At 35.2% G+C, this 144,179-nt stretch overlaps 6 protein-coding genes across 11 annotated transcripts; 2 read left to right on the forward strand and 4 right to left on the reverse strand.

Annotated features, from left to right (window-relative positions):
- Positions 1-21,948: 21,948 nt before the first annotated feature.
- On the reverse strand, positions 21,949-27,848 carry LOC126822687 (ubiquinol-cytochrome-c reductase complex assembly factor 1). The gene is made up of 9 exons (XM_050551723.2): positions 27,675-27,848; positions 27,112-27,222; positions 26,584-26,673; positions 26,029-26,101; positions 25,385-25,442; positions 24,982-25,090; positions 24,123-24,206; positions 23,377-23,490; positions 21,949-22,976 (listed from the first exon to the last, which is right to left on the reverse strand). The coding sequence occupies exons 1-9, from the start codon at positions 27,750-27,752 to the stop codon at positions 22,833-22,835; spliced, it is 861 nt and encodes a 286-aa protein (XP_050407680.1). The 5' UTR covers positions 27,753-27,848; the 3' UTR covers positions 21,949-22,832.
- Positions 27,849-28,021: 173 nt separating this feature from the next.
- LOC126822622 (lipid droplet-associated hydrolase) lies at positions 28,022-32,745 on the forward strand. 3 transcript variants are annotated; one of them, XM_050551607.2, is made up of 4 exons: positions 28,022-28,176; positions 29,219-29,348; positions 29,831-29,971; positions 30,618-32,745. In XM_050551607.2, the coding sequence occupies exons 2-4, from the start codon at positions 29,222-29,224 to the stop codon at positions 31,295-31,297; spliced, it is 948 nt and encodes a 315-aa protein (XP_050407564.1). In that variant the 5' UTR covers positions 28,022-28,176; positions 29,219-29,221; the 3' UTR covers positions 31,298-32,745. The 3 variants fall into 3 exon arrangements, with proteins under 3 accessions (XP_050407564.1, XP_050407581.1, XP_050407572.1); XM_050551624.2 differs by having other exon boundaries at positions 28,054-28,391; XM_050551615.2 differs by having other exon boundaries at positions 28,056-28,161.
- Positions 32,746-33,744: 999 nt separating this feature from the next.
- Positions 33,745-45,174, reverse strand: LOC126822504 (phospholipase ABHD3). The gene is made up of 9 exons (XM_056103552.1): positions 44,790-45,174; positions 41,118-41,281; positions 40,631-40,753; positions 39,838-39,894; positions 39,045-39,090; positions 38,693-38,805; positions 37,792-38,014; positions 37,268-37,433; positions 33,745-36,767 (listed from the first exon to the last, which is right to left on the reverse strand). Exons 1-9 carry the CDS (start codon positions 44,976-44,978, stop codon positions 36,556-36,558), a joined length of 1,293 nt encoding a protein of 430 aa, XP_055959527.1. The 5' UTR covers positions 44,979-45,174; the 3' UTR covers positions 33,745-36,555.
- Positions 45,175-45,304: 130 nt separating this feature from the next.
- LOC126822582 (proteasomal ubiquitin receptor ADRM1-B) lies at positions 45,305-54,210 on the forward strand. Its single transcript, XM_050551545.2, has 10 exons — positions 45,305-45,543; positions 46,805-46,921; positions 47,261-47,390; positions 47,760-47,822; positions 48,143-48,233; positions 49,755-49,936; positions 50,664-50,687; positions 51,357-51,517; positions 51,745-51,847; positions 54,038-54,210. The coding sequence occupies exons 1-10, from the start codon at positions 45,343-45,345 to the stop codon at positions 54,127-54,129; spliced, it is 1,164 nt and encodes a 387-aa protein (XP_050407502.1). The 5' UTR covers positions 45,305-45,342; the 3' UTR covers positions 54,130-54,210.
- A 302-nt stretch (positions 54,211-54,512) lies between these two features.
- LOC126822372 (protocadherin Fat 2) lies at positions 54,513-113,380 on the reverse strand. 4 transcript variants are annotated; one of them, XM_050551255.2, is made up of 24 exons: positions 113,239-113,380; positions 111,716-111,847; positions 111,192-111,320; positions 110,328-110,507; positions 109,406-109,593; positions 108,929-109,242; positions 108,108-108,357; positions 107,548-107,758; positions 106,940-107,101; positions 106,006-106,143; positions 105,054-105,209; positions 103,605-103,778; positions 102,805-102,995; positions 101,732-102,313; positions 101,198-101,390; positions 100,462-100,632; positions 99,685-99,834; positions 98,861-98,989; positions 97,952-98,146; positions 97,464-97,648; positions 95,731-96,355; positions 94,443-94,761; positions 93,937-93,947; positions 54,513-57,126 (listed from the first exon to the last, which is right to left on the reverse strand). In XM_050551255.2, exons 3-24 carry the CDS (start codon positions 111,259-111,261, stop codon positions 57,077-57,079), a joined length of 4,644 nt encoding a protein of 1,547 aa, XP_050407212.1. In that variant the 5' UTR covers positions 111,262-111,320; positions 111,716-111,847; positions 113,239-113,380; the 3' UTR covers positions 54,513-57,076. The 4 variants fall into 4 exon arrangements, with proteins under 4 accessions (XP_050407212.1, XP_055957336.1, XP_050407222.1 ...); XM_050551265.2 differs by lacking the exon at positions 54,513-57,126 and adding an exon at positions 91,925-93,587; XM_050551245.2 differs by lacking the exon at positions 54,513-57,126 and adding an exon at positions 91,925-93,587 and having other exon boundaries at positions 93,898-93,947; positions 113,239-113,379.
- An 18,220-nt stretch (positions 113,381-131,600) lies between these two features.
- LOC126822443 (protocadherin-9) lies at positions 131,601-143,292 on the reverse strand. Its single transcript, XM_050551367.2, has 15 exons — positions 143,035-143,292; positions 142,366-142,453; positions 141,481-141,679; positions 140,681-140,848; positions 139,985-140,137; positions 139,299-139,430; positions 138,505-138,666; positions 136,888-137,069; positions 135,597-135,779; positions 134,764-134,929; positions 134,067-134,179; positions 133,481-133,794; positions 132,446-132,751; positions 132,106-132,161; positions 131,601-131,918 (listed from the first exon to the last, which is right to left on the reverse strand). Exons 2-15 carry the CDS (start codon positions 142,429-142,431, stop codon positions 131,863-131,865), a joined length of 2,256 nt encoding a protein of 751 aa, XP_050407324.1. The 5' UTR covers positions 142,432-142,453; positions 143,035-143,292; the 3' UTR covers positions 131,601-131,862.
- Between the last annotated feature and the right edge of the window lie 887 nt (positions 143,293-144,179).

Raw genomic sequence — 144,179 nt, forward strand, 5'->3', positions numbered from 1 at the left:
ATTTTCATTATTTTTTGGGTTTAAGAATTTATGTAGGATCTTTATAATTTTGTTTATCGAAGTTGACAGTCAGTGACATCTTTAAAATTGTATCTAATTAACAATTCTGTTCATTTATTGTACATATCACGATATAGCTAGATTAGATTTAATACTGGCTATTCGTTTTTCTCTAATACAGAGGACGTATTAAAACTAAGCTAGTATTTTATTGGTTTTGAATTGTGAATAATAAAAAAAAATATCAAATATTTGTCATAATAAAAAAAACCCTCAGTTTATTTTTATGTGAAGATTATTTATTCACAGTTAAATCGGATAGATATATCTAAAAACTATCTAATTGATCGATAACTCAATAATGAACGATAACGAATCCATTGGATACATCTATTAAATTATGAAAATTTGAAACGACTTAAAATTAAACCGGTGAAAATGACCCCAAATTAACCAGATCATCATTTAGTTTGTAATAAAATCTTAGAAACTACACTAATTATTTAAAATCAAAGTAAAATTTGAATATCCGACGCAAACAACAAACACGTTATTAAAGGCTGAAAATCCACTGATATAATATTAACAAGATAAGATAGTAATTAATAACGGATACCTCACTAGGACTGACCAGATTATTAGACTAACATTAATCTACCCTCTCCATTTAGTTACGTACTGGGAATATAATTATGCTTCTTAGCGTGTTAGAAATGAATGGATTAAAGTATTGAGACCTAATTACGCCATAATCATTTATTAATATTTGCTATTCATTTCTCTTTTCTCTAGAGCACCTGGACGCATTTCGCGTTTAATTCAGATTTATACAGCAAAAATAAACCAGGCTAACATCTGGAAGTATACGCTTGTATGCCGCTTTTCAAAATTGAAATTTCCAGGGGAAATAATCAGTGTAAATGGGGAGGTAACTCATGACTTGTCTCGGCGACGGATAATCCGTGTTATATTGGCGCCATCATGTCTGAAACTGTTTCTAAACATCACCCCAGACGAAATCAAATATTGACTTTATTTTAGATTAACTTTTGTTCAATAATTATAGGTTTATTGTAAATCAATTGATCATCGATTATATTATTGACATTAAGATGATTTGAAGATAAATATTATTAATAAATCTCTTCCAGTATTCACGTCTGAGTTTAATATAAACCAGACGACATCTATCTCTGATGGCGCCTGGACTATGATGTTCGATTATCGAATGTTGATGGGGTGATTATTGGGATATCAAAAGCAATAATTTCTTTATAATAATCGCTTCCGGTATTCACACCTGTTTTTAATATTTATAACCAGACGACATTTATCTGTGATGGCGCCTAAAATAAGATATTCGATTATCGATTTTTTATGAGGTAATTGTTGCGATAATGATGATCAGTTATGAATGATAATTATGTATATACTTTTATCCAGACGACACTTATCTCTTTTGACGGGTAAAATTTTAATTTCGATGAATTAATTAAAATAATAATTGATTATGATATACTCAGGTATTTATAGTTTTGCATGAATTTGTAATCGCAACGATATACTGCCAAAACGGGGCTGCATATTTATTTATTATTATAACAAATACGCGTCGTCTTCTCTTGTGGAAGTTATATTTCTTTTTACTGAGTTCGTGTATAATCTGGTAGAGGAATCGTATAGTTAAGTATGCGCCTAGATATAGATATAGGCCTTTCTTCTAAAGATAACGTTCACAGCCAGCAAGGGGCGAACAGCGTTGCTTTTCTTAAAACACAAACTCAATTAGATTAATGAATATTTATGTACATAAACCCATTAATAATAATAATCCCGAATAACACTTCACTATAATCTACTTTGTATAATCCCCCCCTCTCTATCTCTCTCTCTCTCTCTCTCTCTCCATATCGATCATCTGTATAATGTTTAGTAATAAAGTCTAATCTAATATAGATAGATGTACAGATACATGTACTCTTTACCGTTACCCTGTAATGTTATATCACACTGACTAGAGCTCCATTTATATTTCACTTAACACGGCTCTACCTATTTGCACAAAAATTTAAACAATAAGTACTAAATTAGAATCTGTATGAATCTTTATATTTCCATTGAATTCAAAACTTTTATATCGGAAAAACAGGAAAAATATTCAAATTTGACATAACGTACTCTGTCATGGCACAAATCCTCCCAATTTTACAAAGAGCCATAGAAATGAAAAAAAAACCTGTAAACTCTAAACCACCCTTTAAAATAGAGAAATGGGGTTCAACGTTCAATCGACACAAACTAGGTAATTTCGGGACTAACATATGGTTCAATTTTATTTCAATAATTCGCCTGCGCGTAGGGGTCTTTAGTAGTGATAGGAAACCCACGAGTTTGGACAGGCGACCCTGCTCCTTGTCACATACAAGCGGGGATAGAAACCACACCACTTGACTCAATGACAGAACTTTTGATCCAACGTGCACGCGTTAACCATTTGGCCACCCACCCCCTCCCCCTTTAAAAGTATAACCGAATATAAAAGTAAGTACTATTCTATTCTACATTGATTTACTTGCGATTGATTTAGAATATACTAAAAAATAAAAAAAAATTCCTGATAATTCTGAGTGAAATATACTGTAACTGTCTATACTATCGAATTTTTATAATTTTATAGCACAAGTGGTTATCTGGTGAATTGTAAAGAATTGAACCCTATATTATCGTTAATAGAGATCCTCGAACATCAGCCGTTACATAGACATACGTTATCACATAAATTATTACCTTGACACTAATAAAATTATCTGACAGTCATAAAACTTTTAAATTATTTATCAGTGGTTTACAAATTAAACTGTATATACACCAGGCATTAACTCTCTGATTCTTTTTAACGTCTCAAATAAAATGTCTTTCAATCTCTCACAAGAAAAATCAATAATCAAAAATGCCAAAATTGTCATGAAAGTTGAAAGCGTCGTATAGCAATAAACATACCCAAGGTCATACATTTTAGACGCTGTATCAATACATGTATAGTAGGATATTAATTCGACTTTCCCATCTTTATAATCGGGAATTTGTATATTATTATTTTGCTTTTGTATCTTTGTCTCTTTTAATTTATCTTGAATGGTTGTGTATATATATTTTTATTGAAAAAAAAATGATATTATATTGTAAATAACTATTAATATCATTACATTTGTTTTTATCAGTGGTAGAATTTTTTTAGTATCTTATTGATGCCTAAAATCTTGATTGTATTGTTTTTGATAATATGGTGTTCTTATTTTATATGAAATCAGTATGTAATATTGTTAGAATTGCTAATAAAATGTAAACTGTTATTTCCCTGATTACTCTCTAAATTTAAACATGTGATATCATTTGAAGGACCACGGTTGAAGATGCTAAACCTACTTTATAAATTTAACCAAATTTCTATATAAAAATGAAGGTTAATAATAACTTTATAAAATTGATAAACCCGTTTCAAAACACTTGATTATTCATTTGATATGCGTATGTTCAGGCTGGTCAGAAGTAAAAGCAGTTACTGACAACATGAGCAATTAAGATAGCAGTTGACACTTGTGCGATTAGTTAGATAAATTGTACTTTTACAAGTTTATAAATTTGATCATTTTTTTTTTATTAAATGAATGAATTAATTAATTTTGACACTCATCCGATATATTAAAATATGTTTATATATCTAAAAGAGGTTTGTGTATTAAAATGAGCAATTATATGATTGAGAAAAAAAAATGGTAAAAGTTTAACCATTTTATTATTAAACGAATTAATTTAATTTTGACACTCATCCGATATATTAAAATAAGTTTATATTATGTTTAAAATGAGCAGTTGTATGATTGTAAAACATATGGATTGATTTAGATTATAAATGAATAAAGACGTTCGTCACTTCAAAGCAACATGTGCCATATATATAATAAATTTTAAAAATAAGGACTAATCAAAACAACCCCCCTCCCCCTCCAAAAAAAACCCCTAAAAAAACCCCAGAATAACTTGTATTTTTTAATCTCATTGTTGTAAAAAAAAATTATTCTTTTACATCATAAAGACCAAAGTTGTGATTTTGAAAACAAATTCTGACCGATCTCTCGCTCCTGACTTTTAATTTTATGATGTACTCTAAATCGTGGAATGATCGTAAGGCTGAGATATCTATTACTTTATACAAACACTATCGATCACTGTAGGTGTTATATTTTTACTACATTTCTAATATCAATAGTCAGGTATACAATGGGTGTTATTTAATTGTTATTACAGCTTGTTATGGGCAGATGGCTAAATGAATTGACGGTAATTTTCGTTATACTTTCGTGAATAGATTTTTGTGGGCTACATGCAGCAGGCGTTTTTACCCGAATGCTCAATGGTTGATGGTTTTTATTTTTTTAAGATTTCAGTAGAATGTAGTAAATGGGATTCTCTACGCCTGTATTAATTTATATTTCTTAAACAAATCAATTACATTTGACCATCAAAAGCAAAAAAAATAGTTTTAAAAAGGCACTATATTCTAGACTATAAAATATAGGTAAATACAGACTGTTATTTCCTACGCACTAAAACGGAGTCAAAAAATATGAAAATAGGCCAATCCCTAACCGAAGTTATGTCCAGTTAAATTTCACAGTACTTTCTTTTGATTTCATGGCGCCATCTTTTTCTATCTTAGAAGTTATAGAATGTTAATCTTCTTCAGAAGGATAACTTGTTTCTATCTATGAACCGAGCACCTATCTTACGTATTATCTAATCGTCTCAATTACTATCTAAAGAACACGGTTCAACCTTTATTTTTTTAAAAATTCAAATGAAGAAAATGTTATTTTTTTCATCAATAGTTTAAGAACCGAATAGGCTACGGTAAATTCGACAGTCAAAATATTTCACAATGAAACAACATAAATAATTATGAAGAAGACGAGTTTTAATCTGAAAATTAACTTAGTTAATAACATGTTAATTATAATCAATGTAAAAATAGATACTAGTTTTAAATGAAAGAAAGAATAAAAATAAATCTAATGAACGTAATATGATAAACTTAGTAATTAATGATATCTTACAGGTAGCGATTATATCATATTTTATTAGATTATCATGTTGTAGAAGATTATCATGCTTTATTAGATTACCATAATTTCTGATGTAATTTATATACGGATTTAGAAGATACAGATATACATTATTTCATAAAGATTAATTTACATAATTCTACTATTCTTATTTCCAGAAACTATACTCTAGTTAACATTATTTAGAATCCATACGCTTTTTTGAAATTAAAGATAGCCCATAACTTAATATGCTTTGACAAATTTAGAAACAATTTAAAATTTAGAGGTTTTTTTCTTGGTTGAAATTATTTTGTTTTATTGTAAGGATGGGGGAGTGTGTGTGTGTGTGGGTGAAGGGGGCGGGGGCGGGGACGTAAGATGGGTTTAAGGCATTCAGAATTTTGTTTTTCTCAAGGATATTTACCTTCAGTATATTATTTAATCATACTTACTGCTACAGTGCATGGGGGGGTTGGATGGTCGAATGGTTAGCACGTGCGTGCTGTATCATAAGGCCTGTCATTGAGTCAACTGGCGTGGTTTCGAATCCCCGGTCGTACGTGACAAGGAGTAGGGTCGCCTGTCCAACCTCGTGGGTTTTCTCCGGGTCCTCCGGTTTCCTCCCACTGCTAAAGACCCCTACGCGCAAGCGAATTATTGAAATAAAATTAAACCGTATGTTAGTCCCGAAATGACCTAGTTTGTGTCGAGTGGACGTTAAACCCCATTTCCCCCTCCCTCTCTCTCTCTCTCTCTCTCTCTCTCGCTACAGTTCATCGTGTTAGACTTATTTAGATTCTATACTGAATTTGGAGTTAGCTTTAAAAAAAAATGCATCCAATCCTAATTTCACCCTGTTATTTACTACAGAAATATAACCAAACGAACATAAAAGTTTATATATTTATTATTTTCGTTCTGGAATCAGATATAAAAAAATCTTATGTATAAAAGAATGATAAAACAATAGGGCTCGGGGTGTCTGACTTGTGATATTATTCTAATAAAAAAATGAAAACATAACATTCTACCTTTACTACTTTATGAGAAAATGTTCTTCACAAGTATTTTACATCAAAGGGGAGATAATTATTACAAAGGGGAGATAATTACATTCTACGACACACACACACACAACGGGAAAAGTTTGTATTATGATGGCGCCATTGCGTCTGCCTCCCACTCTAAATCCCCACCCCAGACGAAACCAAATATTGACTTTATTTTAGATTAACTTTTGTTCAATAATTATAGGTTTATTGTAAATCAATTGATCATCGATTATATTATTGACATTAAGATGATTTCAAGATAAATATTATTAATAAATCTCTTCCAGTATTCACGTCTGAATTTATAATATACTAGACGACATTTATCTCTGATGACGCCTGGACTATGATAATCGATTATCGATTTTTTGATGAATCAATTAGGAATCGGTAATTATTATATTAAGTTGGATATTCTGATATTAATGCCAATTATTTTAAAAACTATAATATATTGCATCGGTTATCATATTAACCGGGTTATTTTTTATATCAACACAGGCAACACTCATCCCGTTTGGCGACTATATTAATGACATTTTCTAATTCGAGATGGTTTAAAGTGAACTTTATTTACTTACTTCGGTTTCTGAAATCTATAAATAAGCACGCCCAAATGGGCTGGCATGCATCAACAGATAGCAAACTTATTATTACTTTATTTATCTAAGACATATACAGAAGGTGATGTAAAATCAAGTTTGAAATGGCTATAACCTAGTTTTGGTCGATATTGTTTGATACATAATGTTTTTTTTGGTTTTTCTTTTCAAAATAAAAGTACTGTTGATTATATTTTGGTCTGGCATGTTAAGATATCATCGCTAAATGCACGGGGCATACAATTCTAGATTGTGTTCTGTTTATTATTTAGATAGCGAGGTGTGGGATGGGGAGTGTATATTGAGGTGGGGCGCTTTCAAAAATAAACAATAACTCATTCCTTAAAGTATTTACACTTTCAATAACCTTGACTACTCTAGCAAACCTCTTTATATATCTGTACTCTCAATCCCTTTACATTAACCATTATTCTGATTAAAAATGTTTAGTATAACAAACAAACAGAAACAGTAAAAAGAGTTAACCTGAACTACTATTGCAGTATGTCTATAGATATTTTTGTTTTTTGTTATTTCTAAAATAATTACTCTGATAAAATGAACACGTGTTGTACCAGTGAGGGGGTAACAGCATGTGATCCCTTTAAAACTCGAATTACTCAAACCCCTTTAACGATGTATTGTACAATTAGCTAAAGACTTTAATTTATAAGATGATTTAATGAATTATTCTAAAATAATACTACAATTTATTACAATGCAGAATAAATACCGGTTTATATCAAAGAAAATATTTATGTCAAATAGTGAGTTACTCGGGTTTATAATCTGATACCACACCTGTTTAATACGGTAATTTATATGGGTATCATATCATTATTTGTTGCAAATATTACAAAAAAGATTTGTGAGAACTACAATACTTGAATTTGAATTATCTTCTAACTGGATATTATCCCAGCAAATTGAACAAACGGTGAGAATAATGAAATGACCCTATATTCCCGAATACATTGATGACTTCCCTGAAGACATAGATTAGTTTTAAAATCAGTGGTGATACCATAAAATAAAATAAATAAACTGACATTTATTTCTCGCATTTCTCATAAAAAAAACAACAGTTTTTCTTTATTTTATTTCATTGTAATTTTTCAATTTGAATTTCCGACAAAAAAAATTAGTAAACAGTTACTGTATTTTACTTTCGTATAACTCGTAACAAGACGTATCCTCATATTTCTGAAAGAAAAAGGCTTTAGTTCCCAAAACTGTCTCATTTTCGAACAATAATATTTGTTACCAGTATTAGCACATCTTTAATATCACTACCAGTAGAAAGAGAAAACAGCATAGTTTTGTTATAGTACATATACCATATTGTGTAGTTTTAGCCACAGTATAATTATGTTCAAAATGTCCACCTTTCTATTTGGTCGGTGAATTCACAGAAATATTACAATGTCATTAGTTAAACACCCGCTGGGGGATCAACACGAAATTAAAAACCATGGTGGATCGGGTAATTGATCTTGCTTAAGATCGACGAATTCACAATTTCTTTGTTATTAATGAATGTTACATAGAAGTATTATTTCCCCTGAAATCGCATGAAAGGCGAAATTACAAAGAACTCCATTTGTTGAAAAGAAAAGCCCCCCCCCCCCCAAAAAAAAAAAAAAAAAAAAAAAAATTTTTTAAAAAAGTAAATAAAAAAAAAAATAATACAAGATGGAAGTGCGTGTATCCTCAGAATAAAACCATTAAAATTCGACGAATTAACCTTTTAAAAAGCAAATCAGACATGACGTTCATCCGATATAAAATCAAATTTGCATAACTGAGCAGTTTATCAATTTGAAAAACAAAAGAATTTAAAATGAACATCTAATTTAGTATATTAAGGATGACACTCATCCGATATAAGTAAATAATGTAAACCAAATGAGCATATTAACTGCTATTCGTGATTTGTTGATATAAGAATTACTAAATTAACCTAATTATTATTATTAATGATTAAGTTATTCTAGAATCGTATCACAATATCGACATTCAGTTATCAGTTATTCTAGAATATTTCATCATTATATCGAAATTAAGTTATTCTTGTATATTTTATCATTATATCGAAATTACGTTGTTCTAGAATTTTATAAATATATCGACATTCAGTTATGTTATCAATATATCGACATTCAGTTATTTTGGAACATTTTATCAATATATCGACAATCAGTTATTTTCGAATATTTTATCAATATATCGACATTAAGTTATTCCAGAATATGTTATCAATATATCGACATTCAGTTATTCTCGAATATTTTTATATCGACATTCCATAGAATATGTTCTCAATATATCGGCATTCAGTTATTCAATAGAATATGTTATCAATATATCGGCACTCAGTTATTCCGTAGAATATGTTATCAATATATCGACATACTTATAAATTTAAGGTTTACTTTTGATAATATATAAATAACAATCGAATAAATGGCTACAATCAATTAGATTATTCATACTAATGATCTATTTTGTACCAGTAATAAATAATATCTACAGTCGATCATCGCATATCTTAGTGGAGTCGCCAACAAGGATAAATGTCGTCTACAGTGGTATTTAAAATTGTTATCAACAATTAATAAACTGTATTTAAAATTAATTCACCAATAATTGTCAGAATAATGATTTTATCAGCAATCGATAATCGAACATAACATTTGTGGCGCCATCAGAGATAAATGTCATCTGGTTCTAAATCGCTAACTTATACAAATTATATTGCAGAAACTATTGCTTTTAATATCCGAACAATCGCTTCATCAAAAATCGATAATCGAATATCATAGTCCAGGCGCCATCAGAGATAGATGTCATCTGGTTTATATAAAACTCAGACGTGAATACTGTATGAGATTTATTAATAATATTTATCTTCAAATCATCTTAATGTCAATAATATAATCGATGATCAATTGATTTACAATAAACCTATAATTATTGAACAAAAGTTAATCTAAAATAAAGTCAATATTTGATTTCGTCTGGGGCGATGTTTTAGAAATTGTTTCAGACATGATGGCGCCAATATAACACGGATTATCCTTCGCAGAGACGGGTAACGAGTTATCTCTCCATTTACAGCAGTTCTTTACCCGCCAATAAAACGTTCGGCGAATCCAGACCCATTTGGTTTGTTCTTATCAATTTTATTTAGCTTCTTGTGAAAGGGAGGGGGTCCTTGGCGAGTAATGATTTTAAACTAAATACCTGATAAAATTACATTGGTAGGCCTATCATATAGACTGAATTAACGTGCCTTATTAGTAGAATCAGAACTAGATAAGCTAATCCATTTAGGTAATCTGCGATATGATTAATCCACAGTTCCTGATTTAAACAGATTTATAAACAAATACATCATTAGAATCTGATAATCATTCGTGTCCTCCAATCACAATCCCGAGACGCAACGTTTGATCTAATATTTCAATGATAAGATTAGGGTATTTCCAGCTATATAAAGTATAGTCCCATTTCACCTGACCATAATATTATTAACTTATAGTACAGCAGAGAACAACCACCAGGAAAGTAACAAAGAAAATGGACATAGTTTTTAAACAAGGTGGGTAAATCAAAATATACTCGATTTTATTCTATCTTAAAAATTGAGTAGGTTTTTGTAGCTGGAATTTACAAATTTTAAATTACGAAAGATAAGTTAAGGTTGTCAAACTTGTTGTTTAATGTTTTGTTTTGTTTTGTTTTAGAAATAATCAGCCATGATGACTACAACGCTTCAATCGACAACGCACCACAAAGGTCACCAGTAGTATCAATTCCTGGAAAAAGGAGGGCTGACGCTTGCCATTCAGCTTCAATCCAAAAGTCGGCACAAAGCTCGCCAGTTGTAACAGTTCCTGGATCGTGGAGTAATGAATTATTTCAAGGCAGTGGGGAGTTATCTCCCGTGTATGAAAGGCCAACTATATACAACTCTTCGCCAGAATTATATAGGCCAAGATTTTGTTCTCCACCAAGCTTACAACTCAACTATTTCGGACAACCGAAGTTTACATCCCAAGAAATTGGAATGTCAAACTTAGGCTTCACTCATTCAAATCATATGGAATCTTATTCAACAATTTCACAACATAATAACTTTAATCGTGCACAACAGCCATCACGTTGCAGTAACCAGGATAACGGATCAACGACGCCAGTTTTAACTACCGTAGATGTATCAATACCTTTTGAAATTTATATGCAAAGCCTTAAAGAATCTTTAAAATCCACACAAATAGAGAAGACATGTGGACGAGATAATCACGTGACATCATCGAACGGTTACTCTAATAAAATCTACAATCCCAAACCCTGCAGACCCGTTCCTTATTTTAGATATTGGGAAAGCAAGACAGTGGGTATTTCCCCAGTGGATGCTGCTAAGTGTAGCAAAGATTTCCCATTATTTCATAATTCAAAAACTGAAACGCAAGACACGGAAAAGAGGTACAAATGTGACGTCTGTTGTAAAGGGTTTTCCAGAAGTAATACGTTAATTACACACAAGGTAGGCCTATGTAGTAAATGTCTTTTTATGGAACTTAACGTCACACCAGGTTGGCAGCAAAGGCTAATTGAGTTTTTGCGCCCCTCGCAAATGGCAAAAGATCACGCGGTTTAAATGCGATTTTCAACATTATAATCATAATCATAGTACTCAACTAGGGGCCTGTTTCGCGAAATTTTAACTAAGATAAAATCCAAATTTTAGTAATTTGATTGGATAATATTAGATTGATTTTAGTGCTTATCCAATCAAAATTGAAGTATCTACTAAAATCTGGATTTTATCTTTAGTTAAAATTTCGTGTCAAACATATACCGTGGGTCAGATATGCTACCAATACCATGTTCCCCACAGCCCAATATTACCCGGTGGCACTTGGAGGGACTGCCACCCCACCCCTCCCCTCCCCCACACACATATAAATATTGTTTTGGGGGGAGGGGGGGCTGGACAGGATCTTGTTCCTCATGCAAAATCATGGTTGGGAGCAAACAAACCCAAGGGTTTTGCCAGAGTTTGGATCTGAATATAAACTATAGCAGAAATGACACCTTATCGTTATTAAATTGGCACAGTGTATGTGCTTTATATCGTATTCTTCCCATAGTCTATAATGTATTTTATGTATAATGTGTATTTATTTGTATTTTTCAGAGAATCCATACAGGAGAAAAACCCTTTAAATGTGAAATATGTGATCGAGCTTTTAGACAACCTGGTAACTTGACACGTCATCGTTTAACTCATACCTCAATCAAACCTTACGTATGTGGCACGTGCAACAAGGCGTTTAATAGAGCCAGCAATCTGCAGACACACATGCGTATTCATAATAGACATCTTTAAAGTGAATATTAATACTACAATAAAATACACCAATGATCTGTTTCGTGGGTGAGGTCCGTATTGCAAAATGGATGTTAAGAACCGTAACCGTTTACAACAGTGTTATAACGGTGATGGGTTGTCTTAATTCAAATTCTTGGGTGATATCGCAGTCTTGTCGGGTGCTTTAAGGGAGATAGCCCTTCATATAAACTGGTTTATTTATTGTTACCTGTATTTATATTAATTTATCTTTACTATTGTTATTGATTGTAAATCTTTTATATTTGTTAACCATGTTATATTTTTATTAGTTTCTTTAGATAAAACTATTAAACTCAAACTTTTCTTGACTTAATTTACAATTGCAACATAGAAGAGAGACTTTCAGAAGAAAAACAAGTAATGCACTGTACTGATCCCTAGGTTGAGAGACTCCCCAGTTGCGAGGGCCACGATTAGTTAACGAAATAGTCGATGTTTATTTCAACCCCATCTCACTTGCGTTGTATCTATGACAGATTAGGTAATAAAACCAGCGGTTGCCAGGCAAGATACGCGCACATTTTGGAAGAGATGGATAGAGAACAAACTGAAAACAAAAGCGCTTTTATGTACAACCAGGGGCCGTAATCCAGAATGTTATGGTCTGAAATGGGCAAATATCGAGAGGGACTGAGATCTGTGGGGTATAAAGATATATTTTAAGTTTCATCAAAATCAGATAAAAATTATGACTTCTAGAGTGTCCACAACCTTGGTATTACATACTTTTACACTATTTGCGTACAAGGAGCGGCCATTTTGTCCGGCAGTTTGGGTCAGATTTTTGCGAAATTCAAACTCAACCTTCATTGATGTGTAACAGTGATATATTTAAACGTTTTTTTTTTTAAATTGAATACAGATTGTGACTTCTAGCGGGCCTACAAGGTAAAAATGCGATTTTCGAACAATCAGTGGCCATAATCCAGGCAGATTCGTTCGCATATGCGCGATTATGGAAAGGAACCAAGATCATTGTCATATAAACATAATTTTTAAGTTTCATCAAAATCGGATCAAAATTATGGCCTCTAGAGGGGCCGTAGTGCCGCTGTCCGGGCAAAATTTCCCTCATAGCACACTGTATGGCGTATGCCCGTCTTCATTAGCCCAGGTTAGGAGCAGAACAGTAGGACGTTAAACTCCATTTCATTTCATTTCATGGCGGCCATTTTTGTATGGCAGTTTTGGTCCGATTTTCACGAAATTCGAACTCAACCACCATTAGGGTGATATATTCAAACGTTTTTTTTTAATCGGATAAAAATTGTGACTTCTAGATGGACCACAGCCTAAAAACGCGATTTTTCGTACAATCAAGGGATATAATTCAGGAAGTTACGATCCGATATGCGTGAATATCGAAAGGAACCAAGATCTTTGGGTTATCAAGATCTTTGGCTTATGTCCATAACCTTGGTATTATTATGCATTATTATATTTGCCAAGTTCAGTATCGCAGGAAACAAACATCGACTGTGTTTGCATGGTAAGGGATTTAGAAAATAATTCCACGTCACTGCTGAGTAAATTTATTAGCCTGAAATCGCTCAGACGATCTAGACCCCAAGGAGCTTCCGGGAACTAGGCGGCCCCTGGACCTCGCCTAAAGTCCTAGGATGGTAGCGCCCTCCCCTATTCGAAAATTGCTTCCGCCGGCCCTGACAATTACAAGGTTCTTCTCAATCGATTCAGGTTCTTCTTACACAGTTCTGTTTACCATACAAGTAATTTAACGAGAACAAAAGAGATCTAATGTGGATACCATGCTAACCAGTCGACCACCTTATCAGATAGATGAACAGTTGTGGACAAATAGAAGTGTGCACAGCTATCTACTATCGTAAACTATATCTGAATATAACAACGGTTTAGCTACCTTATCGTATTTACCGTTAGTGATCAACAATTATGAAATATTTAATTCAAGGGATATTTTTTTGTATTTTTTAAAAAATTAATTCTAACTTTCTTTAAGGGAAAATTATTCATGTAACCCATTCCCTAATAATTAAAATAGGAAATAAAAGTAAAACTCTACAAATTAATGCCAGTCTTTGAATTGATATGTCTGGACATGACAGCAAACGGGTTTGTTGTATTTTTATATTAAAGGGTCATTATGGGGGATTAGATAAAGAGTTGACAGTTCTCGCTATAATAGTTAAAAAATAGATAACGTAAATAGAATATGCTGAAAATATAAGTCAAATTGCTCCACTCGGAACCGAGATATTTTTTTTGAATTTTAGTCTAGCTTCGATCATCATTAATAAAGTCGGTACGATAAAAACAAAGTCTAGATTATCCATTTATACGTTTAATTATTTTCCAAAAAAAATGTATTCCAATCCGCTAAATATCGCAGACTTGATTATGGTCTAGATAAGTTAAAATGTATAATTAATAATTTAGATAACATTTCAGATCTGAAGAAAGACATGCAATAGGCATACTTCGTTATGCTTGACGCAACATATCTTTATGTTGGACAGAAATCAAGTCAGTTTTGTAATCTATGATGGCCAGACTCTCCTATTCCTTACCCTCCCATAACCCATCCACATTCAGGGCCGGCGGAAGCAATTCTTGATTGGGGGGGGGGGGGGCTTCCATCCTGGGTCCTTATAGGCAAGGGTCCAGGGGCCGCAATAACCTGGAGAAAAGAGTACTTGCGGTCAAGTTATTGGGGGTGGGCCCCCCTAGCCCCCCCCCACTCCGCCGGGCCTAACATTTCTTACCAACGAAAGTAAAATCAAAATAAGTTTCGGAGTTTTATTTAAAGAAAATAATAAAAAACGTAACAACATGATTAACAAATATAAAATATTAACAACAACAATAGTAAAGATAACAAATTAATATAAATACAGGGGATATTATGTCAGTTTAACTACTGGGTTATCTACCTTTTGAATAAACGTTTAAATATTTGAATTAAGGCATGCAATTACCGTTATACCGTTTTTACAGTCTATGATACTATTAATATTCACTACAAAGATGTCTATTATGAATACGTTTGTGTGTCTGCAGATTGCTGGCTCTGTTAAATGCCTTGTTGCACGTGCCACATACGTAAGGTTTGATTGAGGTATGAGTTAAACGATGACGTGTCAAGTTACCAGGTTGTCTAAAAGCTCGATCACATATTTCACATTTAAAGGGTTTTTCTCCTGTATGGATTCTCTGAAAAATACAATTAAATACATATTAAGATACATTACTACAAAATACATGATACATAAATAATAACTATACGTTTAATAAAGATAATGTTGAAGTTAATAAGGGCAAACATTTCACATGTCGGTTAAAAATTGATATTTATGTTTCATTTGTGCAATACTTTATTTTCAGATGCACGCAGGCACAACCTATCGGATTTATTTGCTGACAACCTTATGTGACATTAAGTTCCATTTAAAGAAATTTACTACATACCTTATGTGTTATTAAAGTATTACTTCTGGAAAACCCTTTAAAGCAGACGTCACATTTGTACCTCTTTTCCGTGTCTTGCGTTTCATCTTTTGAATTTTGAAATACTGAGAAATCTTTTCTATATTTAGCAGTATCCATTGTGGAAATGCCCACTGTCTTGCTTTCCCAATATCTAAAATAAGGAACCGGCCTGCAGGGTTTGGGATTGTAGATTTTATTAGAGTAACCATTGGATGGTGTCGCGTGATTATCTCGTCCATATGTCCTCTCTATTTGTGTGGATTCTAAAGATTCTTTAAGGCTTTGCATATAAATTTCAAAAGGTATTGATACATCTACGGTAGTTAAAACTGGCGTCGTTGATCCGTTATCCTGGTTACTGCAACGTGATGGCTGCTGTGCACGATTAAAGTTATTATGTTGTGAAATTGTTGAATAAGATTCCAGATGATTTGAATGAGTGAAACCTGGGTTTGAATGTCCAATTCCTTTGGCCGTAAACTTCGGTTGTCCGCAGTAGTTGAAGTGTAAGCTTGGCGGAGAACGAAAACTCGGCCTATATAATTCTGGCGAAGAGTTGTCTATAGTTGGCCTTTCAGACACGGGAGATAACTCCCCACTGCCTTGAAAGAATTCATTACTCCACGACCCAGGAACTGTTGCAACTGGCGAGCTTTGTGCTGACTTTTGGGTTGAAGCTGAATGGCAAGCGTCGCCTTCATTAAAGCTAACCCTTTCTGAAAAAACAAACAAACTATATTAGTCTTGTTATTTATCATTACTTATCACTGAGAAACGGGATTGCATGAGTCCTGGATATTTCTGAAAATTCCAGATCTCAGGTCCTACATACATTACCGAATTAGTTTTTTTCTGATTTTGCAATAAAATTAGACATTGGGTACAGGTATATGCAATTGAAATGAATAATAAATCAAACTATTTCGTGCCTTTAAAATTTGTAAATTAAAGTTAATGAAATTCTATCCCTTTTTTTCAAATTGAATAAAATCGAGGACATTTTGATTTACCTACCTTGTTTGAAAACTATGTCCATTTTCTTTGTTACTTTCCTGGTGGTTGTTGGCTGCTATACTGTAAGTTAATAATATTATGGTCAGGTGAAATAGGACTATACTTTATATAGCTGGAAATACCCTAATCTTATCATTAAAATATTAGATCAAACGTTGCGTCTCGGGATTGTGATTGGAGAACACGAATGATTATCAGATTCTAATAATATATTTGTTTATAAATCTGTCTAAATCAGGAACTGTGTGTATCGTGTAGATTAATTCTATCTCAGATTAACTAAATGGATTAGTTAATCCATGTTTAATTCTACTAATAAGGCTGGTTCGTGAAAGTTAATTTAATCTAATGATACCAGTGTAATTGTATAAGGCATTTAGTTATAAATCATTACTCGCCAAGGACCCCCGCCCCCTCTCCCGGAAATCCCTTTCCCTAGAGGCCAAATTCAGTTTATAAGAAACAAATCAAATGGGACCGGGTTCGCCGAACGTTTTATTGATGGGTAAAGAACTGCTGTAAATGGGGAGATAACTCGTTACCCGTCACTGCGAAGGATAATCCGTGTTATATTGGCGCCATCATGTCTGAAACAATTTCTAAAACATCGCCCCAGACGAAATCAAATATTGACTTTGTTTTAGATTAACTTTTGTTCAATAATTATAGGTTTATTGTAAATCAATTGATCATCGATTATATTATTGACATTAAGATGATTTGAAGATAAATATTATTAATAAATCTCTTCCAGTATTCACGTCTGAGTTTAATATAAACCAGACGACATCTATCTCTGATGGCGCCTGGACTATGATGATCGATTATCGATTTTTGATGAGGTTTTATTCGGATATCGAAAGCAATAATTTCTACAGCAAAATCAGATTTAGAACTAACTGACATTTATCTGTGTTGGCACCAAAAATATTAAGTTTTATTATCGATTGTTGATGAATGTTTTATTCTAACAATTATTAATGAATTAAATTTACACACGGTTTATTAATACTAATTATTGATTACAATTATTCTAAATATGCAAGTAGACGACACTTATCTCCATTGGCGACTTCACTAAGATATTTGATAATTGATTTAAATAATTACCCGATACTAATAGGCCTACAATGTATTTTAATTTATTTATATAGATGTCCATGGATCCCGTCTATATCATCAGTTAAACAAAAAAAAAAAAAACAAAAAAAAAAAAAATAAATAAATAAAAAAACCCAAACAAATCAGAACAAATAGATAAAAATAATCTTATACAAGTGCTTAGATTTCAACGGTTTTATGTTCAGAAGTTCAGATTGATGTCTTCTGTTTTGTTTGTAATCTTCTGCTGAAGTAAATACGTGTTCAGTCAGTAAGGGGTAACAGCACGCATTACTTCTAAATTAACCCTTTCACTACCTGAACAATATGCACACAGGTAAACAGTTTAATACATAACGAGATTTAACGAATCTGTAAGATTCAATAATATCGAAGTTCAAAGAGTTAACAAGATATCCATTTACACTGACATATTTATATAATGTATAATACGTCTTTACAATTAAAACGCGCTCTGTTGAAAGGAGATAACAGCGTGATTCCATAAACCTAAATTAACCCTTTAACTACTTGCTTGCATAATCATTTAGATCTAACTAAATCATCTAAAGACGGATAATATGGACTAAATACTATGCCATTTTAAAGGATTTATAACATTATATTTAAAGATAAGTATATCTTATTTTGATCATTCAGGACTATTATTATGTAAAATTTTACAGATAGAATGTCTAAATTATGTCTTGTATTTTAATTTTCAGTGACATTATGAAGTTTAAATTTGATTAAAATAAATTTGACGGCCATACTACAAAACGTCTTTAATGGCGGACACGGCGCAAAAATATATTGGGACCACTTCATCTCCTCAATTTAGAACATTTGAGTACAGTTTCGTAGACAGTTTAACTTTGAGTTCAGGGTAAGATAAGTCAACGAAGTGATTCGCCATGTTTTATTTATTCCAGGACCGGATGAAGTCCGCATATGACCCCTATCTGAAAATGTCACTGATGCCCTTGCATCAACGGTGACAAGAGGATATATTCTGGTCATTGTCCATCATACGCACGCAATAAACTCAGTATAGTAGAGAGATAGATTTATTTGGCTATATGGGACACACAAATCTTTTTATAACTTATTTTGGGGCAGGCTTTAATCCAGTCCCGAATGATTCCTCAGTCACTAGATTTATTTACTTTCAAAGAATAAAAAAGCAAATTATATTTTAGTTAAACAAACAACCACTATGGGACAATATGCCATTATACCTACAAAATTACATAACGTTTTATACGAACGTTACATATTTAGGTAGAAATAACTATCCACACCACAAAATGTAAAGCAGATAAAATTTTCACAAAAAAAAAAAAAAAAAAAAATGTGTTATATAGAACTTAACTACACATTTATCAATATTATTATATAACAGTTTAACCAATATATAGATGTGTGAAAATATAGGATTGTTGGACGTAGTTTTATTATTAAAAGTATTAAAGATAATGATCTAATCTTATTGTGATATTAATGCGATTATCTATTGATATTTTAATTGATCTAATTATTTATGTTACATTTTTTCGTAAAATATCGAAGTGAATTATTTTTCTAAAGCTTTCAATAGTTATTTGTAACCGTATTTATGTCTTGTTGTTTTAGTTATCCGATTCGATATAACCGTTCTGTCGTTTGTTGTTTCGTGTAAGTCACTTTTTACTGTGTGGTGGAGAGGGGGGGGGGGGCTGTCTTTTTTTTTTTACAAAATCGATACAACCTATTTTATTCGATATATTTCCTTCTTTGTCTTTTTCAGTAGTCCTTTATAATTTTTTTTAGTTACTAGTTCGATGTAACCTTAGTTTTCTGTTTTCACTAGTTAGGTGTAACGGTATACAAATGTAACTCTTAACAGAAGATTAAGACAGTTCCAAAATAAATAGACCCAAACTGGATATATTTCCTTCTTTATCTTTTTCACTAGTCCTTTATATTTTTTTTTCAGTTACTTGTTCGATGCAACCTTAGTTTTCTGTTTTCACTATATTTAGGTGTAACGGTATACAAATGTAACTTTTAACAGAAGATAAGACAGTTCTAAAAAAAAATAGATCTAAACTGGACCTTATTTACCGATCTTTCCATTAGCCATCAAAATACAAATAAAATAGGTTAGGGTAAAGAATAGGACATTTCGGACTGTGTGGGATACACCCACTTTTAACAATAAAACAGATGACACTGATTGATGAATATACTATTTTGTAAATGTAATTAATAATCCTTCAAATGACCATCGCTTTTTACCCATATGACACTTATATTCTTTATATAAACAAAATTATCAACCAAATGAACAGATTGAAGGTGTATATTTCCCTATTTTATTTATATTTTATATTCAATACCAATTAAATGAACATCTCATTAATCTATTAATTAAACCATAAATTAAGTAAATCGATGGTGACACTCATTGGATATACGGCGAGCTTTATAGATAAATGCATACTTCATTATGAAGGTAAAGGTGAGGTATATAAGAGTAAATTATTAATTTCAAATGAGCATGTAATTAATCTCGAATTGATATCATATGCGATGACACTCATCCGATTTGATAAAACCGAACGAAGCAGCTAGCGTCACGTTCAAAATGAGCAGTTTTAGTACTTTCTTAATTAATTATTCAGCAGGTCTGGGATCGCTGTAAAAGTTACTCGTGTAGTACTCAAGACAGGATATGCGTACTTAATATAACTCCCGATTCACATATACATAACACACATTCTTTCTAACTTTGGTACAGTAATGTATTTAAACCACGGGGCGGATGGGACGAAAAACCGAGGTCCCGTGTGAACATTAGCGTGCACGTAAAAGACCCCTTGACAGATTGAATTCGATATAAGAGTAAGCCGTAGTGCCGCTGTCCGGACAATATTTCCCTCATAGCACACTGTACGGCGTATGACCGTCTTCATTAGCCCAGTTCGGAGCAGAACAGTAGGACGTTAAAACCCATTTCATTTTATTTCATTTCTATTGCCGAGGTTATATTTAAGCTACCAGCCTCGTTTTCCGAGATCACAGTCCAAACTACGTTAAAACGTTTATATCCCAATGATGGACCGACAGATTTAACATCAATCCAAACTAAATGTCCCCATTGTAACTATAAAGTCAAATCACGTCAAATAAACGCTAAACCCCATTTGATTTCATTTATTGGCAAAGATCTTCATAGTGCTTCTGGAACATGCAACCATGTGGTTACGGACCTCACTCGTTATGCAAGATCCCGCCTTTATAGACTTTTAGCAGTACTATTAGGACAATAGTATGAATTGTAAAGTATATACAGGATCTCCGCCTGAGAAAATTTTGAAACTTTGATTCAATTTCCTGGCAACTGAGGTCATTGCTGGGAGTAAATTCTTGTGAACGAGGGGAACACAAATGGGTCAGAATCTCGAGATCTGCCTGTTTTGTGAGAGTTGACAGAACATTTGTACAATCTGTTGCTGTGAATATGATAGTGATGAGATAGTATAAGATCACAAAGGAGTGGAAGAATGATGACGCATATGTAATATATTGAGCTTTTAATTTTTTGGGATTGGGTCTGCTTTCTTTGTCTGGTGGGGGCTCTTACTTGGTATTATGGGGCCGGGGGGAGTGTTACCTTAAATCTGCGCCTGGATAGTGTGTGCAGTCAGAATGCAATAAAATTAATCTCATCAAGAAATTATGATATGTGCACCTGCTAAATAATCATACTGTTGCATACCAATATTACATATTTTGGAAGATATGGGTAACAACACAACAAAAGCCAATTCAAGTGGTTTCGTTTTGCTTTCTCTAGCGGCATACCCACTTCAAGCTTTAAGTTTCGAATAGATTAAATATTTCAAACAAGCACCTGTTAATAAATTATTTGTTGAAATTATACCTTGGACTGTTTCCTTAAAATTGACTGAATCTGGCTGGCTTCACCCTACTCGTTGGGTGCCAATTTTCTGATCATTGTTCCAGAATAGTTGGTTTGTCCAACCATTTTATACAGTTGCCGTGGTTTCCCCTTGTCAGTGATGCAGAACGGAGGACCTGACAAGGCCAGCTGTCTAGTCGTTCGGATGGGATGAAAAACCAAGCACCCAACTTTATCTCTATTGATATAGTTATCAACATTACTGGTAAATATAAACAAACATTCAGACCATACACATTAAATTCATATTGCTCCAAATATTATTATAATCATCAAATATTTACATTACTTTCGATTGATTTCACCCCCAGCTCTGTGGTCTTGTCAACCAAGGATGACTCATTTGTATCTAATGGTATTTAACCTTATTTTTTTTAATTCCACCTGTCTAAATTGCTAATTGGAAACAAGTTTTGTATACTTCAAATAAGGAATTTTTTTTACCGGGCCTTTGATGCATAACAGCTTTCTTGATTTAAAAAATATGTTTACTGGCCCCCTGGTCCATAAGATTAGGACAAAATATGCAGGCCAATAAAAGATTTCATTATTACAACAATAGAAAAAGAAGGGCTAAATTTATTATTCATATGGTTATTAAAGAAATATTATGTAAGATTCAGATAAAGAGCTTCCCATAGTCTAGAGAGTTGATTATGGTCTTGTCATTTTAATAAATGACTAATTAATAATTTAAATAACATTTGAGGCCAAAAAAAACCCTGCAATAGGCATACTTAGCCCTTACATAATGCATCTTTAAAAAACCCCAGAAAAGCTACAACGTAGTTTCGGTAATTAATCTGTTGACATAGATGTAAGCTGATACCAACTCAAATCCAAGATCTTCATCACAGGGGAATAAGACAAAACAATCTATGCTAACAGCAGAACACTTGATAATTGAGCCTCAAGCTTTCTAAACCACTGTCTTGAGGGGGCCGATTCAAAAACATTCTAAACCACTGTCTTGGGTGGACTGATTCAAAAACATTTTATAACATAATATCGTCATAAGGTTGGATGAAGTTTTGAACTTCTCCTCTGTCTTTTTTCTGTCTTCTACTGTTAAAATACAAGTTAAACTTATGTCTATCACTTTCATCACTACTATAACATCACTCTTTGATTAAATAACTTTGTAATGAGTTTAGTTCGTAGATCTTTGTTCTCTGTTTCTCCGTGTAATGGTAGAAATGTTATCAAGCCTTGAGACATGATTAAATTACTTTCTTGTTTTTCTACATGGTGAATCTGTAAATAGAAAATAAGATACACATACATAAATTACAAAAGAATTTGAAATCAACCGCTAGGTTGCCAGGCAATGAAACATATGATCTCACCAGACAAGGCTGTTACATTGTGATTCTTGTATTATAGAGTAATTATTAAACACTAAAAAGTGATCAAGGGCCACAACCAATGAATAAATTATTGGGAATAATTAACAGGGGTTTCTCAAGTTCCCTAGTGCATCTCCAATAAACAATGTTGTCAGTACTAACCAAACCATAAAATCATGGTCAAGAAAGCAACTTTTATAATAATCTATTATGAATTATGTCCAAAGGTAAAATGTGAAGCTCCCACTAGGCCCAAAGATTTTGATATTAAACAGGTCATCTCATGATCATTGATAATTATAACCTACCTGTTTTCTAATATAATGCACCATTAGTGCCAGTACTTCTGGATCAACTTGTTGTTTCTCAAACACGGTTCTCCACACTGATCCTGCTAAAACTCTGTCATCACCCAGTAAACCCTGTAATATACATATAGTTCTTGATACAAAATGAGAATAAAAGTGCAGGTTTTTTATTAAAAGGTAGGTTATTCCATAGAAGTAGTGTCTGAACTCTGAAAGAGCCTTAACTATATGTACTAAAACTTAAAAGATTAGCCGTTATAGGTCAAATTTTGATCACTTTGTATGATATGCTAAGTTAGCTAATACATACACATAAAAGCTATAAACAGACAGGTACATTTCAGTTAAAATTATTGCACAGATGACCAAAGAATATAGAAAGAGAAATGGGGTGTCCACTTGACACAAACTAGGTCATTTTGGGACTAATTTATGGTTCAATTTCATTTCAAAATTCGCTTGTGTCACGTACAGCCTGGGATACAACGCACGCATGTTAACCATTCGGCCATCCAACTCCCCCAAAGAATAGAGGAGGTCCTGCATATTCAAATTGTTGCACATGAAAGATCCTGTGACAGTTAGAAATCGATATAAAAGTAAAGTGTGGCTCTGTGGTACTGGGAAAATTTTTCTCATAGCACACTGCATGGGGGATGCTTGTTTTTGTTAGTCGTTTAGGCCCAGATAAGTATGATGTTCAACCCCAATTTCATTTCAGTTAATAATAAAGATAATTTGCTCACCTCATCTAAATTAAATAAATAAGCACGTAACATATCATTGTAATGTTGTAAAGCTCTTCTTTGTGTTCCACCTGGTACTTCTTTCTGTAAAACACAAAATATTTAAACATGTCTTTTTTTTTTGAGAACAACACTGTATGGGCTAAAATGAATAGATGGGAGGTAATTACACTTCATCGAAAAGACTGTTATATTAAAAATTGTCTGCCTCCAAAAACAAAAAAATGAAATGAAATGGGGTTTAATGTCCTACTGCTCCGACTTGACTAATGAAGATGGACATACACGCAATACAGTGTGCTATGAGAGAAATTTTGCCCGGGCAACAGCACTATGGCCTACTTTTATATCAAATTCCAGCTGCCAGGGGATCTTTTATGTGCATGACAATGTATTCATGGGACCTCGGTTTTTCGTCCCATCCGAACAACTAGGCAGCTGTTCTTGTCAGGCCCTCCGTCCTGCACCACTGCAAGGGGAAACCACTATGGAATATCCTGATGAACTTATCGGCCAATGCAGGAATCGAACAGAAAACTAACATAAAGAAATGTACATAAACGCATAGGAAGCGGTCAATGCAGGGATCGAACAAGCGACCTCGAGGCTAGCGAGCTAGCTTCTTACCCACTTAGCCACCGTAGCTCCCTACAAATACAATTGGCAGATAACAAGAAGATATGGGCTTTAAATGTGTTTTGATTCTAACCAGGAAATTCACCGATTGTTATTAAATATAAATTGCTGGACCATCTCCTTTGATGTGTAATTTTCAGTGCACTACATTTATTCACATTAATTGGCAAATAAACAAAATGTCAACATTATTTTCTGGGGCTTCTCAAACAAAATTTCTCACCCCTAATTGTTTTCCTCTTTTCTGTATATCTTGCCACATTGCTTGAACCAAATTCTGACGAAGTATTTTACCTTCTTCACCCATGTTGGATAATCTCACCATACATATCCTAAAATAACAACACAGACAACAATATCAATATATATATTCTAAAATAACAACACAGGCAACAATCTCACCATACATATCCCAAAATAACAGCAGACAACAATACCAATATATACATCCTAAAATTTTAATAACAAAATAGGCAACAATCTCACCATACATATCTTTCAATAAACCAAAATAGCAATTTCACCATAAAATAACAATTCAACTTTATATAAGGGACAATCTTTCAACAGTATTCTTGACCATCAAAAATATTTTGAATACCACAACTTATGCAGTAGAGACTTACCATACATGTAAATCTAGAAGTATAACCCAGGAATTAAAGGTATCTGGTAAATTTATTTCTGTAAATAAATAAACAATTTATTATTAAATACACTTAACATAACCATTATTTAGATCTTTGGTAAGATTACCAGATTTAACAAACTGACATTGAAATTAATAAATAGTCTAAAGAAATAATCTGTCAGTCAATATAAATGCTCTAAAATTAAGTATTTCTACAGAATTCGGTTATATCATTTTAGTGTATAGACTGTTGTTTAGTTGGTTAATTACACAGATCTAAGTACAGAAACATTTCAAGAATGGGCTGAAAAGGTAGCTTATCAATATAAAGATTGAGGTGTGAAATCAATAGAAACCAACGTAAATGTCTGATTAATATTGACAAAAATGTTATTAATAAAAGTTCTATATTTAACGTTTATTCATAAATTTATCTGTTACATAGGCAAATAATGAAAGACTGAACAGGTATCATAAATCAATCTAATTTTGGAGACAAAAGCTCATTGATGCTATTGCTACTGTCAGAAGTAGAGTGAAATAAGATTTTGTGCTAACATGAACATACAGATATTTAATGAAAGTAAATAGCCATTCTTATAATATCCACATATATATTAATTCATTAAACATGTTTACCTTTTACAAATTCTTCTAGGTCAAGTTGATCTGTTATACATATATACATTTTATATCCAGCTAAAGCCAAAGACTACAAAAGAAAAAAACAACATAATCAAATAAAAATTTTTTAGTAATATAATGTATATACATTGTATTGTAGATTACAATCATTGCCCTTTTCCATGTGGGGAGGAGTGGTCTAATATATATCTTTTAGAATATAAGGTCTGTCATTGAGCTAGATGGTTTCGATGACAAGCTTTATGTGAAAAGGAGTTGGGGTGCACTGTGTATGTCAGTCCCAAAATGTGTTAATCTGGGGCCTGTTTCACGAAATTTTAACTAAGATAAAATCCAAATTTTAGTAATTTGATTGGATAATATTAGATTGATTTTAGAGCTTAGCCAATCAAAATTGAAGTATCTACTCAAATTTAGATTTTATCTTTAGTTAAAATTTCGTGAAACAGGGCCCTGATGTTAAATCACATTTCTCTCTATAACGAAATAATAATACCTCACCGGATGCGAGCAGTTCTAGTATTATAGTATGGTATCACTTTTACCTACCCTTTTTGGTATGGTCAACTCAGGGCCAAGTATTTTATTTTTAACCTTTGACCACATAGATGAGTTTTCTGCTGAAGCGGTCTGAAGAAACTATAAAATAAATTAATAAAGACTAGATCTCTTTGCTTTGGGTCAAATATAAATTTGTCCATTTCATTGGATTTTAAATTTTGAATGTTTCATGGGATGACAATCTGTCTTTGTTGAAAATTTTATAGATAAAGTATAGATAAAGCCAGTGTTGAGATATAAACTGATTTTGTATTCTACTGTTGACATACATGAAACTAAAAATAAGTAAACAAGTTTAATCTGTTGAAACAAAAATTTAATACTCCATAACTAAAATTGTACTAAAACATCAGACAAAATCTGTTAATGAGATTTAAAACCAACTTTAATACTATCTGGAACCAACTTTAATGACAAATCCAAGTAGAAGAAATTGTGGAGAGTCTTGATTTATGTGTGGTAGAGATAATAACACTATTTGGTGTAAGATCGGACAATTTGCTTAAACAATCTTACCCTTGTACTACATGTAGAACAGACTAGTGGAGTAAACTGTAGCAATGACTGACTAGAAGGTTTTAATCTGGCTTCCAGAGGTTGAATTTGTAAAACTGGATTCAATGTGTGCTGAAATAAAGGACAATTGTCAATACATACATAGGTAAATAAAATCATTAGGCATACTATTGTTTTATGCATGTTCAATCCAGCAATGCATTTTCTTAAAGTTTCTTCAAGTCAAATAATCAAGTCCTGATTATCCATTTTTGCATTTAATCATCAATGAGTGTTCAGCAGCAGATCGGATTCAAATCCAGTGAAAATCAAACACATTAAGATGGCATTGAGAGTTGATAGGTCTTTTCATTTTAATAAACGTCTAATTAATAGCTTATATAACTTTTAGGGTCTAAAGAAAGGCCTGCAATAGGTAGATTTAGCTCTTGCATAATGTATGTTTAATACTAGTTTACTACATACATAATACATTTAACATACTAATTACTATAGGCCGATAGGCTTTTTGCACTGATTTATTAATATACGGTACGTTATTTTGTTAAAATATTCATGCTCACCAAACTTCTTTGACTTAGATTTGAACAAACAAAATTTAGCCTTCTAAGAGAAAACTTTGACCATCCCAACACATTCATTTTCAAATAATTTTCTATATATTTCTACAATTTATAATAAATAAGTTCCAAATGAAAAAGTTATATAATTTCAGCCATTTGTAAACTCTCTAGTGAAGAAGTCATTACAGGTGCTCGGCCTCCTGCATCAAATATAAGATCACTGTCTAAAATGAGAAAAATCTCAATTTCATTTGTATCTTTCGACAAAATAACAGTTTCAGGACATTGCCAATATTTTTCAGATATAGCAGACATAACGAATTAAACCGAAAATTACATTTATTATTAAATTGTTCTGTATATAAGCGACGCACAGGAAACGGAAACCAAAGCCAAGGTCGTCAGCGATGTAAACAAATGACTTTTGGACTGTTAATAGTAGTGAAAAATAAACAGATAAATTGACAAGCTAAGCGTTTTATTGTTGGTCAGTCTCATTACGGTTTGTATATTTACTCGATTATAAGTAATCGCAAAACATTATCATATGCAAAGCTGCTGTTTTTTGTCTAAATAAGTTCGAAAATATTGCCCGGGGTTGTGATGCATTGCCTTGAATGTATGACAACTCATCCCAAAGACAACTAACTCATCCCAAGACCACTCGGCTCAATAGAAGACAACCCATCCCAAAGATAGGAGACCACTCATCCCAAGGTTAGAAGACCACTCATACTCAATTTATTGTTTTTTTATTTATCATTATTTATAAAATTAATATTATATTAATTTATATAGTATACAGTTTATAATTAAATTTAAAGGGGCATTATATTATGGGAGATTAGATAAATATCGCAGACTAGCGATGGCATCGAGAGTTGGCTATGGTCTGCATAAGTTAATTAATGTCTAATTAATAATTTAAATAACATTTCAGGCCAAAAGAAATACCTGCAATAGTCAGATTTAGCTCTTACATAATGTACATGTATGTTTAAATAATAATTTTTTTTTTTTAATTAATATCTATTCAAATCGATGGGTTTTTTTTATTTAGTTTTTTCTTCAATTTAACACTTCTTTAATCGGATTTCACACAAGGGAAATCATCAATTGTAATACTGTCTCACCTGAAATAGAATTTAAAGCCGAATAACTAACCCAAATCATTACAAATAACATATCAGCATCTGAAATATGATAAGGAATAAAGCATTATTAGAAGTTAAGATTTGGTAGTTTTCTTTCTATCAAGCAATGTTGAAGGGTAAATGTATGAGGTGGGGGCTTGTGAATGGAAGAACTGTAGTGCCAAGTACATGTAGCAACATAATTGTTTCTAATTGATAGGGTGAAAACATTTGAGACTAATGACAGAAAACTGCGAGACTTACACACCAGGAAAAAGTAGGGAGAATGTAAACAAAAGTGATGACATCCATATGGGCTATCGAGAAGCTTTTGTTGTGTTTTGTAGAAAATGATAAAATGTTATGATTTTATTTCCATTCTTTATCTAAATCTGATGTTGTGTTTTGTAGAAAATGGAACAAGAGAATGAGATGAAGTCTGAGTTTCACACAGTCACTGGTTGTGTTACTCATGTTTTAAAGTTTGGAGAAATTCCAAAATTGAAATCTAAATCTAAATTCCTCTTCTTTGTCATACCAGGTAATGTGTACATAATAATTATGTACATGGCTTTTTTCTAGTCAAGTCATGGATTAAAACCCATACTTTTATTTGAAAAAGGATAATGGTGTCAGAGAAGGCTATATCATCATGGATTTGTCTACTGTCCTCCCATTTCTAAAGCCCCCCTCCCCCTACCCCTACAATCCCCACCTCAACCCATGTGTGCAGTGTAATTACTGCAAATATAATAATATATATGCATCTCTCACTCTCTCTCTGGGAGGCATAATTTATACAATGGTATTTCAATCAGCCTTAATTTCTAAGAATGTAACAAAATTTGATAAACAGAGATTGGCATATTAATTTGTAGTTTAAGAGTGAAAGTGAAATTGTCATTCAATATTTCTTGGTATTTGTTTCTAGTTGTATGTGGTACTGTCCTACTACACTTTCTATCTCATAAATGTACATATATATTTAATTATTATGGACTAACTTTTTTCTTAATATTTCAGGTAATCCTGGAGTTATAGAATATTATGAAGAATTTATGAGACATCTGTATCACCGAAGTAACAATAAAATACCTGTATGGGGAATGTCTTACGCTGGTCATGTCTCTATTGGTAATGATGGAACCGGTTTTACTGAATTAGGTAAGTTTCGGTGTGGAATTTGACACCTTGCCTTTAGGTGTACATGAAAGACTTTTTCTGTGGGTAACATTTACTTACTCCATGTATAGTGTGCAATGTCAAGAAGATAAATCCAAGAATGCAATATTTTTTCTAAGTGGTTGTTTACTTTAGGGGTTCAGGGCCCGTTTATGTCCATGTATAATGAATGACCAGACACATCCAATACCCATTCACATGATCTGATATAATACATTTGTTATTCATTGTGTCTATGCCATGGGGTGTGTCTTGTGTAATTGTTTATGTGTCGTGCTGTCCTCTGCACTTACTATTTGATTAGGATAAAAAAAAATAAAAGTGCCGATTTATTTAAAGTTAATGTTTTGATTTGCTTTGGTTTATACTAAATATATATGTATATCTATGCTATTATTCCAAATTAATCATATGTAGTTTCTTGGTGGGAATGATAATGCTCCTTCAATTACTAAAAAACATAACCATAATAATAATAGACAGTTTATGAATACAATACAGATAATCTCAATGAAACACAGAACAGTAATTTAATACCCTGTCTAGTACATGCACCTGTCACACTTATTAGCTTTGATTTTTGCCTTGTATGAACTACATCTATGAATTTATTTTAATTTGTTTACAGTAAAACAACCACCTGAAGAATGTACTTTACTAGGGCAAATCAGACATAAGCTTGCATTTATACAAGAATGTATACCAGAAGATATAAAACTTATTCTCATTGGTCACTCTATCGGATGTTACATGATTTTACGATTGTTGAAATACCTCCCTAAACATCAAGTCTTACGATGTTTCTTATTGTTTCCGACAATCGAACGAATGGCATTATCCCCTCGAGGTCAAATCATTACGCCCCTCCTGCATTATTTACGCTGGGTGTGTGTTTGGTTCGTAAAGGCTGTGTCCTATCTCAGTCCCCAGATGCAATATCGAATTATATTAAGGATTTTTAAAGGAAATACAGTCCCCGAATGTGCGCTGAATGCGACAATGAATTTGTTTGATCCGGCTTGTGTAAATCACATTACTTATCTCGCACGTGATGAAATGGACATGGTTACTGATTTGGATCAGGATCTAATCCGAAACAATATTTCAAAGTTAAGTTTTTATTACGGAGCAGAGGATCATTGGTGTCCTAAGGAATATTGTTATGAAATGAAGAGGAATTTCCCCCACGCAGATATTCGTCTTTGTGATAAAAACTACGCTCATGCATTTGTACTGAACTCTAGTCAAGAAATGAGTAAAATTGTTTGGGAATGGATTCAGAAAGATTTACATCACAAGGCAGATTAAAGTGGTAGTGACCCTAGACACATTAAGTGTAGTTTTGTTATAGATACATATAGCTTATCTCGCAAAAAGTTTTCAACTGATTCTGATAATGTTTTTGTTAATTTTCTTAATGTGTGGAAGTATTGGGAAGAGATTTGATTGAGTCATTTTGTTTTTTTATAAAGAGCAGGTCACTGTTTTCTAGTATCTTCCAAAGAAATGTGACAGTCTATCTATCTGTCTATATATCTGCATTTAATCCTAATTTCAATCAAAAGTACTCTTTTTAATATGATTGGATCTCTTTAATTTGGGTCAAAAATAAATTGTCCATTTTATTGCATGTTATATTTTGATTTCTTTTGAGGGATGACAATCTGTCTTCCAAGCTAAGAATGGAATTAAAATTACAAATTTGTAAATGAGCCTGCTTGATCTTTAAAACAAAAATTTAAGCGCATCCATCATCATTAATCAAAATAGCACATCAAATCGACCCAATTTATTACATTATCTATTCATCTCAATTATTTTTATATGGGTAATGGATTTACTTTAAATAATTAGTTTATACTAATTCTTTTTTGTATTATTAAAATATTTTGTTGTAATAGAGTAACCAGTTGAAACCTTACACTAGACACAATATTGTAGTTTAAAATAAGCTCATTTAAATTTAACATATTTTTGTATCTTATAAAAATAAACTAATTTTAAAGGGGGAGTGTGATTAGAACAGCCTTGTTTTGTTTATCCTAATCCTAGTGCTACACCACACCATAAATATTATGTATTTTCTGGAACTGTAAAATGACACACCCTAAATTAGTTGTTATGTTGTATGAGTGTGTACAAGTGGGAAATATCACTGTATTAGAAATTGGTGATTTTTCTTCACAATATACAGTAATGTGTCAAGAATAAAATTGAAGAATAAGTTCTTGCTCATACTCCCCATTTAACTTTCTATGTTATCAGATTACATTTTTATGTACCTGTCAGTATTATTTTTGTTGCACATCTTCCAGTACATAGCCTATATGCATTTATAGATTAATTGATAATACTCCTTTATTTAACAAACTTTATTTATTATTAATTATAGTTTAAATCTTGTTTTTGTTGCAAGCCTACTTATAACTATACCCTGTAGTTTTTGATAATACTTTTTTGACAATTTTATATGAACTTATTATCAATTTTAGTTTAAATTATTTCTAATGCTAATGTATTTAAATCTATTATTCAACTTGTGACCTAAAAGGCACAACTGTGAGATATTATGAGTATCCAGCTAACCCTGGATATAAATAAAGATAAATGACAAGTGGTGTGAGGAGTTCTGTTAAAATGAGAAATCACTGACTCATGCATGACAACTGTCACCCACAACTAAGCAGAACATGATTTGTATACTCAGAAGCCTAGTTCTAGTCAACTGTCTAATAAATAATATATATCATTTATGATTTGTTATGTTCTGAAATAAAAATAGATAGGACAATGAATTGGGACTTGAATGGTGGTGTAGATCCTACTCATAATTGAGATTATGCTGATTGGTTGTCAATAGAAACAGAAGTGATACAGATATCTTAATAGAGTCCCAGGATCTGATGTTAGCTGTCACTTAAGACGACAAGCTTGCAACATAACCATTTTGTCCATGCATAGAATGCACAAATTGTTTGCTAAATGATTGCTAAATCACCAGTTGGAAACAGCAGGATGTTCAATATGATTATTTAGATGACCAGAACCGATTTTCATGGGAAAAGAACCCTAGACAATGGCCACCAGGCAACTCATGTAATTATAATTGAGCATTGTATCGATATCTATCTGGGAGGTAAGACCCTGGCCTGCTAGCTTGGAGGTCGTGCGTTAGATCCCTGATTTGGCCTAGAAAGTTCATCAGGATTTTCCGACATGGTTACCTCATGTCAGTGGCACATGACGCATTAATATCCAGGTGATGGCTAATATAATTTGGGCATGATGTAATAAAAAGATGACTGTAGGAACAAGACGCACGAGAGAAGGAGAGAAAAATGGGGTTAAATGTCCACTTGTCACAGACTAGGTCATTTTGGGACTAACAAATGGCTCAATCTTATTTCAATAATTCAGGGTTATTAGTAGTTGGAGGAACCCAGAGAAAACTAACAAGGTTTGGAATGTGACCCTACTCCTTGTTACCTACAAGCTTGGGAAATGGAACAGTGCCACTTGACTCAATTACAGAACTTATAATCTAAAGTGCAAACGTTAAGACCACTCCACCACCTCCACAAACAGATGTTGAGATTTGAAGGCATTTCGGTAGGTTCTATCCAAACTATCGGAAAAAACTTTATTTGATGCAATGGTAATTTTAAAAGGTGTTTCAACATTCACAATATTGTGACAAGTTGACCAGCTCATTTCATTCCACACCAAATTATTATTTACATAAAAAATACAAGACAATTGTTTAAATTCTTTATATTTTAACTAGTCAGTGTTCATAAATAAATAAAATAAAATAAAAAAAATGAAAGAACACAATTTGTTAAAGATTAATAGTGAAGGATAATGGTGAAGAAACATGTAAAATGAAAATATTATTATGTAAAATGCTAGAATGAAAGCCCACTATATGTTTATATCACGAGTCAATTAAAAGTTTAATGCACTCTATCTTTGTTTTGTGATTCAAATGCTAAATGTCAAATATAAAAAGGGATGTAACTCTGCACGATTTAAAATTTGGTACTTGCTGACTTTGTAGTGCAATTCAAATGCTAAATATCACATTAAGAATAAGAGAAATAATTCTATATATTACAATCCGTGACCAACTTGCATCTGTTTAATTTTAAACCTTCTCAATCCCCATTTATCGCTTTAACTGTAGGTACCATACTTTACAATCGTAGTGAAATGACAAAATTATTGTCAGGTGTGTTCTAAAATATGTAAGTGCATGATTTGAAAGTTATTCCTATCTAACTTGTGGTTCAAATGCTAAAAATATCACAAAAAAGGGACATAATGCTACATGATTTATACATAAATTAATGTTCTCTAACTTCGTAATGTGATTCAGATGCTAAATAAATATTGCACAAAACACACATATTAAGTCAACCAGCAAACCATGAAATATGAAAACAAATCAAATGCATGAAGTTTCTTGATTTGAGAGATACAAAGTGCTTATTTTCTCAACAAGAAAGATGTGCTGAAAATGTGGAGAACATTTGTATATTATCTTAAAATATAAAAAACTAAACCTGAAAAGTTAGTTACATTAAATTGTATATATGTATTTAAAAATTGATGATGTTCAAATTCTAATGGAATATTCATACAAATTCTAATTTACATGTCAATACAAAGACAACTAATTGCAGATTCAATAATTTTTGCACCTGGGGTAAGGTGGGGCTATCCCTTTAAAAAGGTACATATTTTTATCCCAAGCAAACTGATGTGAAGTTATTTTTTGACTATGCCCATCTAAATGACAAATCAATATTTTAGTTTTGTAGTTGCCACAGTGTAATTGTCATTTGTAAGGAGGCATCAAATCCCCTGGCCAAACCTAAAGCACTTGGATCTGCCCTTAACAACAACTATATAAACCCATATAATATCATCATCATCATAATAAAAATCTCTAACATTCTATAATAAACCAATAATAAAAATCTCTGACATTCTAAATAACACTAGAAATGAGAAACAGTTCTTAAACTAATATAACACTGCAAACTTGTCATGAATATTGTTCAGCTACATATTGTGATTATAAGCTTACAAAATTAATTTTTTTCCTCAAAATTAATTAATTCAAACTTGCCTGTACCGTAATTCTATCTTTCCTGTAAGTTATAACATTATTAGTTTATATAAACTTTACGGAGCTTTATTTATTTGTCTTAGGTCGAGCCACTTGTTTAGACATCCAGCACTATAATACATGTAAGACAAATATTATCATTAATTATTATTAGTAATATCAAAGTACATAATATAATAATAATTCTGCTATCTATGTTTTCAAGAAAGCCCATACTTCATATATTTTTTCTTTTCAGTCTCCAGATATTCTTAATTAAATCATAATAAACGTCTTATTTTCAAATATTTGTGAACCATCTGGCTTGCAGGTCGTCTCGTAAGTCAAAGGACATGTTAATTAATGTTAAAATATCTATAATCTAAAAATTAAAGTGAGAGTCTCACTTTTGTCAAAAGCTATTCTTAAAAAATCCTAAGCTAACCAAATTCTCATTTTATAATATACCTCTATAAAATACTGTTTTTGAAAATATTTGCATAGTTGAGCTCGTTTTAATATATATTTACTTCCTTTTAATTCTCCAAATTTTACTTTTAAATTAAGACATATAAACTGCTCCTTTTGTAATTCACACAGAATGCAACAGTTGCATTTGTAATTCACAAAGAATATCATGATTCATATCTTGTAATCCACACACATAGAATGCTATAAATCATATTTTGTAATTTGCACACATACAATGCTATGAATTGTATTTTGTAGTTCACATATAGAATGCTACAATTTTACTAGGCTCCTATTGTTAATGTGAGATATTGAAAATTGAAATCACACAATGACTGTACCTATTCCTAACACATACATGTACATAGAGTGCATGGGTCCGATTCCTTGAGAAAAACTGTTTTTGTTTTTAGTTTACAGTCAAAGTGTACTACAAGCCAGAATCAAGGATAAAAACATAATCAACAAAATCTATTGTAATTGTAGTAATAATTAACGAACTGATAATGGTGGTAACCATTGTTTCATCGGTACTGCTTGTTGTATGTCTATAGGAAAGTTCCACAACAAGGGTAACCTTTTCTACCTTATTTTCAGGGTTAAAAATCTTTCTTCTTAAATCTACTATACAATTCAATTTAACCCCAAATCTTCATTTAGGTATACTCGTAATAAAAATTTGTTCTTCATTAACTTAACAATTCAATTCAACTTCCAATCTTCAATGAGGTCTATATCTTTAAGCTTTAATTTCTTCAGTAATTTAACAGTTTACTTTAACAAAATATCTTCATCAAGGAATTTCAATAACTAAAAAATTCATTTTAACCACAAATCTTCATTGAGGACTATACTCTTAAATTTGTTCTACATTAACTAAACAATTTAATTTAACCTCCAATCTTCAATGACGACTGTAACTTTAAGCTTTACTTAAGTTTTAACTTTCTTCAGTAATTTAAGAGTTCACTTCAACAAAATATCTTCATTGAGGAATTTCTTCAACATTTTTGCTGTCACAATCATGGAGTTCTTTATCACCATGCTGAAACACTGAATCTACAAATTGTGTGAACCATCGATACATGTAATTTGTATGTCTTGGAAACAAGCCTTCTAAAAATCCAATATGGCCACCATGTGATGTTACAACTAGTGCAATGTTGTCATGGTTATTGGCATCATTCACTGGAATAGCTGAAAAAAATTAGAATGAATCAGGGAGGAAAGAAAACTGTGTTTGAAAAGGGGCAGGAATTGGACCGTTTATTGTTCTGAAAAAATATTGCAATGGTAACCTTTGGTTTCTAATACTTATGAATCACTTTAAACTGTGGAATTTAAATAAAAAATAAATTAATATCTCCACAGAGTTTACATTATAAGTATAAGGACCTTTAAGATAAGGTAAACATTAATAATGATTAAGAGAATTCAGAAATGCAGATAGAATTAATCATGCATCGAGCATGAGGGGGCTGCCGTGTCAGAAAAACATACAATTCTTTTGTACTTAATTATTTACTTTTTTCATATGGAACCTATGAAATGATTTACAATGCTGCTTCACTTTTGTTTTCATTGTCTTTATGAAACAGACTGATAGAGAACATTTCTTGCCATTCTTGCCACTAGTCCATAGTGCCATAACTGTAAGAATACCACAGGTCTACGGGGTGACAAAATAAAAATATTACCATGTGATGGAGAGAAAGGATCATCTGAAGCATTTAAACATAAAACAGGAACTTCAACAGCGTGAACTTTTTGATGTATACAAGCTTCTTCATAATAAGCCTCCCACGATGGATAACCAAACATCTTAGCTGTAAATCTTTCATCAAATTCACGTATAGTAGAACTCTGGAAATAGAAAACTTATATGAATAAAATTTAATGTTAAGACTTTAAGAGAACCTAACTGTCATTGGTTGAAATATTGCATAATCGCCCATCAGACGAGTAATTTGGGACTAATGTGAGCAAAAAATCCTGCTGTTGGGGCCAATCTAAACAAAAATCCTGCTGTTGGGGATAATATTACATATCGTAACAATAACCTATACAAGAGGATATTTTGAGATTAATACTATTCAGAGGTGTATAACACAATCTGCTTAACATTATACTGGATGGGTATAGAAATTATCAATAAAAATGCACCACAGAAATCACAGGTATTTCCCAGTTTGAATGAATTATCTTCTTTCACAAAACTTACCTTTAAAACATGTTCCATATCAAAATGATGTTCAAACATGTCAATGTTTTTCCGAGCTAATTCAGTGAGTGTCTGCGCCAGAGTTCTGTTAAACAGAAAGAGATTGAGTGGTTGTTCTAGTGATAGCACCGACTCAAAAACATTCCACGCCACGGAAACACAGACACCAGCAACTAGTTTACAATTTTTACCCGTTTTAGCTAAATAATTAAATAATATCATTCTGAAAATAAACAAAATTTACATGTCATTTAAATTTATTACATAACGTCTAATTTTCACAACTTAATTCACACTAAAATGTACTCAAATTTATTATTTAACATTTAATTAAGAAAACAAGCCATCAGTGAGGCTGATGTCCCCTACCTAAATCCCAAAATACATAGATGACATTCATTAATTATATGCTCGTTATCTTTTTATAAAGCATCTAGTAATAAAATTGCTTAACCTGAGCAGCAAATAGTCCAGCTATTTATGTACTTAAACTACACAACAAGTTTTATCACTAACTCAATTGGAATAAAAGTTATGGTTTACAAAATGCATCATAAATCAAAGTGTTGAGGCAGAAAATGCCTATCATTGAACACTGTCAATGCATTCAACTAATGAACAACTACGGTAATTAGAAACAGTTATTGTGTCTTAAACAGTATGAGGGACAGACATGGTGTACAGACAGACAAATAAACTTATTTCAGTAGTCCAGTAAGTGTTTTGTATAATCCTATGTATGGCTTTTCGTAAAATCTCTTCAAGGGCTGACTTTGTCATCACATCTTAAAATTGTTTATTTAGTGTAATCACATCTACAGGTTGTTTAGTATAATCAACTCTAAGGAATTGTTTAGTATAATCAACTCTAGTGGTTGTTTAGTGTATATCTATAACCTACCCTCCTAGTGAAACACCAGTTCCTAGTAAGGGTGCATTAGGATATTTAGATTTAATATGATCCACTACAAATGTCAGATCCTCTGTGTTGGCAGCACAATATGTTCTTGGTGTCTGAAATATAATAAAGTAAAACAATTACAGATAACTTTTCTATGGGAGATCTAGTCGAAGAGACGCTAGGTTAGTTTTGTTTCATTTATTCTTCTGGTCATCCCATTAACATCTAAAGGAAATTTGCATTCTGAGCCTGTATATAAAAGCCAGATATGGCCAATGGATTTCAATATCAACCTTATGAGTTCATAATATTACTATAATAGTTTTCAATAATTTAATTAGCAAAAGCTTACCAACAATCTGGAACCACCAATACCTCTATTATTAAACACAACACATCTAAAAAAAAAAAATGTCAAAATTCACATATTGATATCTGAATGCTTTGATAAATTGTACACTATTTATTTTGTAAATTGTTTCCCTGTCATGGATGCAATTCACCAATCTCAGTTAAAGTGGTAATATGCTTACAAAAGACAGAATAATTTGCAATCATTAATCAGTGTTTAATCATTTGCAGTGATTAATCAGTGGTATTATGTCTGATGATGTTTCAAATATAGTAAGCTTTAAATAGCCATAATATATTACCATTTTACACTATGGAAAGAAGGGAGATAATTTGTGTAATATCTACATGTGTATGAGAGAGAGAGAGAGAGAGAGATGTGGTTAACTCCACTCAACACAAACTAGGTCATTTTGGGACTAACATAAAGTTTTAATTTTATTTCAGTACTTCACTTGCGCATAGGGATCTTTAACAGAGAACCCTTAGAAAACCCACGAAGTTGGAAAGGCGATCCTACTCCTTGTCACGTACAAGCGGGGAACCGAAACCACATCACTTGTCTAAATGACATACCTTATGATGCAATGTGCACGCGTTAATCATTCAGTCACCCCCCACCCCAACTAACAAGCAGGACATCAGTTGTCTAATGAAACCAGAAAGATGTGCATTAACAAGTCCAAAATGAATTGAATGATAGAATACAGTAATAAATTTCTTTTACAATTAAATAAAATAAAGAATTGTGGATTGACAGGTTGGGTGTATAAATATACATGAAAAAGACTGACCTATAACCTAAATTCTGAGCCTCTGTTACCATGTGTAATATATATGATTCATTACTGCTACCTGTATAAGATACATGTTTAAAGTTTCATCATGAAAATTAGGCATTTTCACAAATATGATGGTTATTTGAACTAAGTGCTTCTAACCGGACAAAAGCATGACTTTCTTATCGACTAGTTTAGTATCAGCTGTCCTCAAATAGAGAATATTTCCCAATTCAGTGTCAATTTTCAACTCTGATTCAAGATTGTGGAAGTGAGAAGGAGTATTAGTTGGCTTTAGTACCAATGAATGATGAAGGGAGGCAAGAACGTCACAGTCTGTTGTGACATAAAAAAACCTCAAAAACTCTAACCTGTAGAGTGTCTACAATGTTTCTGTCACAGGGGTAATAACTCTGCAGTTATACCTGAGTCTAAATTTTGATAGGGTTCTTATTTATGACTAGCCAAATAATCTCACCAAAACCAATTATACCATACTTTGAACAGGTCAGCTATGACGTGGGCGTCGGGCGATGACATGTTTTGAAAAGGGGAATGGAAATTATGACAAACATCTGATACCTTTTACTACACCAGCAGAAATTGACGTACCCTGGTGTGAAAAATATTTTTGAAGGCTTTAAGATATAACACGATTAAGAGAACATTAAAGTAGCCTCATTTTTAAATGTCCCTGATCAGAAAAGCATGCCGTGATTGTGATACTCTGTGAGTTTCGTTCATTTGCTATCAAGGTATTCGACAGAAGTCTATACATGTCAACTATAAATGACGATGAATATAATACCTACCTGTTAAACCTGGTAGTAATAATACGGTGGGTCGAATATCCTCCGTGTATCTTTTATTTTCATTATTTTCTGCCCAATCTAATTTAATTTGACCTCCATCTACGGTATAAATAAATTCACTGAAAATGAGACCAATTAATAATTTTTAAACCATAATTTATTCCATCAGCTGAACCCAAATCATATTAAAACTAGATGTTGTTGTCGCATGTAAAGAAAACATATTCTGGTTTTCAGATATTGCTGTGATCCATTTTTATTTCAAAAACAGAAACATTTTCATGATTATCACATGTTCATATTTCTTGTGGTAAAAAAAAAGTAATGCTATTATTATAATACATTTCAGGTTAAAACCAGGGGGCAGAATTAACAAGTACACAATCTTGATAAATGTTATTGGCTATAATAAAATGGCAACAATTTGTTCTTGTTGATCAATATTCAGTCTCTGGTTTAGGAAAATGATGAAACATTACCTACCTTTTATATTGCACTGACGGTTTTGACTGAAGTAAAACCCGAAGGATAGTTTGAGCACGGGATTCGAAACACCAGAATGTTGGCCAATATTTCTCTGCAGCCACTGGACAGTGTTTGTTTAAAAAATTCCATAATCTTTTGTCTTTACAAGCTATTAATGGTTTCTGAAATATAAAGAAATGGTTAGTAGCCACTGCAAGTTTAATATGTACTGAACACAAAAAAACTAGTCAAGAGTAACAACCCATAAAGTAACTATCAGAAATAATTAAAATTTGATTGGCATTCAGTTCCTAATACTAACATTTAATATACCCATAGTCATGCAGATGATAACTTAAAACCAATTTGAGTTATCATCAAAAAGCTCTTCGTCTGAAATTAATCGAATAACAACTTTACCACTTACTAGGGAGGGTCCCACAAGATTTTCAAAACAGATTCAGGGTAAATAACTCTAAAACTAATTATCAGTTTCTTTATCCCACAAAATAAAAAAACAACAACATTGTTTATAAATTTGATAACTATAATTTTTAAGAGCCTCCACAAGATTTTGTAAATTCAGTATAAACTGAAGTCAATCAGATTATAGATAACTTTAACCACATTTCAATGTGGGCGTATGAAAATGTTTATAATTCGTTGAATAGTTTACAAGTACTTTTAAAATAATATTCACAATTTGAAGTGTACTTGATAATGATAATGACTTGTTGAGTTGTTGATCCCAACAGTTGATATCATATAACTGATTACATGTTGTGATGATAAGATACTGTAACTGTAGAGTGTATTTTCTAAGGGAGTTGTTGCTCCTAAAGTTAGCACAGATGGTCTGAGTTTGTTCCTGACAATTTTTCAAAGTTGTGATGGACATGTATTAAAGGTATCACTGACATAGAAAATAGACAAATCTGTACTTAACAATGTCTACATGTATGATAGGGGGCTGACTTCTAGGCTCCATTTTGAGCAAATTAATTGGCTGACGGTTTGGTTGAGTTTATCTAATTTATCTAATACAAAATCTGATTATCTGAATATTGAAAACGGGTTAAATTGATGCGTAAAAACACCACAGTACCAACTAGCGGTGTATCAGATGTATACTGTGTCATAAAAACATAAACAATTCAGGACTAAACTTCTGTTCACCTTAAAGTAGCTATGTCTCTAACTCAATATCATCCAAAATCTTCGACATTGAAAACACAAATAATTTGTCAATCTAAATCAACATTGATGCTATGATCTTACCGGGCAAAGATGGACTTCTGATATCCAATATTTAAGACAAATAAACATTTTACGATTGGTACACAAATCGTGTACCATAATGCGTTTCAGTGTTATTTGTCATAAGGGACTCGAAAAACGAGGCTAGGCATATTCCACAAGTCATGTCAAACGGTAACCTTATCCGGAGAGCATGTGCAATAAATATTATCGGTGTAGACTGGAATAACCAGACGCTAGAAATTGCCTTTCGATTGAGACTTCTGGTGTATTTCGCCAAACATAACTGTTTAGAAATTACAGTAAAAACAGAAACGGTTGAATGTAAATCAGTTTAAATACATTCATATTACATCATTATATACGTTGCGACCCATTTGTGTCAATTTCTAGGTCCCAAATATTAGCAATTTAGCCCCTTTAATGAAATACATTGATGTGTATAAATATGTGTTTTGGGTATGTGACTGCTATATAGGGGCTCATGAACATTCATTGTGAGAAAATCACTTTTTGGGGGGCCTGTACAACAATATATTAAGATTATCTCTAACAAATCACATGGTAAATCATGGATTAGACAATTAAAAGATCAAATGATTTACACTCAGTAACTGGATTAAATAAAGTTCATAAGTCTGTCTTCAACCCTTTAAGTTTAAGTAAAGAGATATTAAGTCGAAATAGACACATATTTTGATTTTTCTAATTATCAAAATTGTGTGCATAAATGCAATAAATCAGTAATTTAAAACACAGATAATATTTCATTTCCTTTTTGATAGTTCAAATTTTGTCTTATTTGTTTTTTTTACCCAGTTAAGATCTTGAAGTTTGAAGAGTTTTTAAGTAAACTGTTTTCTGTCTGCTATAGGGGATTAGCCAATAAAATTGTCTGTTTATTCAAGCTTTGCAAGAGGTGTGCATGGAATTCTGAGAGTCAGTCCCCTTGACTTACTGAGAACAAAAAAGTTTACATATGATCTAAGCGTATGGCTAGACCTCTCTCACAAGTCGGTAAAATCTCCATGGAGTGAAGGTAACCGAAAATGTAAAGAAACGATTAGAAATTTATATTTGTATTTTAATCTGATTGGTCATACATCTAGAGCTATAAATATATTTTATCCATGTGGATGAAGTACATACATGTACAGTACGTACATGTATCATTATAGATTGCGACTCAACTCAATAATTTGAATAAAACTTTCTATGACATGTCAGTATTTAATAAAATACACTTTATTTGCTATTCATAACTAAACATTAATTGTTGTATTTCTTATTGTAAGAATTACTTATCCACATTTGAAATTTTACACCTAGTCGACGTAGCTTACATTTCTAACATTTTACAGTCTCCAAGCTACAAATCCCTAATGCTGGTAGGCTATAATTTTTATTGGCTGCCCTCTAAGAAACTATCAGTGTCACGATAAGTCAGCCTTGCAATATGATGGTACATTATCTGAAATGCAATTTACATGCTTTCCATGTAAGCTAGTTTTGATCATTCCAGTCTACTATTAAACTGTGTATTGATCCAGCGGAGCCTACACCAAATCAATTTTGTTTCCTCTTCAACTAACATAAATAGTCAAAACAGTGACAACATATTATATGCTGGAATAGTTGGGTTCAAATCAATAAGGTGAAACTGTCTGGATGACTATGGGGTTTAACGTCCTACTATGTGCCTTATGAGTGTTCACTTCATTAAGGAACATGACTACACATGAGAAATATTGTTTTTCTAAACAATTATCAAATAAGACATTGCTATTTTATATAATTCCTACTTTGTATCTTGAAAGTAGGTTTCACATTTCATGTTAGAATCTGATTGACGTATATGTACTTAACCGCGAAACTAGAAATGGTAGTGCAATGCCACCAGGCCTATATGTTACTTTCTGCTCAAGCTGCTTGTATACCCCAAATTTCAACCTAAGGCAGCCTTATGTCACAAACCCGAACAGAAAACAATGGTCACAAATTATATATTGTGAAAAAATTCTCCAAGGTCATTGAATATTGCGCTTTTTACAGAAAATTCACATTTCACCTGAAATGTTTTATTAATTTATTAATACTGCCATTCTATGGAAAAGTTGTAATTTGATTAGAAAACATGAACTCTTCAAATTGACAATTTTGAATTTAATGAAATTTTGATTGTGAAAGAAAATAGTTCGGTAACAATTGTGATGATTTGACAGAGGTAAATTTTACCTGGACAGCAGCAAATTTCAATTGCCAGTTTTTCTTTTACATGATTGAATGGCAATATGTATGGGACCTTGAATTTTTTGTACCATCCGAATAACTAGACACTTCAAAATTAATAATCAACTCGTTTCTTTCTATACATGCCAATTTTTCTGGTATAAAACGGTTACAATGCATAATAAATTAATAAAAAGAATCTACCTTCACAACACTGAACAGGTAATAAGTCAAATAAACCACACTTGCAGTAGCCAAAAATGGCAGAGTTGGATTTTCTTTACAAAAATTTAACGTGTTTTGTAAATAGGTAACCATGCTTGATGGATTCAGATATCTCAGTATCGATTGATAACTGGATTGTGATTTGATAAACTGAATATTATCCGACATAATTGGACTTCGACCCACCGGCAAGACGAAAAAAATCCTGACGCTTTGACCTCTTGGACAAAACCATTAGTCAGAAACAATCGATTGAGACAAACACAAGTTGGGCTTTATTTCTGTAGCTTTCAGACAACAAAATGCTGAGTTAGGGTCTAAAGAATTCTTTGGAAAGGTCGTCATATTTTTCGCGTTGAATAAATAGCATTAGAATCAAAAATATTTTTGACAGCCTCACCAAACACCCCTAATATTTACAATGGATCAGTCAAATCTTTACTTCCGGAATTTAGATGAAGACCAGTTATCCAGGCATCGTACTTCATTTTCATAATCTATGTTGGACAAGCGAGACTAATATACACATAAAATGGCGTCTGGAGCACTGTTTGGAAATGCAAGTGGACGAAGCCAGAGTAAAAATCTGGTGGAATTCCGGGCTGGAAAGATGACTTTGAGGGATAAAACGGTGACAGCAGATAAGAGGAAGGGTTTGGTTTATGTTTATCAATCAGACGATTCGTTGATGCACTTTTGTTGGAAAGATCGCACCACTGGAACTTTGGAAGATGTGAGTTTTTTTCGAAATTGCTTTTTCATGACGAGATAAATCAGAGTTAACCCCCTTTATTCGTATTTTTCTTTCTCTCTCCTCACTTATTGTACTCTCAAAATTAAATTCTGTTACTTCTTTAAAATTTTAACAATCTGTCTAAAAGTTACACACACTGTGACTGTTACCGTGGGCGTGGATTTAGGGGGCGGGGGGAGATTACATGTCATTTTGGGACTCACGTCATTTGGGACTCAAAAAAAATATGACCACGACATTTGGGACTCGGGTATACGACGTTTGGGACTTTGGTATACGTCGTTTGGGACTCGGGTATATACGTCGTTTGGGACTCGGGTATACGACGTTTGGGACTCGGGTATACGACGTTTGGGACTCGGGTATACGACGTTTGGGACTCGTATCGGGATAATTTATTAGAAATAGGCCAATTCAAAACACAAAAGAAAATATTTATTAACATGAAACACGTGGTTAGTAAAAGGCTCAACCAAACGATAAAACATTATTAGTTGCACTTACGGTTCTTTGATAATCATCGATACCCCCCCCCCCCCCCCCTTGATTGTAGGTATTCAGTTTTACCAAATTCAATTTGATCCACTCTGAACCGAGAAGATAGCGATTGAATTTTGGGCCTATGGTCTGGATAACTTAATTAATGTTTAATTAATAATTTAGATAACATTTCAGGCCTAAAGAAAGACCTGCAATTGGCAGATTTAGCTCTTGCATAATGTATGTTTATGTACTACATATAAACAGATTCAATTTTGTTAGTCCCCCAGATTAGATAAATGAGGTCATACCTGGAAATTTGTAATTGATCCAGGTTGAATTTTAGTGTATTCATCAGTGAATGTCAACACTTGCAAGCAAATGAAATGAAATGGGGTGTAATGTCCTACTGAGTACTGTTCTGCTCTGACTGGGGTAATGAAGATGGGCACTTGCAAACAAGTAAATGCATGAGGCACAGTAAATAATCAGAATGTCTATCACTACATTCTGATGACACTGAAGACATTTATAAGCTGCCATTGAACAGTACATTGTACCAATGTGTAGAATGGTTTAACAGTTAAAATGGCATTCAACTTTTTGTTTTAGTTTTAGGCCTATCATGGATACATGTTTGATAAGCTATAACTTAGACAAGCTTTCACTAAGTTGAGCTTAGGCTCAAACAAAGACAAGTTGAAATTATATCCACTTTTGTTATCAAATAAGTTTGTAATAAATTTCTTTCCATTTTTAGGATTTGATCATCTTTCCTGATGATATTGAATTTAAGCATTTAGCTCAATGTACAACTGGAAGAGCTTATCTACTGAAGTTTAAGAATTCATCTCGTAAATATTTCTACTGGTTACAAGTGAGTAAATGTAATAAGCTTCGTCAACAAACATGTCTATTGTATTCTGGTACTAGTATATGACTCTCGTACAAATAGATCCTGTTCATTCACAAGAGAAAAAACTATGGAAAATGACTGCATCTTTAAAAGACTTTGAGATTGTAATGAATATGAGCATTTGGTTCTGGTGAACGGATCAAGTCTAATAATATGACACCTGTCACCAACAATGTCTGGCACAAATTATCAGATCAAGGGAGATTTTTGATTTGATAACTTTCTGGCACCTATATGTGAAACTGGAATGTGATTATATGTCCAAGGGTTGTTTTACATGGATTCAAATATTTTATTCAGGAACCAAAGACTGAAAAAGATGAAGATAATTGTCGTAAAGTGAACGATTTTTTGAATCATCCACCTGCTCCAGGTTCTAATAGAAGCGCTGGTGGTAGCGGAGGTCTGCCATCTGATTTATCTGGATTGGGTAAGTTAAATGTTCCTCCACCTAATAAGCCCACACTAATTTAAATAAGTTAACCACTGTTTGAACTTGCCCTAGATTGTTGCCCTAGATTGTCAAGTAAGCTTCACTTGAAGTATTATACCTTGAAAGATATAATAATTTTGGTAACATATATGATTTTTTTCTGGTTGGTTGGACATGATTTGCAAATGATGGTTAACAACTGTCAAAGAAATATATCTTTTAAAAGAGATGAAAATAAACACTTAACATACATGTTCCAAATATTTTAAGACGTGTCACAGTTTAAATAGTAAGAATATATGGATAAATAAATAAGACTTCCGATTACATGTATGTTTGTTACAATGTATTTGTTTTTATTTGTAGGTGATTCTGAATTACAGAATGTTTTAAGTGGAATGAGTCAACAACAATTGATGCAGCTTCTAGGTGTTTATTTTCATTTCTAGAATATCATTAACGTAATATGTGGTTTGAACAACTCCTAGAAATTGCCCCTAGACTCGAACAGTTTTATTTTCGGTGGTATTACATAGGTATTACTAATGGAATTTAGAAAACAGGAATAAATTTCAAGCCCTCAAAAGTTACAAGACTGGCGAGAATAGATATAGCCCCCCCCCCTCTTACCCCAATGTGCTTAAAAGGGAGACAACTATTTTTAACTGTACATGTAGTCTGTTTCTCTAATGTTGTATAAAGCTACTTATTCAGAATATATATTTTAAAGATATTATTTTGTTCTGCAGGGGGAGGATTAGGTCTTGGAGGAGGGGGATCAGGAGGATTATCATCTCTGTTGGGACGTCCTAGCAGTTCTCAATCAACTACTTCGGAACCGTAAGTATTAGACCAAAGAACAATTATGTTCTTACACTATGGGTGATAAGGCCAATTTATTAATATGTTATTTAATTCTTGTCTAAATCTATTTTCTTTTAATAAAAACATTCTATTAAATCTCTGTAACATTTTTATACGCCCACATTGAAATGTGGAAGTATATTGCCGTCGCCCCCGTCCGTCTGTCGGTCCAAAATTTATATGCATTATTTAAATTCGTAAAACAAAAAAGCCTGTCAAATTTCAACAATTTCTGTAGATTACTTCCAGAGTTGAGACCGTTGTTTCAGTTTGTAGAACCTTGTAAACCCTCAAATGACAAAATTTATAATCTGATCTGTATGGAACTGTCTTGTAAAGGCCCCCAATTACCTACAAAGGAATAAATATGCGACAACCCTTGACGACCGCTCAGACGATTTAGCTGCTGTGGGCGTATGTTTTGTTGCCTGGCAACCTATCTTTATTATATGGGGCCTGGTCGCTGTGTCATAACAAACTACATTAATATAAATAATATAGATTTAATAGTATGTATTTATAATGTGCACATTTAATATGCGTATGCTCGTGGCACAATATTGTCAGCTCTCCACATTTACTGGATAAAGTTAATATGATGAAGCAAATAAATATGAAAGCTATAAATTTTCCATGGGACCTCTTGACCAGGCCGCATTTTATTATTAGGGTAGCTAAGAATAGCAATGGGTACAATAAGCTGGTGACCTTATCAACGAATAGTGAATTGTCATCCCACATTACTTCAACTTTCCAACCAGGTCCTATTTTATTCTGGGGGGTTGGATGGCTGAATGGTTAGCGTGCGCGCGCTGTATCATAAAGTCTGTCATTGAGTCGACTGGCGTGGTTTCGAATCCCCGGTTGTACGTGGCAAGGAGTAGGGTCGCCTGTCCAACCTCGTGGGTTTTCTCTGGGTCCTCCGGTTTCCTCCCACTGCTAAAGACCCCTACGCGCAAGCGAATTATGTAAATAAAATTAAACCATATGTTAGTCCCGAAATGACCTAGTTTGTGTCGAGTGGACGTTAAATCCCATTTCTCTCTCTCTCTCTCTATTTTATTCTAAGATTAGTCCATAATAGCAATGGGCACACGAAGCTGGTGACCATAGTGACCAGTAACTAAGGGTTGAAACAAGAAGAAAGGTTCAGTTTCAAGTCTTGAAGCTGTTAAATCCAATAAATTTGATCCTTGAAAGGGCAATACAATAAACTAAATGAATATTTCATAGATACATCAATATTAGTACCACTTCCTAGTTGGACTTTATGAAGCATTGTTACTGGAGAAATAAGCTATTCAACGAAGAAATAGGTGTGAATCTCCATTTTTCACACCATGTCACGTCAAGAGCAATATTTAACTTTTATAATGTCTTCATGTATCCTATAAGCTTACTAAAAATGCATTTTCATCTGTAAATACTGAACTGAACAAAATTAAATAAAAGTGTCTTCAGGAAATCAACATGATATTCTTTTCCTCTATTTTATAGGGGTGTACGACTATCAAGTTCGCGAAGCAGTACAACAGCAGGGGAGACTACTCCCACAACAACACGTCCTGCTACAGCTGCTGCTTTACCCAGTCCAGCTACAACATCTGCTGATAATAATAGTAGTGCTCGACAACAGATACAACTTAGTGATCTACAGAATATTCTCTCTTCTATAAATGGTATGTAATTTATACTAAGAATCTGCTGTGGTCCCCTTAATTTAAGTGAAGGAATGACCATGTTTTTTGCCGCATTTGTTGGTTTAATTTAAAGGACAATATTGGTGACAGTCATTATTACATATGTGATAGAACCGGTTAAACACGTTCCAAATATTATTTTATCACAGAGATCATTGCTACGATAGATGCGTAATCAATGTTTCAACAATCGGAAGTGACGAAACCAAAAGGAAAACACGAGTTATCCCTCTATATAACTGACTGAAGTGACGGGTGGTAACAGATACATGGGCGAATTTCTGCTCACTAATAATTCCTTCGAAGACCAAAAGTTGTTCTGTGAGACAGTGAAAGGACTGTTGAAACATTAATTATGCATCTATCGTAGCAATGATATCTGTGATAAAATAATATTTGGAACTCTGTGATAAAATAATATTTGGAACGTGTTTAACCAGTTCTATCACATATGTGATAATGACTGGCACCAATATTGTCCTTTAAATCTGTTATGCATGCCTGGTATTAGTTAGTATTTGATATTTAGAACTTTGTGTTGGACATGTTTTAAAGTATCAGAAAAACACTGTACCTTTAATGATTCAGAAAAATGAAATTATACATTGTTTAAGTTTTTATAAAAGATCTTATTGTAAATTATGAATGTTTTTTGTCCAATTGGCTTTGTATTTCCATGTAAATATATTATTTCTGTATATTTCAGTGCCACCAACTGAAGAAAGGGACAGTAAGTTTAATAAATTTTGATATGCCCGCATTTAGAATTTTCTCAGAATTACTGCCCCTGTCACTGAAATGTAAAGTAGTCTCAGATCAGAGTTTATAAGAATAGTATTCAGCTGACTGGGATTGTTTTAGCAGGTCATGAGGGAGAAGTGTCTTGAATTTCAGAGCCCCACATGAATTTAATGTGAAGATATTACACCTGTCACTTCAAACACACTGGAGGGGGGAGGATGGATGGCCGAATGGTTAGAACGTGCGCGCTGTACCGTAAAGCCTGTCATTGAGTCAACTGGCGCAGTTTCGATTCCCTGGTTGTACGTGACAAGGGGTAGGGTCGCCTGTCCAACCTCGAGGGTTTTTTCCGGGCCCTTTGGTTTCCTCCCACTGCTAAAGACTCCTACGCGCAAGCGAAATATGGAAATAAAATTGAACCATATGTTAGTCCCAAAATGACCTGGTTTGTGTCGAGTGGACGTTAAACCCCATTTTTCTCTCTCTCTCTCTCTCTCTCTCAAACACACTGTACAGACCAGAGCTTTTGAGAAGCTTTTTTTTTAAATCAAACTTTCTTGAATAACACAAGTGAATTCTTTTCTTTTCCTTATTGCTTTTTGTAGATGATATATTTCACATAGTGTAATTTACATTATAAATTGGATCTTATTCACAGGAGTTGATCTATCCCAAGCATTGAATCCTGAATCTATGATTCCAATATTGGCTAATCCTGATATACAGAGACAGCTGGTGCCATATTTGCCTGAAGGTGAAACTCTACCTAAAACGGAGGGAGAACTACGTAATACTATATCATCCCCCCAGTTTCAACAGGTACTGTACCATTATTCACTGTCCTCACTTTATCTCTTGAAATGACTAAAGACCTGGAGAAACTATTCATCAAACTTCTGTTAAAAAAATAGTTCTTAAATTATATGAAACTGGATGGGTCAATGGTACTTTTATGAAAAATAAAGAATTTTTGGAAATATATACTTTTTATAAAATATAGCTTTGCATGAAATAATATATAGTGAAATTTATTTTCTGTATTACAGGCATTGAGTTCTTTTAGTTCTGCTCTACAATCAGGTGATCTTGGTCCTCTGATGACACAGTTCGGATTAGGGGAGGATGTAGCCAATGCAGCTGCACAAGGAGGTTTGTAATACTGTAACTGTTTAACCAAAGTAAAAGTACTCTTAATTATCTTTTTTAAAAAAGGATTTATTTAATATACTGCATATATATATACTCTTCAAGAAAAGTAGGGGATATTCAGAAACAATACAAACTGTGGAAATGCACTGCTGTTTTTATTAGAGGTAACCAGTGTATGTTAATAACAGGCCAATTGCCTACACGTGAACATAAGCAGTTCATATGGGCAGCTTATCTGATGGCCCCATTTCACTCGCAAAGAGATACACCATCAAAAGTGCAAATTTTTTTTTTTGATTTTTGTCTTAATAATGAGTAATTGCTCCACCAATCCTCAGACATCCAGCAATTCATTGTGGCATGCTCCTAATCAACTGACCCACTCCTCTTGCAGTGCCACGGGCAATTCTTGCAGTGTTGTCCATTGACGTCGACTAACACGTCTCCCGATCAAATTAAATGTAACAAACAAAAGCAAAGATACGCTAAACAGTAAATCTTATGCAAGAACCGATAGGTAAGCAAACATGGATAGATAAACCATTTGACAATGAACCCCTCCCACGTGTAAGGAGCTATTGGGTGTCGCATGTGCAGCTCAGTGGTTCTGTTGGGGCGACAAGTTCTTCATCTGTGAACATACTCTCAAAGCATGTCAGATGTCCATGGCTATTTATCACATCGCAACCTGCATAGCTATTAGCATTTCAATATCCCCTACTTTTTTTGAAGAGTATATAATTGTGTTAAAGATACTACTGCAACGGTGTACTGAATATCATTGGCGATGGGTGGGTAAATCACTTAAGATTCATAACACGTACCTGTCATTTTTGTTTTGTAACATAAAATAAAGTTTAAACCAGAGACCCGCCTTACACACAATACAAAACTGATATAATAAAACTGCGGACAAAACGAACTACATAGACATTGCAAGAAATAAACAACAAATATCGAATCATGTGAATAGATCAGGTGAATCAGCCGTACATTGCGCTGTACAGTCCGTGAACAACTTCACTAAAAATGAAAAAAAAAACCAATGATTTGCAAGTGCAAGATAAATGTCATGCACTGGTCTTGATGGTGGTCGTCTTTTGAATGGCAATAGTCTACCAGTTGACGTCAGGAGTTAAAAAGTCAATTTTTTCTTCAAAACAACAATAAGGGCAACAAAGGTGTTGGCAAACCAAAACATTACATTGGTAATTACTCAGTGTATAAGCTAATTAAACTTGTTGATGGCATAACAGAGATACATTACTTAATAGTTCTTATATGATGAAACCATCTCATCTGTATGTGTAAAGTGTTCATTATACAAAAAGATCCTGTCCTCGCTTACGGGAGGGGGGGGGGGGTGGATGGCTGTATCATAAGGCCTGTCATTGAGTCACTTGGCATGGTTTCGAATCCCCGGTTGTACGTGACAAGGAGTAGGGTCACCTGTCCAACCTCGTGGGTTTTCTCCGGGTCCTCCGGTTTCCTCCCACTGCTAAAAACGCCTACGCGCAAGCGAATAATGGAAATAAAATAAAACCATATGTTAGTCCCGTAATGACCTAGTTTGTGTCGAATGGACGTTAAACCCCATTTCTCTCCCTCGTTAACGGGAGCCACGGTGGCTAGGTGGTTAAGATGCTGGCTCACTAGCCTGGAGGTCGGGTGTTCGATCCCTGCATTGGCCGAGAAGGTTCATTCTGATTTTCCGATGTGGTTTCTCCTTGTCAGTGGTGCAGAACGGAGGGACTGACAAGGACAGCTGTCTAGTCCTTCGGATGAGACGAAAAACCGAGGTCCCGTGTATACATTAGAATGCACGTAAAAGATCCCTTGGCAGTTGGAATTCGATATAAGATTAGGCGACAGTGCCGCTGCCGGGGTAAAATTTCCCTCATAGCACACTGTATGGCGTATGCCCGTCTTCATTAGCCCAGTATAGGAGTAGGACGTTAAACCCCATTTCGTTAACGCCCTGTTGGTGCATGAAATTAGAACGTTAAACCACATATCATTGTGTTTCACAAAAGAAGATTGACTTACTTTGCAGCAAATTAATAATGTTTTCAGGTTTGCATATAGCTTCACTAAAATAAATCATTTGAACTTCTGACAAATGAGTTTTACATTTAGTTATAGGTTGTGGGTTAAATATCTAATTTAATCTAATTTATTTTGTTTTATCAGATATGGAAGCGTTTGTAAAAGCCATGCAGGAAGGGATGAAAAAGGAAGATGATAAAAAGGATGACAAAGGCGATGAAAAGATGGAGCATTAAATAAAATAAAAAAAACATCCAAGTTTATCTTAAAAAGAAGTTTGAAATAAACAATAATGAATAAAATCTGTACTGTTTTTATATGAGTTTATCAGTTTAATAGATTGAATTAATTGCCCTGTAACACTGCTCACAACCAATATTGAAGGCTGTAATTGGTATGGGAATTGTCTGTTGTTCGAACTGGTGTTGGCAGAGAAGTCCCTTGTGCGATTTGTGTTGGCCAAGAAAGTTCATTGGGATTTTTGAGCTAGTTTAACCCAAAACTGTTCAACTGGTCTCATTTGGTCAGCGCTATTTTAGTTTTCAAGCACCTGTTTTATGGAATAATCTACCATTTAGTTTACGATGTTGTACATCTCTATATTATTTTAAAAAACAACTTAAAACACATTTATTTAATTAGGCTCAAAATAAGAAAGGGATGAAAGAACCTGTGACAATTGAAATTAGAAATAAGAGTAGGCTGCTGTTCGGACTAAACGTCCCTCATAGCATGGTGCAAATGCCCCTGGCCTTTAGCCAGCTTGGTGCAGAACACACTGATCAGCAGTGAATTTTCGCTAGGCCTCTACAATCACTGATAAGGATGACATCAATGCGACTTAATGAGCCAGAAATATTAACTTTTTTCCTGCGACAAATTAAATTCTAAAACATTTTTTTTATGTATTGGAAAAATAAAGCCGTTTGAAGTATTTGTAGGTAAAGATTATTTCCTATTTAGTGTAAATGGGTATTAAAATGACTAAAAGGCAGCATTCTGCCCGAAGCAGTAATGTCTTATGTAAACAATGCACGCGCCATTCAGCCAATGATTGACGCCGCGTGCTGTGGCGGCACGTGTTAAGGTAGTCATCTTTGACAGAGATATTACTAGACTCGTAATTCTCTGTGAAACAGATTGGGTGCAGAAAAGTAGTATGTTAAACCCCCATTTCATTCAGTATAATTCGTACTTCCATCTATTTGTTAAATTTTCAATACTAAGTAATAGTTCATCATTGAGTGTAAGTACAGATGAATTCTCGAACCTTAGACACCACACGAAAAGACAATCGGTGTTTTCACCGTAAGGATAAGTTTCTCATATAAATCCAAATGATATAATCTTATGTGACAGTTAAAAGCGTGGAGTACCAAAATAGACATACTGTATTATAAATTTTATACCACAGAATCTGGAGAAACTAACTCCTTAAATCGTGAAGGAAAGTTAGGCAGTAAATCGGCTCACAATCCACTAAAGATCGCAGGCTAGCAATGCCATCTAGAGTTGATTATGGTCTGAATAAGGTAATTAATGTCTAATTAATAATTTAGATAACATTTCAGGCCTAAAGAAAGACCTGCAATAGACAGATTTAGCGCTTCCATAATGTAGGTTTAATTTGAAATAATACCCAAAAATCTTTTAATTCGATGTGTTCACCTTTTGCATCAGTGTAATCAAATTTTATTTCTAAATAAGTTACTAAAAGAGGAATACGAAAATTCTGAACAAATTTGGCAATCATGGAACAGCTCATCACATACATTAATAATGAAAAATTAATCTCTGAGATGTACAGAATAGTAATAGTTATAATTTTTGTACAAATTTGGCATTCGTGGAATATCGATCACAGAAAAATAATGAAGAATTTATATATCAATTAAGAAAAATAATAATTGCACAATCAGATTAATATAAAAATAATTAAATAATATTTAATATTAACAGATTTTGATAGAATTTGTTTCTTTTTGGTATCACACAATCGACGTCTCGTATTAAAAAAAGCAAATTTAATCAACTAAAAAAGCAAATAATTAATCCATTTTTAATTCTAAATATTTAATCTAGTGAGAAACAAAATACCTATTAGAAAATATTATCACCTCCTTTTGAATAAATAATACTGTTTAAAATGGCGATTGAAACTGTAACAGCTATTTTTACATGAAATAATATATCCAGGGCAGGGGCGGATCCAGGAATTTTTGCAGGTGGGGGTTTGCCAGGTTCCTGAGACAATGTACCCCCCCCCCCCTCCCGCATGGTCTCTATCGTCATTTTGGCGTATATACATACACATTGAGCTTTTTAACAGAGAAATTCAAAACCTCGTTTGACGTCAATTTTTATTATGAATTAATACAATGACATTGTGATTCAATTTCATGGATGCAAAGCATTAATTGTGATATCACATAATGTCTATATCATTATCTCGTGCTTTGAGTGCCCATCCTGCCTGTCCCATATCTGACGATAAAGGATAAAGCACACGGCCGAGAAACATTTCTCATAAAAAGTTTTGATTTACAAAAAAAATTATGTAGCTGAGCGGGGGGGGGGGGCCTGGATCCGCCCCTGCAGGGAGTATTCACATTAACCAGAAAATGGCTCCATCTGGTTTCAACCGGTAGCCTGAGTTGACTCTGTATCTCTAAGAGTCGACTCATTGCAAGGGTCTCCAGTTTGGCAGATATACATCTGTTAAGTTTTCTTTATCATAACACTATGGTTCCTATTTTTATACAGACTACAATTGATTCGTCCAGTTATTTTCTATTGTTCCTGTGCAATTCAGTGCTTTTCAACAACCCAGATATACTCTTTGTTTTATAACCTTTTATAATCAAAGTTATGGTCAATATTTGTAGCCAAAAATGTTTAGGTTAAGTTCAATATTTGTAAAAAAAAGAAGAAAATGTAAAGTGCCGAAACAAACAGAGAACTGAGTCAAACTACAACACCGGGTTTGCGAATTTTGTTCTGTTCTGTTGGTTTTTTTTGCGCCGATTTTGTCGTAACCTTATTAATCACAACTTATTTGTACAACACGGCGTTCATCTATATTGTAATTGTGTAGAAAGTAATATCTTTAACGTAGAATCGCCATGGTATATATTATGGTAATCAGCTAGTCTCTGAATACACACTATTGTATTATAATTGGTTTTAAGGATGCATGACCGGTGAGGGTCGAACACTGTTGTGACCTCCACTACCTGAAAAATAGAATAAAAGTATTTTTGTATTATTATGAATATTATTATCATCAGAATATACATAGGTCTATATTGTTGGAACACCTCCCCCCAGACACACCACCGTTCTCCCCTCCCGCTTTGCTAGAAGGGTTTGATCGTAAAATTTAAATTTCTATTAAGAAGTAACAAGTTTGAATTCAGTGAGTACACCTCCCACCCTTACACACTCCCACCTTTACACACTAACTACATGACATAACATACCCTCGTTAACTTTAAAGGAGCTAAATCGCTAATATTTTGGACCTAGAAATTGGCACAAATGGGTCGCAACACATATAATAATGTAATATGAATTTATATAAACTGTTTTACATTCAATCGTGTCCGTTTTACTATGAATTGTCATCAGTTATGTTCGGCGAAATACGCCAGAAGTCACAACCGCAAGTCAGTTTCTAGCGTCTGGTTATTCCAGTCAACACCGATATTATTTATTGCGCATGCTCTTCAAATAAGAACATGATATCACCGTTTGACATGACTTGTAGAATACGTCTAGCCTCATTCTTTCAACATCTTGTTGCAAATGGCACTGAAACGCATTATGGTACACGATTCGTGTACCAATGGTAAAATGTTTATTTTGTCTTAAATATTGGATATCAGAAGCCCATCTTTTCCAGATAAGATCACAACACCAATGCTGATTTAAATTGCAAAAGGATTAGTGTTTTTAATGTCGAAGATTTTGGATGATGTTGAGTTACGGACTTAGCTACTTTAATATGACTTGTCGATACGGTAGTACCTGGTCGTGATCTGAAAAATACAAAATATAATTCAATGCATTAGTTCTAAATCTAATGAGGAATCCCGGTGTGAAATGGGAAGGATTAGAGTTTAATGTCGAGTCAACACACCGAGGATATTCTGGGACTAACATGTGACATTCAGGGGCGGATGCAGGAATTATTGCAGGAGGGGTTTGCCAGGTTCCTGAGACAATGTATCCCCCCCCCCCTCCTCCCGCATGGTCTTTGTCGTCATTTTGGCGTATATACATACACATTGAGCTTTTTAAACAGAGAAACTCAATACCTCGTTTGACGTCAATTTTTATTATGAATTAATACAATGACATTGTGATTCGATTTCATGGATGCAAAGCTTTAATTGTGATACCACATAATGTCTATATCATTATCTCGTGCTTTGAGTGCCCATCCTGCTCACATCTGACGATGAAGGATAAAGCACACGGCCGAGAAACTTTTCTCATAAAAAGTGTTGATTTACAAAAAAATTTATACAGATCCCCCCCCCCCCCCACGCGGGACATATCAATTTGCGGCGCCTAATTGTTGCAGCACGGAGTAAAGGGGGTGGAGTGGGGGTAGTAGCATTTCAAGTTTACGCCATTTCGAGTATGTCCGGGATATTAATGACAAGGAGTAGGATCGCCTGTCCAACCTCGTGGGTTTTCTTCGCGTCCTTCGGTTTCCTCCCACTGTTAAAGACCCCTAAGCGCAAGCGAATTATTGAAATAACATTGAACCATATGTTAGTCCCGAAAGACCTAGTTTGTGTCGAGTGGACGTTAAACCCCATTTCTCTCTCTCTCTCTCTCTCTCTCTCCCCGGGTTTTATGCATCGATTTGAGAGAAATACAAATTGGCCATTGGGGTTTGACGCATATCTTTATTTTATTAATTTATTTTCACTTCTAGAGCTGGAGTCATTAGATGTAACAGAAGAATATCCACACAATACTGGAGTTGAATTAATCACAGGGTTACAACTATGATACCTCATAAGTAAACCATGAACATGACTTTAATTCAATACGTACGAGTAGTTATCGCCTCCGACAATATCACTTCCATTGTTGCAGCACATGCCCGATCCACCGCCTCCACAGTTCCCTAAACAGAAGCGACAACACAGGAACAACAGAAGGGCCAACAATGCTACTCCAAGTAAACTTAGCATAGCTATAGCTGCTGGCGACTTCAGGAAATCTTCTGAACTCGATGAAGCTTCTACACTCGCCTTTGCGTCTGCTCCTGCTCCGGCGTCTGCTTCTGCGCCCGCTCCAGTACCTGTTCCAGGATCTTGAGTAACGGGGACTATAATAGTGTTCACAACTTCAGGTGGTTCTGAAAATAAAGACAATATTATCACAATACCTGCCCCAGGCGTCATAAAATTGGCAAAAACAGAATGATGCTAGACAAGTCCTTGAATTAGCGTGTAAGAATGTAAATATACATGTATGGTATATCAAGGTTGTGGACTCTCTAAAGGCCACAATTTTGATTCGATTTTGATGAACTTTTAATTTATGTTTATATCACTAAGACATTGATTCCTTTTGATGATCGCGCATATCCGAACTTAACTTCATTACCTTTATTGTTCGAAAATGCGCATTTTTAGCTTCTGGACCCGCTAAAAGTCACAATTTGTATTCAATTTTAAAAAACGTTTCAATATATCACCGTCACATATCAATGAAAGTTGAGTTCAAATTTGGTAAAAATCTAACCCGAACTGCCGGACAAAATGGCCGCCCTTTGCACGCAAATAGCGTAAAAGTATGTAATAGCAAGGTTGTGGACCCTCTGGAAGTCACAATTTTTATACGCCCACATTGTTATGTGGACGTATCGTTTTATTGTCGTCGCCCCTGTCCATTCGCCCGTCTGTGTGTCCATCCACAATTTTTATCCGATTTTGATGAAACTTTAAATTTATGTTAATATTCACAACGATCTTGGTTCCTTTCGATAATCGCGTATATTCCAAAGTAACTTCCTGGATTATGTCCCCTGATTGTTCGAAAAATCGCATTTTTAGCTTGTGAACCAGCTAGATGTCACAATTTGTATTCAATTTTAAAAACCGTTTAAAAATATCACCGTTACACACCAATGAAGGTTGCATTTTGTAAAAGTCTGACCGAAACTGCTGGACAAAATGGCCGCTCCTTTAACGCAAATAGTGTAAAAGTATGTAATACCAAGGTTGTGGACACTCTAGAAGTCACAATTTTATTCGATTTTAATGAAGCTTGACATGTATATTTATAATCCAAAGGTCGTGTTTCCTTTTAATATTTACGCATATCGGACTGTAACTTCTTGGATTATGGCCCCTGATTGTACGAAAAATTACGTTTTTAGCTTGTGAGCCCTCTAGAGGTCACAATTCATATCCAATGTTAAAAAACGTTTAAATTTATCACCGTTACATCCTAAAGACGGTTGAATTCCAATTTCGTGAAAATCGGGTCAAAACTGCCTGACAAAATGGCGACTCCTTGTACGCAGATAGTGTAAAGGTATGTCATACCAAGAATGTGGACGCTCTAGAAGTCAGTCACAATTTGTATCCGATTTTGATGAAACTTAAAATATATGTTTATGGCCCAAAGATCTTGGTTCCTGTCGCTATTTGCGTATATCAGTCCGTAACTTCCTGGATTGCAGCCTCTGATTGTACGAAAAATCGTGCTTTTTAGTTTGTGGATTCTCTACAGGACACAATTTTTTTATCCGATCTTAAAAACCGTTTAAATATATCACTATTCCACCAAAATGGCCGCTCTTATCCGATTTTGATGAAACTTAAAACATTTCTTTATATCCCAAAGATCTCAGTCCCTTTCGATATTTGCGCATTTCAGACCATCACTTTCTGGATTATAGCCCCTGATTGTACGAAAAATCGCTTTTGTTGTTAGCTTGTTCTCTATCCATCTCATGCAAAATGTGGGCGTATCTTGCCTGGCAACCACTGGTTTTGGGATGAACAAGAATAATTGTCTATGAATGACCACAGGGTATTATCGCATGGTTCCATGCATTTAGAGTGAAACATACCTTGATAAACAACATCAAAAAGAGTTGTTGAATATAAAGTCCCAGGATAAATTCCCTTGTCTATAGCTTTTATACTGCAGCTGAAGATAGTGCCGTAAGGGATCCCGCTCGTTGCCAAATCTTGTTTTAATCTTATGGTTCCATCCCCCAGCACTCCTATATAAGGATCGCCACCATTTGAGCAGCCTTCTAAATAATATTCAATTCTCCCATTGGTCTTTTCCTCAAAATCTTTATCTGTAGCAGCCACCTTTCCAAGAAACTTTCCGACGGGATCGCCTGATACGATATCAGTACCCTTGTAAGCAGCCTGATCAAAGAGAGGAGTATTGTCGTTGTAATCCCAAATATTTATGGTAGCGGTTGCGGTTGCGGTTGACGTAGGATCATCTGGAGGCGTACCTGATCCAGCCTTATCTTTCAGGGTCATCTCCAGTTCAATATTCTTTCCGTCGACGTTGTCGGGCTTATCTAATGGATAATCGCCGACTAACTGTATCTGGCACTTGGCCGCATCAATAACTTTGAAATATTTAGCCTGTGGTCCTTTTATCTCTAGAGTAAGTTCATCGCCCTGATCCGGATCAATACCTCGGCAATCCAGATCTATTATTCCTGTGTCTTTCTGTAATCACAAATATTTCATTTTAATACTTTTTCTATATATACGTCTTAGCTTAGGCCATAATTATGGTTCAATTCGTCGGCCTGATTCGCTTGATTTTGCACTTATTGTTTTAAAACCACGCACCAAATTAGGATTGATTTCGACTACCATTTAAATGCCTAATTAAACAGGGCTGACAAAGTCTTAAAGGATGATATCGATCTATTCTTGTCTTGGGTTACATATATAACGGTCGTTTCACATTTTGATTAATATAATGTTACTTCTATTTTACCCCGTGTTACTGGCCTTTTTAGCTGTATAAATATATAATTTCTAAGCTTTATAAATATATAATTCTTGAGTGACATTTAGCGATTACAATTTAAATGGAAAACAGTTAGTGGTTATACAGCATGATGTTTCGTATTCTTGAGCTTGAAAACAAGAGAATACCGACAAACATGTTGATAACCGGAATTACTATGATCTAATTGTCATTATAGTTAGCCTACCTCTGAAATATTAGCAAAATATTTATCTCCTTTACTAAATGTGGGTGGTTCATTGACATCCTTTACATTCACAGTTAAAACTTGAGAATTTTCAGCTAAACAGCCATCTGTAGCTCTGAATGTAATCCGATATTGCGTTGGTTCTGTTTCGTGATCCAATTCTTTACCCACTTTCACAGTAGCTTCTGTAAACAGAAACATTTTCTGTACAACCAAATTAGTAATGAGAAAAAGTGCCTAATCTAATTAATATTACATTTCAATTTCATTTCGTTGTGTTATGCACCTGACTTCTGTGAGTTTATAAATATATTTCTGGACGGCGGCATTATTGGAAACGCCGAGATTTCATTGGCTGTTTATAGCACACATGAAAGTATTCACTCATAAACTGCACAAGCCATGCCAAGGGTTTAAGTGCAACGTAAGTCGGATTATTGTCCGTGATAAAGTCATCCACATACCTTTTCCAGTATCAGAAATTTCTACAGTAAAGAAATCTCGGTTTCCAGAAGGCTGTACGGTCCACGTGAGGTCAAGAACATCGCCACATTCGTCATCCGTGAGTGTCACCTTCAAGATTTTGTCATCAATTTTTGCGGTCTCTTCAACGTCTTCAGTAGTTGGTAAATTATCGAACTTTGGTGGTTCATTCATATCTGTGGAGAACAAAACACTAATATGTTATAATCTAATCTATGCTTGAAAAATGACGACAAATACTTGTAGAGTATTAAAAGCAAGTAATGCAATGGTTTTAAAAAGTGGAAGGCGGGGAAGACAACAATATACACGGGGTGATCTACACTTATCGGGAAGAAATCATTATCTCAAGATAAGCCAGGTTTTCGAAATGATCTGCTTCAACATATCCGAAGCGACATGCACGCAAATGAATGTGTCATCGTCAAATCATTAATCAAATCTCTAGTATCCCTTTAATATGACATCTACACAATATTCCATTTGTCTTATTGTATAGACGTTACCAATGTGCAGTATAGCTCAGTTAGAGAAGGCGTGCCATAAAATACCATGTCATTTCATTTTGTATTATTGTATTGAGACCTTTGGAGCATGAAATATATAGATATACTTTATTTTGGGCTCTTCCGAACAAATTAATAGTGATATTAGTGAATATTCACAAATAGTAGGCGTGGTGATATGGTATTATTTACGCCAATTTTCTCTGTTAAACCTTAATTAACAACAAGTAAACAGTTTATAACTTACTCTATACCGGTATATAAGTTTGTGATTTCAATTAAACATAATATGATAGTAATATGTGTGCTTTGATTTAACAACACACAACCAGACCATAAACTTACTTGTGTTTGTGATTTGTATTAAACATAATTAGATAGTAATGTGTGTAATTTGATTTAACAACACGTAAGCTATAAACTTACTCTCTATATTAACCACTATAGTACAAGTGACTGAATTTTGATGATTGTCTGTGACTTGAACAAGCAGTTCTCTGGCGGGTTCACGATCAACAAATCCCAAATTCATAGTCGTTGTTATCTTGCCGTCAACTGAAAAGTAAAGCAATTTTCGCTAATTGAAAGCATTAATCTCATCCCCAATTCGTAAAAGTTTGTTAGCTATAGGAAATATTCAAACAAGAATTAATATCAGGTGTTGTAGCGAAATAGAGTAATAGACTGAACTGGATTTCCGAAACCAAATCCACTAAGTAGAAGGTAACTAGAAATCAAAGGTCACCAGTCTATGGTTACCAGTTTGGTAGCTACTCACATTATGTCTTAACTAATTATTGGTTGACAAATTGTAGAGAAGTCTTATCACGCACTCAAAGTGAACGAATGATAGGTTTATATAAAAAAGAGTTATAATTTCATAAACATTTAATTCTGGGTTGATAACAAAATAACACGTCTGTCACTCCTGGTGGAAAGTTTCTCTTGTCCATATAAGGTTGGTTCTCGACGTCATTAGGTTTAGCAACTATTCATCATAATTTAATTACGTAATATTTGTCCAATTAAATAATTGACAGAACCGTCTCAATGAAACTGTCAATGTTAAAAGACTGATTTAGATACACATTGGACTCTTAAGAGGGCATATAATATGTAGATTCGTTAGGAGATACCGTTGAGGTTGAAGAGACACCACCTGGATTCAGAATACCCCGTTAAGTCACAGGAGAGCCAGTAAACCTGTTCTGTGAAATGGTAGGGTTGAGAGAGTATAGAATGACTTTATTGTAATATATACTTGTAACCTATGTATCCAGTGCTTGATATAAAATGTTAAAACGAACTGTTGCATTTTTGTTTCTGGTAGGCAAACGTCTTAACTACTGAGATAGTAAACTGTAAATTCCACATCTAACCAGCAACGCATATTGCTACATCCACGTGAACTGGTATCGATGGTATTGGTAGGACATACTATAAAACCCAATTAATACTAGGGAAAGAGATGATATTTTGATTTATATATCAACATATATCCATAGGTTAACAAAATACAGCGACTGGTCATTTACCTTTTGGTTTATCAAAAACACACCATTTCCTCTCAGTATTTTCAAACTGATATCGCAATTGCATTTTAATTAAATAAAGCGTAAATTTACCAGATGATGCCATTGCTAATTATCTAAATTTAGGCATGTACATTTCGAACAGTTAATTAATCAAGTACAGTAATTATTAGGCTATTTAGTGACATATATCCGGTTGAGGGGGTATTATCCTTTAAAAAGAGATGAGCGTATAGATATCTTTAGGTACGCATTTCAATTCAAAGGAGAAGAGCAAGCTGGGTAAGAGTGAGAGACTGAAAGACATTTTATTTTTTAAGGAGACTTATGTTTGTAAACCGTGTATCCTGATTTATATAAAAACGTACATAAGAATAAACTTGTGTTCATAAGGTTTTGTTCCTGAGTTTGTAACAAAGTCTCATATTTAGTCTATCAATAACACGAATCCAAGATTTGAGGGCTGTGAAATACCCAGAAGATCATTGGCCAAAGCAAAGTAGGCGTAGCAGGGATGGGGTAAAATAAAATGTCAAATTTGTTAAGCATTGTGGTTGCGCTTCCATGTTCGATCGGCTATGCTACACTTGGATGGGGCATATTCCTGAAGCAATGCCCCGAGAAATCCCTCTCTGGCCATTGCTGGATTAGCTTCTGATACTTGCGCTTTTGAGGGAGTGTGTCTATTCTTCCCGTTTAATCAAATCTATCCCCAAACACAGCAACATGACAGCCCTTCTTTTAATCAGGGTCGTTTCCTAAAACTTTGGACAGTGTTTAAGGTATTAAAAACGGTGAAAGTGTTGTTCGTCTCCAAACAATATTGTTTACGTTATATACGTGTTGATAGCCTCGTTTGTCACACAATTAGTTTTTCTGCAATATTCTGGTTAATTGGACATGATAAAATCGTGAGTCATGACGTTATGTTATGTAAACACATTTGGTCCAATTTGGAGCTCTGTTTGGTATTGTTACGCAGTTAGCTATTGGTTGTTAATCAGACTATTGACCAATCATAATTGCTTTCTTTACAGCAGTGAGTAGTGGGATTAACTCTAATCAAACGAAACAATGCGAGGAGTATAGGATGGGATGCTTAACGCAGTCCGGCTCAAGCTACCCGTTCAAACCCCAAAATATGACGGATGGGCACCTGCTATTTTGGAGAAGTGACCAGTAACTTATCAAAGTTTATTTTGAGTCTTCACACCTGGTTAATAAAATTTATTAAACAATATTTCAAGTGTAATTGCATCCTCCGAATCCCCAGTGATCTTATTCCATTATTCTCCACTCTTCAGTCTTCAGTGGGGTATTCGCGTATCAAAATTATCATTATCTTCCCTTGATCGTAGCCTGATTCTACGAACCAATCAAAAATAATTTACAAACTAGTCTTAGCCTCACTGTTTTCGTTCACATCTTGTTCAATTGATTATGAGAAAGTTTGCAAGAAATTTAATATAAAAGAAGTGCCATGCACACAAAAAGATGTCATAAAGCATATTTTGAAGGGAAAGATGTTTTTATGTCTGCCAAATGAGACAGTGACCAAGTCGCTATGCTATCAAGCGTATCCTATTATTGGTTGATAAAAATATCAAGGGCAGATAATTTGGAGCGGAATGAGATCACTGGGGATACCGAGGATGGTGTAATTGTACACCATTAAGTGTAATTCTCCTTGGTCCGGAGTGCACGAAAGTAAGGATCTAACGGGAAAGCCCCTTTCTCAAAACATCGGTCTACTTGGTGACTGACTGCTAAGATAAACAATTTATCGAGATGGCACACCATGAGTGCGATATGGCGTATGACCGTCTTCATTAGTCCGGATGGTGCATGAAATTAAAGATATTAAAATCGATTTCATTTCCAAGTCTCTAATTAGCTATAAATTGACAGGTGTCGTGGACGAGACAAGTAATTCTTACTCTTTCTTATTCCATGAGTTTACATGGCTAAACAAATTATTTATCTTCACTTTTATTTAGCAATACTTACATCTACCAACTCGAAAAGCCGGAGTGGCACCATTTGGAGGCCTACTCACTAAATTGAACTTAACAGTCGTTTTATCTTCATCTTCAACAACTATTGTATGTATGACTTCCCCAGCTCTTGTTAGTGCACTAGCGTCAGCTGATACGGTTGCTGGAAAAAACATTAAATCAGTTCAAATACATAGTATTATATATTATTGTAGATTTCAGATAAATGGTCTTACATTCTAATAACTTAAATTGCTCATACAGTGGTTCGCAATTATCAAAACAAAACAAACAAATGTATTATTGTGACCACTATAAAGAAATATACAAATGAAATGGGGCTTAATGTCCAGCTGTTATGCCCCAACTTGGCATGTAGACGGGCATACGCCATGCACTGTGCCATGAGGGGAATTTTGCCCAGACAGCGGCTTCATGGCCTAAACCTACTCTTATATCGAATTCCAACTGCCAAGAGAACTTTTACGTGCACACCAATCTGTGCATGAGACCGTTTTTTTCGTGCAATCTGAACGACTATTCGTTGTCCTGCACCACTGACAAAGCGACATGAGAATCATTGCAGAAAGGTAGCGCTGAACAGAAGTAAATGCTTTCCATTTTAAGCATTCCCCCAGCTCCACACAAAAAAATTTGAATAACTTACATTTATCTGAATCTGGACAAGTAGGATCCTTGTTCTTCTCAACATCAATATCATAAGTTTTAACAACGGATCCACCGCCATATTTGTCTATACATCTAACAGTTACAGTATACTTTGATATAGAACGATAATCTAACTTCTGTCTGCCATTGTAATATACAGCGTAGCTTGCTATAGAGTTGAATAAAAAAAATGTAAAGTAAAATACGAAAATAAAATGTGAAGTAAAATACGAAAATAAAATGTGAAGTATATAAATGAAATGAAATTGGGGTTAAGGTCCTATTGTTCTTCTGCTCCGACTGGGATAATGAAGACGTGGTGAAGTCTGTAGAATACGAAAATAAAATGTGAACTAGAATGCAAAAATAAAATGTGAAGTAGAATAATAAATCTACGGACACTTTTAGAACAATAACAACAGTTATAATAATTTAAAAAAAGATTTCGGCTGTTCTTATCTGCTCGAGAAAGTTTAACTTCAGGTGTGTGCACGTCAAGTATTAATTGTCCCCGATAGTCCGAATTTGTCATACAAAGTATAACTTCCGTTCGAAAAGCGCACCTTTGTAAATAAATTTGACAACTGTCTGTCAGTGGAGATCAGCCGTCGTACTGTTTAATTTGACAAAGACCAATGATTAATCATCAAATACCCAGCTTGTACGTGTCGCCTGTCCAGTGTTAACATATCTAGTTGCAAAAGATCTTATATAATACCCACCGTCTGCAACTTTTCGGACTTCAAAAGCATCGGTGTTAGGGTATATGTTCTCAGTAACACATTCCAGTAATGCTTTATCTGTTGTATCATCATCTGTAAGTGTAATGTCAGAGTTCGGTACCTTTCCCGCAACAATGTCATCTTCTTTCCACTTTCCCACATCATCTAGACCTGCTAGTTCTAGTGGTTGATTCTATAAACATAACACAGAATAATATGCAAAAATATAACAGAAACGGTTTGATCACCCAATGTTCAAAGACAATGAGCGAAATAAAATGATCCCCGAGTAAATAAATCATTTCTCGACTACCACGTAGATAGGGTGTAACATACAGTAGACGCTAACTAGAATATTTCGGGACTAACTAGGAGGAAACCGGAGAACTCGGACGAAACCCATCAGTGTAGACAAGCAACTCTACTTCTTATCACCCACAATGCTGGCGTTGAATCCATCATTTGAACGGCTAACCGGCACTAGGGCTGGATTGATAATTGAATTATTCCACAATATTAACGACACTGGTGCTCTTCCAGCTACCATACAACAATTAACTTCTGCGTTCAAGTCATGAATATAATGCAATCCATCACAACATAATTACAATAATATATTTCTGTCCAAAAGGCATGACAATGATATACGTTCACTTGATAATACTAAGACATAGGCTATATTCATACATATAATTTTCTAAAATTGACAGCATTTAGCCGTGCTGAACCACTGACAAGTGGGAACCACAGCGGAAAATATCCGGCCAACGCTGGAAAAGAACCCAAGGCATCCTGGTTAGGGAGCCAGCGTCTTACTAACTGACCCACCGTGGCTCTCTTGTAAGATTGGAGATAAAATACATGTGTAGTTTTGACTTACCCATGTAAATATAATAAGAGCAGTACTGGAAAGAGGTCCGGGGTTAATTCCCGTATCTGTGGCCTTCACCTTCAAATTAAACTGTGTGTTGTAGTGGCCATTTAAGGATTTTAATAACCTAAGTTCACCAGTTGGTGACATGTCAAAATATTCATTAGCGGAATCAAGACTGTAGACAATATTTTTATTGATGTCTTCTTTGTCCTTGTCAGTAGCTGTCACCGCTGCGCCGCCTTTGACTGGTATCGCTTGTCCAACCGTCAGAAGTTCATATAATTCATACTCATAAACTCTCGGATCAAGTTCCGGAGTAAAATCATTGATGTCACGGAGATTTATGTCTAACTGAGTTGTTCCAACGCCACCTAGACTATCGGTGATCTCCACAGTAAAACTGAGCACAGTCTTCGCAGCATCTGCATCAACATCAAGTTCTTTAATGTTAGTGATTTCTCCAGTTGTTGGGTTGATATCAAAGAATGAAGCATCTTCTTCGGTATAGTTTAGCGAGTAAGTGTAACTCTGTGTGGCTTTTTCGTCGTCTTCGTATTGGAAATCTGGTTTTGCTTTAACAGCCCCGACCTAATGAAAGACAGATATACATGGATTAATTATAATATTCATTTGTTTTTATTTTGGTCTACTGGTATGGGTATTTCTTATCTATCCTTACATGCCCAAAATGGAATACAAACTAATGTCTAACCATTGGTTTTTGACCCACAGAGGACAATTATTTGGTTTCCAAATATAAAAAAAATCATAACTTTTACATCTCATGTTCAATAATAGCCATAATCATCCAAACATAGTTATGCGAACTTCTCACATGAAAAGTGGTATTTCAGAGCAGTCTCTGAATTGTCGAATAACTAGATTCTGACTTTTAACCCACCTGTCCTTCATCAACGGTCACTGTATAAATTGGTTTAACGAAATAAGGTTTATCATTGGTATCTGTTATACTTATGGTTAAACTACCAGTAGCAGATAAATAACCATCTGTTGCCACACATATAAAACTATATAACTTGTATGGTCCTTCAAAGTCAAACGATTTACCCGGAGCTAACGTTATAGTCTTCACTGAAATTGACAAATAAAGTAAAACCAAGTACGAACTATCAAAACCATTAGATAAAATTCGAAGTCCTAAAAAACGGTATAGGCAAAATAGTGTAATCAACATATGGACGGTACAAGTTAAAGTAGTTCTTTAGAAATATATAGCTTTCTGTAATATGGAAGACAGATTGGACAACAAAGATAACAGTTAGGTCTTGTGTCCATTGTACACCCGCACGATTAGATGAAGATGGAGAGACGAAATGAATGCTAGTGTTGAGTATTATTCTGGAATGGAGGGTAGAAAATGTATCGAAGAGTTGTTTAAACACACGACAGCCTTTGTAAGAAAGGTCTCTTACGTAACTAACACTAAATGGTAGCTAGCTGCAGGTAGGGTTGTTATATTGTTCAGTTTGAGGACGGCATATAACAGTGTAAGAAGTATATACACCTTGACTGGTTGCTCCCTATAGATCCCGAGACCGCAAGCATTAACTGCAAATCGAGCACTGGTAGGGTCAATTATCAGATCGCCAGACCTAGTCAAAACACTATACCAAGTTGTACGTTTACTAGTAAATTATACACACTTTAGTCTGGGGTTCTGCTGTTACAGATTATTTTTGGTAACACAAGAGGAATGTTTTGGGTGAGTTTGGGTCTTAAGAAGTATAAATTATATTAATGAACCCAGACGTTGTTTGTATTTATGAGTGAAAGATAGGGGTTTTTCAGGGGCATTTTTACATACCCTTTTCATCTATTTCAAATAGCATATCCTCTGTTTGTGGAGTGGTATCGCATGAGATAGTTGTATTTTCAACATCAGTTATATCAAATGTATGTAGAATGGTTCCGGGTTCTGTATCTTCTGGTAATGCGATTTCGAAATTTTCCTTGGCAAAAATTGGTGCCACATTCAAATCTGTTTATGTAAACGATTAAAATACCTTAAATTAATGAATTATATTTTTACCAATGTATGTTGCTTTACATGTGTCAATGGAAGTTCAAGAGTCGCAGTGTTACCCACAGTAGCCTGGTGATGGTCATTTATGGTTGAATGCGGCTGTGACATTGTGGCGCAAAAATACACCTCGATTCCTGCGCAAGAATCACCCGTACCTTGGACTTACATTTGATATGCACGCCCTCTTTGATATGCACATAAGATATGGAAAATGAGAAAAATTGTTTCATTAAAAATTTACCATTTGGAAATAAACGATATGATAGGAAAATCTGGTTGGTGCAGTAAAGTAGAACATTAAAACACATTTCGTTTCGGCTAAGACATACCTGAGACTGTCACATCTATATAACACTGCACTGGAACAAATACTGTTTTGGAACCATCTTTTACTTTGTGGTTACCATCAATGATTGTCAAATTCCACTGGTAAGAATCTGTTGATTCTAGTCTTAAATCTTTCTTAACCTTAATATTACCCGTAGCTGGCAAAATAAAGCAAATAAAACATAAATGTAGACAACATCGTCATTATTGCCAATGCGTATCCATACCCACCCACACCATTAAATTTCCAGTGTTCATTTGATTTACACTTTTAAAAAAAAAGCAAAAATGACAAAACAATTAGTTCTTTGTGAGTCGTAGAAATTTTGTCGAAGAGAAGACAAAGGTTGGAATGATCATAATGAAATTACCAAAATATATCGACGGATGCTGATAACTGGAAATAAAAAAAGACTCGACGCGACAACTATTTGACATAAGCTACAATGAATGGTTGTTTTTTTTTAAATTGAAGTAGGCTAGAGATGTATAGTTGACTGGTTGACCATTTTATCTATTATAGATATTGAGCGCAGATTGCTCCTCGAGGACAGATTGCTTGTCTAATTTCCGTTCACTAATCTGCGCGCGCGGAGTTAACTCTGTCCAGGTATTTAATGGATTACCGCGATGATAATCCACCTAATCCTACTCGGTATTCACCATGGATCACTGCGTTAAATTAGTATTATCGTTTAAATGTTTGACGTCAATTTTTATTATGAATTAATACTATGACATTGTGATCCAATTTCGTTGATGCAAAGCATTTATTGTGATATTACATATGCCTAACATTATCTCGCACTTTGAATGCCCATCCCACCATCTGACGATAAAGGATAAAGCACACTATGTAGCTGAGCGGAGGGGGGGTGGGGGTGGGGTGGGGGACTTGGTGAACAATGTGGTTTTCAAAGCGTGACATTTCTAGTTTAATTGTTTTTGATTAAACACTGTATATTTTCAAAATTATTTACGAAGCACGTGATTGGAATACTTACCTGAATCAAAGCGATAGAAACCATAGTCGGGGTATGAAGTAAACGTAATATGTAGTGGATCATTTTCTGGATCATTAATGCCTAGTTTATATACATCGGTATCAATTGCATTTTGTTTTAATGCATCGATTTCAGTTGAATCTGAAATAATATGAACAACAAATGACATTATCGTGGGGCGGATTTTGGCACTGTTGACCAATTTCTCCAAACTAGGCCCCGCACTAGAAAGGGGCCCCGCAGCTACGAACTTTTTCTAGACAATCTGGCAGCAGATTAATGACTACGACTAATGTGTATAGGGCTACATGTATTGATCAGTTACTAATTGTGAAGTAAAACATACATGGCCTTAAATATGAATTAACATAGGCCTAGTTAAAGTTATTCATATCCTCAATGTATTCATATCCCGTAACTTCGGGCCTCCCAAATTGGGTTCTGCATTTTCTACGACCGGCCCTGACATTATGACATTAAATAGCAATGTATTAATGATTACGCATGCGCATTGTTCAAATCGATGTAGCAGATATCACAAAGTAAGTTGGGAGTCAGGGTCACTTTAACATTCTTAAAACAACGGGTTTGAGACCAGTGTATTGCTTCGGCGTTATTTCTACTGTACCAATAAGGGAATCCTTCTCATATTTACCGCACCTCCATACATTTTTATACTTATATTTTATACATTTTTATATATTCAATTTAACAATGAAACTCACTAAACACAACTCACTGATAGTACAGAAGGTTAAATACTGCCCCCACATCGTCTTTGCAAAAGGTAAAAAAAAAAGAAAGGAAAAAAAGGTTCTTCCGAATCCAATATCTTCATATCGTTTAAAACGCTTCCATATTAAAAACAAAAACCTCTTCTAAATGGGACATTATAAAGTACTGACTCTGTTCTAACACTGCATTACAAGGGCGTGTGGGATCCGCTGATTATATCAATTACATACATTATCAACATAGGGGCAATCATGGACTTCCAAAGTTTATCAAATTAATCAATACCCCCCACCCCAATCGCGAAGTAATATAACAATGAAACTATATGAATTGTAAATTACCAGACAATAAATATCTACCTATTGGACTACATTCAGCTGTGGGTTGTTTATTTGGTGCAACTTCAACTTCTAGCTTTCTTGTATCGGAACCTCCATTACCATCTGCACATTCCAAATTTATTTCGAAATGCTCTCCATCTAATTCATAGAAGGATGATCCTCGATATCTTACATTGAATTCTGTAAGCAAAATAACTAGATACATTTGAGTTATCTGTCCTGTATTAGTATTGCAATGATAACCCGCTGTTGTATGCCTCTATGCCTACACGTTTCGGGTATTGCTGTGACAAAATGTTATGAAAATCGGACCACCCCACCTCAGTTGTTGTCCAGACTGAGTATAGTTTACTTTACACTATAAAAATCTAGCGGTATGGTTCAAGGTGAAACATCTGGGAAACAAGTTAACCCTTGTACAGCACGCACGTCGCACGAAAGCAAGGGGTAATCTAAGACCCAATCATACCGAGGTTTTTGTACGCACAATCTTAATTAAATAGGCTACGACCAAACTACAGATTCATATAACGTTGAAGAATAATCAATCAAATTAAGAAAACTAATTTAGATAATAACAGTGAAGATTTGAATTATACGGTATTTTAGAAAGCACCTTCAAACTTTGCAAGTCTCGTTTATCGATTACATGTCGAATCGTCGTTTGTTGGTGTTGGTAGAGTTACTAGATTTGTTTACAGATCTAGATTACTAGAAGGATCAACATTATATCATTAGTAAGAAGTCCAAATGCAGAGCTTGCACGGAACACAGAACAGTTTAGACATCAAAATGTAATAAGTGTTTGATAATTTGTAATACACAAACATTTTGGTAATTTGCATATTCTCCATTAACACAAGTAACTGTGAATACTTTTTGCTAGCCCACATGATAACTTTTTCTTTCATCGTACTAGTTTTCTTAAATATTTACCTCCAGGAGTAGATGACCCACTGACAGAAAACGCATCTGTAAGTCTTGTTTGGTCTGAAGTAGGTGTTGTTGGAACAACACTCTGTATGGTACAAGTTACTTCATCATTTTCCACATCTTCAGTTTTGAAGGTAAAAATGTCCTTTGATGTCGTCTGATCTTTAGATGTGGCAGCAATAAATGATTTATCTAGTATCTTAGGACCTTTATTCTGTGAACGAGAAGAAAGAAATGTAATATTTCCAATGGATCGTCATACAGGGCGATCCTGTCGGTGACCCATTGGCTTAGTGATTAAAGGCGCTGGTTCACTAAACAGGGGGTCCAGTGTTAGAAAAAAAAATGTTCTTCGGAATTTTCCAGTTTAGTTTCCTCTGGATAGTCATTTTGGTACAACGTCAATGAACAGCCTATAGTTGCCGCGGTCCCGTGTAGACGTTGGTTTTATATGTTGGTTTACACGTAAAAGAATCCTTGGCAGCTGGAAATGGAAATAAATGTTGGCGGAACTCCATACCCAGTTGTTGCAACCCAATACAGGACTTTAAACCCGGTTTCATTTAATTTCATTTCCTCTGAAGACTCATACACATCATTGAAGGTTAATGTTTTGGGTTAGGGTTAGGATTATGTGCCATCCTTGGACATAATAGATATGATTCTTGAATTGTTTCAAAGACATTTTCGGATGTTTCTGGCGCTACGTCACAATTACATTGTACTACTATGCTACTTTGGTATCAATGTACAGTTGGGTAAAATTCAATAGATTCAATAAATTCATAAATAAACTAATCAATAAATCAACCCATAAATACTAACACAGATATGTTTCTACAACATATTTTCATCGACTTTCTGAATTTAATCTAAAAGATTTAAAAAAGAGCATTTATAGCTGACTTTATTTCGAAATAGTTTCTTACCCATACGCCTTTGATGGTAGTTGTATTGGATAAACCACCTTGATCCGTTGCAAGTATTTCTGCCTCGAGAATACCGTTGTATGGAACAGTAACAGCTTTCTTTAACAACACATCGCCATTAGTTAAAACATCAAAGTGTCCAGCAGCATCGGGTTTCTCAGATTTTAAACTATATGTAATCATAGCATTTGGTGGTGAGTCTTTATCAATTGCTTTAACAGTAAATAGTTTGGAACCCATTGATGTTGATCTAATAGAAAACAAATGAAATGAAATGCGGTTTAACGTCCTACTGTTCTGCTCCCAATGTGCTAATGGAGACGAGTAAAAATAACACAGATCTCCAATTTTGGTGCTACAATACGTTAATTACCCTTCACTATCCCATCTGGACAAGAATACGAGGATCAATTCACGGATGCCGAGATTTGACTTCCGACTAAATTGAGGATCGAACCGTGATGTTAACGCGATTGCGAACACAAATGTGACTACAATGAACACAGCGATTTTGCTAGCAATCATTGTTCGTACTGAAAGTCGCGAAACACTCGGAATTCCCAGATGAAACAGGCGCATTGACAATCTGGTCATGAATACCCTTTCACCTCTGGAGGCGAATCAAAATTCAATATGAACAACTCCATTAAATATGTAGTTAATAAATCAAATGCGATCGTCGCGTTCGCATTCGCCCTCAGAAACGACACTTACAGATCCAACTTAATAATCGCCGATATTTTAATGAGTTAAATAGAGGATATTTCCCTGATAACAACTCATAAAAAAGATTTGATTCATGTTTTATAAAAAAAACTTACGTTGAAATGTTAAAGTAATTAGTCGATGAAGCAAATTTCGGCGCCTCATCATTTTTGTCAGTTATTCTCACCAGTACTGTCGCTGTATCTTCACCACTAGTTGCATCCCTCACTCGTATAATCAAACTAATAGGATTATCATCAACTGTTAGTGTTTCATAATCAATAGCAACATTATTGGATATCTCTCCAGTTAATTGGTTCTGAACTGAAAACACGCCGGGCTTTGACGAGTTGACAATTTCATAAGAAAATGGATCATTTTCTGGATCGAACGCTTGAAAAGCAGGAACAAACGTAATAGATCCAATCTGGAATGAAATTGAAAGTATAGGAAGCTTTATCAATAACCACTATTATTTTAGAATCATTCTGTAATTCAGCGCCTGAACTGGGACAACTAGTCTTTTTTCCTAAAATCTGTTATCGTTATCTATCTCCTTTAAAGTGTAACAATTCTATTAAAGATCTTGTAAATACCATAGAAATTCAAAACAAGACTTACATCGCCCTCCTGTGCACTTTCGAGATAAGTTCTTCTTGTAAATTTGGGTGGATCGTTTTCATTAATAATACTGATAGGAATGGTGAAATCGTTCGATTTAAACCCATCATTAACAGTTATTTTAATAGAGTAGCTGGATTCTGTCTCAAAATCGAATTGCTGTCCATCTTTGATCGTAATAGCACAATCTGAATAAATAATACAGAGATGGTGAAATGAACATAACATTATTGACTGTTATACCCATAAACTAAACATTAATCCATACCCACTTATTAAACTAAAAATTCATAAATGGTGTACCAATTGCCACAATTATATACTGGCGTACCCACCTCTCACAATTATATACTGGCGTACCCACACATTGCGAATTCATAAATCGCAGATCCACAAATCGAGAATTCACTAATGGTGCACCCTCAAACTTAGAATTATTAGATGGTGAACAAATTAAGAATAATTCAAACGTGTACCCATAAACTCAGAAACATTCAGTGGTGTAGCCACAAAGTTGGGTTAATCAACGGATTACTCAAGGTAAGCTCATAGTGTGTCCATTGTGTTACCAAAAACACTCAAAAACAATTAATGGTTCACCCACAAACTCAAAGACTGTAACCACAAAGTAATAATTAGTCAGTGATGTACCAAAAAACTCAATGTTGTGTCAAGGAGCCAGAAGTCTTTAAAGATGTGCCACAAAACTCGAAAAAAAATCATTGTTGCATCAACAATTCAAAATCAGAAATAAGAACATATGCGCCAACCCAAAGACTAATAAAACGCTATCTGGCCACAAATTCAATAATGATTAACATCTGGAATAATTATATAAAAAAATACAAGACAATACTTAAGTTTATGAACATTACCACATACTTTATTTTAAGATGTACTTACTATCGGTGTCAAAATCTAAGATAGCTGTAGCCGTAGCCGGTGTAAAAACAGCTGAATAACTCAATTCATCATAAACTGTCGTATCCTGCGTTGTACATTTAAAAATCTCACTACCACTTAGCGTATTCTCTGGGACGCTCACAGTATCCGTGTTGGTAATTACGGGTTTATTGTTAAAATCTAGAAATTCAAAAACACGTATAATTATGCTAAACTGTTACCATGACTGGACCAGTCACGTTTCCAAGTTCTAATATTCATCATGAAGTCGCTTACCATTTCCTTACCTTGATAGCCACGCAGTTTCTGTATTACTACATTGTGTTTGAATCCAGGGTAACTTCTTAGCAAACGACTAATCAAGTAATAGAAATGAAATGAAAAGGGGTTGAACGTCCTACTGTTCTGCTACGACTAGACTAATGGAGATGGCATACGCCATGCAATGTGCTATGGGGGAAATTATGCCCGGACAACGGCCTACTCTGAAATCGGATTCTATCCTTACGTGCACGACAATGTGTACACGGGACCCCGGTTATTGGAGAGCTTCATTCATCATATTAGCAGTACACAACGGGAAGTCAAGTAATGAATAATATGATTATTGAAGTCCATAGTGAAGTCAAAATATCGAAGTCCGGGATGGTGTTATATCTTTTATTTGAGTCGTGTCTTTGATTGTCTTACACAATTTCTATCTAGGTGCTGTGTCGCAGAGTAATATTACATAGTTTAACAGTATTGTCACACTACTATAGGTAGAAAATAGCACTGAGAATGAAGTTCAGTATTTAGACGATTTGGATGGGCTCCCGATTCTTTCCCGCTGAGAGAGACCCGTCATCGTTGAAGAAGTTAGGTTTGAATTCAAGGCTGATGGATAATAACTAATATTATTTCATAGCTGTTGTATTTTCCCATATTTCTTATGAAATACGGTGTTCGAGATATTAAAAATACACAAGGTGAAGTCAAGTAAAGTGTCATATCTTTTAACTGAGCCATAGCATGGATAGTCTTACATAATTCCCGTCTAGCTGCTGTGTCGTTGAATAATATCACACTGTTTGACCGTAGGAAGTAGAAAAAAAGCGGGAATGAAATTTTTCAGATTTGTTTTCAGCTTACGTGTCATTGTAAGGGTTAATTCTGTAGTGACGTCAGCAGCAGAGCTGCCATCAGACACCTTGATATCCATGACAACTGTTTGTTCATCTGATAATCTTAGATCGTTAGATGTTATGATGCTACCATTATCTAAAATGAAAATTACTACACACGTATATACATTGTACTCTGAACAAAATATTCTATTTCATTAGATTTATATTGAAAGCAGCCGAGTCTTTAACTCCATATTTTCCATAATATTCGAAATTAAAAACACGAATTAGAAATCAATATTGATTAATTTCAATCAATAATGATGTTTTTACCTTGTCGTGAAACTATAGGATCCTAATATCCAATATTTAAGACACAATTAACATTTTATAATCAGTACACGAGTCGTGTACTACGCTATGGTTATCCTACAACAAAACGTGGAAGTAATTAGTAAAAGCTGATTCACAAACGACAAAATAAAAATTAAAAAAACGTGTAGAATTAATCAAACAGGCGTAATCGACTGCCGTTCAATTTGAACTATTCACGTATTTCCCTGAACACAATTGATTAGAAATTACAATATTTTTTTCAAATATCGAATATAAATCTCTTTACATATATTCATATTACGTTAATATGTGCTTTTAGGACCATTTTTGTCGATTTCGAGGATAAAAAACATAGAGCCATACTCTGAACAAATATTCAGTTTCATTCGAACGACACATAATATTCGTAATTTTATATTTAAGGAAAGACAGAAAACTAGGCAATTATGTTTGTTTGTGGAACACAAAGATCTGAGAGAAAACCCACGAGGGTGAAAGGCGACTATACATATACGCATGGTATCTACTTTCGACTTACATTCGATACTTTGGTCAACCACTCGAGACAATCAACCCTAACTGGCAATCAAAATCAAAATAAATACTAATTAGAATGCAATGAAAATAGAAAGGAAGCGAAATGAAAATGGGGTTTAACGTACTACTGATCGGCTCCGGCTGGGTTAATGAAGACGAGCATACATCAAACAGTGTGCTATGAGGGAAATTTTGCTCGGACAGCGGCGCTAAGGCCAACTCTTATATCGAATTTAAACTGCCAAGGGATCTTTTACGTGCACGCCAATATCCATCACTGACAAACGGAAATCCCGATGAACTTTCTCGGCACACACTGGGAGCGAACCCGCGACCACCAGGCTAGCGAGCCAGAGTTTTACCCACTTCGCCACCGTGGCCCCGCAATGAAAATAATTAGGGAAATAACAACTATTTACTACTGACTAGAATATATAATTTGAATAATAAAATACTCTTTGGAAAATATACTGAAATCAGCCGAACGAATAACAAAATATTCACTGTAATATATATATCTAAACACGCTAGGGATACATTAAATACTTACTGGAATATATGCTGAAACCAGGTACCGGATTTACAAAACTATAAGTTAGAGTATCGTTGTCTGGATCTGTGGCCATTAAAGTATATATTATAGATCCTGGTGTTGCTGTAGACACATCAACAATTCCACTGTCTACAAGAATACGTACATTACTATAGTAGTTTGAGATTCCATTTACACAAGTCAATAGCTTATGTCATAACAATCCAGATTTGTTTAACATTTAAATCCATGTGCAGCAGTCAGAACTACTATAAGATAGTATCAACCATGACCCTTCAACAATTACAAGAAGAAAAAAAAGGAAAATAATGGTTAAATAGGCGTAATACGAGAAGAGTCAGTTACCATGAAAACAATGGACACTATTTTGTCCAGGACAATATACGCTGCCGTCAAGGCCGAGATAATTTATGATTGAGTCATCTAAATTTACACGAACGCTGAATTCACAGTATTTAGCTATCAAATATCAAGCTTTTAAAAACCACGTTAAGCCGGCGGAAGCAATTCTTGATTGGGGTGAGGGTGGGGGTGGGACTTATTTGCATTTGGCGATGGTTCGTGGGCGCCTAAGCCCCGGAAGCCCCCGGGAGTCTAGATCGTCGGTGTCGCATTCTTGACTGTGTGGGGGTGACGGTGGGACTAACATCCCGAGAGTCTAGATCGTCGTTGATGCATTCTGGACGATTTCTTGCTTATAAAATTACTCAGCAATGAGTTTAATGTTTCCGTAAGCGTATCACATTTTCTTAACTGGCCAAAACTGATAACAGTGAATTATTTGATGGACAGGAGACGCAAGGAGAGTAGTTACAAAAACTTTATTCCGTCCAATTATTTTCTAATTACTTAATCTATCAAAGAGACAACGAAAGTGCGAGCAGACAGAAATGGGGTTCAACCCCCAACGTCCACTCGACACAAACTAGGTCATTTAAGGACAAACATATGGTTAAATTTTATTTTAATAATTCGCTTGCGCTTAAGGGCTCTTAATTGGCAGTAGGGGGAAACCGGAGGACCCGGAGAAAACCCATGAGGTTTGACAGGCGACCTACTCCTTGCCACGTACAACAAGGGAATTGAAACCACGCCAGTTGACTCAATGACAGACCTTATGATACAGCGCGCACGTGCTAACCATTCGGTCATCCAAACCCCCGCGACCCTTGCAACTTGTTTTTTTTCTTCTGAAAGTGTACGTTCGTACTTAAAATAAAATACACAATGAGTGAAAAAATAATAATCATTATACTGGAAAAATAAAAATATTTTGAAAAAATAATAATTAAACATGGTCAAATTCTAGGTTGAAATCTGTGTGGAAGATTTTCCCAATCACTTCTATGTTAAAATCGGGCTTGTTCCAATTACTTACGTCATTTTTTTAACAGAAAAGTTAAAGATACATTATGGGAGATTCGATAACGAGTTGGCAGTTCTCACTATAATAGTTAAAGGCAATTTGCTGAAAATTTCATTCAAATTGATCCACTATGAACCGAAAACTAAGCGAATGAAATTTCTGCCTAGCCTCGGTCATCATTACTAAAGTCAGTACGATAAACAGCATAGTCTCGATTATCTATTTAATCGTTTAATCGAGAAGGAAAGTTATGCAGTAAATCGGCTCACAATCCACTTAAGATCGCAGGCTAGCGAGGCCATCTAGAGTTGATTATGGTCTGGATAAGTTAATTAATGTCTATTTAATAATTTAGATAACATTTCAGGCCTAAAGAAAGACCTGAATAGACAGATTTAGCTCTAGCATAATGTATGTTTAACCTTTAGACGGAAGAATTTTCTGCCAAGATATTGGAGGGGGCGGGGGCCACCGGACCTGTTGTATGAACTGATTTGTAAATCGTCTGGGCTGTTGTGATATACTAACAATCTGTCAATTAGACGGGTTATTGTCCTTAGCTAGAATGGGATATACATGATCAGAAAATGACAGGACGATAATTCGACGCATTTAACTCTTGTGCGGATACAAATGGTATTTCGTAATCTCACGACCCTATCTTTATAATACGGCAATTAAAGCTGACGTGAGGTAGTGGAAAAATTCAACTTTTGACATTAGTTAGAATTATTACATGGACCCCTTAAGAGTTTTTTTACTTTTTTACTTTTGGCTAATTAAAGATGTCTAATGAGAGAGAGAGAGAGAGAGAGAGAGAGAGGGTGGAATCGAAACCACGCCACTTGACTCAATGGCAGACCGTCTGATCCAACGGTCACCCAACCCCCTGATGATATTGTACTGAGTTGTATACAAATCTATGAACTCTACCAACCCTAACAACAGACGATTCGGCATGGAAATCACACAAGTGATTGGTCGATTTTTATAATTATATTCTGGTTCAAAAATATCGTTTAAATCACGTTTCTTCTAGAAGATTCGCCCCCCCCCCCCCCAAAAAAAAATGGTACATGTGATTGTCCGACTTTTGTGGTGGTTTCAAAATTACATTATAATATATATGTTATCTGTTTTTATCTAAAACAGTGGTTCCCAACCCTTTTTTGCCAACGGCACACCTCGGAACACATGAAAAAATAGCTGCACACCGGCTAAATATAATATATATAAAGAATATTTGAATTTCGTAAAATAAAAACATGGTAAGTCAGACGGCATACAACCATGGACAGAGACTAGTCATAGACACAAAGAATGACTCAAACTAAATAAAGAAATACACAGCTATGAACTTATCAGTAGACACCTGTGAATACTCAATTGGGATCACGTGGTTTTTCGCATTTTCTTAGTGTGCCGTTCAAAATTTCGCGGCACACTGGTTGAGAATCACTGATCTAAAACATGTTTTTTTTAATTTGAATGTTTAGCTATCCAGCTTGATATGAAGTTCTAGTTTGATCGTATTTAAAAATCATTATTCATTTAAAAACCTCTATATGTTGGGATCTTAAATTATCTTTTTTTTCGGACAGGGTTTTTTCTTTGTGCGAGGTGTTGCCACAAGGATTAAGATTAATACAAGACTGAATCCCAATCTATGCAAATAATAGTTACTCTATACTGCTATACTAATTTGGTCGCTTTTTGTTTTTAGATGTCACTTACTGACATCATCTGTTGAATCTAACTTCCTATGGTAAACCACATTACCACACAAAAGGTACAGCAGATCTTATTATGGAATGAAGCAGTGAGGGCTGTATACAGTCTAGTTTATCCCAATCAAATCCGAGAAAATGTCTCTAGATAATAGTGTACTACAAATGTGTGTACTTGGCCCTTTGTTTCCTCCTGCTCTATACCAACAATGCATATCTATTAAGGAGGCCTATTTCCCCTGTACACGTTTCAGATGATGCTCTGCTGTTTTGACGCCAGTGTCCCAGCAAGGAAAAGATGATGTATTGGCGTTATTGTGTATAACAAACAGTGTAAATTGTAGGTGAAAGACGCTTACCAGCATCTCCCGATCTTTTGGTAACCAAAAACTGTGTATGAATTGGTTCGAGGGTACACACATATCCTTCTTCAGTTGATGAAGATATAATCAGGGGAAGTAAACACTTGTCGGTATTTTGTGTTTTTTTTACTGTTGTTGTGGTTGGTAAGTTGGTTATATCTATAGTACTTGGCTACAATTAAAATGACTGTAAATTTAATGACCACATAATGTACAACCTGTGCTAAATAAAACCCAGACGACTTTAAAATTCTCATCTAGCGCTCATCCCCCGCATCCCCTCCCGGTTTTCTTACGCCCTGGTTAAAACTTCAACACATGCTTTATCTTTATGACAAATAATGATTAATTAACAAACTTTTTAGCATTTTAGCAACCATAAAATCAATGTGTAACAAATTTAACGTGATTGTTTATTAAACATGGACAAGACATTACCCCTCCCCCCACCCCCGCGAGTTTGGTTTATTCGATTAAACGTCGTTTATTTTTTATACTAATTATAGCTCTGTAATCATATCCATTGACGTACATTATATAGAGGTACAAACTTGATTATTATTCGAATCTTGTATAGAGTGATCCTCTAGTGTAGCCATGTTACTCTTACTTGACGACAAAAAATGTTATTATATATTTATATACAGCTATATTACACAATACATATATTGACGTCCAAACGAAACAATACAAAGACTTCGAGGCGTTTTAAAAATAAATAGAAATTTAAATGAACCTGACTTAAATTCATCCAATAGACCCGGTGTATTTAGGTGATGTACTTCAACACCATTTAAATCCCATTATCCAAATTATCAATTGATTTAAATTCTAGTAAATTGTTTCTAAATGTGTTGTATGTTTTCGTTTGGTCGTCAGGCTAATATAGTGGAGCAGCTGAGTGCAAACAATTTTCAAATCTGGATACAAGCACTAACATTAAGAATAATCCGTTAGCCACCCGAATTTTTAAATCGGCAAATTATTTTTTACATAATTTTAAACACTTAAACAATTTATAGACCCACATTTATAGACGAATTATGTTGTCGGCCATATCCGTCGTACGGAAGCCTAGATGTCCTATTTTGATGAATCTTAAAATATGTGTACGAGTCACATGTGTCGGATAGGTTCGATTTTGCTGAGCATCGGATTATGGCCCCCTACATTTTCCCTACAATAGTGAAATATATACGTTGGTTGTGGACCCTCCAGAGGCAACAATATTAGTGCATGCAGACGAAACTTACGATCAAATGATACTGAGGAATTCGATATTGGTCTGTTATCAGACTGCAATTTCTTGGAATACGGCCCTTGGCTTTTACGTAAAGTGCGACTAATGTACAAGGCTGTGGACCCTCTAGAACCACCCATAATTATTGGTCCTACTTCGACTAAACTTAACACATATGTTAAGGATCAAAGTATCTTAGGGGAGTTCAATTTTTGTACACGCCAGATCAACAGTTACGGCTGTTGAATTGTACAATGTTTGTGGACCCTCTTGAGCCCTCAACGTCTGTCCGATTTAGACGAAATTTAACATATACGCCAAAGATCAATCAAATAATGCAATTTACCGTGACTTTATCGCAAAATATGATATTTTGTTCCATATTTTGACCATCTTGAAATTGGCCAATATCTTGGATTCTCGAATGGTCAAATCTATTTCAGAAGGCCACTTGCAGATTTCCACAAGGTCTTGAGATGTAAACAGGGTTAGGGCACGTGATTGTTGCTGATGATTTGGGTTAGGGTAAGTCTTAGGTCTAGGTCTTGGGTTAGGGTTATGTCTAGGGTAAGGGCTAGTCATTTTTAAATCTCGTGACCTTCAGGATGTATGCCGGCGGTTTTCTGAAAGAGACTTAACCAGTCTCGAATCGCTAATGGGCTTTTCAAAAGACTGCCCCCCCCCCCCCAGCAGTATGTGTGTCAATTTTAATAAGTGTATCCAAATTTGAACGATTTCTCTATTTTTATGCAGAAACCGCTGTACGATATCGGACAATATCAAACAACTTATCATTACTTATCTGGACAGATTAAGCGGATGTCTTTCGCTTTTGTTTTAGGACGCCTCACAAAAAAAAAATCAACTTATTTTTTATACAAATGCCAGATCTATATATGCAATACAAGTTACAAGGTTATTTATTATTTCTGGTGACTTTTGAACGAGATTATCTCGTAATTAACAATTAACATCTCAAGTACAATAGGTTTGAGGCTTGAGTTAGTTGATGTGTGAACCCGTAGAATGGGCTAAGCAGCGAAAACGATTGCCGTTCAATTTAAACTGTTCACGTATTTCACCGAATTAGTCTGGAGGCTCAGCGCGGGGGGGGGGGGGGGTCCATCAAATGGGCACAAAACCAGACCCAACTTTTCTAGAGTAAAATTTTGCGTAGAATACAATGCCGAGTGGTAATCAGTCCGCCGTTGGGGCGTTTTCGAGATATTCGGGGTCAAAGATCAAATGGGTTCATTTGCACTGAAAGTGAATGTGCGGTCATTCTTGTATCATGAAAATAAGCTGAAAATGATCGAAAGTAATCACACTTTCAATAAAAATGTAAACTTGCTAAATTCACCTTTGTTCTTTGTGACCCTGGAGGTCAAAAGGTCACATTTTCCATTTTAGCACTAGGAAGATTTAAAGTAATAAATGTCGGCGTAAAATATAAAAACTAAAGCGAAACCTGTTCTAATTAATAATAGGAACATTATCTTTAGGTGGTCTTAGCACCAAACTTTTACTTTGGAACGTCGAAAATGACCTTGCATAACAGAAGCAAAACGCTTCGGAGCCTGTTTCAAAAATACGTAAAAACTGTTAATTCAAAATCTCTCCGAATTAGTTTTACAACGAATGCTATACATAATGATACTAGTTGTCTGAAAAAAACAATTAAATAGTTCCATGGCTGGACTCCAGCCCGCAGGCCGCGTCACAAAGCCTGCCAAAATTTTCCCCGCTAACATTTACCAATACGACATATATATCCTGTGAACTACTATGTACAATGCATTCGTCGGTTTTATCTGCGTCCATGTTCCGGCAAAATTCATAAAAATTCATAAAAGTTTGCAAACTTTTAATCTCGTCGCCAGATTCGTGTTTTCCCGTCACAGATTAACGTCGGTTTTCCTAGACTGGGATTCTCGGAAATCCACGCGGCCTGCAGGCTGGAGTCCAAGACTGAAACTATTCAATTGTTTTTCAGATAACTAGTATCATTATGTATAACAATCGTTGTGAAAATAAATCGGAGAGATTTCGATTTGACAGTTTTTACGTATTTTTGAAACAGGTTTCAAAATGTGTTGGTTCTGTTATGCAAGATCATTTTCCACGTTCCAAAGTAAAAGTTCTGTGCTAAGACCACCTAAAGATAAATTTGAAATGTTCCTAGTATTAATTAGAACTGGTTTCGCTTTAATTTTTATATTTTACGTTGCCATTTTATTGCTTTAAATCTTCCTAGTGCAAAAACGGTAAATTTCACCTTTTGACCTCCAGGGTCACTAAGACTAAAGGTGAATTTAGCAAGTTTACATTTTTATTGAAAGTGTGATTACTTTCGATCATTTTCACCTTCTTTTCATAATACAAGAATGACCGCGCATTCACTTTCAGTGCAAATGAACTCATTTGACCTTTGACCCCGAATATCTCGAAAACGCCCCAACGGCGGACCGATTACCACTCGGCATCGTATTCTACGCAAAATTTTACTCTAGGAAAGTTGGGTCTGGTTTTGTGCCCATTTGATGGACACCCCCCCCCCCCCCCCGCGCTGAGCCTCCGGTCCAAACTTAATTGATTAGAAATTACAATATTTGTTTCAAAAATTGAATATAAATCACTTTACATTAATATGTGCTTTTAGAATTATTTTTCCTATTTCGAGGTTCCAAAAAATCGAGTTATATCCCTGGAAGTCATACTTTTGGGGACACCACCATGGGCGCTGTTCACATTGCTTAAAAACTGATTTTGAAACACATTTCGAATACATCAACGTAATCTGCGTGAAAATGTTTCTCAGGATGCCCAATGACAATATGAATCCTTCTGAGTAGTCAATTTTGGGGATTACCCCACTTTGACTAGGTAAACAATCACACCCTATCTACCTTAAATACAAATCTCATTATATAAACATAAAACATATCGCGTGATCCCTTGTTTGAGAGATCATCACATTCAGGCAAGACGTCGTTGGTGTAGGGATCGTCAACACTGGGATAATCGACACTGGAGCAATGTGATGTTTTCAGATGAGTCAAGGTTCACTGTTGATTTTTTGGACAGACGTAGGAGGGTGTGGCGTCGTCGAAACGAGCGCTTCCAAGACGTTAACGTCATCAGACATGATCGATTTGGGGGTGGTTCTGTTATGGTGTGGGGAGGCATCGCTGTTGCTGGAAGAACGGCTTTACATGTTGTTGCAGGGCGTGTTACAGGCCAGTACTACCGGGACAACATCTTGGCAGTCCATGTTGTGCCGTTCGCACGACGTAATGGCCGCCGTTTCATCTTCCAGGATGACAACGCAAGATGTCACAGGGCCAGGATCGTTACAGGTTACCTCCAACAACAGAACATCATCACATTACCTTGGCCAGCACTGAGTCCCGACCTCTCCCCCATCGAGCATGTCTGGGACATGCTTGGACAGAGGTTACGTCAACGTCAACAACGTCCTGCCAATGTCCAAGAACTTGCTGCTGCGTTGCAACAGGAATGGGACAATCTGGACCAAAATGACCTTAGACGTCTCATTAGGAGTATGCCACGTCGGATCAATGCTTGTTTGGCAAACAGAGGAGGATTTACCCGTTACTGACTTGGTTGTGATGCTGTGGTAACTTTGCTGTTTGACCCCGGGTATCATTTTACCCTTATAATGGTCAGTCTGTGCCTTACTTAGTCTAACGATCATTTGGAATAAATCGATGAATGTGAACTTCATTTCATTTTGTCATTTGTTTCTTCGTCAGTTTCATTAGGTGACTTTAATAACACTTAAAAATCAAATATCCCCTACTTTTTTTGAATAGTATATTTTACATTCTAGATGCTAATTAAAAATTTTGCTAACAGATGAATTATTACTAAATGCCGCGTTAACAATTAATTCCCCCTTTCTCAAGTAGTTACTAAATGCCGCTTCAATAATTAATTCAACATGTGTACTCTGATGAAAACGAAAATTTAATTTTGATCCATATCAAAGAATTTTAAGTAAATACACCAATATACAATAATTAAAATCAACAGATATTTTAGGATTGTTTGAATGGATTAAAGTATAGGTAAGCTTTACCAATAAATGCTGAACCAGGACTCCAAATATTCCTAAATATTCAAAATATTGCTTTGTCACGGGAACACCAGTTACCTTTGAAAGCTCCCAGAGTGAAATCCAAGTATTTGTCTGTTTTAATGAACTAAATTGTATACTTAAAGATGCATTATTCAAGAGCTAAATCATGTCATTTATCTGCCTTCTAATGTAATTTAAATTATTGCTTAAACATTTATTCACATGACCCCCTGTGTAGAGATTGAATGGATCAGATCGCCCGTTCCATATACTATTTAACGTTAAAATTAAAATTCGAGAATATTATCATTGGCATGGTACTTAATAATCGACAATATTAATCTTATATAACGTATCTTTATGTTTAATGAGACACATATTTACGAATCTATTTCAATGTGTCATGAACTTTATGTTAAATAATAAACACTGTCATTACCTGTCCATGTTCAAAGATTACACAGAGACTTATGCAGAAAAGTACTGTTCTCATTTTAATATCCATAGTTTCACATAAAAACCTTCGTCAGAATGTTCTGTTTTCCTAATATGAGAAGTTCATCTCTCGTGCCCGATAAACATCGCATGAAACTACGATACAATCAATCTAGTAACTGGAAATACTAAATTAACACAAATAGTAGTCCCAACTATCCAGATCCGTGACTTTAACGTCTTCTAAAAATTATTCAAAATATATATTTAATAAGGGTTAAGATATACCAGTATTCAATTAATTGACGCACCTTAGCTATCTATTAATTTACAATATCAATGCATTACATATGTCAAACAGGATATGGTTGCTTACAAAAGAGAATTAAAGTAGCGCTGTGCAATTACGTATAAGAAGCCCCGTGTTAGCACCTTTTCAGTGTTCCCAATTTCTACGCTATCCTCAATTACCAATTCAACAGCAGAATTCCTTAGGTAACCCCTTTAAACAAATCTAGCGATTAACTTTCGAATTACCGAAATATTCAGACAAGTTAATATCGGTATTTTGTACGTTTTATCAACGGATACACTGTGAAATTTAGAAATTCCCTTTAAACTATGTATTGTCAATTATAAATGATATCTATTGTGGTAAAAGTAATAGTATTTTAATCGTTTAATTACACACAAAGACGTTTACGATTAAACAGGGCCAAGGAAGGGAAAGGTTCGCTTCATTTGTGGACGTCCAAGCTATTCATACTCAAACAATGTCAAACAAATCGTTGACAATATAATATGAAGCCGAAACGAAATGTTAAAATAAAACGGAGTAGACACGTATTGGATAAAACGTTAGCAAACTATAAGCATGGAAATTTATTTCTATGTGACATAAAAATACAAAGTTAACAAGACATCTTGATTAATGTGAAAATTTTCACTGGGGTTTGAACAAATTAATTTTCAGGTCTTTTATGTTTCTCATTAATATATTTTTAAGTCTGTTTTTAAGATGCCACCCTAACCATTATAATGATGCCAGAACAAATTAATATTTTAAAAAACAAATGTTATTATAAAATATTCTAAAATCTAGGGAAAAGTGGTGTGAAAAATATCTGTCTTAAATGATTTAATTCATTTAAAGCGGTGGACACACTAGCCGAATGATTCTGCCGAATCGTTCGGCGTCGAAATTCGCCTAGTGTGTCCACTGTCATTCGGCCGAATTTGATATATTCGGCCGAATTATATTCGCCTGGTGTGTCCGCTTCGCCGAAGCATTCGGCCGAATATAGAATTCATTAGCCAATCACCACTCATATCGAGAAGTCACGTGATAGTTTGAAGACATAGACGCCGCCATGTTTAATCATGTGACGTGAAAGGTGATGCAATCGACAGGTTGAATCGGTCGAAGCATTCGGCTAGTGTGTCCACCCATTCGGCCGAATAAAATTCGGCGCCGATTGATTCGGCCGAACGATTCGGCTAATGTGTCCACTGCTTTAGTATTTGTAATTTATTTTTATAAAAAAAAATACATCAATAAACATGGTATATGTTCAGTATATGCTGATTTTGAATATAAGAAACATATCGAAAATCTCTTTCCCTTTTTCTAAAAAAAAACCCCACATGACTTTTTTTTTTTAAAATACCCACTGGCACAGTTTATTAAAAAAAAAACAAATGACTTTTTTTTTTAAAATACCCACTGGCACAGTTTATAATAAAACATGCCATACATAGTATTAAAGATACGTTATGTAAGATTTAGATAAAGAGCTGGCCACCCTTGCTTTAATAGCTCAAAAATAGATAATGTAAAATGAAAATATTGGAAATTTCATTCAAATTACTTCATTCTGGGCCAAGTTGTCACTGTTTGTAGTTTTGACAAGATGTGTGTATAGTGGTAACCAGGGCACTGGTATATTCGAGACTTAGCATCGCTTGTTTTGTTAATAAATGTCTTATTAATAGTTTATATAACATTTCAGGCCTGAAGAAAGACCTGCAATGGACAGATTTAGCTCTTGCATAATGTATGTTTAAATATAGCAATCATATATGTGCCCCTTTTTTAGTCGGTTAACCTCTTCCAATTCTTTTAGCGCTCTGCAGGGAAGATGTTGTTGATAGATTTTTAACGAATTTTTATCGGCTTTATGCAGGGGAGGACTAGGGGAAAGAGGGGTAAGTTGTGTCACTTGGATCTGGAGTCCAAAGTTGTATCCATAATTGGCTGCCAAGATTGGTTTCACTACATAGTTTAAGAAGTTGTTCAACACTAGCATTATCCAGCCAATTTAACATCCCACTCACTTGAAAATCGGTCGTCTACTTGCTAGTCGGCCACCCAACGTTCACTACCCCAACGGTCGGAGTTCGCGAGAAAATGGTCTGATCCATGGTAGGTCGGTCTGTTTTAGTGTCGTGACAGTTGGAATTCGATACAAGAGTAGGCTGTAGTGCCGCTGTCCAGGCAAAATTTCTCTCATAGCACACTGTATGGCGTGTGTCCGTCTTCATTAGTACAGTACCACGTTAGACCCCATTTCATTTCATTTCATTTCGATATAATCTTATAATTGACAGTTAAAAGCGTGCAGTCTCAAAATAGTCATATTATAAATTTTATACCAAGGAATTTTGGAGAAAGTAACTCCTTTACACGGACAACTGGTTGTCATTAATTTGAAATTATACCCAAAAATCTTTTTATTCGATGTGTTCACCTTTTGCATCAGTGTAACCAAATTTTATTTCTAAATAAGTTATTAACAAAGGAATACGAAAATTTGGCAATCATGGAACAGCTCATCACATACATTAATTATAAAAAATTAGTCTCTGAGATGTACAGAATAATGTTGTAATAATTATAATTTTTGTACAAATTTGGCATTCATGGAATAACTACCACAGAAAATTAATGAAGAATTTATATTATTAAAGAAAGAATAATAATAATTAACAATACAAAAGCTTTAAAATATTTTTTTTTAGAAAACAAAGATCTTAAACATTTACAATTTCTTTATACACACTTATAAACTAAATTAAAAATTTCAATAGCACAATCCGATTAATATAAAATAATTATATAATACTTAATATCATTAATAAATTTTGATAGAATTTGTCAATTTTGGTATCACACATTCGACGCCTCAAATTAATAAACTAAAAAGCTAAAGAACTAATCCAATTTTAACACTAAATACTTCATCCAATGAGAAACAAAATACTTATTAGAAATTATCATCACAAGGTGATCAATAAAAGATTTACCGACCTCCCTATGAGTTAATAATATGTTTATTTTAAATGGCGATAGAAACTGTAATAGCTATTTTTACATTTTATACAGACTAAAATTGATTCATCCCATTATTTTCACTGTTGCTGTGTAATTCAGTGATTTTTAACAACCCCAGTATATTCTTTGTTTTATAAAAATTTAATTTCGTATTGTGTTTGTACATGTTAGCTATTTATTTGAAAAAAAAAATGTCAAGGTTAAGTTCAAGGTTAGAGTCAATATTTGTAACCAACAAGCGGTTGCAATGCAAGATCCGTCCACATTTTTCAAGAGTTGGACAGAGAATAAGCTACTCCCCCTTCCACAGGAAGATACGGTCCTATTCGCGCAAGTATCGAAAGGAACCCCAGCGTGGCTATTTTGTCGGATAAAATCGGATAAAAATTGTGACCTCTAGATGGTCCATAAGCTGAGAACGCGATTTTTCGTACAATCAGGGGCCATAATCAACGAAGTTACGATCCGATATTCGCGAATATCGAAAAGAACCGAGGTATTTGGGTAACGAACATACATTGTATATGTTAAGTTTCAACGGATAACAATGTGATTTTTCGAACTATCAGGGGCCGTAATCCATGAAGTCCGATACATGTTAATGTCGAAAGGATCCAAGATCTTTGAAATATAAACCTATATTTAAAGTGTCTTCAAAATCGGATAAAAATTGTGACCTATAGAGAACCCACAAACAAAATGTGAACGGCAGACGGACAGGGGGAACGACAATATACGTGGGCGTATCAAAATGTAAGTTACCAAACCAAACATAGAACTGAGTCAAAACACCGGGTTTGCGAAGTTTTTTGTTGTTTTTTGCGTGGATTATTTTGTCGTAATCGTATTAATCACAAATTGTTAGTTTTCACAATATGGTGCTATTCTATACTTTAGTTGTGTAGAGAGTAATGTCTTTAACGTAGAATCGCCATGGTATATATTATGGTAATCAGCTAGTCTCTGAATACACACTATTGTATTATAAATGCTGATATTGTCTGTGGTTTTAAGGATGCATGACCGGTGAGGGTCGAACACTGTTGTAACCTCCACTACCTGCAAAATAGAATAAAATTATTATTTTTATTATTATGAATATTATAATCATCAAATTATACATAGGTTTATATTGTTGAAATAACGCCCTTCCCCACCCACCACCACCACCACCAATGCTCTCCCGCTTTGCTAGAATGGTTCGATCGTGAAATTAAATTTCTATTAAGAGAGCAAGTCTTTGAAAAGTCACAGAAATTACAACGCATCTGCAAATTGTCGCAAAGTAACTAGTTTGTATTCAGTGAGTACACCTCCAACCCTAGTCCAGTCTCCTACCCTTACACACTAACTACATGACATAACATACCCTCGTTAACTTTAATATGACTTGTAGATACGGTACTACCTGGTCGTGATCTGAAAAATACAAAATATCATTCAATGCATTAGTTCTAAATCTAATGAGGAATCCCGGGGTGAGACGGGAAGGCTTAGACTTTAATGTCGAGTCAACACACCGTGGACATTCTGGGACTAACATGTGACATGTTCATTTGCGGCGCCAGACTTTTCCAGTACGGAGTAAAGGGGATGGAGTGGGCGTTGTAGCTTTTCGAGTTGACGCCATTTCGAGTATGTTCAGGATATTGGCATAGATCAGCTAGGAGCACACATTGGTCCATGGGGGATGGGGTGCATAACTGGTAAATGGTTGAGGCATATCTTTTTTTTTTATTAATATATTTTCACATTCTAGAGCTGGGCTCATTAGATCTAACAGAAGAATTCCCACACAATCCTGGAGTTGAATTCATCACAGGGTTACAAACTATGATACCTCATAAGTAAACCATGAACCAGATTCGGTTTTCAATATTTTAATATTATACATGACTTTAATTTAATACGTACGAGTAGTAATCTCCTCCGGCAATATCACTTCCATTGTTGCAGCACGTGCCTGATCCACCGCCTCCACAGTTCCCCAAACAGAACCGACAGCACAGGAACAACAAAAGGGCCAACAGAAGGGCAAACAATGCTACTCCAAGTACACTTAGTACAGCTATAGCTGCTGGCGAATTCAGGAAATCTTCTGAACTCGACGAAGCACTCGCACTTGCGCCTGCTCCTGCTCCGGCGCCTGCTCCTGCTCCGGCGCCTGCTCCAGTATCTGTTCCAGGATCTTGAGTAACGGGGACTATAATAGTGTTCACAACTTCAGGTGGTTCTGAAAATAAAGATAATATCACAATACCTGTCCGAGACGTCATAAAATTGGCAGCACAGAATCGTGCTACCGTTTCCAACAGCAAGATTATTGATTGGATGTATAGTACATGTAATCAGATATGATATTTTACAGTGTTCAAGACCGGACATGCTACTGAAAATAAAGAAATAGACTAGTCCTTGAATTAGCTTTTAAAAGGACTGAGAAGTAAAAATTTCACTTACTCCTCAAGGTGTTTCATCAGATAATTCTACACAGTGGCGGACACAGGATATTTTAAAAAAATTTTGAGGGATCGGGATGACAATGGAGATTTGTTAGGCATATCGGGCCAAATTTTACATTCGATTTCATCCCAACCAAGAAAAATATTAAATATACACTTATCATAGAAGCCAAATAATTTACAAGTACCATAGAAACAAGATAAGTAACAAATAATAAGTGAATTTTTATCCAGTTATTTGAAGGGGCGGGAGCACCTGTATCCCCACTGCATCTTCACTTAACACTGCTGGGGAATACGTTTTGCATGTAGTATACAGGCCAGTCCAATCCAATGGAGGTGGAGTTTCTCTACTTTCTCTTTAAACAGTCGCGGTTGGTACTCACACATCTTTTTAAAAATACAAACATTTGAGACTCCTGTTAATCTAGCCTTTTAGTTTACGCGGTAATTCAATTCTTGTTAACCAATCGTATCATGGCATAGAAAAGGCCGTTCAGTCCACCAACGACTTGCCTAAGCAGACGAGCCTTCCCTGTGACAATCGAGAATTTACCTATAATCACACCACAATGGCTTTCTATTTTTCAAATAATCGTTTTGTTTAAAGTACGCCTAAAATTTTATTTAGTGCTGTATATCATTTTCTGTGCTTATTTTTGGATTAACAAGAATAATTCTCTATGAATAACCACAGCATATTCATTGCATGGTTCCCCTACATTTAGAGTGAAACATACCTTGATAAACAACGTCAAAACGAGCTGTTGAAGATAAAGTCCCAGGATAAATTCCCTTGTCTCTAGCTTCTACGCTGCAGCTGAAGATAGTGCCGTAAGGGATCCCGCTCGTTGCCAAATCTTGTTTTAATTCAATGGTTCCATCACCCAGTACTCCTATATAAGGATCGCCACCATTTGTGCAGCTTCGTAAATAATATTCAATTCTCCCATTGGTCTTTTCCTCAAAATCTTTATCTGTAGCAGCCACCGTTCCGAGAACCTTTCCGACGGGATCTCCCGCTACGATATCAGTACCTGTGTAAGCAGCCTGATCAAAGAGAGGAGTGTTGTCGTTGTAATCCCAAATATTTATGGTAGCGGTTGCGGTTGCAGTTGACGTAGGATCATCTGGAGGCGTACCTGATCCAGCCTTATCTTTCAGGATCATCTCCAGTTCAATATTCTTTCCGTCGACGTTGTCGGGCTTATCTAAAGGATATTCACCGACTAACTGTATCTGACACTTGGCCGCATCAATAACTTTGAAATATTTAGCCTGTGGTCCTTTTAATTCTAGAGTAAGTTCTTCCCCCTCATCCGGATCAATACCTCGGCAGTCCAAATCTATTATACCGGTTTCAACCTGTAACCACAAATACTCCATTTTAATACTTATTTAAAAAAATAGGTCTAAGCTTAGGCAATATGGTTCAATTCGTACGGGGGGGGGGGGGGGTTGGATGGTTGGATGGCTGAATGGTTAGCGTGCGCGCGCTGTATCATAAAGTCTGCCATTGAGTCGACTGGCGTGGTTTCGAATCCCCGGTTGTACGTGGCAAGGAGTAGGGTCGCCTGTCCAACCTCGTGGGTTTTCTCCGGGTCCTCCGGTTTCCTCCCACTGCTAAAGACCCCTACGCGCAAGCGAATTATGTAAATAAAATTAGAAACCATATGTTAGTCCCGAAATGACCTAGTTTGTGTCGAGTGGACGTTAAAACCCATTTCTATCTATCTCTATCTACCAATTCGTACGACGCAATACTATAAACCCGAAAACACCGGAAAACATCGAAAAACAACCGGAAAACTACCGGAAAACACCATGTTATACTGAATACCGGAAACACCGGAAAAACACTAAATACCGGAAAACACACTAAATACCGGAAAACACCCTAAATAGGTAACCAGGAGCCTGGTCCTCTGTTTGCGGAGAGTTTGGGTTATGGTTAGGTTTTCACGTTGTTTTCCAGAGGACCAGCGGTGGATTAGGTTTAAGAATTTGGGGGAGAGGTTAAGTTTTCCGGTGTTTTCTGGTAGTTTTCCGGTTGTTTTTCGGTGTTTTCCGGTATATAGTATAGCCCTACGTACGGCATGACAGAGACGTTGAAAGCACATTCTGCCTGACTCATTTCAAAATGACTGCTTTTGCACTTATTGTTTTAAAACCACGCACCAAATTAGGTTTGATTTCGATTGTCATTTAAATGTCTGTTTAAACAGGGCTGACAGATCTATACATATCTAACGGTCGTTTCATTATAAAACTATAATGTTTCCGTATTTACCCCGTGTTACTGGCCTTTTCAGCTTTATAAATATATAAATTTAGCGATTACAATTTAAATGGATAAAGTTGGTGATTTTATAGCATGGTGTTTCGTATTCATGAGCTTGAAAACAAGAGAACACCGACGAACATGTTAATAACCGGAATTACTATGATCTAATTGTCATTATAGTTAGCCTACCTCTGAAATATTAGCAAAATATTTATCTCCTTTACTAAATGTGGGTGGTTCATTGACATCTTTTACATTCACTGTTAAAACTTGAGAATTTTCAGCTAAACAACCATCTCTAGCTCTGAATGTAATCCGATATTGTGTTGGTTCTGTTTCGTGGTCCAATTCTTTAGCCACTTTCACAGTAGCTTCTGTAAACAGAAACATTTTGAACATAACCAAATTATTAATGACAGTATGTATCTGATCTAATAAATATTACATTTTTATTTTGTTTCGTTTTGATTTTTTACAATACATAAGATCTAACACATTATTCAGAACGTCCTTTTGACGGCTAACTTCAGTTGTGTTATGTACCCGACTTCAATGAGTTTATAAATAGGTTTGTCGACAACGGCATTATGGAAACACAGAGTTTTTATTGGCTGTTTATAGCCCACTTGACGAGGGTTTACGTGCAGCATAAGTGCGTGATAAAGTCATCCACATACCTTTTCCAGTATCCGGAATTTCTACAGTAAAGAAATCGCGGTTGCCAGAGGGTTGTACGGTCCACGTGAGATCAAGATCATCACCACATACTTCATCAGTGAGTGTCACTTTCAAGATTTCGTCACCAATTTTTGCGGTCTCTTCAATATCTTTAGTAGTTGGTATATTAACGAACTTTGGTGGTTCATTCATATCTGTGGAGAATAAAACCCTAGAATGTTATAATCTAATTAAAACAAGTAATACAATGAACGCCATATGTAATACATGTATCAATGAAGCATGAGATAATATACTTTATTTTGGACTCTTCACAATAAATTAGGAATAGACGACTGGTGAATATTCAAGCATAGTGGGAGTGGTGATGTTGTATTTTTACGTCAATTTTATTTGTTGAATGTTCAGCTATGGTGTTTGTAATTTGTGTTTAAAAACATAATTAGATAGTAAAGTGTGTAATTTGATTTAAAGGAGGCAAGTCTTTGGCTCAATATCACCCACATTGCAAACAAGATTTATTGACCAATTTAAATAAAATTGATGTTGTTATCTTACCGCCAAAAGATGGGCTTCTGATATCCAATATTTAAGATCAAATGAAAATTTTAAAATTGGGAGACACATCGCGTGCCAGAATGGTTTCAAGCGCCATTTGTAATGACGCGTCTCGATGAACTAGGTTAAACATACACCACATTAGAATATTACTGATGTAGACCGGAACAACCAGACGCCAAAGACTGTCATTCAATTTCACCGAACATAACAGAATAGAAATTACAGTAAAAACAGAAACGACTGAATGTAATTCATAATACATAATCATTAAATGCGTTGCTACTCATTTGTGTCAAAGAATAGCGATTTTGCGCCTTTAACAGCACGTGAACAACCTATAAACTTACTCTGTATATTAACCACTATAGTACAAGTGACTGAATTTTGATGATTATCTGCGACTTGTACAAGCAGTTCTCTGACGGGTTCACGATCAACAAATCCCAAATTCATAGTCGTTGTTATTTTACCATCAACTGAAAGGTAAACAAAATTGCGTAAATGAAAATTCGTCTCAACTTCGGGTCTGAAATACTCCTCATTATAAAAGCTTGTTAGCCATATGAACTCCCCAAACAAGAAGTAGTAATAAGAGTACAGGATAAATTCAACATCATATTGGGCTGGATTCTGGAACCGAAAGTGATCCCGAGATCAATCAAAGGTCGCCAGTCTATTGGTTTAACAGTTTTGAAGCTACTCCTAAATCTGAATTGGTATCGATGTTATTGGTAGGATAGAATATAAATCTCCCAGTTCTACTCAAACTACGTTACTTGGTGACTGCTAAATTAAACTATTTATCAAGATGACACACTACTGTATGTCCGTCTTCATTATCCCGGTTAGGGAATGAAATGTAGGACGTTAAAAGTCTCCAGGGCAGATAATTTGAATACATGTCTCTCCCATGGATGAACCCAGGGGGTTACCATTTATCAAGATGGCACACTATGAGTGCGATATGGCGTATGACCGTCTTCATTAGTCCGGATGGTGCATGAAATGAAAGATATTAAAATCCATTTCATTTCCAAGTCTCTAGTTAACTATAAATTGACAGGTGTCGTGGACGAGACAAGTAATTTTTTCTCATTTCATAAGTTAAAATGGCTAAAAAAATGATTTATCTTCACTTTGTTTTATATATATATATATTAGCAGTACTTACATCTACCAACTCGAAAAGCCGGAGCGGCACCATTTGGAGGGTTACTCAGTAAATTGAAAGTATGAGAGCTAGAATCTTCATCGTCAACAGTGATTGTATTTATCACTTCACCAGCTTTTGTTAGTGCTTTAGCGTCAGCTGATAGAGTTGCTGAAATACGCATGTTGTAGACTTCAATTTCATGGTCTTATATGCATAATATCTCGAATTGCTCTTTAAGAGCTCAGACACCCGGACGTCCGTGTGGACATGGGTGACGACCTCCCAAGTCCACATGGAAATGTGGGCGTGTATAATACTGACAAAGAAAATAGTATTATGTTTGACAACAACAAATATCGTTGTAGAAAGGTAGCTCAGATTAAAACACGGTAACTGCTTTCCATTCAATACCTGTCCTTATTTCATTGTATTCAATTAGTAATTACCGTTTAAACAGTACATTTTCCAAATCTTTCTTCCTCACACTCCCTTATAGGGGGGTTGGATGGTTGAATGGTTAGCGTGCGCGCGCTTTATCATAAAGTCTGTCATTGAGTCGACTGGCGTGGTTTCGAATCCCCGGTTGTACGTGACGAGGAGTAGGGTCGCCTGTCCAACCTCGTGGGTTTTCTCCGGGTCCTCCGGTTTCCCCCCACTGCTAAAGACCCCTATGCGCAAGGGAATTATTGAAATAAAATTAAAACCATATGTTAGTCCCGAAATGACCTAGTTGTGTCGAGTGGACGTTAAACCCCATTTCGCTCTCTCTCTCTCTCACACTCCCTTATAACTTACCCGAAGGCAGACAAGAAGGTTTAGGATCCTTGTTCTTCTCAACATCAATATTAAAAGTTTTAACAACGGACCCACCGCCATATCTGTCTATACATCTAACAGTTACAGTATACTTTGATATAGAACGATAATCTAACTTCTGTCTACCATTGTAATATACAGCGTAGCTTGCTATACAGTTGAAAATAAAATGTGAAGTTGAATACGAAAATAAAATTCAAAATGGAATAGGAAAATAACAGTGTAATAAAAGACTTAGACATGCATTATGCAAGAACTAAAGCTGCCTATTGCAAGTCTTTATTTAGGCTTTAGATGTTATAAAATAATTAGACCTATATTTACACGACAAGCTCAAAATCAACTCTGTATACCCTCGGATGGCTTGGATACAGCTTGGATTTAAAATTAAATCAAGCAATGGCCGACCAAGCTAACGTTTAATGTTAGTCACTGACGTCAATACCGGAAACTGGTACCATAGTCATTGAGAAGGTTACTTGGGGTGAAAAGCAGGAGACTAAACCCGAATACATTCATGTCAACAATTGGTTTATACGCTGATGGTACCCATGGAATGATTAAACAGCCAATATCCGTTCAAAAAGCGCACATTCGTAAATATATTTATCTACCCCTGTCGTTTGTCGTCAAAGAATTGGTTGCCAGTCAAGACAATCTGTCATACTATTTAATTTACCATATGGGAATCATTTGCTTAGATCTAAATACCCACCATCTGCTTCTTTTCTGACTTCAAAAGCCTCGGTGTTTGGGTTTACGTTATCAGTAACACATTCCAGTAATGCTTTATCTGCTGTATCAGCATCTGTAAGTGTAATGTCAGAGTTCGGTACCTTCCCCGCAACAACGTCATCTTCTTTCCACTTTCCCACATCATCTAGACCTGCTAGTTCTAGTGGTTGATTCTATAAACATAACACAGAGAATATCATGTAAAAATATAACAGAAACGGTTTATTAAGAGAATGTTCAAAGACAATGAGTGGAATCAAGTGTTCGGAAAATCCCTAAGAACATTCTCGGCCAACACCAGAATAGAATACTGGACCTCCAGGTTACGGAACCAACGTCTTTACTCATTGGGCCACCGCGGCTCCCCTATCTCCAAAAGGCACGATAATGATATACGATCACCCTAAACTAACGAAATGTAGGCTATATTCATACATATTTATTTTCTAAAATTAGAAGCAATTGGCATAAAATTTAATGTGGATACAAAAAACCTTAAGATATTTTGACTTACCCATGTAAATATAATAGGAGCAGTACTAGATAGAGGTCCTGGGTTAATTCCCGTATCTGTGGCCTTCACCTTCAAATTAAACTGTGTGTTGTAGTGGCCGTTTAAGGATTTTAATAACCTAAGTTCACCAGTTGGTGACATGTCAAAATATTCATTAGCGGAATCAAGACTGTAGACAATATTTTTATTGATGTCTTCTTTGTCCTTGTCAGTAGCTGTCACCGCTGCACCGCCTTTGACTGGTATCGTTTGTCCAACCGTCAGAAGTTCATATAATTCATACTCATAAACTGTCGGATCAAGTTCCGGAGTAAAATCATTGATGTCGCGAAGGTTTATGTCCAACTGAGTTGTCCCAAAGCCACCTAGACTGTCGGTGATCTTCACAGTAAAACTGAGCATAGTCTTCGCAGCAGCTGCATCCACATCAATTTCTTTAATGTTAGTGATTTCTCCAGTTGTTGGGTTGATATCAAAGAATGAAGCATCTTCTTCAGTATAGTTTAGCGAGTAAGTATAAGTCTGTGTGGCTTTTTCTTCGTCTTCGTATTGGAAATCTGGTTTTGCCTTAACAGCCCCGACCTAATGAAAGACAGATATACACGGATTAATTAATAATATTCAGTCTTCTTCGTTATTTCTTTTTGTTTTGTCCTACTATATGTGTAATTCTTATTCGGAGGTCTAACCTTACATGCCCAAAATGGAATACAAAATAACATATATTTCGTAAAATTTGTTTTCGACAAACACAGGAGCCGAATTTAGAAATAAATATATTTGATTTTCAAATAAAAAAAATGATAACTGGTATTGCTATGTTCAATCAGAAAGTCTTAACAGTGAACTCAAAATAGAATACAAAATTTATATGTCTTAAAATTGGTTTTAGGCCCATATTTAAAAACGAATAGTTTTGGTTTTCAAATATAAAAATATCATAACTTTTACATCCCAGATTCATCCTTAGTTGTAATCATGCAAACATAGTTATTTGAGCTCTTCAAATGAGAAGTGGTATTTCTGAGCAGTCTCTGAATTGTCGAATAATAAGATCTAGACTTTCAACTCACCTGTCCTTCATCAACAGTAACAGTATAAAGTGGTTTAACGAAATAAGGTTTATCATTGGTATCTGTTATACTTATAGTTAAACTACCAGTAGCAGATAAATAACCATCAGTTGCCACACATATAAAACTATATAACTTGTATGGTCCTTCAAAGTCAAACGATTTACCCGGAGCTAACGTTATAGTCTTCACTGAAACAGACAAAGGTACCTAGTTAAAGTAGTTCTTTAGAAGGATATAGCTTTCTGTATATAAATACAAATTTGATGACAAAGAGAACTGTATTGGGTATAGTGCCGGATTTAGATGAAGAGAGGACTGTAGGTTGCTACAGATGACTAAGACTACCTCACCTATCAAGTCCCCCAACCTCACGACTAGATGAAATTGAAGGACAAATTCTATACATAAATCAATGCTAGTGTTGAGTACTATTCTGGAACGAAGGTAGAACATTTTCTGAAGGGTTGTGTAAACACATGATAGCATGTTTAAGGTATATTCACCATGGTTGGTTGCCCCCCACCCCCCGCAAGCTTCAGTCAGCCAATCGACCACTGGTAGGGCTAATTATCAGATCGGCAGACCGAGCCAAAACAACACAATACACAGTTGTACTTTTACTAGTAAATGATATACACTGTAGTCTGGAGTTCGACCCTTAGATTACTTTTGGCAACACAACAGGAATGTTTTGGGTGTGTTTGGTTCTTAAAAAGTACATACTATATTAAGGAACTCAAACGTTATTTTTATTTATGAGTCAAAGATAGGGGTCTTTAAGAAGTAATTATACATACGCTTTTTATCTAATTCAAATAGCGGAACCTCTGTTTGTGGAGTGATATCACATTTGATAGTTGTATTTTCACCATCAGTTACATCAAATGTATGTAGAACTGTTCCTGGTTCTGTATCTTCTGGTAATGCGATCGTGTTATTTGCTTTGGCAAAAGTTGGCGCCACATTCAGATCTGTTGATTAAACGATTATAATACAAATACCTTAAATTAATGAATTATTTTTCTACCAATGTGTGTTGCTTTGTGTGTTCCTTTAGGCAATGTGGATTTGGCACGTTATTCGGGATTCACCAATGACGACCCAGCACGTTATTCAGGATACGCCAAACTCTTTGTTAGTCGGCCACCCCACGTGCACTTAACCATACAATCGGAAGTAGCGAGATAATGGTCAGGTACAAGTTTCATTGCCGAATCCAGAATAACGTGCTGACTTCTTATTCGTCATTCGCGAATAACGAGCCAGTCTCCGGGGTTGAGTTCGGCCGAGACATTATTGCCCAAAAATGCCAATTACCAGAAAGACCCTCAGCCCCCAACAATAGAAAAAAATCATTGGATTTTATTAACTTTAAAATGAAGTTAGTATTAATTTTTTTGTCTACGAAGGATTTTTTATTTTTGATTTCTAGCTCAAAATGACAGCAAAAGTATTGCTACCCACGTAATCATTATCACCAGACCCCTAGTTACACACCTTTGTTTGGGTTTTTAAATCAAATTAAAACAACACTACTTGTTAAAATATTTGGTGTCTCGCATGAACCAACATTACAGATCTGGAACCTTCGGCTTCTATTTACGAATTAAAATCACATGTTTTTCAATTCCTTTTTCCTTTTCTTTCTTTCTTTCGTTTTCTATTCCGTATTTTATAATCTGGCGAGTTATTATCATTATGTGTGTACGGTAAACACTAACAGCCAATGAAAGCGCAGCTTTTCCAATTACATCGTCCTCTGATATATTCATAAACCAACTAGTCTCGTTTATAACTCTAAATAGCAGGTGCTCTGAATATGTTAGTTCTTTAGTGTAAAAAGCCATAAACATATTTAAATTATGCCATCACCAGAGTCAAAGACATAATGTGGCTGTTTCTGATTCATCCATAGAAGGCCCCGGCATCGATCCCGGGCTTTGCGAAGAAAGTTCCTCGAGATTTTCCAGTCTGGTCCACATGTCAGTGGTTCAGAACTGATGACCTGACAAGAAAAAGCGTCTAATCTTTCGGATGGGACAAAAACCGAAGTCCACTCGTGTGCCATTGACAGTTTGCATTTAATGAAGATGTATGTGGTAACACCGCTGTCTAGGACAATTTTCCCCATACACACTGCATTGTGTATGCTCGTCTTTATTAACCTGGTGGCTGTATTACGTCGGACATTAAACACCGTTTCATTTAATTTCTTAATTAGGTAGACATGCCATCTGATAACATACCTGAAACTGTAACATCTATATAACACTGCACTGGAACAAATACTGTTTTGGAACCATCTAGTACTTTGTGGTTACCATCAAAGATTGTCAAATTCCACTGGTAAGAATCTGTCGATTCTAGTCTTAAATCTTTCTTAACCTTAACAGTACCCGTATCTAGTAATACAAAGAACATAAAAAGTTATTGCCCATGTGTATGCGCACCCACCCACACCTCCAATAAATTTCCAGTGTCCATTTGATTTACACTGTTAGAAATAAAAAGACAATATAGGTTGGAGTGATCATAATGAAATCAACAAAATATATGGAAGGATCTAACGATGCTGATAATTGAAATTATTTTAGACAAACTGTTTCTTTGTTATGATCCCACCTTATGAACAATCCAGTTTTCGAAGTCTGACATTTCTAGTTTAATTGTTTTTGATTTAAAGTAGCTAAGTCTCTTACTCAATATCATCCAAAGTCTTATACTTTGAAAACACGAATTATCTGTCAATTCAAATCAACATTGATGTTGTGATCTTACCGGGAAAAGATTGGATATCCAATATTTAAGACAAAATAATCATTTTACCATTGGTACACGAATCGTGTACCATAGCGCGTTTCAGCCCTCATTTGTAACAAGTGACCAGAAAAAACGAGGCTAGACATATTCCACAACTCATGTCAAACGGTGACGCCATATCTTATCTGGAGAGCATGCGCAATAGACTGTAATAACCAGACGCTAGAAATTACCATTCGGTTGAGATAAGCGATTTGAAATTAGAGTCAAAACGGAAACGATTGAATGTAAATCAGTTTATATACAATCAGATTACATTATTATAGGCGTTGCGACCCATTTGGGCCAATTTCTAGGTCCCAAATATTAGCGATATAGCTCCTTTAAACACTGCATATTTTCAAAATTATTTACGAACCACGTGATTGGAAAACATACCTGAATCAAAGCGATAGAAACCATTCTCAGGGTATGAACTAAACGTAATTTGTAGTGGGTCATTTTCTGGGTCATTAATAACTAGGTCATAGACCACGGCATCAATTGCATTGTTTAATGCACTGATTGTGATTGAAGCTGAAATGATATGAAGAAAAAATGGCATTGCATGTAAGGAAACTAAAATAGCTAACAGGGTAGGCCTCTTCTGACCAATCGAATAGCAAGGTATCAATGATTACACGTGTGTATTTTTCAAATCAATCTTGGCCCGTCTATAGCAGATAATATTAAAAACGGGTCGGAGTCTATGTTACCTTAATATTGTTAAAATAAAGGGTGAGATACCAGTGCCTCGTCGTTATTTGGACTATACCAGTAAGACTTTTCTGATTACGCATGCCCATTGTTCAAACCAATGTGTACGCGTCTGTAGCAGGTACTATTAAAAACAGGCTAGAGTTCATATCTCCGTTATTTCGATTGTGCCAATATGAGTATATAGCCCACCTCTTCATAGTTTTATACATACATTTTATACATTTTTTATATTTTTAACAATGGAGCTCACTAAACATAACACAGTGATAGTACATGCTGTTATATGCTTTCTCCCATCGTCATTGCAAGAGGAAAAACAAAGAAAAAATGGTGTTTCCGAACCCCAATATGTTATTTGAGCGGTCAATCATAAAGTACTGGCTCTTTCTCGCACTGTATAACAAGGGCGTGTGGGGATCCTCGGTCGAAATCAATTACATATATTATCAAATAAGGGACAACTATGGACTTCCTAAATGAAAGTTTATCAATATAATCAAAACTCCCAATCGCGATGTATTATCGGGTGTTGTAGAAAAGGTAAGTATAGCCACACCCACCACTACTATGAAATTATACGAATTGTGAAGTACCAGAAAAAATTAATATCTACCTGTTGGACTACATTTAGCTGTGGGTTGTTTATTTGGTGCGACTTCTAGTTCAAGTATACCTGTATCTGAACCTCCATTACCATCTGCACATTCTAAATTTATTTCGAAGTGCTCGCCATCTAATTCATAGAAGGATGATCCTCGATATCTTACATTGAATTCTGTAAGAAAAATAACTACCCTGTATTAGTGTTACAAATGAATAACCCACTTTTCTAGGTCTCGATGCCTACAAGGTTCGGATATTGTTGTGATAAGGTCCGAACCACCTCACTTCAGTCCAAACTGAGTATGATTTACTTTACACTAAGCATTTAGTAGGTTTGGGGGTCGAGTTGGTTGGTGGTAGATCTCTCTCTCTCTCTCTCTCTCTCTCTCTCTCTCTCTCTCTCTCGTGATTTTGCATTTTACCATTAGGCAATGTATAATACACAATGTATTTAATACACAATGTATTCAACACTGATACAAGTAACTGAATGGCGTCCATGAGTGAATATGTTTTGGTAGGCTACTTTAGAACTTTTTTTCGTCAATGAAATCTCTTAAATTAGCCACGTGAGGCAAGAATGACATTTATACCGTAGTAGTTTTCTTTCATATTTACCTCCTGGGGTAGCTGACCCACTGACAGAAAATGCATTGGTAAGTTTAGTTTGGTCTAAAGTAGGTGTCGTTGGAACAACACTTGGTATGGTACAAGTTACTTCATCATTTTCCACATCTTCAGTTTTGAAGGTAAAAACATCCTTTGATGTCGTCTGATCTTTGGAAGTGGCAGCTGTAGCCGGTAGACCTAGTATCTTAGGAGCTTTATTCTGTGAACGAAAGGAAAGAAATGTAACATTTCCAGTGTATCTTCTCGCAAAAATGATTAAAGGTACTGGTTCACTTGTTGGAAGGTCCCAGGGTGTTAGCGTGAATATATCCTGGGGAATTGTCAGTCTAGTTTCCCTTTAAGTCAGTGGTGCAACGACGCCAAGGAACATCCTCTAGTCGCCCACGTCCCGTGTACAGTTGCGTAAAATTGAATAAATCAATAAAATCAACCTATGAATAATTACACGGATATAACGTATTTTGGTCGATTTTCTGAAATTTAACATAACTTAAAAGATTTAAACAAGAGCAATTATTGTTGACTAAAATTTCGAAATAGTTTCTTACCCATACGCCTTCGATGGTAATTGTACTACTCAAACCACCTAGATCCGTAGCCAATATTTCTGCCCTGAAATTACCGTTGTATGGAGCAGTAACAGCTTTCTTTAACAACACATCGCCATTAGTTAAAACATCAAAGTGATCAGCTGCATCGGGTGACTCCGATTTTAAACTATATGTAATCATAGCATTTGGTGGTGAGTCTTTATCAATTGCTTTAACAGTTAATAGTTTGGAACCTGCTGCTGTTGACCTAAAAGAAAATATATTTCTCAACTTTAACACAGATATTCAATTTGTGTGTTACACATACATTTTACCTTTCGAAATCCCACCGGTACCCAATTACATTTGAATGGACTGGAAAACAAGGATCAAATCGAAGAGGCCGTGATTCGAGACCCGGTTATAGAGCGACAATCAAATATGCAACCGCCGTGTTCTGTAAAGATCCATTTATACTGAGCGCAAACGCAGACATAAATGCGACCACACTGAGAAGGCGATTTTTCGAGCGACACATTGTTCATACTGAAAGTGACGATACGCTCTGAATTTGCAGATGAAACTGGAGCATTGTCAATTTGACCATATATGCTTTTTGACCTCGCACTCAGATTGGCTAGTAAAAAACATTCAAAAAGTAGTTAATAAATTAAATGCGATTGCCGCGTTAGCATTCGCGCTTTGTATAAATTACCACTTATAGCATCTCTGGGATTTGTCCAGACTGATCGCCGATATTTTATTGCGCTAAATAGAAGATACGCCCCTGATATTTGATTTTATGTTTGATGGTGATAAACGATTTAAATAATACTTACGTTGAAATATTAAAGGAATTCGAAGATGAAGCAAATTCCGGTGTCTCGTCATTTTTGTCAGTTATTCTAACCAGTACTGTCGCTGTATCTTCACCACTAGTTGCATCCCTCACTCGTATAATCAATTTAATAGGATTATCATCAACTGCAGTTAGTGTTTCATAATCAATAGCAACATTATTGGATATCTCTCCAGTTAATTGGTTCTGAACTGAAAACATACCGGGCTTTGACGAGTTGACAATTTCATAAGAAAGTTGATCATTTTCTGGATCTGACGCTTCAAAAGCAGGATCGAACGTAATAGATCCAATCTGGAATGAAATTGAAAGTATTGTAAGATTGATCAGTAACCACTTTTATTTCAGAATCATTCTGTAATTCAGAGCCTTAACTGGGACAACTAGGCTTTTTGTCTTTTTCTCTTCGTCTATTAAATGAGCGTGTAAATACAATAGAAATGCAAAGCAGACTTACATCGCCCTCCTCTACGTTTTTGGAATAAGTTCTTTTTGTAAATTTGGGTGGATCGTTTTCGTCAATAATACTGATAGGAATGGTGAATTCGTCCGATTTAAACCCATCATTAACAGTTATTTTAATAGAGTAGCTGGATATTTTCTCAAAATCGAATTGCTGTCCATCTTTGATCGTAAAAGCACAAGCTGAAAGAATAATACAGAGATGGTGAAATGAACACAACATTAATCATTGTTTTATCCACAAACTAAACATTAATCAAAACTCACTTATTAAACTAAAAATTCGTAAATGGTGTACCCATATCTCACAATCATATAATGGTGTACCCACCTCTCACAATTATATACTGGTGTGCCAACAAATTACGAATTCATAAATCGCGCACCCACAAACCGAGAATTCATTAATGGTGCATCCTGAAACTCAGAATTACTAGATGGCGTACACACACAGAATAAATCAAACGTTTACCCATAAATATTCAGTGGTGTATCCATAAAGTTGGGATAATCTACGGTTTATTCATAGTAAAAGCATAATATGTCCATCAAAATTAATCAATGGTTGACCGACAAACTCTAAACTGTACCAATGGAAATATAATTTATCAATGGTATACCCTAAAACTCAACGATGTGTCAAAAAAAAAGTCTTCAACGAGGTTTGTACTAAGCTCGGATACTTCATTGTTGCATCTCCAAATCCAATATGTCAGAAATGAATAAATATGCGCCAACCCAAAGACTAATAAATCTGTCATCCTAGCAATGTGGTCATAGCGAATGCACAAATTCAATAATGACGAATAGTGTACGCAACATCAATAACTGGATTAATTATATATAAAAAAAATACAAGACAATACTTAATTACGTTTATGATCATTACCACGTAATTCAATTTAAGATGCACTTACTAGAGGTGTCAAAATCTAAGATAGTTGTAGCCGTAGCCGGTGTAAAAACAGCTGAATAACTCAATTCGTCATAAACTGTCGTATCCTGTGTTATGCATTTAAAAATCTCACTACCACTTGGCGTATTCTCTGGGACGCTCACAGTCTGCATGTTGGTAATTACGGGTTTATTGTTAAAATCTGGAACATTAAAAACAAGTACCATTTGTTATGCTACACTATATGATAATAACTGGTTTGGCCACGTTATCTGTCTAGCAATCCACAGTTTTAGCACCCACCATGATCATTAGTCACTATAGAGCAATCAGCTAATTCTTAGGATAATAGGTACGCTGTTTCCGTATTGTATATGAATCCAGAGTAACGTCTTTGCAAGTAACTAATCAAGTAACAAAGGGCCTCGCCATCTTAATATAAGGTCAGTGTTTAGAAGAACTAACCGGGCTCCCGATTCCTCATAACGGCGATATCTTTCCGAGAGAACAGTCATCGTTGAAGGAGTTAGGTCTGAGTTCAAGGACCGTGGATAATAACTGATATAATATCATATTTGTTGTAGATTCCCGTATTACTTATATAAACAAATACCTGGAATAATACGATGTTCCAGATTTTCATTCATTATATTAAAAGTGCACAACGTGAAGTCAAGTAATATATACTGAACTGAATTGAAGCCCATAGTGAAGTCAAAATATCGAAGTCCAGGATGGTGTCATGTCTTTTATTTGATTCGTGTCCTTGGATTCTTACATAGTTCCTGTATGACTGTGGTGTCACAGTGTAATATCACACTGTGTGACCGTACCGGGTAGAAAAAAATGCGGGAATGAAAGTTTTTAGATTTGTATTACAGCTTACTTGTCATTGTAAGGGTTAATTCTGTAGTGACGTCAGCAGCAGGGCTACCATCAGAGACTTTGATATCCATGACAACTGTTTCATCATCTGATAATCTCAGATCGTTGGATGTTATGATGTTACCATTATCTACAATAAAAATTAGTATACAGTCTGAACAAATATTCTATTTCATTTCGATCTATAGTTTATTTCTGGTGTTTAATAAAAAAAAGAGGTAACTAGGTAAGTGTATTTAGTGGGACGCCCGAGATCGACGAAAGAAAAACCACGACGGTGGAAGGCGACCGCATTATAATATAATTTGATCTCCACAAACATGCGTAGTCCCATCACTTGATACAATCGATCCTAGCTGGCAATCAAAACGAAAAGTCCAAAGGCCGGGACATAAGAAATAATCACTATTAGCTAGAATTGTCCTGCCAGGAAAATTTGCTAAAACCAGCCAAATAAATAATACACAAAAATAGTCACTGTAATAATATACATTGAACCAAGTTAGGGATATAACAAATACTTACTGGAATCTATGCTGAAACCAGCTACCGAATTTACAAGACTATAAGTTAGAGCATCGCCGTCTTGATCTGTAGCCAGTAAAGTATATATTGTTGATCCTGGTGTTGATGTAGGCACATCAACAGTTCCACTGTCTACAAGAATGCGTACATTACTATAGTAGTTTGAGGTTCCATTTACACAAGTCAATGACTTTTAGTGATAACCATCCAGAATTCGTTTAACATTCGAATCCATGCGCATCAGTCAGAACTATCATAAACAATTACAGCCAAACAAAAAGTTAAAATTAACGGCGGAATAGAAAAAATATCCAATCAGTCTGATAGTCAAGTCCTATTCAGTGTAGACACTATTTTGTTTTGGACCCCGTTTCGCAAAAACTTAAATCTCCTTAAAATCATCTTAAATAAAATTTCATCCTTAATTAAGATAGATGTGTTTCACAAAATGATTTTAAGCATTTTGGATAAAACCCACTAAAATAATATTTTAAGTTAAAGTTTTATCTTAACTAAAAATAGTGGTGGTTCACAAAACTATTTTAGGAACAATTTCAACTAAAATCAGTTTTAACTTAAGATAGCCGTCACCCTCTCCTAACTTAAAATCACGACATTAACAAACATTGCTTGTTAGATCTACTGCGACATATAGATAGATTTGGAATAATGATAATATTGCCAATGGCCCGGGTCATAATTTTAACATATCATCATTCACAAAAACAATTCTCGTTCAATTTCTTTTTATTATTGCATGTGAAATATAGCTGCAATTTAAGCAATTAGATGACGCCCCACACCAAATTAAAATCCGAAGGAAAAAAAACAAAAAAGAAAAAAAAAACGAAAAAAAAAAACAGTAAACAAAACTCTTTGTTACTATTATATTAACATATGATTCAAGTATAAATTATATTTTCAAATAATTAAACATACATTATGCAAGAGCTAAATCTACATATTGCAAGTCTTTATTTAGGCTTCAGATGTTATAGAAATTATTAAGTAGACCTTTATTTACATGACAAGCTTAAAATCAACTCTGTAGACCCACGGATGGCTTGGATACAGTTTGGATTTAAACAGTCGTCCATTTAAAAGTGAATCAATAAATGGGGGACCAAGCTAACGTTTACTGTTAGTCGCTGATGTCACTACCAGTAACTGGTGATGAAAGGCCTGCCAAGCGAGACTACCATAGCCATTGAGCATGTTACTTGATAATCGAGAATATTTTAGTGATTTTACCTTAAGTTTTTGTGAAACAGGGCCCAGGACAAAATTCGTTGCCGTCAAAGAAGCGGAGACAATATCGGATGGAGCTATCGGAATTAGCTTTTAAAAACAACGTTAAGCCTGTCTTGTATGGGCAGATTTTAAAATCTGCTAGGCTGTTGTCAAAATCTGTTAATTAGAAAGGAAATTGTCCGCGCTCAATTGGTCTACATCATCGTTGCATTTAACTTGCATACTTAACAAACGTCTTTCGACAGATATCTTACACAGAATCCTGTACTTACATTTGGAGCTAACAGTTGGAGGATTATTTTGGGTAACATCCACGGTCACAGTCCTGGTATCTTTAATCTGTTCATCATTTTTACATGCTACAGTTAAGGAGTATTGAGTGTCAACCAGTGGGCTACCCGTCCGCTTGAAATATAGACAAAATTCTGAAAAAATGAAAAACAACACAAAATATTGCTTACATGATCTGAAAATGATGTGACAATACTTCGACGCTTTTAACCCTTGTGCAAATACAAAGGGTGTTTCTAACTGGCTCATAATTGTCTGGCGAGGATTTTAAACATTGTCAGCTACTCTACCTAAGGTTTAATACTACAATTAGAACGGCAGTGAGACGGTGGCAATATTCACCAGTTGACAAGAAACTAAAATTATTACATTATCGGAAACAAGGGATCTACGTTGACCCCCCTCCCCCCGCTTCAAAGAATTATTACAATTAGCTGGTTTTTGGGACTAATCTGATCTGTGCCCGGTACAAGCCCTGTATTTGAACAATTTCTTACCGATGATATTGTGTTGATCATTCTAGTATGCTATTTCTATATCTAGGAATTCTATATGGAAATCACAAAATTGATTTTCAAATTTTGATGGCGATTTCAAATATGTAGCTCTAGTATTTCAAAAAACATTATGTATACAAAAAACCGCTCTATGAACCGGGGTCCTAGATTACCCCTTGTTTCCTACTAGGTTTTTCGTGCGACGTGTTTGCACAAGGTGAGGTATACGACTAACACAAGGCTGAATCCCAGTGTTTGCTACTATAAACTCTCCTCATTAGGTCAGTGTTTGTTCTTGTCGTCTTATAGACTGAACTATTTGAGCAGAAATCAGATCTTCGACGGAATTTTCAACGTGGATTGATATCTTAAGTATGTCACTTATTGACATGGTCTGTCGAGAGAACGACAATATTATGTGAAAGGGCTGTACATAGTCTAGATAATCTCAGGTAGTAAACATCTGATTTAGCTGCCACAAGGGTATGTACTTGACCATTAGTTTAATCCCGCTCTATACCAACGATATATATATATATATATATATATATATATATATATAATTGAAATTAAAGATGGCAAAATAAAACTACAATTTTATGCTAACGTTTTCACCGCGATAGCGGCTCTTCAGGCATTTATTAAACAATAATTCAATTAACAATAGTCTATGACGTCACAATGTCATAGTTACATTATTATACAGGCAAGGGTAGTAATTTCTTAGCCTACAGACTACAAATATTGAATCCCACCACGGTCTTTATTTTATTTAATTTAATTATTCTCTTATTTAGAATTAAGTTTCGGGTGGTACTTCTCAATAAAATAGTTTTCTTTTGCCTCCAAGAGGTCGTGTTATTTTGCCATCTTTAATTTCAGTTATATATTACCAAAGAGCAGCTTTAATTAACTATTCTACTACATATATATATAGGCATGTTTCCCTATACACGTTTCAGCTTGGTTGAAATTATATATTTATAGTTCTGATTTTCTGCCGGATTGACGCCACTGCCACAGCACGAAGTGGGTTAAAATACGAAAGATGTGATATACTGACGTTAACGTGTTTAACAGACAGTGTAAATTCTAAACGAAAGACTCTTACCAGCATCTCCCGATCTTTTTGTAACCACAAACTGTGTATGAATTGGTTCTAGAGTACAATCATATCCTTCTCCACTTGACTCAGATATAACCAAGGGAAGTAAACACAGATCGGTGTTTTGTTTTTCTTTAACTGATGTTGTGGTTGGTAAATTGGTTATATCAATAGTACTTGGCTACAATAAAAAATAGTTGTAAAGTTAATGACAACATATTTTTTCTAACCTCTGCTAAATAAAACCCACACGACTTTAGGATTCTCACCTACTCCCTCGGTTGTCGCAAGTCCCAGCCTGCCATTTTCTTTGAAACTTTAACACAAGCCTTCTTGTCGGACTGAACGGCATTTTCTTGACCATAAACGATTAGTTAACACATTCTTTTTCAACCGATATATTAATGTGTAACAAATTTAAAGAAGATTAACCAGCGTCATAAAAAATTTAGAATAAAAAGAATGCATGACAGACATGGACAAAACAGTTTACAAACCCTCCACGAATTAGGTATATTACTTGAATATTGTATAAAATGATCCTCTAGTGTAGCCAGGTTACTCTTACTTGACGACAAAAAATGTTATTAAATATTTATATATAACCCAATACATATAATATATTGGCGTCCAAACGAAACAATACAAGGACTTCGAACATCTATTGTATAGATACGGTGTTAAAAATATACGTAACTTTTTATTTTGTCGCCCATACCCGTCCGTCCGCCCGGACGCCAGAAAGTCCAAATTTGATGAATCTGAAAACATAGGCTATGTCTATGCCTAATTACTTTGGATTTATGTACACAGTCTGTGGACCCTGTAGAGCTCACCTTAATTATTGGTCCGACTTCGACTAAACATATATGTTAAGGATCAAACGATCTTAGGGGAGTCCAATTTTTTGTGCGCACCAGAACTTCCGTTATGGAGTTATGGCCCTCTAGTGCCCTTAAAGTTAAATACATGTTCAGATTAATTAAATAGGGCAATTGATCGTGACTTTATTGCAAAAAAATATATTTCGTTCCCTGAAGGTCGACCATCATGAAAATGACCACGATCTTGAATTATCGAATGGCTATATAATGGTGTATATCATTCAATAGTCAAGGTTTTAAGACCTTAGTGACATAACACCTACTTAATGACTTCTGTCTGATTATTAACAATTTTAACTAATAAACATTATGTATATAGAATGACGACTTTAGTGTCGTATATTGTCATTTATAAAAAGTTACTTTTTTGGATAGCCAAGTTTACAGTGTAAATATTAAAGGATTAGATCCCCCTTGTATGGTGGCTGAAAGCGTCCATTTAGATCGGCGGGTTTCTAGATACAACGCGAGAGTCGCCGTTAAGCCAGCACGACGAAAAAGGCGTACTAGTTTATAGTTAGTTACATGCGCAATGGCTACATTTTACGCACACAGATCAGCAAATATTTCTACGCCGTAATGTAGGGCGAAAGTTATTTTTAGTCTTTCTCTCCCTTTCCCCCCTTTTGCATGGCGATTTTTGGTGTAGAATCGAAGAAATGGGTTTGAAAATACATTTTCTGCCAGGTTTTGGTGAATATTCATGATTTTGAGAGGTCGGTTAGGTTGAAATGTAGGGCCGAAAATTGCATGTTTACTTGTCCCTACTTCCAGCTTGTGTATTTCAAGTTTTTCATGGTAAACCTCATACATGCTTTTGTGCAAGAGTTTGCCACATTTTGCTCCATCTGTGGCAGAAAGTAGGCTAGCCTACAAGTCCTAACTCATCCAAAAGCTCCTCCATTTTATATACAAGAAGTAAAATGTAGCCATTGCGCATGTAACTAACTATAAACTTCCGAGGCGAGAGTCGCCGTTAAGCAAAAACTTAAAGGGGAAGACCAACGATTTTCAATAAGGTTTCCATAAATAATAAATATATATTTAGAAATAATCCCTCCTATAACATATGCAAAAAATAATTTGTAAGCGAGAAATTAATTTTTATTAATACCGGAAGTGACGTAGTTGGTTCGACACGCTCACTGGTCACTATAATAAACATACAAATTTGGAGTAAGTTTAGCGCTGTATTTTGTGATCGTTTCGCCGTTTGGCAGAAAATCTGATGAAAGGTAATCTTTATTAGGTTATTAAGAACAAGAACTTACGGTGTTTTGAAGGTATAATATACAACGCTTTTGTGTAAATTAAGTTTCTTAACTGGACACTTTGACACAATTTAAGCCACATGGCTAATTGTTTACATCACGTGATAGCTGGCACGTGACAGATATTAACCGAACACAAATTGGCGACCTATTCGGCTAGCGACCTATTCGACCGATCCAGCTGGCAACCTGTTCGTGGCTTAAATATATATATATTTCTAAATATATATTTATTATTTATGGAAACCTTATTGAAAATCGTTGGTCTTCCCCTTTAAACATTCACAGAATAAAGTAATCTGACGGAAATTTTCAATATATTCACTTTCCATTATCTTATCTTAGAACAGCCAGTTGTTTATCTCCATTCTAAATAATACATATCTAACAAGACAAATAGTTAAAATGAATCTATTTCGATGTGTTGTGACATTTATGTTAAATAAATACATTACCTGTCCAAGTTCAAAGACAACAGACAGAATTATACAGAAAAATACTCGTCTGACTTTAATATCCATAGTTTCACATAAATAAACCGTCGTCAGATATACATCTTGCCGATACGAAACCGCGGCCTCCTATATTTTAATATCATTTGTGCTCTGTAATTTTGTTTTTGTGAACAACGTCATCTATGTCTGTGTGTATTAATAAAATATGATGTTATAGAATGGATTTCAAGAAAAAGGTCTTATACAATTTCTGACATGTTTGACAACAATGTTAACAATAGAAACTCATATATCATATCCACACAATACAACCTATCTGCCACCTTTCTCGTCATTTAAATGGCAGCATTGCAATATGGGTCTTGCACCCAGAGACATAATATATGTATATATGTTTTTCAAAAAAGAGATTAAAGTTTATAAAACAAAATAATTTGGACAGGGCGGCATATTTACCATTCAACATGGCATTGATATAACTCATTCGAACAGTACGTATATTAAAATTGTTGTAGTTCCATTTGTTTAACATTTTGAAACTATCAAGGTATTGTTCTTATGTTTTGGAGCTGAACATTCGAAATACCCTTTCATGCCTGATGAACGTCACATAAAACTATGATACAACCGTTACATATAGTAACTAGAAATAATAAATTGCAGGACGGAGGGCCTGACAAGGACAGCTGTCTAGTCGTTCGGGTGGTACAAAAACCCGAGGTACCGTTCACGTAAAAGAACCCTTGGCAGTTGGAAGTCGATATAAGAGTAGGCCGTAGCGCCGCTGTCCGGCCAAAATTTCCCTCATAGCACACTGTATGGCATATGCCCGTCTTCATTAGCCTAGTTCAGAGCAGAACAGTAGGACGTTAAACCCCATTTCATTTCATTTCAGAAATACTAAATTAACACACATATTATTAAAGAAAAAGACAAAAATAATTCTCAAGAATTGGCCTCTAGTCTATGGAAATACTAGCTATCTGTTTATAAACTGCTCCAGAGAACAGAAATTTTTCATAATGCATGAATGGGTTACTTTTAAGCTTAACCCGTCAATTCGACCGCTGAAAAGAATTGCAACAACTTAAAGTAACAACGGAAGCTCACTTTCTATCAGTAATACAAAATTTACTAAGAACATCAATTTGACCACATTTTGAAAGTAAATTCAACCGCTGTCCAAAGCGACAGTATTTACTGCTGTATTATAAAACAAGAAATGAAAATAAAACGAAGCAAAATAGAAATACACTTTTATGAAGATTAAAATATACATAAGTTTTACATACCAGTAATACAAAATTTACTAAGAACATCAATTTGACCACATTTTGAAAGTAAATTCAACCGCTGTCCAAAGCGACAGTATTTACTGCTGTATTATAAAACAAGAAATGAAAATAAAACGAAGCAAAATAGAAATACACTTTTATGAAGATTAAAATATACATAAGTTTTACATACCACATTTTCTACTTCTATTGTAACAGTGTATGAATTTGATAAATATCCATCACTAACAGTTATCGCAGCTGAGTAGGTCTTCTGTGTTTCATCATTTAATACCCCTGATACCTTTATTGTACAAGCTGTAATAAAAACAGTCACCATTTAATACCCCTGATACCCTTATTGCACAAGCTTCAATAACCAGATGAACATAGAACACGCTAAAACAGGCGATTTTTTGTACAATCAGGGGCCATAATCCAAGAGGTTATGGTCTGAAATGCGCGAATAGCGACAGGTGCTGAGATATTTGGGATATAAAGATATATTTTAAGGATAAAGATTGTGACTTCTACAGGGTCCACAACCTTGATATACGACATTTTTACACTATTTGCGTACGAGGGGCGGCCATTTTGTCCTGCAATTTTGGTCCAATTTCACGAAATTCGAATTCAACCATCATTTGGGTGTAACGGTGATATATTCAAATTGTTTTTGAAATCGGATAAAACTTATGACCTCTAGAGGGACTACCAGCTAAAACACGATATTTTTGTTCAATAAGGGGCCATAATTCAGGAAGTTACGATCAGGTATACGCGAATATCGAAAGGAAACACGATCGTTGGGTTATAAATATGCATTGTAAGGTTCATCAAAATCGGATGAAAATTATGACCTCTAGAATGTCCACAAGCTAAAAACGCGATTTTTCGCACAATCAGGTGTCATTATCCATGAAATTATGGTCAGATACATGGCACTATCGAACGGAACGATATCTTTGGGAGATAGACCTATATTTCAAGTTTCGTCAAAATCGGTTAAAAATTGTGACCTGTAGAGTGTCCACAAACAAATTGTGGAAAGACGGACAGGGGCGACGACAATATACGTCCCTGATAATGCACACGCTAAAATAAAAACGTTCATCATTTAATGTTTGTAATAAAAACGTATATTATTTAATGCCCCCAATAAAAAGTTCATTTAATTTTTCTAATAAAGGCGTTCATTATTTAACAAATAAAACATTCATTATTTAATTTCCCTAATAAAAACGTTCACGATTCAATTTCCCTAATAAAACATTCCTGATTAAACATCCATTATTTAATGTTTCTGATATATTTATTTCACATCCTACTATACCAACCATCCTCGGTATCCACAGTCTACTCAGTATACTACTAGGGATGAACCCAGCTTAAAAGCTACCATAAATATATTAAAATTACAGTGGCTTAAAATAAACTTTACCTGACGCATCGAATGCTAGCTGGCCTGATGGAGTGATAGTAGCCGTATAGGCCAAGGGTGAACCAGTCGGAGTCGTATCAACACCGTTACATGTGTACAGTACGGTATCAACAGCAGCTGTCTCTTTGACTGTTACTGCCGCTTGTGGAATGTTCGATATTGTTGGTTCTGTATTTAAATCTGCAAGTAAAATCATTTTAGTATTCAATATTCCAGACCGCTTTTGGTTGAGTTTCAAATGGATAAACATTTTGTTGATGAGATCGATATGGTGGGCGATTGATCTAACAGGCGCGCTTTAGTTTGAGGTTGAGTCAGGTTTCGTGGTTTATATTCCAGAGTGCTTGTCCAATCTGCAAGTCTACCCTCCAGGCTAAATACCCCTGAGCGTAAATGAATTTATTGCAATAAAGACATACTATGTGTAATAACCTAGTTTGTGCCGAATGTACGCTAAACCCCATTTCTCTCTCGTGTTCCGGTAATATTTGTTTTGCTTCTGAACAAGTCTATTGCACCGTCTACAACAGTTGTTATTGTACTGGGGGTCAGGGTGGCTAGCCAATCTGAACGACAGACTCACCCTACCTGCAGAGAAGTGAGTCTGACACAGTGAATAGCCATGATATCCATATGATGTGATCTAAACGTCACAGGTCATGAGGTCACATCAACAAACAAATGTAAACACCATCATTATGATCATTATCAACATTACAAGACACAATGTTACAATGTAAACAATAGCCTTCTTGCAGCCTTTAGGACTGTATAATCCGTACAGAATGTCTTATCGCTTCTTCCAATGATTTTTCACAAAAATAACATCATCTACAACTCTAGATTTGACGTCGGCATATTGGCACTATTTTGTGCTTCGGTCGTGTCTATTTCAGATATACACAATCAATTCTGTTAATGTTTTTAGCGTGGGGATTGACTAAAAGTTAATTTATTTCAGTTCTAAACAAAATTTAAAACTTTAACGCAATTTTAAAAAAATAGCCAAATTCTGGCTGGGATTACTGAGGAAAATGGCCATTCACTGTATACGTGCGAAAAAAAAAGCCAGCTACCATTTAATTTTCGTACGTTAGTTACGTACGGGTGGCTAGCCTGGAGGTCGGATGTTTGATCCCTGCATTGGCCGAGAAAGTTCATCCAGATTTTCCGGCGTGGTTCCCCCCTTGTCAGTGATGTAGGGCGGAGGTCGTTTGGATGGGACGAAAAACCGAGGTCCCGTGTACACATTGGCGTGCACGTAAACGATCCCGTGACAGTACGCCGTAGTGCCACTGTCCGGGCAAAATTCTCTCATAGCACACTGTATAGCGTATGCCCGTCTTCACTATCCCAGTTTGGAGCAGAACAGTAGGACGTTAAACCCCATTTCATTTCATTTCATCTGTTTTTGTACTACAAAACCAATAAGTCGACGATTAAACATTATTGCTAGCCAAGTGTTAAGATTCGCCTCTCTTCACCCTTGGCAAATCTCGAATACAGTTTAATGTTCGCGCGCAATGCCACCTGGTGATATCGATACGTCATCATTAGCCAATCAGAATCGTTTTGTTATACGTATGTTGGAGAGTTGAAAATGGCAGCGCCCAGTACAGAAAAATTGATATTATTATGTGATAAATTTGATTTAGAAGCACTAACTGTCAATCAGGTGAAAAGTTTAACTGCTTTGAAGAGAGAAAAAATATTTTCGTTGGCACGAAAACAGGAAGTGGAAATATGTTTCTTTACATTTCGCCGATAAACATGTGCTCTGTGTAAAACATCTTCTGATTGGATACAACTACCGATAGCTGTAACCAATGAAATTTTGACCCGCGAATCCTCAAAATGTATTCGAGATCTGCCAAGGGTGAATAGAAGCGAATCATAAACCTTGGCGCTAGCGAAGATTGCGATTGCATCGCAGACTACATTACACGTACATTAAACGCCATCTTTTATGTGGATACAGACAAATAGATTGCTTCAACAGTTTGTATAGGACAGATGACAATCATTTTATTTTAAATAAAGACTAACTTGTAATTGTAATAACTACTTCTATGGAGACTGGTGGAGTTCTGCTATCTGTGACTTCTACTGTCAGGGTTTCACTGGTAGATGTGATTGGTTTTAAGTCTTTAATAGCTTTTATACTACCATCAGCTAAAATAATGACAAATATTTGTTATTTATAACTAAACGACATGGCTCATAGAAATATGGTTTGGCAGATTTGTCTCAATTTTTCATACAGGCTAATTTGAATATGCTCGATGTATAGTGAAATCACTTCAAATCGAAGCCCTTTTCAACAACGGGAGAAGATCCCCAAAGCGTGAATGCCTTTGTAACCCATATATGTTAATGTAAACATAAAATTATATTGCCAGTCATTTCTCAGCAGCAGAACAGTAGGACGTTAAACCCCATTTCAGTTCTCAGCAAATATTCATAGTTTGTTTGATATTGCCAAGACCTGGCAAAGGATACGCATAATCTTACACATCTTCATGGTGTAATGCTATATCTTATTCAAAGTTTCCCATACGTCTGCATGATGTAATATATCTGTATTAATAGGACATACGATGTGCGTAGTGCTGCATATCGTATTCAGAATACGTGGCATCAATTCTATAGTTTCTGTTTGAAATTATGACTTACTTGTTTCAACAGTAAAATAGTTTGAAGGTGATGTCAACGTGTATTTTAACGTATCGCCATCTTTGTCTGTTACAGTTAATGTTTTTAAAGGTGTATTGATAGCTGTAGTCAGAGCATCCACAGTTAATGACTCTAAAATAAACAGGAATTATAATTTCAAACGAATCAAAAGAAACAGTGCATGACCAAGCGAAGACCACGATATATAAATGACATTCAGTAATTTCACAAGCTTCTAATTAATGTTCTAATTCACAAAGCAATCTGATTAAAATCAGATGTAAACTCTGTTTTGTTGAAGTATCGTACTGGGATGGGGGAGGGGTTGGTGACACTTCCGTAGTAAATAGTACAAAATGTGTGACACTTGGCAATTACGAATTCGTTTAACTTTGCATTTGATCGAAGAAGTCTGTCAGTCAACATTTGTATTAGAGAACCTTGCCGACAAATAAGCTCGCTGACAGTCGAATATTCTGTAAACTCATTCACTCGTACAGTTGATGATAGTCGTGACTTTTGGTTGGGGGTTTAGATGGTGTTGTGTATTTTACTTTCCACAATGCTTGAGTTAATGTTTTAACATGTAGTATGATGTTTTTGGAGGCTTACTACCACTGGGTATTTTCTAGAAAAACTGAAATTAAATGAAATGAACCTGTGACCCCCAGACTAGCGAGCCAGCGTCTTACTCACTGAGCCACCATGGCTCCCGTAGTTTCTAGAAGTGTTATTTATGAAAGATTTATTAACGTGTTGTATATCAAGTGACAATAAGTACAGATACATATAGTTTAAAAGAGCAAGATCAGCATTGAGAAGAGCCGGGGTAGTATGTTGATTCAAATGTTATTTTTGTTATCAGCAGATAAAAGATTAATTAAAGCTATACTCCTTCATGAGAAGTAACAGAATCTACCCACCTGGAGAGGTTACTTGTGGGGGTTCATTAGGTACAATATTAACAGTAAATGCTCCATTAACAGTTTCTGGTATACTGTTTTCACACATTACAGTTAAAGCAACACTAGGACCTGATAATGGCCCTGTTATAAAATGAACACAGTATTCTATAATAAAAAAAGAAAACCAAATTAGAGTATATTATATTGTCGTTCCACTATAAAACAACTCATATTTGATGTGTGAAATCCCAACACCACTCCTTTAATGGACATATATACAATGTAGGTTTATTGTAGGTTTTCCAGTGACAAGCCACTCCCCCTTCTCGACTACGGTATAGAAGCAGCACTCCAGAGGGGAGAAATTTGGCTGGCCAACTATTCTTTTCGATCCACGTGCGTGGGCTTAGGGTCATAGTATATAGCTATCTGAACACTGAACTGAATGTCCTGAATTCGAATTCGAACATCGAGAAATCCCGACTCGATTTTCACATGTCATCACTATGTCTGTGATGCGAGGAAGGGAAGTATTGCTACTCATTCGGGTGGCATGAAACAGAGGCACGCATGTAACAAACTCCCTTCACAATAGGAATACGAGAGGTGGAAACGACGTTGTCTCGAAAAAAAAATCCTCCACCAAAATGTCGTGTCTAATACGTGAACAAGAACAAGATATATTAATCACAAAATGTCAGCAATATCAACCTTGGTGGCAGCAGACTTAGAGATGTAAACCCCATGTTAGTGGTATTGATGTTGACATGTAATTAACTTACTATCATCTGGTGCTTTAAAGACTTTAAAGTTAGAATCCAATGGACTGAGTTGACATGTAAAACCTGTACTGTTTACATGATCTGTTACTTCTAGTTTAAATAAACATTTCTGTGCCGTTTCATACTGTGCTACTGGAGCACTAGCAGGTAAATTATCTATACTTAACTGTAAACAATAAATAATTTAATCATCAAAATAATACAGGAACTAAATCAATTTGATGCAAACCCTACAAAGGGTGCGGAAATATGTTCATACAATATCATGCTTTGATTAGTGGTGTGGTTACCTCTATACAAATTTTAGTTTCGAAAGATTTAGCGGAAGTTAGTTTTTCCACTTATATGCTGGACAGTAATCAGTTTTATCCAACTATTGGCTTTATTTACCATACTAAAATGGAAGTAAATCGAAGATTTTAATTTAGCTTCGAATCAAAGAGGAAGTGGATATGGAACATTTTATTAAACAAAGTTCAAAGCTTGCCAAAAGATCTACGTTTCTCTTATAATCAAGTTGATCGGGGAACATTCATAGTTTACATGACTTCTATTCTTAATACAAGATTGAATATGGATATTATATAAAAGAAATAGTGAATAAACATCAAAATAATAAACTGAATATACAATCCACAACATACATATTGCATATATATTTATTTTATTTACTAAATGGCTACTCACTGTAAAACATATCCATTTTTTATGTGGCCGAATTCCGTAATTTAACACCTTTTTTCTGTTAATCGATGGATTTTTTGGAGAAATTGTGTTAATTGTCTGAATTATTTCTTCAAATTACGTGTTTTATGTATTTCTGTGGAATATTCAGTATTAAACAGGAAATTTCCGTGAAATTTAGGGATAAAATGTTTTATTCCCTTCTATAACGGACTTAATTCTGTTATTTTACGGAATAAACGGTGGAATGACAAGGAAGTTCCGTGAAATTTAGGGATAAAATGTTTTATTCCGTTCTGTAATGGACTTAATTCTGTTGTTTTACGGGATAAACGATGCAACGATAAGTAATCGTATACATATATAATCATTCCTAATAATCATCATGTTATAGTATTCATTTCAATTTATTAACCATAATATGATGAATCATATTTTGTAACGTTTGGTATATTAATTGACATGTATATCTAATTTCCATTATTTATAAGATCTATAAAGTGTATTGTTATTCATCATACGGTAATCAGATTGTAAGTATTTTCATAAATATGTAAAAGTATGTTTTAATACTGCGGGTGTTAAGGTTGTAATATCTGGTAATCAAGCACGCTAAAGTCCGGATAGTACAACCGGTTGGCCAGTGTAAGTCGGTTTGTCTCTATGGCAGAGTCTGCATACCTGCGAATTGATAATACCGCAAACTTACATCTGAAAGCCTCCAACCACTGACGAGTAGCGGTTTGTGATACCTTGCTCTCGATTCTTATAATAGCGAAAAGAGGTTACGTTTAAAAAATTATTTGCGATATCACTTCGGTGGAAGCGGACGTTAAATAAAGCTATTTCACGCACGCGTATAAAGTCAATGGTTAATTCACTGAAATTTTTATCACCTTCATGGTCAGGAAACAAAATTTACCAGGATTATTTTTTTCTGTATTTGAAAATGGAATTTATGTTAATTGAAGGAATTTCTGTAAATTACAGGAAAAACAAATACGGATAAAATTTTCCTGGTAATTTTTGTTTCCGGAATTTTTTACGTTTTTTCACGGAAATTTTTGTTACAGTGTACAGATTGTATTTCTAGAAATATTCGACCATCTGTTCTAATGTTGAAGTTACATACAATTAAATTAAAGTCTCAACTTGCTAGAATAAATGTTAAATATAGAGTTTCATTATAAGTTGACACTGATTTCTATTTATTCTCTCTCTCTCTCTCAGACAAATATAGTAATACTTATTGTGGTATCATATTTATACAAGACAGCCCAGTTTACATAATAGCAATATCCTTTACATAAAAATAGTACATATTTGGACTTTTTAATTAGATGAACGATGTGGCTTGACTTGCCTTTAATGACTTCTATCAGCAAAACGACACCCCTTATGCATACTTCCTGTCACGGTTTATATATAAATACTATTTTGAAATAAACTATTTTTCAAGTGAAATTATTGGTACACGTATACGGAACATCCACGGATTGTACTTAACCTTCTAATGAAATACATTTTTAAATATATTCCACTTAAAACATAATTTTAGCTTTAAATCTAGCTACTAAAGAAATAAATCGAAAATGTGAAAGTAGAAAATATGAAACTCACCTGACAAAATATTTCAGTAACAAATAAAGAAAGAAAAAGGACCAAAATGGCCCCTTTAAACACCACCATTCCTATTCGATTTCCAAATAACGTCCACAATTGTAAGATAAACCTTAAATCCAACGAAATATTTGTAAAAGAATCCAACTTCTTATTACGTTTGTCTGCCAAAACCTGACCCTTTAAATACTTCTTACGAACATGATTTCTGATTGAACCAATATATTGTTGCGACCTCTATATGCAATGTCGAAAAAATACGTCTAAACTATTATACGCATTTGCCAACGTAGAATAAAACTTTGGTTTTATGGAGAACAATATACATCAAAAATAGTGAATCTTGACCCACTGGAAATTGTACCCCTTTAAGTTTTGAATGCATTTCTTTCCATATATATTGTGTTTCGAAAAATACCCCCTTGACAATGCGCGATGTCACTATAGACATCTTTGCTGTCGTCATAATACATATGTTTATAAAGGATATATATAAGAATGGGTATTGTCATTATGTATACAATGTTTATAAAGTGTAAGTATTTTTTTTTATCAATGAATATATCTATTGATCAAACAAGTTAATTGTCATATATTGTAATATTTAACATAATATATCCTAACCAAAATATAACTTGACAACATTTTACTGCCAATGACCCTTTGGTATTTCGAGACTAACAGCATGTACATCTTTTCTTTTTTCAAAATTCACATGCACGCATCGATTTTTAGCGCTAAGAATATAACCCACAAGGCTAGAGTACAGACCTCCAAACCCAAAATAGAACACATGGCTTGTATAGATAACATACCTTATGTTAGAGAAGCACCCGTAAACAAAGCAAGCAAGATCTTAGCGAGCAAACGTCTTACTCACTGATCCACCACGGTTCCATAAATTACTCTAGTGTATGGGGGATGTTATCATAGTGTCTTATGTTAAATGATGTATTTAATAAAATCGGTCACTTGTAAACCAAGTTGAATAAAATGAGGGATGCGAACCTTTTCTTCATGCCGGAAAATTAGTCATAAGCTGGTTACTTAATAGAAAAAACTATGGGGAAAACAATGACCAGGCCAACGATCGCAGATCTTCCGTCAAAGAAACAGATTAACCAATTATTTCCTTGATTACGCGCTTTAAAAGACAGGAGTGGACTCAGAATTGTTGCATAGCGGAGGCCCTGGCTATCCTGGCAAACTATCCCTCACAGCACACTGCTTGTGGTGTGCCTGTCTTCATGGTGCAGAACAATAGAAAGCTAAACACTATTTCATTTCCTTCTTGGCCTCCCATATGAACTCCTCTTCCACATTAAACACACATAAAACTAGATTGGGAGTAAATACGCCTTAGTCTTAAAATATTCGGAATATGTCAAGTCGCACGGGTATAACTAGTGTAGGGTGCTTTGTCGTTCGGACGAGACGAAACATCGTGGTCCATACATATATTCACTGGTATGATTGTAAAGGATAAATAGAAATTGTAGAAGAGTGGGTGGAGGCCACAGAATGATAAATACCATATTTTAGTCTCAAAAAGACAGAGGTCGAAACTTCCAATCCCATACCATTCCTATTATTTAAAATGTTGTTATGTGTTGACTGGTGTACTATAATATATTGTGTGCAGTGAAAGGTTATTATGCCCATAGAGGAGAGTCTAAATTGCTGGGTATTATTTATTGGCTGTTTTGTTTTCAATTAAAGAACGCAAGTCACCCGGTTGTGAATGATTTGCTCTGAATGGGTTTGCGAATCAAGGGCGTTGAGCTAGACAGCAAAACATTGTCGACTGTTTCGTTTTCTATAGAAATAAGTCAGATTTATTACTTATGTGTTTTAAAAGATTGTTGTCGCCATTACAGTTTATTGGGTTATACACGTATTTACATTAATATATTTATTATATGATTTGTCACTTTTGTTTATTTCCTTTAATAATGAATATTAGGCATTTGTTGTTCGTTATCAGTTGGTTTTAAAATAATTTTCAGTTTGGATTGATTTAACTGTTTGATCGGCTATATTTTCAAATTTGATTGTTGTAACCAATTTGAACAATGCAATAATTATATAATTGTGAGAAAAAGTAAAATAATGTAATTATAACGACATTAGCTCGGCTCAGAAAATCATTCATAATCACACCATTTACGTGCTACACTAATATGATCTTGCACTATGTTTGGCATTTACATCGGAGCAGGCTGGAATAAGGAGATAATTCATGGATATACAAGAAAGCCATATTACTCTAAGACTAAAATGAAACGAATGGGGTTTAACGCCCTGGTTAATGAAGGCGAGCAGCTAGGATGAGTTAGACACACACAACGGTGTACTTGCAGAACTAGATCGCCAACCACTGAAATGTTCCCCAGCTTTATAGCGTTTCTCGTATTTCGTACGATCAAACCAATCTGATTAAAACACAGATCCTATTTCGTTTCGTTTTTTATAGTTCAAAATAATTTCGTTTAAATTGTCTTTACTACACTATAATCTGGAAGAGTTGTTATATACTATTCAAAAAAAGTAGGGGATATTTGATTTTTAAGTGTTATTAAAGTCACCTAATGAAACTGACGAAGAAACAAATGACAAAATGAAATGAAGTTCACATTCATCGATTTATTCCAAATGATCGTTAGACTAAGTAAGGCACAGACTGACCATTATAAGGGTAAAATGATACCCGGGGTCAAACAGCAAAGTTACCACAGCATCACAACCAAGTCAGTAACGGGTAAATCCTCCTCTGTTTGCCAAACAAGCATTGATCCGACGTGGCATACTCCTAATGAGACGTCTAAGGTCATTTTGGTCCAGATTGTCCCATTCCTGTTGCAACGCAGCAGCAAGTTCTTGGACATTGGCAGGACGTTGTTGACGTTGACGTAACCTCTGTCCAAGCATGTCCCAGACATGCTCGATGGGGGAGAGGTCGGGACTCAGTGCTGGCCAAGGTAATGTGGTGATGTTCTGTTGTTGGAGGTAACCTGTAACGATCCTGGCCCTGTGACATCTTGCGTTGTCATCCTGGAAGATGAAACGGCGGCCATGACGTCGTGCGAACGGCACAACATGGACTGCCAAGATGTTGTCCCGGTAGTACTGGCCTGTAACACGCCCTGCAACAACATGTAAAGCCGTTCTTCCAGCAACAGTGATGCCTCCCCACACCATAACAGAACCACCCCCAAATCGATCATGTCTGATGACGTTAACGTCTTGGAAGCGCTCGTTTCGACGACGCCACACCCTCCTACGTCTGTCCAAAAAATCAACAGTGAACCTTGACTCATCTGAAAACATCACATTGCTCCAGCGTCGATTATCCCAGTGTTGACGATCCCTACACCAACGACGTCTTGCCTGAATGTGATGATCTCTCAAACAAGGGATCACGCGAGGACGTCGGGCGCGAAGGTGACCCCTATGCAGTCGATTCCGAATCGTCTGGCCACTCACTCTCACACCAGTGTCTGTTTGAAGACGAGCGCTGATCTGATTTGCTGTGATGACACGATATCTCAAGGCCAAGGTACGGATAAATCGATCCTGGGCTTGAGTTGTCGCCCTTGGTCGACCTGAACGTGATCTGTCCTGTACAGATTGTGTATCACGGTATCTGGACCATAGCCTGCTTATGACAGACTGAGAAACATTCATCGTCCGCGCCACAACCGCCTGTGTTGTGTCGATCTGTAGCATGCCAAGGGCACGTAACCTTTCATTTTGGGTAAGCCGACGCATATCAAAATTTGTTTTCTGGTCACTAAAACAATTAAACTGATGTTTCCACCCTGGAATTCAATGCCACAATGACTGTAACATTCAAAGTCAGAGTCGTGCAAATCTTGGGTTGGACCCCCATGATGATCCCAAGCATCACCTGCATTCCATGCGGTAGCTATTGGTGCGTTTGGGCGTCACATGTAACTGGAAATGTTTCTTCTGTTAGGTTCTATAGTGACTTTTTTCGTAGTCATTTGCATATTTTAGTATTATGCCCCGAAAATCAAATATCCCCTACTTTTTTTGAATAGTATATAACCCGCATTCGGGTTGATGTGAGGGATTAGCCATCCTACTAGAAACATTAACTCTGATTGGTTAATCAAATGTCTGACGTCATACGGTCAAAAGCCGATTATGACACATGACGCGACCTCCCACTACAACTGGTGAGATCTTCATGTAGTAGAGGCCATCGGAATTATAACAAAAAAAAACGAAACGAAATATAGATCTGTGTTTTAATCAGATTGCGATCAAGCGATTCCAGATTTTATTTTAACCAACTGAATGTATCAGATCCCCACTCGTCATATAATATTCTAATTCAGTGGTCCTCAAACTTTTTTTTGCCAACGGTTCACTTTGGAACACATGAAAAAATAGCGGCACATATATATATATATATATGAAAAATATTTGAATTTTTTGCTTAATAAAAACATGGTAAGTCAGACGGATACATCCGTAGACAGAGACTAGTCATAGACACATAGAAGGACTCAAACTATATAAAAGAAGAAAACACAGCTACGAACTTATCAGTGGACACCAGTGAATACTCAATTGGGATTACGTTGTTTTTCTCATTTTCTTAGTGTGCCGTTCAAAATTTCGCGGCACACTTAGGAAGATCTCGCGGCACACCTGTATGCCGCGGCACACTGGTTGAGAATCACTGTTCTAATTACTTGTCTAATTAATATATAAAAACATGGAAAGCAATTTTCATATTTTTAATACGAGAAATATTTACAAATATAATAAATTATAACCAACAAAACATCATCTTGACTGAAATACCATGTCCAAGTGCAAGTGAGCATTTTATAAAGGGTCTTCTTATGGGGAATACAATACTACTCGTCTCAGGTTGTCTTTTCTCTATGGCACCGAGAACCCTTAATTGTTACGTCAACGAATGTGAGTAAAGCTTGAATTGTTCGGCGATATTTCCCTAGTGCTTTCTCTGTTTAAATAGCCGTTAGTATTTAGGCGAGACTTTAATTTGTCGACTGGACACAATATTATCATCAGTTGCTGAAACATTAAAAAATAAAATCATATAATCATTTCTCTTGTTGATAAACGTATTGTGTCAAAGGTTCAAGTTAAAGTCATCTTATTTTGGAACTGAATTAAAGACCGTATGATCTAAATCGCAATAGTAATACAAAAATAAACTTCACAATATTAACTGTATTATATAAAAGGCTTAAATACTTACAACCTCTCCAGAATTCATAAGGGTTATTGTTGTCTGTTCTAGGTTTATATAAGTCACTGAAAAATATTTAATAATCGTCCATTTTGTAAAAATATACTAGTACGAAATGTGAAATCAGAATACGACCATTTTCTATTTTATAAAAAAAAACACTAGCAGAAAATACTCCCCCCCCCCACCCCGACTCATAAAAATCCATTTTGTAAAGAAGTACCCTGAAAACAGAAAACAACATTTTGTGTTTATGTAGATAATCTAAAATTTTGGGTTTTGTAACAATAAAATAGATTACTTATCAATTGAAATGGCATTAACCATTTTACTTTTGGATGTAACTTACTTTAAAATTGGTTCATTATCAAGTTTATATGGAGTCATAGTTCGAGTATCATCCGGTGGGCGAGGTGGTGGATTAGCAGGGGGTGCGTGGGGTGGTGCATCAGGAAAATGGTTAATCACACGACCACGAGATGGGTGATCTTGCTGATTAGGGGGCCGTGGACGATCAGAGTTTAACTTTTCGTTGTTTCCTTTATTTTGTTGTTTCTCTTTTAATTCGCCATTTCTTTGTGTGGACGATGTTCGCTTTTGTCCATTTTTTCCTTTGGCCTTTGACTGATTTCGTCCAGGTGGCGGTGTAGTAACGCTGAAAAATATTAAATAGTTTCAATTCACCACTGATCTGTACAAAAAGATGTTGGATATAACAATAGGACGTTAAACCCCATTTCATTTCATTCATTTCATTTAGTGTTTGATAGTAAGGTTTTGACTGTATGAAGAAACTTGTGGCTAATTCACCAACCCATTACTAGTATAATATATTACGAAACACTACTATCCTTTTTGATGTTGCCTCACTAACTGAAATTGTGCCCCTTTATAAATTGCGAACTCTAATTGTTATGTAACCCTGTATAAATTGCGAACTGCCACTACCTTTATGTAATAGATTGGTCTCAGATCGGAAGTATTATAGGAGAATGATGGCGTGGTGTATAAAATGCGAACTGCCACAACCTTTATGTAATAGATTGGTCTCAGATCGGAAGTATTATAGGAGAATGATGGCGTGGTGTATAAAATGCGAACTGCCACAACCTTTATGTAATAGATTGGTCTCAGATCGGAAGTATTATAGGAGAATGATGGCGTGGTGTATAAAATGCGAACTGCCACAACCTTTATGTAATAGATTCGTTTCAGACAGGAAGTATTATAGGAGAATGAAGGCATGGTGTTTAAGTCTCGCCCATAAAGTATACATGTACTACGAAAATCATAGCCTGTCTTTTAACACGGGAGGTCTGGGAGGTCTAGCAAGTCTAGGTATGGATTTGAGAAATAAAACATATTTTAAAAGATATCAACTTACGGTTTTTTGGGGAAGGCCGGTAATTCTCTGGCACAACACAATCTGTAGATAACATAGAAAACTAAGAGGAGAAGCAACAAGCCAAGAATACCGGCTGCTATTAACCATGGTATATTTTCTGGCCGGGAGAAAAAACTCATCTGACCGTCAGGAATAGGAAGAATAGGAGACGTTTCTCCTGTAAATAATGGTGTTGTGACCTCTGTGGTAAATTCTGTCGTTGGAACTGGACACGGAAGTACCACTAATGATACGGTTGCTTGTGTGGTGCTTGTTAATGGACCAGGATCCGTTCCATGGTCAACTGCTGACACCTTTAAGGTAAAATTATAAGCTTTATATCGTGTTCACCACTGACTTTCATAAATGTTATGACTGAAATGCAATCTAGCACATGGATCAGAAATGACTAGGGTAGCGCTGTTATCACTGATGGCCATTCGTGATGCCGAAGGATATGCTGGTTCTATAGAGCTTTATAACGTGGTACTTCATTATGGGAACGTATGTTGTTCCAAACCCAAAGCATCTTAACAACAATTCTGATTAAAAATCTCGTTGAGTCAAGCACTACCCATGTACTTACTTGAACAAAATAACCACCGGTTGGTGGGTTGCCAACCATAAATGTTCTACCATCCTTGGTAACTGTTAGTGGACCACTATTACCTCCAGTGAACCCAAACATACCATTGATACCTGGAAATGGCAATTACTGAGTCAAGAAACCTCACTGTAGAATTCTTCTGGTAATACAGTACCGTACTTTTGCGATCGGGAGGTTGGATGGCTAAATGGTTAGCGTGTGCGCGCTGTATCATAACGTCTGTCATTGAGTCAACTGGCGTGGTTTTGATTCCCCGGTTGTACGTGGCATTGACAAGGAGTAGGGTCGCCTGTCCAACCTCGTGGGTTTTCTCCGGGTCCTCCGGTTTCCTCCCACTGCTAAAGACCCCTACGCTCAAGCGAATTAATGAAATAAAATTAAACCATATGTAAGTCCCGAAATGACCTAGTTTGTGTCGAGTGGACGTTAAACCCCATTTCTCTCTCTCTCACTTTTGCAATCAGGATATTGAACGAAATTACACGAGGTAGGCTACGTACTGAAAAACTATATTGACGGCATTGGTCATTTTAATTATGGGAATATTTTGTTATCCAAGTTTAATTTCGACTACTACAGACATATGCTCTACCGTGATTAGCTAAATGGCAGCTGGATGTGAGAAAGATTCTCTGTCTCCATGGAAATACATCCGAAACCATTAAATTATACAAACCCCTGTCGTTGTCGAATGCCACCATGGTGCCCAAAAGTTCTGTGTCGTTACAATCCATTCTAAGGTAGGAATATCCTGAAGCTCCAACTATAACTGGTCTATTATCATTGATATCTTTTATAGTAACTCTAATTTGAGATACTGCTGATGCTACTCCATCGGATACCTGTATGGTAGAGAAAATACATGATTAAATAACTACAGTATATCGGATAACAGAAATAAAAAAAATATGTTCCAGTGAACAAATCTGTTGATAAAGGAGCTTAAAAGTCCTATATTTTAGTTCCAATCTGCCTAATTTAGCTCCGTGATACGTTCTCAAAGAATATACCAACGTGGGTGTTGGAGACGAGCTTCTCGAATATCATTCATAGTACTTGGAATTATCTGTCGTTAACTCAGACTAGTGCACTTTGACAACCTCCTCTTAAGCTTCGTTTGGTTGTTTACAGCATTTGCTGCTTTTTAATTATCTGCACGTACCACATAGCTTCACTGTACAGGACTGGGCAAAGTTGTCTGAGAGTTGTTCACTTTCCACAGGGACGTAAAACATTGGTCAAGATTCAGTTACTTGCGTTTATCGCTCAAGACAAATTACGAGGTTAAGGAGAAGATGTCAAAAATATTTTTTCTTAATATAATAGCCTGCTTCTGTACAGTATAGGAATGTTATAAAAATTGTATATGCTAACTAATATCAAACAGAGGTCGTTGGAATAGGCCTTGCTTATTATGTAAGCATTTTAAAATTGCAATAGAATAAAAATATGTCTAAAAATATATGGCCGTTATCACTTCATAGTGACAATAATGCACACGATGTTTACCTGCACATCCAAGATATAGTCCTGAGACTGGACATTCAGAATATCTAAATCTAGATTACCCAGTGATCTTATTCTACCGGTATTAGGGTTGATTGCAAATACACTACTGGCAGAAAGAAAGGAATAAACCAATCTATCACCTCTATCTTCATCTATAGCCACAAAACCTGGGTCAAAGTTCACCTGAAATATTAAAGGGCAAAATTACGATCTGCATTTGAATTGGGCCAAAACAGTAGCGTCGATTTATTAAAATAATTTTCTATTGAGCCCTTTATGTGCTTAGGTCATTGAGAATAAATGACTGTACTCAGCCATCGACAATTCACGCATACAGGAGGAAAATGTAACGCTCTTTCAAAATGGTAATATAATCGGATACTGTTTGTTATATTCCTGGACCCGTCTTCGTTAGCCCAGTCGGAGCAGAACATTAGGACGTTAAACCCCATTTCATTTCATATTTCCTTGGAAAATAGGTCAATAGGTCAACCCTTTTTAGTGTTGAGATAGGGTCCGCTTAGTTTAAATTTGTTCTTAGTCAAACTGATATCTAGGCCATGTATATACGTCATGCTGAGAGAGAGAGAGAGAGGGAGAGAGGGAGGAGAGAGAGGTTGGGCAGGCGACCCTACTCCTTGTCACGTACAACCGGGGAATCGAAACCACGCCAGCTGATTCAATGGCAGACCTCATGATACAGCGCGCACGTGCTAACCATTCGGCCATTCACCCCCCCCCCCCATGTTGAAAACTACCAACTACCACATTTCTTTTTTCCCCTTGTTAGAAAACATGGCCCTGAGTTCACAAAGCATTCTCCGATGTAAGTTTAGAATTTACTCAAAATCGTTGGCCTTATTTTAACTAAAATATAGCCCTTTATAAGACTTTTGTGTTTCTGGATCAAAGATATTTCTCATAAACAGTGATTGATAGTTGAGTAAATACATAACTTAAGTCTGAGAATGTTTTATGAACTCGGGGCTAGATCTCACCTTTTTAAACATGAACAAACAATCACCAATTTTAAATTTCACGAATCCACGTTATGTATTATGCTGCTGCTGTGGTCGTTACCTTAGAAGGATGTGCTTTTGCGGACTTGTAAGTCCCGTGGACGCCATCTTATAATACTATTTTGCTGTATCGCGTGACCGAACTTTAGGCAAAACATGTGCACTGGAATTCTCTCCTAGGAAAAATATCTTCCAGCGGTAATTACCGATATTTCCCTCTGGTGAACTCGTGTTCACAGAAATAGGGAGGTAAACAACATTGTATAACTTACCATGCCCTCGTTTTCAACAAATATAGTTGTAGCCGTGGTAAGAGTAGGGGGATCGTTAACATTGTCAACACTGATGCCCAGCCAGTTAGAACCAACACAGAAACCATCCTGTGTATATATCGTTAGGTTTATAAATGTTTCTTCTTCATAGTTTAACTGTTTAGATAATTCTAATACATTTGCTGAAATGTAAACACATATGGCGTTCCGTTTATTCGTTTGTTAATTAACATAAACGAAAAGCGCACTAGGCGGAGCTGATGACGACAGCGTAACAGTAACACAGACCTTGATTAGACAACTAACTACCTGGATAATCTGTGCCTTCTAAAACATTTCAAGGAATTTTCTGTATCACATGTTTTGACTGACAGTCTAATCTGGAGTGGACCAATATTCATCTACGGATTACTGACGTCGACCAACGTCCTCCAACCGGGCTAATACCGAAGAGGTAATGAAAATATCGGAAAAATAATTAGGAAAGAAATATGAAGAAACGAACATCCGAAAAATGGTTAGGAAAGTAATATGGAGCAACAGTTATTGCCAGAGGCGTAGCCGTGAAATATATATTGGGGTGGGGGGGGTCCGCAACCCTAACCCCTAACCCTAACCCTAACTCATTTTTAAAACCCCTAAAAAATATAAACAAACACCATGTGGCCATGCTGTCTACCAAGACACCGCGTGCAAAAGCATTATGGTTACGTTGCTGGCTGAGCGGGCGATAAATATTTGGTTTAGGCGATAATGTTTTTGGGTACCTACATGCGATTCACTCTGATAAGTGGCAGAAAAAAATTAACAAAATATTACTGACAGGCTAACTAGACACAATTTTATGGAACACAGTTACTTTTCACTTCAAACATGTTTCCAGGATGATTCTCTCTGTGTTTAATTTTAGCAATGTAAACCATATTGGGATATGTACAGGTTTTATACAGATATAATCTTAACTAATCCTAATAATTGTTGTAAATAAATAGGAGTTTGGGCCTACTATGTAAATTTTTTGGGGGGGTCCAAGTATATTCAGACCCCCCCCCCCCAGAAAAGCCTATGGTCTTATTCGAAAGTTGCGTTCGTACTGAATCGTTGCCCACAACAATATAGCACAATAATAACACCATTTGTTAAAGATACTTTATGGGAGATAAGATAAAGAGATGGCAGTTCTCGCTATAATAGTTAAAAACTAGATAGTGTAAAGGTAATTTGCTGAAAATTTCAGTCAAATTGATCCACTATGAGCCGAGAACGAAGCGGGTGAAATTTTCGCATAGTCTCGGTCATCATTACTAAAATCATTAATATAAACAGCATAGTCTCGATTATTCACTGTTTTGATTTAATTATCAATGGCCGTTAAGCGGCATATAGGAATCTAATCCAGCCAACATCGAATGCTAACCTTAACATCGAGATTTTATTATGGTCTGGATAAGTTAATTAATGTCTAATTGATAATTTAGATAACATTTCAGGCCTAAAGAAAGATTTGTAATAAGCAGATTTTTGCTCTTGCATAATGCATGTTTAAATATATCAAGATATCTGTTTAACCCAATTTCTCAATTGCAACAATATAACAGGATAAGAAGTTTTTCTTACCATTAATAGTGAAATAACTATTATATCTTGAGGGTGCTGCTTCATAATTATATGAAACTGTTGTACTGGGTGTAAGTGTTTGTATAGCTGTCAATATTGGAGTTGATTCAGATACAAATATAACTTTATTTATATTAGTTATGCTGGGTGGCTCTGGTACATCTGAAAATATAATGGTGAAAATGTCGTTTCAGGTTACACCTGAAAACATATGGTCAACTTTAAGGGAATAGTCGAACCCCGTATACATAATTATACTTTCAACACATAATAATTAACCGCGGTGAGAACTATGTAATCTATCAGAAACACGCGTACGAAGTCATTATCTCCTCTAGATGGACCAGAAAGAAGCAATCAGTTTAGCTGGCTAGTCATATCTAACTAAATAACATCTTATACAACATGGCGATACTTTGACAGGTGTTGCATAATTTTTTAATAAGGTCGATAAGGCAAATTTTTTCTTACTAATTGTTTTATTTCGAAAGATTAAAAGATCAATCGTATCGATTTTTTAAACGTTGTTGTTGACTATTAATTTGTAATTATTTATTGCATTTGTACGCTTGCACTTACTGGAAATTCCGAATGAATACCGCAGCGGTAACTCCTTCCCAACTATAAATTAGAGGTGATGGGTGCCTGGTTCTCCCCATAAAAATCAAGTGCCCTTTTAATCCACAATACTGAAAGATTGACTAAATATTCAGGGACACTATAAGGCCACGACCCACTCCTCTCACCGCCTTCTCAACGTGTCAGTATTGATTTTGTTTTTCAATTCGTCCTACCTGCAAAATGTAACTCCGTTTTTTTGGTGTCTACTACATTAGCATTGTCACGTACTGTTATGTCTAATATCGTTGGTGACGTAATACTACAAACTTGACGTGTATCTTGCTTTAATCGTATTTGACCATCGCCTGAAAATGAATTTTAACAATTTAATTTATATCCAGGTTAGCCATTTCGTGACTAATTACTATTTTTGGTTTATGCACCAATTAGCGTATCTCGTCCAGGCCGATGTCGCCATGATCCAATGGTTAAATTATAAACCACTGCCAATACAAACAGCTTAATGGATAAAATTCCAGGGTAACGGTTCTTCTTCATCATGGTGTGTGATACCTTGTCTAATTTGACCATACCGTTAACAAATCAGCTTCTGGTACCTGCTGTTGTAAAACAAAGTCTGCTGGAATGGAATAGCTGTCCCGACAACACCATATTTCGACCAATTTGAGACTAACAATGGTTGCGTATGAAATGTAAAAACGGGGAGGGTGCATGAACCGTGGCGTGTTCGCCCACCAACTAATTGGTGAAAATCCCGAAGGTTCCTCTCTGCTCTCGTCGAGAATTCAACCCATGGCATGTTCGTTGGGAGTCAAGGGTCCTTCTGCTCAACAATAATGTTTAATCAACCCCACAACTGACACGGGTCACATTTTTTGGTAAAATCAAAAGTTCATACTTTGCCCTATTTCAAATAATCCTTGATCAGGAGTAGCCGTCATAAAGTATGATAAGACGTCATCATTTGTTGTTACGTCAGCATCCTGGGCGTTGGCCAACAATATCGTGGTACCAGCCGTAAGAGATTTGGTATTAGATATGTCACCTCTATCTGAAAAATGAAAGGAATTAAACCTCTTTGATTTAGGTCAAATAAAGTTTTAAATTGGGCTGATCTGTGGTAGAGGAAAACTCCTTTCGATTCGGCTTCTGTTTACTTTAAACTCGTTTGCAATCTGATTAAAACACAGATCCTATTTCGTATTCATATCATGGACAGAACTGTCGGTAGACATTCGCAGCGAAAACAAAGCAAAAGTGGTATTTCCAAATACCCACTTGAAACATCAACTCTGATTGGTTAATCAAATGTCTGACATCATAGGGTCAAAAGTCACCCGTATGACCCCTGACATGACCTGTCACTACATCTTGTCAGATCTTCATGTAGTGGAGGCCATAGAAAGTATGAAAAAAAACGACGGGAAATATAGAGCTTTATTTTAATCAGATTGGTTGGTTTGTCAGTAATCTTACTTTCAATTTTGGTTCAACTGTAGACAGTAATAAACACAATTTATTATATCTCAGCATCGATTTACGGAAATAATAATAGGATTAATAATGTGATTCATATTCCCGGTTTGTAACTTACCAAACGATGAAGGAAACCTAGGTGGCTGGTTTGGTATGAGATGTATATCTACTATCGTTGTTGCTTTATCTGCTGTATCATCTCCACATACAATAGTGATAGTGTATTTCTGTGTTGTTTGATATGAAAGTGGCGCTCCTTGACGTGGTATAAAATACATGCAGAAATCTATAAAACCAAATACATGGCACATTATTTATTATTTCATTATAATAATGACAAATAAACCCCACAATTGGCAATTGTTGATTTAATATTAGGCATGGCAGATTTATTTGTCCACAGTTCGTCTTTTCAGCAGTAATATTTACAATTTGTGAAAAAAAAAGGCTACGACGAAATGTAAAGTTCCGGCCAGCTTCACGATCTTAATATGTGCTTATTGTAACAAGTCTTGTGCTTATTTTAACCATTCGTTTGTTTATTGTAACCAGTCCTTTGCTTATTGTAACCTTACGTTTGTTTCTGTACCCCCGCCCCCCCTCCCCCCCCCGCCCTTACTGTAATCCTTTATTTGCATATTGTAACCATTTCTTTGTAAAACAAATTATAGGTCCCACTGATGCGGAGAAAGCATCCCCACCCCCGTCTAATCTTCCTTATTGGCATTTAATGTTCATTCCATCATCTGCAAATTATACATACCTTCCTTTTTTGACTATATAAATATCACCTTTTCTTGCGTGGCTGACCGCCACAAAAGTGTAAGACTGATGAAGTCACGTTTCTTTTTTAGTTTTCTGCAACATGTGATAGGAGTTAACTCCTCTTGAAAATGCAACAGGCAATAAATAACTTACCTAAAGTGGGAGCTGGATTTTTATTCCACAAACCGAAACATCTCGGCCCACACGGAATTGCTGGCGAAACGTCCTGTATTTTAATATCATATGGCTGACCTGGTGTAGTCGGGGTACATGTTATACAACCCAGCTCTGTTTTTTTCACTGTACCCTCAAACAGGTTGAACACAATGGGTCGATTGTCTATAACAGGCACCTGGTGAAAGATTAACATGTTCTCCTTTTTAAGAACTACATTTTAACAGGACAAGCAAAAGAGCACAAATAAGATAAAGAAATGAAATGAAATGAAATGGGGTTTAACGTCCTACAGTTCTGCTCCTAAACTGGGCTAATGAAGACGGGCATACGCCATACAGTGTGCTATGAGGTAAATTTTGCCCGGACAGCGGCACTACGGCCTACTCTTATATCGAATTCCAACTACCAAGGGATCTTTTACGTGCACGCCAATGTGTACACGGGACCTCGGTTTTTCGTCATCCGAACGACTAGACAATTGTCCTTGTCAGACCCTCCGTCCTGCATCCCTGACAAGGGGAAACCACGCTGGAAAATCTGGATGAACTTTCTCGGCCAATGCAGGGATCGAACACCCGACCTCCATGCTAGCGAGTCACCGTCTTACCCACTTAACCACATGGTCCCCAATAAGACAAAGAAGCCGAAACTAAGAATAGAAAAAAGTCACAATAAATAAAACGGTTAGTTACGTGAATTAGGTTAAGAACCTCACGTCCACTACCGCGGAACCCTTCTCCAACACACATGTGCACGACACCGCACCATTACAACTTGTCTCCATGGCATATTGCATGCAATATAGTCAACTTTAATATCTGACAATTTCCATTTAAATTAAATTACAAGTGAAATACTTACAGCTAACGATATATTAAGATAAGAAAGAATATACAACGTATTCAACAAAACATGCCTATTTTTCATTCTTCAAATTATCCCTTCTAATCTGCAAATGAAATGTATAGTTGCTGTTATCGTTCCAAACAAGTCTTATTCTAATCGACTTCTAAAAACTCAGTTAAGGGCATCAATAGTAGTCAAATGGCGTGGTTTCGATTCCCCGGTTGTACGTGACAAGGAGTAGCGTCGCCTGTCCAACCTCGTGGGTTTTCTCCTGGTCCTCCGGTTTCCTCCCACTGCTAAAGACCCCTACGCGCAAGCAAATTATTGAAATAGAATTAAACCATGTTAGTCCCAAAATGACCTAGTTTGTGTCAAGTGGACGTTAAACCCATCTCTCTCTCTCTCTCTCTCTCTCTCTCTCTCTCTCTCTCTCAACACTTTTTTCTCAACACTATTCAATATCAAGAGGGTCATTACAGCTTAATTTAGGCATCAAACGTTTAAATTGTCATGGGTCCCTATGGTGTCGCTTATCATTTGTTTCAGCGGATAGAATGGTAAACAACCTATGTAGTCTTGGATTGTAGACTTGTATACTGTTTCAATGCAATTTTAAGTATATAGACAGCCCAATGACGTAGTAAGATATGATTAAAATTCTATTAAATATCAGATAACACTTACCATCAAGACGATGTTTTTCATGTTTGAGAGACGCATATAAATCCTCCATTTCATATAGAATGTCTATCTTTTAGACTTAACCTGATTAATATACTATTTTCTAATTTCCGTTCGCCATTTTGAAATACGTAAACCATATAGATACTTCAGAAATGTCACATATTGTAAATACACCATTCAGTTTGAAACTTTCTTTATTACATATTTATGTAAGGTTACCAGTTAGTACACGCATGTAAACAGATCGAAACCCGAGGATAAAAGGGCAGACGTTTAGCTTTCACTGACTACTCACTTATAGGTTGAATGGATACATATTATGTTTATACGTCTAGAATAAGTATTATTATTCGTTAGAATATTTCATTGTGCTACACGGACAATACAAGTTTACAAATACAGATTGCTTCTGTCATATATACACATAGCTAAAGAGTAAATTGATGTGTTTCATGCACACCTTTGATTACAAATCGCAATTTCGCCCATGATGTACAAATTACACGACTCCTACTGTTATCATATTATACTTCTCATCCAGCAAAGAAAATTTTAATTTAAAAAGACACCCCTTGTGATCGAGCTTATATATGAGCGCGAATTTGCGGATCGCGCGGTAACGTTTTCTTTTTATACCGAAATGCATTATAGTTGTTGTAGACGGACGGACGCTAATTTGTTACCCATTACTTCTTTACAATATGTCACTTTCTAAATTCAAAAAATGTATACCGTTCGGTGTTTCGCAGTATATCGAGCGCCCACACCCTTTACAAAAAAATATTAAAAAAAACCAAAAAAATCCTCAAAAACCTAACAAAACAAATGAGTATATTATTTAAAATTGAATAAATAAATAAAGAAAATCAAATCAAATTTTAGCCGGAGTGAGAAACTACACCACACTCACCTCAGTTGACATAAACAAATGATCAATATGTTCCCCGACAAACCAACACGTCCATGCCTAATTTTGTAGTAATTTCATGTTCAAAATGAATTAGAAACTGTCAAATGTATGTTTTTGAAACATGTGTTTTTAAGTATTTTCTGGATTTTTCTATTCCTTGCCCACTGCTGTCCCAAAGTAAAGGAAATAGTCTTTTCGTGTTTAATTTAGAACTGTCAATTGTGTGTTTTTGGAA

This window comes from Patella vulgata, chromosome 1 (assembly GCF_932274485.2).
Source record: "Patella vulgata chromosome 1, xgPatVulg1.2, whole genome shotgun sequence".
Lineage (NCBI taxonomy): Eukaryota > Metazoa > Mollusca > Gastropoda > Patellidae > Patella > Patella vulgata.

Excerpts from the sequence above, each read along its gene's own strand:
- LOC126822443 (XM_050551367.2), bottom strand. The coding sequence starts at position 142,431 with ATGAAAAATAGGCATGTTTTGTTGAATACGTTGTATATTCTTTCTTAT. Across the intron at positions 134,180-134,763 it reads GGCATTCGACAACGACAGGG|GTATCAATGGTATGTTTGGG; the intron begins GTTTGTATAATT and ends TGCCATTTCCAG. Across the intron at positions 132,162-132,445 it reads GATAATGAACCAATTTTAAA|TGACTTATATAAACCTAGAA; the intron begins GTAAGTTACATC and ends AATATTTTTCAG.
- LOC126822622 (XM_050551607.2), top strand. The coding sequence starts at position 29,222 with ATGGAACAAGAGAATGAGATGAAGTCTGAGTTTCACACAGTCACTGGT. Across the intron at positions 29,349-29,830 it reads CCTCTTCTTTGTCATACCAG|GTAATCCTGGAGTTATAGAA; the intron begins GTAATGTGTACA and ends TTAATATTTCAG. Across the intron at positions 29,972-30,617 it reads AACCGGTTTTACTGAATTAG|TAAAACAACCACCTGAAGAA; the intron begins GTAAGTTTCGGT and ends ATTTGTTTACAG.
- LOC126822582 (XM_050551545.2), top strand. The coding sequence starts at position 45,343 with ATGGCGTCTGGAGCACTGTTTGGAAATGCAAGTGGACGAAGCCAGAGT. Across the intron at positions 45,544-46,804 it reads CCACTGGAACTTTGGAAGAT|GATTTGATCATCTTTCCTGA; the intron begins GTGAGTTTTTTT and ends TTCCATTTTTAG. Across the intron at positions 47,391-47,759 it reads ATCTGATTTATCTGGATTGG|GTGATTCTGAATTACAGAAT; the intron begins GTAAGTTAAATG and ends TTTTATTTGTAG.
- LOC126822372 (XM_056101361.1), bottom strand. The coding sequence starts at position 80,041 with ATGGCCACAGATCCAGACAACGATACTCTAACTTATAGTTTTGTAAAT. Across the intron at positions 70,894-71,267 it reads TATAGATGTGACAGTCTCAG|ATTTGAATGTGGCACCAATT; the intron begins GTATGTCTTAGC and ends TTACATAAACAG. Across the intron at positions 59,268-60,992 it reads TTTTGATGTTGTTTATCAAG|AACCACCTGAAGTTGTGAAC; the intron begins GTATGTTTCACT and ends CTTTATTTTCAG.
- LOC126822504 (XM_056103552.1), bottom strand. The coding sequence starts at position 44,978 with ATGTCGGATAATATTCAGTTTATCAAATCACAATCCAGTTATCAATCG. Across the intron at positions 39,091-39,837 it reads GCTCAGAATTTAGGTTATAG|ATGTGTTGTGTTTAATAATA; the intron begins GTCAGTCTTTTT and ends TTTTTTTTTTAG. Across the intron at positions 38,806-39,044 it reads TTGGTGGTTCCAGATTGTTG|ACACCAAGAACATATTGTGC; the intron begins GTAAGCTTTTGC and ends ATTATATTTCAG.
- LOC126822687 (XM_050551723.2), bottom strand. The coding sequence starts at position 27,752 with ATGAATGTGTTGGGATGGTCAAAGTTTTCTCTTAGAAGGCTAAATTTT. Across the intron at positions 26,674-27,111 it reads GTTCTACATGTAGTACAAGG|TTTCTTCAGACCGCTTCAGC; the intron begins GTAAGATTGTTT and ends TTTATTTTATAG. Across the intron at positions 23,491-24,122 it reads ATTTATTTAATTTAGATGAG|GGTTTACTGGGTGATGACAG; the intron begins GTGAGCAAATTA and ends TGTATATTACAG.